We start from the raw sequence: 143,756 nt of genomic DNA on the forward strand, positions 1-143,756 counted from the left end.
AGGAGTGACAATCTTTTACTTCCTTTTGAGGAGATGGACGATTTGGGGATGGACGTGAATGTTAAGGAGAGAAGAGGCCAAGGCTGCACCACGTGCTTGTGACCAGCAGTTCTTCACCAGGTAACTGGGTAATAAAACACGGTGGACAGCAGCAGACAAGCTCACTGCTATCATCCTATGAGAAGATGCCCCTCACTGTATAAGATGGTCATCAGCCACCACCATTAAGGATTGAGGAGGCCTGTCTTTTCTTACCAAGATCCTCAACTGCGGTTAAATACTCTCCACCCAGCCAGCACAATCCGTAGGGAATTATAGCCAGCTATGGAGCATGGCAACCAATATCAGGCCCCGATCCACAAACTTTAAGGCCAGAAGGGACCATCATGATCAGCTAATCTGATGACCTGCACACCACAGGGTACAGAACCACACCCACCCACTCCTGTAATGGGCTCAGAACCTCGGGCTGAGACACTGAAGGCCTCAGATCTAGATCTTGTGCTGACACTCATGGAACCACTCACACCAGTACAATGGCAGCACCGCGTAGGTGTGAAACACTAGTAAATCAGAGGGCACTCTGGCATGCACGTCACACTGGTGTAAATGGTGACACAACGGGCAGGGCACTGGAGAATCTGGTCCAGAGTCTTCTGAAGTTTTCGGAGAGCTTTCAAAAGGTCCCAAGCGATCTCCAAACGGTGGTGCAAGCCCTGAGACAGACCAACGGAGGCACCAGTGTGAATGTCAAAATCTTTTATTTACAACAGTCTCCAAAAGTCAAGGAACACCAAAAGTAGTGTGGGCAGGAGAGGACTTACAAAAGTAACGTGGGTACATGACATCAGGGATTGTGCTACGGCCCTCGGAGAGCCAGCGCGCTCACGTCTGCACACAAGATGAAACGCACCGTGGCCCAGCCCTCTGCCCTCGCTACCCTCCGCTCTCAGCCCACCCCCTCCCACTAGCTTGCTCCTCACTCTTCTGTTTCCCAGAGCCATCCCTTCCCTCAGTCTCTGCCCACCCACCTCCAAGGTGTCTGAACTCCCTGCCTAGCCCTCACCCTCCCACCTCCGTGCCCCCTCCCCCCTCCACCGGCCCAGCTTGCATGGCCTCCCACTCCCATCTCTTTGCCCTCCCAGCAGCCCTCCTACCAGGATGGAATTGCCACACTGCCCAGGTGCAGCAGAGGGGGAGATTGGGACCCTATGCAGGTCAGCTGCCTGCTCACAATAGAGAGAGGAGACTGGATCTTGACGGACACTTGCCCCCAGGCAGAGGCAGCTCTGAACCTAACCCAGGGCAGATGGGGAGTTAGCTGAGGTATCCTCTCCCCCTACTACTGCATTAGCAAGGGCCCTAGCTCTGTGGCGTTCAGGCTCCATGCTCCACACTGATTAAAACGTGTGAGCTGAGCTGTAAACGCTACCCACTGGGAGGAGTGATTTTGAAAGGAATAGGCTTTGAGTTTGCCCTGCTTGGCTGTAAATCAATTGGCAAGGCTAAGCTGCAGGAGAGGGCGGGACGATTTATGTCAGTTGCTGTGATAAATAACAGGCCTTTTATAGCCTTCCAGGAGAGCAGGATTCTCCAGCAAGAAAATAAAGGGCCAGAAAAGTCTCTTTGAAGACTGGGAAACCAACTATTCCAATCTGGCTCCAGTAGAGCCAAGGTCAGGGCCCCCCAAAAGTGACCGTCTCGTCCTTCCCCCTCTTGGCTGTTGGCCTGTCCCCCTCTCCCCCACCCAGCAAATGCTGCTAGTTTTTTTCCATTCCTTTTTCCCCACACTTAATTTTCAAGCTGGCTTCATGGCATCTGATGTGCCCTATGCCCCACAGGACAGGGCCAGCACTATGGGGCAGGCCTCACTGACCGGCCAGGGGACCCCTCTCGAAGAGAGAGTTCGGGCTCCATGCCCCAGGCAGCTGACAGGCTGCACCTGCCACAAAAGGAGGCCAACTTTGATATGGGTACTTCTCACCTAGATCCGGGCTGAGACTATCAGCTCATTGCATAGATCACCGTGTAACTCAAGGGAGGCAGTGTAGGCCGAGGAGTGAGCTCAGGGTCCGATTCTCAGCTTTGCCACTCACCTAGTGTAGAACCTGGAGTAAGTCACTTGCCCTCGATTTTCCCAACCCCAACCCCATTCAACATAGACTGTAAGCTCTTTGAGGTAGGGACTGCCTCCTACTGTGTGTCTGTACAGTGCCTAGCACAATGGGGTCCTGACCTGACTCGGGGCCTCTTGGTAGCACAAACAACAGTTACATTTGTACTGTACACAGGACAGTCGTGCCGCTGTAATACAAATAACAACAAATAGCAACACCCTTCGATCCCCACCTACGGCCAAGTGGTGGGAGGCTGCTGCTTACAGCTGGGGAGGAACCGGGTTTTCCTTGCTTTTGGAAGTGTTTTCTAGGCCGAAACGTAATGAAAACACCCAATTTTGAAATTTTCCCCGCAAAATAAAATTCTGAAAAAAATTTCATTTTGGGTCGATTGACACATTTCACTTTGGGAAAGTCTAAACATTTTGTTCCAATTATGACTTTTTAAGGTTCTTTTGGATTACATCATATAAAATTTTTAAAAATTGTTTTGAAACGGAAAAATCAAAACGGCCTGGGCTGCAACGGTTGAAACAGAGCATGTGCGCCGGGGCAGAACGCTCCCTTGAGATTTTTTTTAAAAAACACAAATTTGTCAAAAACAAACCCCACAACCATCTTTCTGGGAAACATTTCTCCTTGGGCAAATCAGCATTTTCCAGTGAAAATCATTCCACCAGCAAATTTCCAACCAGTTCTACCACCGATCCCCTGAACCAGCTCATCCCCAGCTCCCCAGCAACTGGACCAGAACTCACAAGTCCATGCAACGCAGGTAATGCTGCATGGCAAATCTTTCAGTCTCAGGCTTCCGAGGGTGTAGTGCAGGAATCAAGTGGTTTAAAAGCCATGACAGAATTAATGAGCCTGCAGCGTCAGCTTACCCCCCAGAAAGCCAGGCTTTGCCTGCACACTGATGTTGTGTGTGTCCTGCACTAGTTTTCATTTTTCTGTGCACTGTGGCTCTTCAGTAATGGTTTGGGTTCAAACGTTGTGTGTGGGTGTAGATGTTGTGTGTGATCCCTTGAGTCAGATTGACCTGTTGGAACCCTTCCGAGCAGGGATTTGGGTCTTCCTGTGTGTTAGTACAGTGCCTTGCACATGCAGCCCGTAGCCTGACTAGGTCGGGCAATATCAACAGGAACTACACTTGATCTTAGCCTTTCCAGTCTTTTGACACCACAGTGCTGTTAAATACAGGTCCCCTCCTTTGCCCTGCTACTCCATGGAGACTCGCAGGGTTTGTCACCACCAGCCTTGCTTGCATTGTGCAGTGACCTACGCCAAGAGCTTGCCTATCGCTTTTAGAGCCGGGCAGGAATTTTTTGGACAAAACGGCTTTGCATCAGAAAAAATGCCCATTTGGCAAAACCTAAAGTTTTTGTAGGAACAAGCCAGTTTCACCAGGAAAGATTTCCCAGGTCCAGGAGGGAATTTCTGGTGAGAGATGGAGTGAGCAAGACCCTCCCTGCACCCAGAATAGCTAATCAGCTGGTGGTCAGGACATTCTCCTGGGAGACCCTTGTTCAAGTCCCCAAGCTTTCTCAAGCGCTCATGTTGGAGCTGTTCCACTTTGTAAATAATTCAGTATCCCTGGGGCCCCTGAGAGAGACTGACCCTGTAGCCCAGTGGCTTTGGCACTCACCTGGGATGTGGGAGATCTCAAAGTTTTGCAGGATGGGAAAACCATTTCCTGCCCAGCTCTATAGATTTCAACGGGACTCCTCATTCAGGTGGCAGTCCATGACTAGTCTAGCAGTGTGCATTCTCTAGGAGAGAGAGAGATGAACCCATACTCCTTTCCCAGCCAGGAGATTGCAGGGACAGGAACCCAACAGAGCCTCTTCTCAGATGCAGGCTGCAGAGGAGCCATTAGGGGAGGGAGACAGGTGAAGGTTTGGAGGGGCTGATTTAGACACAGCATCTGCTGAAGGGCTGGCACCATGCCAGCCAGTTCTTGATTCCCAGTGCTATGAGCAGCTGTTTCAGGGCTCCAATTCCCACTATGGCAGCATCAGACCCACCTTTGTATTTGCTCAAGCAAATGGGCCATTTTCTAATCTGGAGACTGTGGGGTTGTTCCAGGAAATAAGGCCAAAGCAAACCTTGGCCCCCTGGGGCCAAGCATACACATTTGCCAGTGAGGGGCCCTCTCCTCAGACTCTTGGGGAGAGGTGGAGGGTCTGAAGCACCTTTAGGGCGGTTTGGTCCCATTCCATTATACATTTAGGGTGGTATTTGCTAAAGGAGGCATAAGCCCAGGGACCTATGCATCCTAAAGGCAGCCAGCAGGCAGGGTCATCAACAGGGGAGAGCCACCGACAGCTATTTACAGGTAGCCCTGGGAGGAGACACAGCCGGGGTGCTGCTAGGAGACAGCAAGCTTTGAAACTCAGGTCCTCTCACCGGCTGAACTGAACCTGCTGTGCTCTCCTTTCGGGTACATTGATGGTCAGCGGGGTTGCTGGATAAAAGCGAGAGGGGGCCGGGATGTTTCAGCTGGGCCCTTAAGGCAAGAGCTGTTAAAACCAGGTTGATATGTGAAGTTAAATGTTCATATCACCAAGTTTCAGGGGGTTGGGGGCGGAATTAGAGGATACGAGCTGTGTGCTCTAGTGGATAGACTGGCCTGGGAGTCAGGAGACCTGCATTCTATTCCTGGCTCTGCCGCTGGCCGGTTGGGTGATCTTGGGCAAGTCGCTTTCACCTCTTTGTGCCTCAGTTTCCCCCCGCCCCGCCCCCGCTTGGTCTTGCCCCATAGATGGATCTCTCTGTGGTAGGTTTTGCCTCTCACTGTGCATTTATACAGCACCTGGCACAATGAGGCCTCAGTCTCCCCACTTCCTAACTTAGTCTGCTATTTGCTCTCACTCCCCCTCCCTGTCTCACACCTTCCAAAGCTACAAGCTGAACATCACATCCTGCGCCTGACACTAGCCAAACCCCCTTCTCCTACTAAAGCTGGGATGGGGAGAGAGAGAAACAATGGGAACCTCTCTGCAGTCAGGCCCCAGCACTCAGGGTGAGAGCCCCAAGGGGCTGTCCATAAATTAATTACACACATTTTGTTTCAGAGTAGCAGCCGTGTTAGTCTGTATTCGCAAAAAGAAAAAGAGTACTTGTGGCACCTTAGAGACTAACCAATTTATTAGAGCATAAGCTTTCGTGAGCTACAGCTCACTTCCTCAGATGCATATCGTGGAAAATAAAGCCTGCTGCAGTTTCCACGATATGCATCTGAGGAAGTGAGCTGTAGCTCACGAAAGCTTATGCTCTAATAAATTGGTTAGTCTCTAAGGTGCCACAAGTACTCTTTTTCTTTTTACACATTTTGTTGGTGATTTTCAAGACCTGCCCACCCCTTGTGACACTGAAACAAACCCATAAGGTTAAGCGCCTTCCCACCCACCCATCCCTAATGCATTGCATAATTTATGGACAGCCCCTAATCCTGCTAGGTCCTGAGTGCCCTCCAACTCCCAAACTACAGTGGCAACCCCACCCCCAGGGAAACCCAGCACCTCACCAGATTGGACCCAAGAGATAGAAAAGGTTTCCAGCTGCTTTGTTACACCTCCCAGGAGTGGCTGAGCTGGCAATCCCAGCATGCAGTTCTCAGCCCCATCCGGAGGGGGAAAGACTTACATCAGAAGTCTTTGTATATGCGGGGAGGGGAAACAAAACAAAAAAAAAACCCACCTCCTGGGCTCGCATTTGCTCTAATGAGCAGTTTGCAGGGCTAGACACAGATCTGTGTCCTTACCCCAGACACTCCAATCCCTCCCTTCACACACAGCGAGAGTGACTTTCTCCAGGGGCTGTCTCTGTTTCTCTCTCTCTCTCTCACACACACACATAGGCCCCTTCTCCTCTTGTCTGTCTGTTGACCTGGAAACAAACAAACAGTGGCTTTAATCAGTCTCAGGAGGCTGAAGCATTTGCTCAGTTCAAGTCCTGCTGTCAGACCCGCCATTGCTTTGGTGATGCTGATCAGGTCCATCTCCTTGCACTCACCCTCTCCCTGTGTCACATGCACACACCCGGTACCCCAGCCACGCTGCCACTGATGCTCCGTGCAACCAAGTGCCACTCCGGGGCGCTAGTTAATTGATCTTGAGGTTGGAACGTCAGAGCAAGCTGGTGCCTGGAAAGCAGCGCTGGAAATCAGGGGACATAGGGCTCTGCAGGCCCATGGAGAAGCACAGGTCAGAGACACAGAAACCTGCCCCTGCTGGAGTCTGAGCTAATGGGGAATGACTAAAGGGCCCAGGATTCATTGAATGCCAAAGCAGCTGTGGCAGGAACTCAGCTGCAACACGGTAATGAAAACCCTGGGCCTGATTCTGCTCGCACACCAGCGTGACTTCTCTGCCAGCAGTAGAGTTGCTCCTAATTTCCCCCGGCCTCAGGACCACTGACAGGCTGCGTCCAGAGCTGGGCTAATTCTGAGCATGCAGGTCCCTTCTGAGCCACACAGGAGACAATCTGGTAGCTGAATTTGCAGGGGGTGAAAGGGATGAAGGGCCCAGTCCTGCAAGGAGAGGAGTGCTGAGCCCTCCCCCAGCTCCTGTTCAAGCCAACGGAAGCTGAGCACCCTCGTAAGGTCTGGTCCTAAATCCAGTTTCCCAGGGAAAATCCTGCACCTCAAAAGGCACCAATAAATGCATGAAATTAATTTATCATGGACTCTGCCAGGGACCTGAGCTGGGGACACGAACCCGAGCAGAAGGAGCTGCTGAGCTCAGCAGAGTGGTCACCGGCCCGGCAACGAATGGGGTACGGAGAGATCTAATCCCACTGGGCGCTTACATTTTTTAAAAGGGGCCATTCAATCCAGAGAGCAAATACGAATCCACCAGGGATTCAGTATCTGCAAACAAATGATAAGCCCAGCCCCACTCCTGCTGCCGCGTCTCCTGGTAAATAATGTTTAATGCAGCTCTCATTGGGCCTGACCCGCGCCCCTTCTGCCGGGGAACAGATGTGCCGCATATCAATGCGCACACTTAGTTATTTCCACTTTAAGAATATGATGGAATCAGTGATGCCTAAAAATGTACTTGTTAATGGTGCCACTTTGCAATTTCATTCTACTTTAATATAAACCATCTGTTCCAAGCAGGCAGCTGCCGGGGGCTGCATCAAAACTGCCACATAGGATGAGCCCCGCCCTTTAGCAATGGGACAGGGGCTACGTGCATCATTGCTCCCAGTGGGAGAGGCCTGTGTGGTGGGTTGAAGGCCCACGATTCTCTCCCCAGTGGCGGTGACAGGGGGAGATGTTACCCACGCCGAGCGGCACAGGTGATGAGTGGGAGGAAACGTTGGTGCTGGCTGCTGTCACTGTCTTAGCCCGACGGCTGGGCCTGGAGAGAGACAGAGTAGGGAACTGCATTCCTGCTCCCTGCATTGCTGACTGTAACTACGCCCATGAGCTAACTGCACAATGCTATGGAGGGTCCCTGCCCCGGGAGGGAGATAGGATCCCCGGCCCATCCGTTAGAGCTGGTGTTTAGAATAGCGGGGGCGAGCTCTGCAGTGCCCCCGGTGAAGAGGAGAAGATGCTACCTGCAGACAATCTAGCTGTTGACGACCCAAAGCCAGTGCCCCATGAAGCGGCTCACTTGACAAAATGAACCTGGGGCACAGAGGTGGGAATGCGTCAGAGTGGCCATCATGGGCTAAGTGGGGAGGCAAAGAGAGGGGGTGGGGGCAGGTCGACAAGCAGATGACCCTGTGGGCTTCACCTTAGCGCCAGGACAGGGGTATGTGCCCATAAAGTATCCGGCAAACTCATCCCCAGCACACAACACACGCTCAGGAAAAGGGACCCCTAAACCCCGCTGCGCTCTTGGCTCTGGGACTCCACCTGAAAAGGACACACCAGCAGCTGCGTCCAGCCAAACCAAACAGACAGATAACCCCAAAGCGACATGTGAGCTCAGCCAACAAGAACTCCCACGATAGCCAACCCGGCTGGTGCACACACTAGATCCCCGTAGGCTGGGGCACGGACCAGTGGCAGCAGGAGCTTCCTTGGGAATCACTGACCCTTGGACAACCTCAATGGACTTTCCCCAACGCCCCCAAAACCTCCTCATCTCAGAAGGCCGGACTCTCTGCAGGTGTAAATCAGCAGAAGTAGATTACCCGAGTCAAGGATCGAGCCCAGGGGATGAAACTCACAAGGCCTCTCTCTCACTTAAGTCCTATTTTGAAGGCCTAAGTGGAACATCTGTGATGGCACATACATCAGGGGGGTGTCATACAGGGGGTGGGGTGCCAGGATCTCCAAACCCTCCATTCATTAACAAACAAGAAAAAGAAGGAGGAGGAGGCGGCTGAGAGTTACTGTGGCCCTGGTGCACTGTCAGTCCGTCCATCTGCCACCACCAAAATAAATACGAGTTTAGAGCAAAACCCAGTAGAAAATAAAGTGCCTCTGGAGTTGAAAAAACATCCAGAAAAAGGGATTTTTTTTTTCATTTTTACAAAAAATATCCTTTAAAAAAAACAGGGCGAAAGAGAGACAGAGGCAGCCCGGTGTGGGGACTACAGGGACGTCCCGCTGGGGAGGGGGATCTTCACGCCACTCTGCAGCAGGGCCAGGCAAACGCAGAGCCCCAAGACGCCCGCCAGGAGAACCCCCACCAGAGCCTTGAGGAAGGAAGTCCTGCTGCGGGTGAAGGTGCTGGGCCCCAGGACGCCCAGCAGGGCCGTGCTCACAGTCAGGGTGTACAGGATGGAGACGGCCGTGTTGAGGGCCACGATCTTCCCGAATTTGGCAAAGGGGGCGATGATGCAGAAGAAGAGCGGGACGGTGGCGATCACCGTGGTGACTGCGCTGGAGACGATGGCCACGCCCACATGCCGGACGGCTTCGATCGTCCTCCACTGGCGGCAGGAAGTGGGGTCCTGGCGGGGCAGACGGCAGCATTAGAAGGCACCCAGAAGGCACAGGAGGGCCGGGGCCTCGTCTGTATGGGGTTTTTAGCCCCTGGCGCAGCTGCAAGCAGTAGAAGCCGCTCGTGCGGAGGTGCTCTCAGCCCAGGATAAGTGGCACCAGTACAGATCGCACGGGACTGGTGCGAGTCAGAGGCTGCCAGCCTGCACCCGGGGTTACAATCCCAGCAGAGGCAAGACCTGTAAAGCAGCGTCTGGTGCCCACTACCCCAGTGTCAATGTGGAGGGATTCCCCTGAAGCCAGCGGAGTTACTCCAGTTTGAGGGATGTAACTCTGACCCTTGCATTGTAGATTCCCCGAAGCCTAGCCCCAGTCATCCCCCTGGAGCGGGAAAAGTGTGCACGGGGCCAAAGATGCATTAGAGGCACCTCCTGGCCCTTCATCTGTCCTGCCCCGAAAAAGCATGGCCAAGTGCAGCGAGGCACAGCATTCAGGGTGTGTCTGCACTGCAAATACAAGACCCACAGCAGCAAGCCTCAGAGCCCTGGCCAACTGCCTTGGGCTCGCAAGGCTAAAACCAGCAGCGTAGAGCCCAGGCTGAGACCCCGCTCCTTGCAAGGCGAGCCCAAACAGCTAGGCTGCTGTTTCTAGACCCACCTGAGCCAGTCGTCTTGGCCTCTGAGCCTTGGTGCTGCAGTGTTTTGGTTGCGCTGTAGACGTACCCGTAGCAGGAGGGGAAGAGAAGGGTGCCCCTGGACGCCAGTGACTGCCCCAGCACGGGGACTGTCTTCATAAGGGCAAAGTACTAGGGAGGGGCCAATCCCGGGGTCACAGGCCCCAGCTCAGAACCACCACTCTGCCAGTCGTAGCGCAGCTGAGTCCTGTGTCAAAGCCCGGGGGCGTAGCCTGGGCACCAGGGAGCTCCTCTGGGGCTGATGGGGGGAGGAATCCCCGCAGGGAGGAGGTAGCCTCCTTGCAGCTTGCCCCCTCCGCCCCAGCTCCATGCGAGAGAGGCCCTGCCGTGGCCCAGCTCCACATGCCCTCACATCAGCATGAGGAAGAGGCTGGGGCGGAACTCACCTCTGCCTGGTGAAGGGGCAAGTTCTCTCCCGCCAGCAGGTAGCCCTCCACCAGGTGCACGCAGTAATCGACGGAGGAGCCGACGAGGATGGAGAGAGAAATCGCCTCCACAGCCCCCATTTCCCAGCCAGACCAGTACATGATGGTCACCACCAGGCAGACAACCCCTGCACAAAGAGGGGGGAACAGCAAGCCAAGTTGGGCTTCGGGCTAGATCAAGCCTGGGCTCCTTGGACAAGGGGCATCAATCCGAGCTGCTTCACTGAAGGCAATGAAGCAGCTACGGCCCTGTGCTACTGTCTAGCACAGAGCATCCCAGCCAGTCTCATTCCGACCAGCCAACCCCTTCCTCCCGGCATCAGACAGAGAGAGACCCCGACTAGAACTGGGCACGCTGCCCTCCTCCCATAGCACTGATGTTTTCCGAGCGTCTGAACATTCTTACCGTTGGGATGGAAAGTCAACAGCTCGAAAACATTCATGTCTCAAAAAGGCCCAGACCTTTCCCATTTCAGCTGATTGACAGGTTTTATTTTGATTTGGACCTTTAAACAAAAAATTTTTTTTTGTTTCAGTCTAATTAGTTTAAATTGCAAAACAAAAAATCCTTTCGAACCAGAAAACTGGAAATGTCTCCTTTTTTACGACTTTTTTCAAGTCGGGAGAGTCTCCAACACGGACCTGGTTCCACAAACAATTTCTGTTTCTAAGAATCTCTATTTGTTCGGTGAAAAACAATTTGCTGAAAAATTCCCAAGCAGCTCATCTGAGAATCCAAATTACACTCTCAGATTGTGAGGTGCTCAGATACTAGAGTGATGGGGGACCGTATGAGAGAGACAGACCGACTGACTCTGTATGGGGATATTCAGACTGACCGACCACTGATAGTGGTTCTGAACCTTCCAGGAGGCTGATTTGTCTTTCATACCCCCAAGTTTCCCCTCACTTCAAAATCACTTGCTTACAAAAATCAGACATAAAAATAGAAAAGTGTCTAAGCACACTGTTACTGAACAATTGCTCACATTCTCATTTTTACCATAGAATTATCAAATAAATCAATGGGAATATAAATATTGTACTTACATTTCAGCACATAATATAGAGAACAGTATAAACCAGTCATTGTCTGTATGGAATTTTAGTTTGTACTGACTTCACTAGCGCTGTTTATGTAGCCCGTTGTAAAACTAGGCAAATATCTAGATGAGTTGATGTACCCCCAGAAGACCTCAGAGTACCCCCAGGGGTACGTGTACCCCTAGGGGTACGTGTACCCCTGTTTGAGAACCACTGATCTACAAAAAGAAAAGGAGTACTTGTGGCACCTTAGAGACTAACAAATTTATTTGAGCATAAGCTTTCGTGAGCTACAGCTCACTACAGTAACCTTTGGCAATGAGGCACAGCCCAAACGGGAAGGGGTGGAGCACTCATGTTACAAAACCCCCTTGATTAACACGTGAGTTATGCACGTGTTTGGTTTCTAGAAGAAAGTGATGTTTATTTGTGAGTCATGAGTGGGAGACTAAGTCATTTTCAAATGATAGATTTGCTTTTTAAAAAGGGAAGTTTAGCAACATGCTCGGTCCATAATATGGTCAAATCACCAACCAGGCTATTTACAAATGTGTTTAAAACACTAACAAACCCACTAAAATATTCCGTGTTTATAATCCCATCTTTGGAAAGGAGAGTGACTGTTATTCAGAGCACATGGGCCTCAATCACATTATTATACACCAGAGGCAGGGCTGGAGTTTGGGTAGCTAAAACCCTTATTTAAATCAATAGAGGAGATTGTGTAGAGAAAACGCTCCAGAAACTAGACAGGAAAATTCTACTTTCAAGATGGGGACCCTTTGCAAACACGGATCCTGAGTCCCTTCCCACTCACTCCCAGTGCAATCAGGAGTGAGGCCGGTGCAGTTACACTGGCGAAAGCCAGATCAGAATCAGGCCCCCTGGAGTCACTCTGCTGTAAATGAGCAGTGACTCCAGTGCCGTGAATAGGAGCACAGCAGTGTAAACGAGAGGAGAATCAAGCCCGGTATAGCGATTCCTGCTGGCAAGCTGAAGTGGAAGACATCAGGGGGTGTCTTACCTAGAATGCTGAGCAGCACCGGCAGCAGGAGGAGAAGGTGCGTGGTGAACACAGCAACTGCAGCCACGCAGATAACCAGCGAGAGGATGAGACCGTACAGGGCACTCTGCACACCTGGAAGAGAGCAAGCAGCCTGGTTCCAGCCCCAGACTGCAGCCACAGCTGCGCTCCCAGCTGAGCTGAGCAGGGCCTTGCTGTGGGGCAGGTCGCCCACCTGGGAACTAACTCGAGCTGGGGCAAACGTGAAGGGGAGGATGAAGGGGATGGGGCAATGGAGTGGGAGTCAGGGGAGCCAAGTTCTACCCCTGCTCTGCCACTGACGGGCTGGGTGACCGTGGGCAAATCGCTTCTCCCTCCAGGCCTCGGTTTCCCCTCCCAGCCTGGCTCTGTCTGGTCTCTTTAGCCTGTGAGCTCCTTGGGGCAGTGAGCATCTGGACAGGTGTTCATACAGCACCCAACACGATGGCCGCCTGATCTTGGCTGGGGCCTGGGGGTGCTCCTGCACCACACGAGAATAAGAAGGAAATTGGGGTGAAGATCTGTGACCGAGCCAGGTGACGGGAGGGCAGGGTGCTGGGGAGGGAGAGGGATAGGTGCTGAAGCCCCCTGCCTATGATCTCCATGAAGATTTGCTTCCAGTGCTCGCAGGTCTGGAATCCGTGCCGGAGAGCGGAGCTGTCAGGGAAGAGCTGGAGCTGCTGCTGCAAGAAAGTCTCCCACTTCAGATAGTCGGAGTAGGTCTGGAAGGAAGACTTGCCCTGGTAGGTCGTCTGCAAGGAAGCGCATGGGACGGTCCTTAGAGTCGCCAACACAAGCCCAACATCTCCCATTCACACCTACCCACCTACCCCACTCATCCGGGGTGGAAGAGCTGGCAGCAGGTAGCTGCGCTGCTCTGGAGCCCAGCAAGAGTAGCGGGTGAATTGGTCTGCAGACCCCAACAGGAGGTGGGGGCGAGAAAAGTGACCGTGCCAAATGGCACCTTCTGACGCAGCACGCCTGCTCCATGCACACCCGACAGCCAAACCACGGGCGTGGCGCCCTGGCTGCCACAAAGCCAGTGCCAGCCAGCTCGTCTGATGGGCCAAAACCAGGGATCACAACCGCCGGGGCAGGCTCTTTAGGGCTGGAGAAGAGGCAGCTGGGTTTGCAGCTCCCAGGTGGAGTCCACAGCCCTGGCAGCTGAGAAAAACCTTGGGGACCTGCAGCCTGCTCTCAGCCTGGCCCCTTTGTCCAGGCCATTTTGTAGGCGCGAATGGAAGCAATAGGATGTCTCCGTCACTTGCAGCCCCAAGCAGGTTGACTCCCACCTGCAGCGGGAGCACAGATATTGGCAAGTGCAAAATGACTCCTGCAGATAAAGCCGGGCTGGTGCTGCAAAGCCGAGCCCTGGAGAGAGCAGGGTTAACACATGGACATCTGGGAGAATCGGTGCGGAAGCCAATGATGCCATCTGGACAGCCCCTTAAAAGCGGCTGCTTGCTTTCCTCCTGCCCCCGCCCCGCCCCACATGCCGGGGGAGCTGGTAGCAGGAGACTTGACCCGGGGAACATGGAAGTGCCCTCACCGATTCAAAAGCCATGGAGATCCACTGCACCTTGCCATCCTTCACCCCCACCGCCCCGTGGGAGAGCTGCCCGGGGAGCAGGTTCGGCTCTGGGAGGTTCTTACACTCAGGATGCAGCATCTGCAGAAAGGAGGAGATGCTGTAGCCTGGAGAGAGAGAGAGGGGAAGATGGGGGAGGGACACACAGGAGCGAAGGGACAGAGAAGACAGAGTTGCAGTTCTTGTCCATGAACAGCTGCTTCTCCTGTCACCTGCTCTGCCCTGGCTACAGATTTGGATTCTTGGCACCCCAGGGCCTGTCCCTACCAGGGGTTGAGAGCCCTCAGCTCCTGCTGGCTTCGAAGGGAGCAGAGGGCATTTGGTACCTCCCAGGACACCCTAGTCTCCCAGCAGGATGGGGTGGTAGGCCAGTGACCCCCTGTGTTCTCTGCGCCATGCCCTCAGCTGATGTGTGTTGACACAGCTCGCCGGAGTCAACGCAGTGGCATCACGTTATGCCAGCTCAGGATCTGCCTTGCTAGCTTTTCACCTCTCTTCCCCAGCTGCGAGAGGGTGGGGCTGGCCCTTGGGGATCCCTCCTCCCCCGAGAGGCAGCTCCTGAACTCTCGGTGGCATTTACATTGGGGCAGAAAAACGTGGCATCGGTTTGCAAAGCTGCAAGGTCAGGAGACAACACAGACACCCCAAATCAACAGAAGAGTTTTGCTGACAGGTGACAGGTGTTTGCCGGCAGGGGTGGCCGGCTCCAGGAACACTGCTGACCTTGCTGTCGGTGATTGCGGTGCCCTTCCCTACCCATGTCTAAAACTGGCCCCGGGCTCCTCTCGATACGGGTTAACTTGCAGCTCCCTCCAAACCCAATACAGAAGTTTGCCCTCCTTGCACAGGGGGACACCTCCTCGGGGTGTGACATGCCGGGTAAGTGACTACGAAGCAGTGCCACGTACCCAGGAGGGGTTACCGGTTCACTAGCTGAAGTCTCTGCTCTGTGGAGACTGTGGGCCAGATCCTGCTCTCCCTTGCACTGGGGAAAAGTGGAGGAACTCCACTCACATCATGGAGCCACCATGACGGGAACAGATCATCCAGTCCATTCCATCTCTAAGCTCCGTGATGGAGCTTCTAGGAGCAAGCCCACAAAGATACACAGCCCTGGGAGATGGAGGAAGCGGAAAGATACCTTGAGGCCGCAATCCCTTCTGCAGCTTGTCTGGCTAGGGCCACGTCTTGATCAAACCCAGTTCTGAGCACAGCAAAAGGTTAGCAGCACGGTTAGGGTAGCAGCTCCACTGGGCCCAGTGTCTGTTGTTTAACTACTCCCCAAAGCATGAGACAGAGCGACGGAGCCAAGGGTCAAAGCCCTTGGGACTCGGGCGCGATGATTTCAGCTAAGATTTGCAGCAAGATGGAGAGCAGGACAGGATGGTGCAATTTCTATGGCTCTTACCAACCCCACCCGCAGCGCGGGCTCAGCCTCTACATGGGGACCTGTCATTGTCAGGCACTTGTCCCCAGGATCAGGCCGGCTGGCCTTTGTCCTACATACCTGACGGCAGGCACTGGGCCCCTCCCGGCTTCACCAGTTCAGCATTGCCGGCAATGGCCTTGCAGATGAGGCACAGGTTGCCAATCTCTTTGAAGAGGTCAAAGCTGTCATCGTAGATAACGCTGCCCTTTCACAAGGAGACACAACAGCGAGAGCCGAACACGTGAGGCACACGCCCAGCACCTGGCGGGGTGGGGCAGGACCCGGGCGTATGACTGACCACACAACGCCAACTGCCCATTCTCCACCTCCCCCAGCTGGGCATGCGGTCCAGAGCCCCAGCTTTGGGCACAGAGAACAACTGGCACCAACAATCCTAGCTCCCGGAGCTGGAGTCCTGCCTTGGACCCCAGGAGCAGTGGCACAAAGAGGCAACGTGGGTTGCTCAGCAGGTTAGCCTGGGGTGCCCCTGCACCCATAACCCTGCCCAGCTCGCAACAGCACCCAGACAAGTCTGGCGAGCCAACCAGAGCTCCAGAGGTGTTACAGCTATGCCCCAAGGGCTTTTCTACATGCAAGATACAAGCCCTGTCTACACCCTTTAACGAGCCCAGTATAGTTAGAGTGGCACACCCCCTGCTGGTATAACGGCGCTTACAGCTGTATCATTTATTCCTGCAAGGAAGAGGCACCATTACACCGATATAACTGCGTCCAGACTAGGGGTTGGACTGATTTAAAACTACCCAACATCATTAGACTGGTACAAACCCAGGGCAGAGCGGGCCCTAGCCAATCAAACCCCCAGGTTAGATGAGGGGAGTGTGGGCAAGTGACAGCAAGGGCATTCACAGCATGGCTGATTGGATGCTGAATAAGCAAACGGACCCCCTGCCACTCCTGTAGGAGCAGCCCAGACAGCTCCTTATCTGACCTGCAGCTCTATCCCCTGGCTGCGTTCCCAAGTGGCAAAGGTTAATTATTCCCATGCTGCTCTGGTACTGCACTATGGGAAGTAACTGCAGTTACCTGGAAACAAAGGTAAGCGGGAGTTTGTTGGGAAAGCAGCACCCATGTGTCCGGCTAGCAGATTTGGGAACTAAGCTGCACATGGACACTCAGATTTTCCCAGAGTAACTGAATCGTCTTTATTTAATCTAATACCTCGCCACAGGCCAGACAATAATTATGCAGCAATGGCTGGTGCTCCATAATCAAGCTTTCAGCCAAGTGTTCCACTCTAAGCCTGATTTGGGGCCCCCTCTAAAATCCACAACGAGTCCCAGAGGGTCTCAAACGTAAGTGGTTAGATCCTGGGCTCAGGTGGGGTTTTCTGGAAAGTTGGAAACAATTCGAACCAGGGGATCCTGATTTACATCTGTAGTAAGCTCACAAACAACGAATGTGCTCTATTAGGTGCCTCATCGCAGCACCGCTGCCTCTGCTGTTTTAGCTGGTCAGAGGTGGGGAGGGATTGCTGGAGAGTCAGGGGTGCGCGCGAGAATTCGGGGAGGCAGGCATTAGCGCAACCTAACTCGGGAACAGTCCTCCTGCATCAGCCACCCCAGGGCTTGCCGGGCCTGCATGCAGGAAAGCACGTGTACCATGTCTCCGATGACGTGGTTATCCGGGTGTCGGGTGTGATTCACCCCGCGGATGCCAAACACCACAAACACCATGGCCCCCGTGTCCACCAGCGGCCGCACTGCTGGCTTTCCACAGCCGGTGTTCCCACACGGGTTAAAGCCTGAGGTGGCCGAGAGCTTCATCTTGGGGGACCCTGTCAAGCAAAGAGGGGAGGGTTACAAGCCGAGAAAGTGAGGAACTGAGCCAACACTCCACCTGGCGAGTCCTTCCAGTGCAGCCATGGCCACGTGCCCTCTGCCGCTCTCTCCAGCTTACCCTTCTCGCTGGGCACATAGAGGAAGCCTTTGTTGGGTCCGTCCGGGCTAGAGCTGAGAAGACAGCCAGGGGGCGCTATGCACACTCGGCCGTGGTAAGGGGGCTTGTGCGACTGGGCGAAATACAGCTTCCTGCAGGGCAAAGAGAGGGCATGATGGAGCGTCCAGCCCAGCAGCAAGGCGGGCACGAGATGTTAACACAAAGCAGCTCCATGCTGCCGGGCCCTTAGGAAGCAGGCTTAGGGGTTTGGCAACAGATAGTGCACCAGGGGGAGGAGAGGGAAAGAGAGGGCAGGTGAGGGAAGGAAGCTCTGGAGAAGCAGTGAAAAGAATTAGGGGAGAAAGCGACTCAGAGGTGTCATGAGTTTGTGCCCATGGGAGCGGTGTATCTGCGCTGCCCAAGGCCACACATTAGCCAAGAGTGGGATTTCTCTCTATCACATAAAGAATCCACTAACAACCCTCTATTCATTACACTAACAGCATCGATAATCCCACACTCCTGGACAGCACCTGCCACCCTGGGACCCCGGTGGCCTCTGCAAAGGTGGGAGAGTATCACAACAAGCTTATGACTTCACCGAGCTTCCTAGGCAGGGCGCCGCGGCCGCATGCCAAACTCAGAACCTCCTGTTCTAAGCACACAGGCCTCTGCCACTTGAGTTAGACTCTCCATTAGCCATAAGGGGCTATGGTGCATAGCTGAGTAATTCAAATTCTACCCAGAAGAGGGCAGCAGTGCACAATACGTAGCAGAATTAGACCCATTTTGCAGATGAGGAAACTGAGGTGCAGCAAAACGAAGCCTCTTGCCCAAGGTCACACAGCGAGTCTGTGGCAGAGCTGAGGAGAGACCTGGGCATCCTGACTTCCCCACTCCTTGCACTGACCACAAGGCAGCAGCACTCCCTGGCTGCTGAGCGTTTACCCGCTTGGGACGGTTACCGCGTTCGCTGCTGTTCCTTGGCCGCGACGTAGAAACTGAAGTCGAACTTCCAGCCTCTCTTGGCGTCGCAGGATAAAGTGGTCATCATCCATTTCCGGGGGCTCGTCTGCTGAAGCAGCCCTACTGTGGACACACAAGCTGTCAGCTTCTTGGTGAAGTTACCGAAAGGAACTCTATACACCTAAGCAATGGATTAACGAAAACAGACACTTAACCGCACAGTGCTGCAGAGCAGGCAAAGGTCAAAGAGACGTTAGCATCAGACACCCCTCGCCCCTGCTTTACCCTGAGCCCTCACAGGGCCAGAGAGAAAAGGTTCTGCAGGGAGGAGCTAATCCATTGCCACCCAGACCTGGCCCTCCCACGCCTTTGCCTCCTTCCCGAGTATGGGGAGCTGGATACAACTAGAGCCTGGCTGTCGCGGGAGCTGAGCCCCCCCCAGACTGCAGCTGGAGCTGTGGTTGTTCAGTCCTGCTGCAGATCGAATGCTGGGGGATCTCCGCTGGACAGCCATCAGGCGCCCTGTGCAGGCCTGGCTCAGCCCCTTAGGCTGGAATTGATCCGTTCGGCTGCCCTGCCTGTGCATGGACAGACGGACAAAGCAAGAATTCAGCCCGCGGGACCCCAGAACGGCTCAGAAACCTTCTGTGGGTCAGCTCAGCTGAGGAACCCAGGCCAGTTCTTATCCCTTGCCACCTCCCGCCTGCTCTCCAGCCGTGGCTCTGGGATGAACAGTGACACAACAGCAGCCCAGTATCAACACCTGGCATCCTAGCAGCACCGGGTAGGACACAAGCAGTGTTCCTGCCCATGCCAGCTGGGAAGCCAGCAGTGCGAGCTTCCTCACAGCAGTGCCCTGTTGATCCCATCTCTGAGCTCCTGCTGTCTGCCTGCGGAGCAGGAGGCTTTGCAGTGCAAGCATGCCATAGAAGAGTCTAATGCACACACTTAACTTACCTGGAATGAGGGCACTTCCCCATCTCCCGGGGACACCATCTGCCACGAGGCAGGAACACTGGCATTGAGGGAGAACCTGTAGATGGGTGGCCTGCCCTGGCCTTTGGACTTGGAGACATACACAGTCCCCTGGGGATCTAGAAAACACACCACAGTCAGCCGGGCGGTGGTGAAAGACATTGATCGGTCAGCTAACGCTACAAACCAGGGGAGCGAACACAGAGGGCGTCTGGTCTATCCTCTCCCCAGCACTAGCCGAACACAACCCTCTGCCTCTCCACAGGATGGTGCCATTTCCAACGTGCTCTATGAACACAGGGCGAGATCCTGAGCTGGTGCAAGCCCTACTGACCCCCTTGGGGCTATGAAGCTTGGGATCTGACCCATCCTCCAATCCCTTGGGGTGCAGGTTGAGGAAACTAGCAGGTTTAATGACTTCCCAAAGCCCGGGAGCAAGTCAGTGGCAGAGGGGGGGAACTAGGAGGCAGCTGTTCCTGGCTCCCAGTCCCATGCTCAGACCACTAGACCACACCGCCACTCTGTTAAGCTGCTCTTCCCAAGTGCCTGTCTGCTGTGCAGCTCTGATGAGTTGAAGTGCCGGGAGCAATGAGCAATGATAATTTGGGGGCAGAGGGAAGGAAAATGTTCTCAGCAGCTCGTCACTCCCTGAACCATACGATGCCCAGCATCAAATCAGGGCTTGGTAGGGAGGTGTCTGCAGCCATGTCCCTTTTCTCTGTCTGTTCAGAGCCCACCTTTGCTATCTTCCTTCCCAGACAGGATCTCGGGCCCAGCCGGAAATCAGCGACAGGTTAGAATGACCGACGGCCAGTCCCCTTGTGCACTCACCCTGCTGCACAGCATCAGCCACGCCCCCTCTGCTCCCCCAAGGGGGCCCCGAGCCCCGTTTCCTCTTCTCCAAGGAGGTTCGGATGTTGCTCTGCAGATTGTGGGGCTTTTCCTGAAACAAACCTGTCCCACAAGGTTAGTCAGGGAGGAAAAGGAGAATGGCATTGTCAGAGCTCGGTGTGCCAGGAACACACTGGGACCTCCATCAGCTCGGCCCCACACCCAGAGTTCCTGCTCCTGGCTGGTCACACCAGGATTTCCATCAGCTCGGCCCCACACCCAGAGTTCCTGCTCCTGGCTGGTCACACCAGGATTTCCATCAGCTCGGCCCCACACCCAGAGTTCCTGCTCCTGGCTGGTCACACCAGGATTTCCATCAGCTCGGCCCCACACCCAGAGTTCCTGCTCCTGGCTGGTCACACCAGGATTTCCATCAGCTCGGCCCTACACCTAGCGCTCTTGGGCCAGTAACACACCAGACCCTGTCAGCTCAGCCCCAGCCCAGCACAGGTAGAACGGGGCACTGCCCTCAGCCGGCCGGACAATGTTCCCTTAGAGGGGCGCACGGGAGGGGGAGGAGGCGGCCAGCTTTCACAGCAACGTAGGTGGACACGAGAGGGTTGAGCTCAACCTCCATATCAACCCCCGCGGGGCTCTGCACAGGGCTAACGTCTCCGTCAGCTCCAGCTGCAGTGCGGCTGCCCTGGCATCAGTGGAAGGGAGTTCCCATGGAGTTGCCCCTGTCCTGAGCACTTGCATTTGTGCTTTCCCTCCCCAAGCCCCCGGGGCTGGCAGGCTGCCACCCCTGCCCTACACGGCTGGCTTAGAGACAGAAGTTCAGAGCACCGGCCTTTGCCCACTGCCAGCCAGTATACATGGATTTCACAGTGACAAAACCCACCTTCCTGGGCAACAGGCAATTCCCTGGGCAACCCCAGCTGTCCAGAAAGGGGCAGGTCTTGCTCACAAGCACGGGGCTAACACTGATCACCATGGCGGGAAGGGAACATTTGCTCCCTAATCCCTGGGTTTTTCCTTCCAATGCCTCTGAGCTGAGAACACCAGAGAGCGTGGGGAAAAGGGGTCCAACGCAGCAGGAATCACTCTCCCGCCTGAATTGTCTTGGGCATGTCTAGTGGGCCAGGGAGGCCAGCAGTACAGAGGGGGAAGGGAGGGCAGCCAAGGAGGGCTCAGAAGAAGGCTAGAGACATTAGCATTGATGGGAGGCAGGGTTTGCAAGGGGAGCGCTGATGCCCTGGGGGTATTCACCCCATCCGTGCCGCGCAGGAGCTGCCCTCAGGCTGCCCCCATCCGACCCTTAGGAACTCTCACCTGAACAGGTGACGCAGGAGATGCCCTCGGCGCTCAGGTTGTACTTGAGGTCCAGGAGCACCTGGATGTTGGTGTCGGGCCGGAACAGGAGAGGAGCGCGGCTAGCTGGGCGGAGGCGGCTAGCGAAGAATATGGACAGGATCAGGACCATGACAAAGAGCCCTGCAATGAGAGGTGCGACCAGCATATGGGACTCTGCACACACAGAGCTCTCATCTGCACGGTGCCCCTGGGGCTGGCCATCCAGCAGCACCCAGGGGAGCAGGGTGCTGGGGGATTCCCCAGGCGAGCAGGGAAGCGACAGGTGCTGGATGCCCAGGCGCAGAGAGAGAGAGCCTAATGCCATTCCGAACACTGCAGCAGCATGTCTTCCCTAAATGTAAAGTGGCCGGCAAAGCCCAGAGGGGAGCACTGTGCCAGCGGGGAAAGGGCAGAGTTATCTGCCATATACAGAGCTATGCAAGTAGCAGAGACAGAGCAGGGTCTCAGGACACTGTCATTCCCCTGGGAGAGCAGGAGGAGGGAAGATCTATGTCCCATGTGCCTGTCGGAGGGGCAGGGCAGCGACGCTGTGTCCAACCTCGGCCTCCCCTCACCGTTAAGGCTGAGGAATTCTGGGAGCGCTGCCCAATTAGAGTCTGTGAGACGCACCATAGGGGAGGGCATCCCTCTGGCCATCCTTACCCACAATCACCCATCTGCTCTTCCCCGCAGACCACAGCGCCCAGTGCTGGAGGAGCTCCTGCAGATGGGCGATCAAGTGACCTTTCCTGATCTTCTCGGCCGGGAGCTGCAAGTTCTCCGGCAGCGCAGACACCAAGGGCACATCCCCCATTTCCAGAGCCACTAGGGGAGAAAGAGACCAAAGGCAGGCTCAGAGCTTGGCTCGGCTCCCAAGCCCCTCGCAGGGGCACAGAGCAAGGAGCCAAAGAGAATGAGAAAGGCAAGTTCTCCTGCAGCCCAGAGTAGCCAGGCAGATGGACAGACTAGAGGACACTCTTAGAACTTCCTCAGCCCTGTGCCCTTCAGTGCATCAAACCCACTGGCCAGGCTGGAGCAGGAGCCAGAGCTGAGCAAGGCAGCGACTTAAAGCTCCTCTTACGACTAGACGTATGTGCCCAGCAAGGCTCTCAACCTGCTGCTCCCATCTATACTGTGGTAACCCCTATAGGCGCCGGCGTGCTACGTGCTCCACAAACTCTTACAAGCCAAGCTGACGGAGCGTGGGAGGGGCACAGAGGCGCAGGGAGATGGAGGGGCTGCCTAAAGGCATGGGGCAGGTCAAGGACAGGAAACGAAGCCCTTTTCCAAGTCCTAGTCTAGTGCCCTCTTCACTCGGGCACATACCACACTGCTAGGAAGAGCAGCCAGCAGCCCTCCAAGAGGCTTGGTTTGGAGAAAAACCCAACAACAGCTGGGCTGCTGATCTGAACTATCCAAACCTCTGGAGACTTCAGAGCAGCGCTGAAGGATTTCTGTTCCGGCTTGGGATGCCCTGATAACACCCTGTCTCTCTTGGGGTTTAGCATTTCCACAGTTACTACCAGTCGGAACCAAGAAATGGGGGGAAAATGTTACATTTTTTTTCAAACCTCCTAATATATTTGGCATCAGTGTAGGCCCTGGGTGAAGGTTTGGGGGCATTCTTAAATGCCAATAAATAACTCAGCAGGTCTCTAGGATCTCCAAGCCCTTTAACAGCATTGCAATTGAGTCTCGCAGCACCCTCGCGAGATAGGGAAGCACCATTATCCTCTTTTTTCAGATGGGGAAACTGAGGCACAAAGAGGGGCTGGAACTTACCCAAGATCACACATTTAAACCAGAGGCAAACTGGGAACAGACCCCAGCTGCCCTGAGTCCCCATACTATGCTTTAGGCACAAGTTCATTCTTTCCCCCACTTTGCTCTGAACTCTGCCATCAATACAGCACACATGTGGATCCAGGCAGAATCTGACCCTTTGCCTGACCTGGTGTGTCCATGCGTAGCAGGGAACTTACCAACCTATGTGTCTGCCTGTTATGGGAATCACCCCCACGGAAACCCATGGCCGCAAACGACCAAGTCAGAAATGAGTCCCCATCCTGCAAACGTCCTGACACCCTCTGTTCCCATTGCCTGTGCGGGGGTGTGGGTTCGCTCAGCGTGTGGCAGCATACAGCCCTCTAGAAAGCAAAGCAATCTGCGATGCAGGATGTTGGGGATCAGTAGGAACCCCATCACAATCCCTAGCACCTTTACAAGGAAACAGTGATCCCTCCACCCCTCTTCCCCCAATACAACCGGGTCCCCCCTGTACCCTCACCCCCCAGGCTGCAACCCCCAGGGCTTTGCTGGGGCAGCAGGCACTCCAGTCTCTTTAACGTGGCAGGAGAATGGCTGCATCCAATTTCCATCCGATGGCCACGTGCCACCTCTGTCTCACCAAGAATCAACCTCTCATTTGCAATTGGCAAGATGGCGCTTTCTCCGGTGGGGTTGGCGAGGGCACCAGGTGCCTTCCGGCAGCCCCAGCACGCCACACGGGGCCTCCACACAGAGCCACATCCTTGCCTCATTCACAAGTTGCCCAGGGGCTCTACCGGAAACTGTCCTTCTGTTTAGTACGGTCCAGGGATGTGGAGGACGAGCTATTTCCATAAATTACCATCCTGTGCGGCTCTGGCATATTGAGGAGGCTCAGCACTTGCAGCAGGAGCCCGGCAGCATGTTAAGAGCAGCCTGACCTCTGCTTGTTCTGGGACTGGTGAATTCACTAGCACAGGGCTGGGGGGAGGTATTCCCAGGTGGAGGAGGGTTAAACCTGCCCTAAGGAGACAGCTGCATCTTAGCTCCCATCTCCCCGGTCACCAGGCCGAGCCTGCTGCTATCCCCGAGGGTTTGTGTCTAACAAGGACTCTCCAGAGCTCGGGGCTGCAGTTTCAACCAGGCAGCACTAACAGCCAGCTTTAAAATCCAAGGATGAGAGGCCCTTCCCAGCGAAATACCCTTCACTCCAGCCAGGGCTAATTGGACGGTCTGGTGATTAAGGCATAGCAATGCCACCAGGACTCGTAAGTTCTCTTCCCAGTTCTGAGCTCACGCAAGTCACTGCCCCGCACTGTGCCTCAGTTTCCCCACCTAGAAAGTAGGGATAATTGAAATGACCTGCCTCATGGGAAGCTGTGAGGCCCAGCTCCCTATGCGTGTGAAGTGCTCCGAGGCCTCAGGCACTGGGCACTGTAGAAGGACGAAGTACCTTTGCTCACATGTGCTCACCCAATGTTACACTAAAGACTACAGAGGGGACTGGGATTTTAATTGAGTATTGCCTTCCATCTCGGGAGGATTGTAGTGCCCAGGTGCTCTAGACCAGATGTTTCCTGGGTCCCTTCATAGGGTAGCTAGGTATTCTGGCCAAACCTGGATCCTAATTGGACTCCTGAGGAATAATAATGTCATGCCTCAAGTAACATCCAGCCAAGGGATGCACACACAGCAAATGCAGATCCACGGCATCCCAGGAGGTAGCTAAGGATCATTAGCTCCAGTTCACACATGGGGAAACCGAGGCACAGAGCAGCCCAGTGGTCACCTGGCAGGCCAGTGGCAGAGCCAGGAGGAGAACCCAGGACTGCCACTCCCTCAGGGGAGGCTCCTTGTCCCCAGAATGGGCTGACAGGATTCTGAACACCTACCCGGCTCCTCCTCCACGCTGAGCAGTGGGATGTCATCATCAAGGTACGGGAGTGACCCCTGGCCTGGACCGGCTGCATCCTCCGAGGCGAGTAACAGGTCATCGGCAATGGGCAAAGTGCTCGTCTTCCCGCACTTCTGACTGCAGCTGGATGGGGAGGGGGGAGCCAAAGTCAGCAGCTCTGGGCTACGTACTGTGTGAACAGCTGCTGCCTCGTCTCCGTCTGAGAGGAGAGCGACTGTTCCAGTGACCTGCTACGCACTCAACTGCCAAAACCAAACCAGCCACTTCCACTGCTAATGCGCCGGGGCATATCAGGAGCTCGGCTGCTGCTAGCAAATCATCAGAGACTGGGCTAGATGTGTGTGGGGGTGGGAGGGGAGGCGGGGTATTCCCAGGTGCTTCTGCTCTTCATCACCCAGCTAAGGAATTAAACCCAGCCGGCTGCTGTGCCACACCTGAGAGGGAGGAAGGGGAAGGCGCACTGATTTACCCAGATACAAATCTGCATCCCCGTGCCCCCAGGGGCTGGGCTGTCCGTCTGTCTGCAGGGCTTGCATGCCTCCAGTTCCCAGATTAGATCCTGGGACAAGTTCTCTGCAGGTGTAAGTGGGGGAAGCTCCCTGGAAGTCAATGGGGCTGCACCCACTGATGCCAGCAGGGAACCTGGCTCCTCTGGTTATACGTCTGGAGTCACTCTGCGGCAGCCACCCTGGGTCTACACCAGCAGAAACGAGATCCAAATCCGGCCTTGACTCCCGGCCTGATCCCGAAGGTGGAGAATAAACCTCCCCTCCCGTAAGGGCGGAATCCTGCCGGCAGCAGAGTTCTGAGGCCAGAGCGTGCCCCTCCACTGCCCGGGGGGCTGGAGGCGTGGGGGGCGAAGGGCGTTGCTAGGGGGGAGGGGTGTGTTTACACTAGGCACACGACCGGCTGGGATGCATGGTGCTTGCAGTGCTGGACAGGGCCTGCTGCCCACACGCAACGGTACTTCTGATGCATTGGTTGCAACACCTGCAGCTCAGGTCTGGAAAGGACACCTGACGAGGTTGCAGCTGCTTTGAGGCAGCCGGTTGTGAACTCGATCCCGCAGTGCACTGTGGGCAGTTCCGAATTCCCAGGATACAGTGGCATGACCACAGCCGCAAGGCGCACCGTGTCTGGATGCACCACGACAGCTCTGCCATGTGGACGCACTAACCCATGGCTAGGACAACCCAAGCGACCAGCTGCTCCCTGGAGTCAATGCCCAGGCTGTGGTTTCCTTGCCTGGCATGGGCAGGCTCCTGTGGGGGAGACTGATCAGCGGCAGGATGTGGACTCTTCCTAACAGCCCCGCGAGGACTCTCACCTGGCCTGACAGGAGCTCTCCAGGGGGGACATGTAGAGGGTCCATATTCCAAGAGCAGCCGGCATGGTGAACAGCACGGCCACCCAGCAGCAGGACACAATGAGCGACATGAAGAGACCAAAGTCATGCACGGCAGGGATCTGCAGAGAGAACGCTCAGCTAGGACAGAGGAGGTGGATCCCAGAGACCTTCCAGCAAGAGACCCCGCTAAGGCAACACAGGGAAGCGAACTCAAGAGGAGCCCGGGGGTAGGAACACTGGCCAGTCCATGCTGCCCAAAAGCCATGGAGCCAGCTGCCCCTGGTGAAAGCTGGTAGTCTAGGGCTCAGCTGATGAGTGGCACTTGATCATTTGGCATGGCAGACACTGCCCAGCGGTTGAGGTGCTCGCAGGGTGGGTGCCTACTGCATTGCTACCAGGCTAGGGGAGCTCTCTCGTGTATCTGGCCCTGGGCACATGCAGGGGAGAGGGGCAGAGCTCTCGCCAGTGGCTCAGGGGAAGGCCTAATCAGATTCCCTCCTTGTGTTTGATGAGCACAGTGCTCCCAGGGACAGCAGCACCAGCGTGCCCAAAGCGGAGGGAAAACCTGGGGTGGAATATGCTGGGATTCCTCCCTCTGCAGTTCAGGCCCCAGAGCTCCCCTGTTTGGCTGATGGGACTGGAGTCTGGAAGGGACTCCAAAAAGTTCCCGATCTGTTTGTGGAGGGACGCTGTGATCCTTAGACATGCCAGCTCTGCTTCCCATTGAGCCTCTCTTCCCAGCTTGGGCTGGGGGAGCCAGACCAGGAGAGCCAGGCATAGATGACAACGTTAGCAACGTGCCCCATTTGCCTGCCAGGTCCAGCACATTGCACCTGCCACAGGCCTTGGGAACAGGAGTCCCAAGGACATCACTTGAGCTCCAGCTTCCTGCAAAGCTGTATGGCTCAAAGCCCCAGGAGAGCTGGCTTTGCCACAGGCCCAGGGCAACAGAGCTGGCCTGGAGGGAGTCAGTCTCAAGCGGGAAGAGCACACAAGGAGTATCTACATGATGCATCCGATGAAGTGAGCTGCAGCTCACGAAAGCTTATGCTCAAATAAATTGGTTAGTCTCTAAGGTGCCACAAGTCCTCCTGTTCTTTTTGCGGATACAGACTAACACAGCTGCTACTCTGAAACCTACATGAGCCTGAGAGCTCAGGGAAAGTCCCCCTCCAGAGCAGGCCCATGGTTGTCCTCTTGTGGGCCAGGGAACTGCTGAAAGGCCGGGGGTGATGTTTTCTAGCAGGCAGCCGTGACCTCAGGGGGGCCACTGCGAAGCCCTGGCGCACCTGTGAGAAGATGTTGGCAGCGTACGCCGCAGCTGTGGTCAAGGAGGTGAAGAAGGTGGCCTTCCCTGCCGTCTGGATGGTGTGGATCATGCGCAGCTGCAGGTCCTTCAGGTGGGTGGCTTGGCGGTACGTGTTTATGAAGACAAAGACGTCATCGACACCTGGGGAGGAGGAAAGGTGGGGCAGAAATGCCGCTCGCACTGGGGAGAGATGCATGGGGCCAGATCCTCAGTGGGCGCAAGGCGTCACAGCTCTGTTGAAGTCAGTGAGGCTAGACAAACTCACACCGGCTGTGGACCTGGCCCACCAAAGCTAAGCTCACTGTCAAGCCTGCGCCTCCTGCCACGCAGCGAGGCAAGGGCAGACCATTCTGCAGGCTGGCGCGGGTATGGCAGGGCCTTTGGGTGGGGAGCAGCTGGGGCAGAGCAAAGGAAGGAGGCTAGGAAAGACTTACCGATCCCCACAATGACAAAGGCGGCCACGCCATTGAGGATGCCCAGGTACTGGACCCCGAACACCACGTGGTACAGGAACAGCGCCACCAGGCAGCTCAGCCCGATGCTGGCCAGGCCAAAGAAAGACAGGAACACTGCGGGAGGAGAGCGATGCTAGGAATCTCGGTACTGGAACTGCATGGGCTGCAATCCCTGTACTGCCCATGGGGTGTGGGCACCTGGCCTGCTCCTGCCCCGGGAAGAGCTTTGACCTGACAGGGGGTATGTTGGTCAGGAGGGAGGGATTCCAGCTGGGGCAAGGCATGGTGATGTTTCCAAAGGCGAGTGGTGGTTTTGAGGCATCATGGGCCTGATATCCAGAGGAGCTGAGCACTCAACTCTCCTGCGGGCATCAATGGGTGCTGCGGGCATTCAGCACCTCTGGAAATTAAATGCATGGAGTCTCAATTTGGGCACCCAAAGTCAGAGGCTGTTCTTGACCGGGTTGGCCTAAGTGGCCCCTAAGCAGTGGGGACGGTCTAGGACCCCACAATGGGACATGGAGCCTTCCACTTCCCACCAGTTCAACTCTCGTCCAGGTCAATAGGGAAACAGGCCCCGAGCTGGATCTCCGTTACATTGGGGTAAATATATACGGGCTCAGTTGAAGTGAGTGGAGTTATTCCAGATTTACACCAGAGTTAGCGAGAGGAGAAGTTGCTTCTCAGTTGGCCAAATCCCCTCAAGGGAGCCCTTCGACTGCCCCCACCCCCCAATCTCTGCCTTGGACAATTCGGGTTGTGTCTCTGTGGCCATGGGAGGCCCTGCTACTCTGCCTAACATCAAAGCTCCAGGCAGTGCATTCCTGAGCAGGCTGGAGAATGACCTGCCCAGGGACTCTCCTGGGGCCTGAGGCAGGGACTCCCATCAGGCTGCTCACTGCAGCCCTTGCTCTGCTTTAGAGCAGGGACGGAGAGTTTGAATGCAACCTACCCGAGCAAGAGGTGAGGATATAGACCAAGACTGCGATGCAGCTACTGCTGATGAAGGCCAGCAGCATGTCGTTACTGAAGGTCCTCCTCACTTCATAGTCAAACAAATCTGTCCCACCATACAGCACCTGCACTTTGCTGGGGTGGAGAGAGAGGCGGGAGAGAAGGCACAGAGGAGAATATACAGTGAGTGGGGCTGGAGGATCGAACCACATGCATCTCCTCCAAAACCAGAGGGAGGTCATGTGCGCAGATCAGGTCAGATTGCAAGGAGTGGTGGCCGAGGTTTGCATCAGGAGAGCAGGCAATAACAAAGAGCGGGTCTCAGATTTTTAAAATTCCTCCAGTGCATTGCAGTCAAAGGTGTTAATAGAGTTCTCGCTGTCAACAAACAGCTCTGGAAGCTTCCAAAGCCAATCCCATCTGGCATCTTAAATCATTGCTTATTATATTAAGCGCAGATGTAATAACTAGCTGGGTGCAGGCAGAGCCCGGGCCTGTGAACCACTGCATGATTTACCAGCCTCTGCTGCTGGAAGCTGGTTCTGAGCAGAGGTAATCCGAGATAATTAAAACCAGGAATACAATAGCCCTGCATCACAGGAGCGTGCCTGTAATCCAGTCTTTTTGGGGGCTTATACACCCCCCCCTTCCCTATTCCCCTCCCTGCTCCCCATAATTGCAATCCTTCCCCAGGCCCGTACTGAGAGGACTTTCCCACGGCTGTAATTTCAGAGTTGACCCACACTGGCTGTATTTCACTTGGCTGATGAAGATCAGAGTCCCTGCAGGTCAGGGGTACTGAGATCCAGAGCAGCAGATGGCCAGAGATGGCTGAAAGCACTCTTCCAAGCTGCTGCCTGACCATCTGGGTCCCCGCGACCACGCCCCTGTACTGACCAGATGCATCCCCTCCTCAAGCTGTAGTGAGGTTCCCCCTGCAAATGCTGGAGCAGGTACAGAACAAAGCCCAGATCTGACCAGCTGGTTCCCAGCAGCACAGAACCCCAGGGAGACAAGCTCATGTTTACCGGGGCAAATCCTGCTCCAGGTAACACTCACTGGCTCTGTTAGGCTTAGTGGTGTTCCTCCAGCCTGACACGAGGAGCAAGAGGAGAGTCAGGCCCTTTAATTAGACTCATCCGCCCCTTTTACAGGCCAGTACATCATCAAGGGCCAAATTCAGACCCGGTGTGAACAGAAGCAACTCTGCTGAAGCCAGTGGAATTAGACTGGTGCAGAATGGATGCAAGTGACACCAAGATTAGCCCGATGTATCTGTATACACCTCCACCGAACTGAACTGCGCCCTGCAAGGACAGCCTCACCTAGCACCAGGTTCTGCCGACAGCCGCATCTGTGCATACCCCCAGGAACCCCCCAGACTCAGGTCTTGCCCCCCCACCCCCACAAGTTGTCCCATGGTAACCGTACCGGTATAGTTAAAACCGTACAAGCGCCCTAGTGTGGATGCAGTTATAGCCGTATAAAGATGCTTATCCTGTTCGAGCAACTCCAATATGGGACGGGGACTAAGGTGTACTGATGTGAGGCACCTTTATACTGGTATACCACACCATCCATTGCAGCTACTCCTGATTGAGCCCCTGGCAGATGAGAGCAGAATCTGGCCCTCTGGACTGGGGCACCCTTTGTGTGGGGGAGTAATTCTGCATGGCTCTTTGCAGGAACGGCTGCCCTGGGCTCACAAGCCAAACCCCATGCCAACTAGCACTGGCCTGAGGCATTAGGTCCTTGCACTGTCTCATGCACGTTGCTGGGGCCATGCAGTATTAAAGCAAACAGGAACTGTGTGAACCATTCATTGCCACATGCTCCAGCACCCGTGGCAAGGGTGTTCTGGAGGCCTGCTTTCTTTCCTTCCTTGTGCTGGCCACTGCCCAAGGGAGGAGACTACCCAGGCTGGCCAGTGGTCCGATCCTCTCTGCCAAATCCTGCACTCCTCATTCCAACGCTGAGAAGAGCCTCCTAATCGGACTTACCCTGGCAGGGTTCGTGGGAGCGTGGCTGCCTGGCACCTCCTGCATTAACCTCAGAGCCTCGCCCCCCAGCATCAGCGCAAAGAGTAACAGCTGAAGGTAGCTGGATTAACCCCTCGTGCACCTGACACGCCAGCGGCTCCTCTAATGTAAGTGACAGACAATCTCCCACCTCCTCTCCAGTCCCCTCCCTTCCCTGCCAACTGGATACTAAGTCACCCAGTCCGTACATGGTCCTCCCGCCTCACCTGGTGGACTGCTTGGCCAGCATGGCCACGTAGGTGACCACGAAGCTCTGGAACTTGCTGCGCTGCTCGTCCCACCTATCCTCCACCGAGTAATAATTGGGCAGGGGGGCCCCGAAAAGGATCTCGCTGCGGAGGAGGGAGCTCTTCATGTTCTCTGCCGAAAGCCCCTCATCCACATACCAGTAGAACTCCGGGTGGGTCATGGCCAACTCCAGGGACCCTGCAGGAGAGACCAGCACAGAACCCTTTAGGTCAAGCTCTGCCAGCTGGGCGTGGCACATGGGGCCAGCCTGACGCTGCGGAGCCCCGCATGCTCTCGTCCTCTCTCTCATGAGACAGCAGCCGGCTCAGGGGGATCTCTCCCATCCCATCCATCTCCAGCCTCTGCTCACCCGGCCTGAGAAGGGGATAGGCTGACAAGAAGGCTCACGGCTGTGACAGCCAGCTTTGCTCCCCATGTCACCTGTGCTCGGTGCTACAGGGCAGCCACACCGCTATCAATCACAGCTGCTCTGAACAGGCGGCCTGGAGCTCAGAAACCCCCGGCCCTGTTACCCAGAAAGATGATCATAGGAGAGGCTCCTGAGGGCAGCGACCCCCATCTGAGAAGCCCACAAGGAGAAGATGGAGCCAAACATTCCCAATGGGAGATGGGGGGGCATTATGGAATCCTGCTTCTGCTGCTGTCCCACGGCAATACTCTGCAGCCCCACGGGATCAGGATAGGGAAGCCGGGAGTGGCATCCTATAGGGTGGGCTGCACTAGCAAGAGTGGGACCCTACGCAGCATCATATATCACGCAGGCCAAAGGCCAGCGCTGATCGTAGGGTTGCCGTGGCCAATACTGTAAAGCATGAGGCTCCTGCTCCACCCAACTCAGGTGAGGAGCTGGGATTCCCGTGCATGCTGAAAACACGGTCCTACAGAATGGAGCGTCAGTGCACATTTCTTCTAGGGCACTGCAACGAACTAAGCCGGGTGGCTCTGAGTCACAAATCTGTGAATTCCAGGCTGCAAGGAGTCCACAAGGCGGGCTCCGGCAGCAAGGCCCCAGGGCCTATTTTGGAGCAGGTACCAGGTAGCAGAGCTGCTGCTTGCAATGGAGCAGATGGAGTAAATCACTTGCCTGCTGCCCATACGCCGCTCTGGCTGGCTTTCAATCGGCAGCATATGCCTGGGAGACAGATGGAAGCTGCTTCCCACAACCACATCCCTCCCACAGACTATCCATGATTCACCTCCAGCTCCCCTGAAACCCGCCCCTGCAGGAGGGGTGGCATTAGCCCTGCAGAGCTGCTGAGCGGAGTCAGTACTAGTCTCCCTCGCCCCCAGCACCCGCCTCCTGGTGGCGACTCACCGGGAGCATTTCACCCCACAGCAGCAGCAGATCTGTATCGGCCCAGATAGGCGAGATCTACACTCGGAGCTAGGGGGGGCGATCCCAGCTGGTGTAGGCAGTGGGGCTGCGGTCACACAGGTAGCAGGCATGGGCTAGCTGGCCCAAGTACATACCTAGGGGGTCCAGGCGGGTTGGTACTCGGGGTAGATAGCCCTTGCTCCCCAGGCTCTTGCAGCTACACTAGTATTTGTAACAGGCTAGCTTGATGAGAGCCAGTACGAGCACATCTACATGAGCTGGGAATCACCCCCGCCCCCAGCTCCAAGTGTAGACGTAGTCATAGACAGGAGGCTCTCCAAGGCAAAAAGATTGTACAGGGCCTAGCACTGAGGGACCTGACCACTGACTGGGATTCCTAGGTGCTACAATAATCACCAGCAGCAGGTCCAGGGCTCACTATCTGACTTGGGGATCGGGCAGATGATGGAGGGGAGAAAGGGCCTGATTCCCCATCGCTCTGCACCTCGCACTGTCATTGCAGAAGGGCACCCACTTTGCACTGGCGTTCGTGACAATACGAGGGGCAGGGCGGCAGAGGGGCAAGCTGAAAGGACTCAGACCCAGGGTCCTTGCCCAGCAGTGCAGGGCTTCTGCCAGGTCCCCATCTCAGTGGCATGACGACTGGTACTAAGTCTTGAAACAGTGACGAGAGGCCAAATTCAGAGTCGGATTCACTGATGCACTGACAAACCCACAAGGCCAGGGTGGGAAAACTCCAGGGGCATAACCACAGAGACTGGCTGGAAAAGCAAAAGGTGAGCCCCTTGTCCTAAAATCCTGAGCTCCCCATTCCACAGTCAGGCCAAGCCTCCCCCAGGGCAGATGGAGATCAGCACTACTCTATCTAATCTAACCGGGCCCACAACATAGGTGCTGACCAACCATACAAGGAGACCCAGACCCGGGACACGCCTCAGTTCAAGTCCACCCAACTCCCTGGGCTCACCTTGGATGTCGGCCAGGTCTTGCCCCATGCCGTCGTAGTAGATCTTGCCTCCCCGTTCGGTGGGGAAGAAGTAGGTCATGAGGGAGCTGGGAGGGGAGCAGTATGAATAGGAGCCCAGAGGAAGATCCTTCAGGACCTCGTGGGGCTTCCAGCAGAACTCCCGGAAGTGGGGGTGGTCCATGATCTTCCGCTCTATCTCGTGGATGGTGAGCAGGCGCTCGGAGGTGAAGATGTTGTTCTCGGCGTCCCCTCGGGCCAGGAAAATGAGTTCGATGCGCCAGTGGGCATGCGTCTGGGTGTTGGCACTGACGTAGGTGCTGGAGTAGTCCCAGTGCGGAGCACCCCGGGCGAGGCGGGAGGTTTGGTTCACCAGACTCCGCCGGGCCTCGGGCCCAGCAGGGCTGGTCCTCCCTCCGCCCACGGGAAGCGCCGCGCTGCGCCTTGGCCTGGCCCCACCGCCCAGCCGAGAGGCGTTGGGGTGGAGCTGCTGCAGCTGCTCGAAGATCAGCCTCTGCAGGGTCTCCGAGGTGAAATCAGCCAGGTCCCGGCGGTTCCGGCCCCACGAGCCGAACTGGGACTTGAGGGCCAGGGTGAGCGCATCGAAGCGCTGCGAGGACTCGTGGTTCCTGATCTCGAAGGCGTTGTAGGAGATGTCGATATCCAGGGTTGGGTAGTGGAGGAACATGACGACAGCCAGCGCAGCGGGGATGGCACAGCCCAGGAAGAGGATAATGCTGGCGCAGCATGGGTTGGTGAAGACCCAGCCAAGCACGCTCCAAAAGCCGGACGCCGGCAGCATGGTCGGCAGTGGCCTGGGATTCCACTGGCATTTGCCACACAGCTGGGGACCCTTGCTCCTCTTCCGGGGGCCAAAGGCAACCTCCTCCTCCTCCTCCTCGAGCCAAGCATCTTGCAACAAGGGGTCATCCTCAGTGTCCATGTCCAGCACCTGCAGCGAAGGGGGAGAGAAATAGGAGTGAGCGGGGCACCCGCAGGGTGGAGAGAGAGCGGCAGGGAGCTGTGGGTGGGCCCACAGCACCGCAGAGGGGCTGGGGGTGGCAGAGGAATTGTCCCAGACAGCACAGAGTTAGCATCACAGCAATGACCTAGGCATGCCTCGGTGGGGGAGGGATGGAGTCCCATGCTCCCAGCTCAGTCAGGCAGCAGAGAGCCTCTCTATTTTGATGCCCCGGCCTAGACCTTGCTGCTCTGTGGCTACCGCCGTGCCAACCCTGCCTCCTTGCTAAGCTCCCATAACAACCAAACGCTGGGACCCTGCCCAGCTCCATCCACACCAGGCACTTCAGACACAGATTGAAAGCGGCCGGCATCGCTGTCCCAACTTCCGGGGCTTTGTCAGAGGGGCTCTGCCTAACTCCAACGGCCTCGGACACAGACCAGGGGGAATCCTCTGGGCATGCAGCCCTCACCTGCATTGCAGCAGCTGGGCCATTTCAGTTAGCCAGCTCCACTTCGTGCCCGGGAATAGTTTATGCCGTCAGATGAACATTCCCAAGGCCTCCTCGCACTAAGGCTGAGAACCCAGATATTTATAGCCGGGTTATGTATCTTTCCTGACAGCGCACACATGCACAAATTCATCCTGGTCCTTGGTATCAGTCTCCAGACCTTGCCGGCGTGGGGAACAGGCAGCCAGGCAGGAATCTCCTGGGCAACACACAAGAAATGCTTCTAATTTCCAGGAGATAATTGCAACACCGTGGTCTCGGAGGGCAAAAGCATTGGGTTTGTTTACCAGCAGTTACATCAACACTTCAGCCTAGAACTGCCCAGCTTCAGGGCCCCCCAACTCCTAGCCGTGGGAGTCCGTCACCAGGGTTTACTGCATGAATTTGCATCCCTTGCTATGGAACAACTGGAAGCTACAAGCAATCCCCACGGCTAGGGCTCTCTGGGGAGGGTGGGGCCTGCTCATGGTGGGGGCGGCGGGGAAGACAAGGAGAACACACCCTGGAGATGGACGGACACCTCAGGGCAAAGCTCGAGCAGGGGGACTTCTTTCCATAAGGAAACTATTAGCATGGTGGTCCTTGGCCTCGCCCATCCTGGATCCCGGGTTAAAGAGAAGTGTGTTGGGACCCCCCTCTCCAGCCAGCCAGGGAACCCTGGACACCTGGTAGAGAAGCCCAACTTGAGACCCTGCAGTCTAGCTATTTCCTTGCCCTTCCTTTCGGCAGCAAAGTGGACTCCTCCCCCTCCCTGCAAAGTCCCGGTCCAGAGCCACAAGCAATCTACCCCCAGGGGAGAAACAGCATCAGGCTTCTGCTTTAATGGGGCTCCAAACACCCGGGGGACTAACGGAAGCCCCCCCAGCTCCCCCCCCCCCCAGTGCCCTCGTACTGCTGGAGCCATGCCCAGAAATATACAAGTGTAGCAGCTGGGAGGCCAGAGGAGAGCTAGCTGTGGTCAGAGCAGATAGGAGCGCTGGGAGCGCAGCGGGGCTCGCAGGCTGTGGGAGTGCAGCAGGGATCCGGGCTGCAGGTGGCGGGGGCGTAGTGGGGCTCCTGGGTTGGCCTCGCCAGCTCCTACAGGATTTAAGCTCCCATTTTTAAAGTACAAATTAAGGCCCCAAACTCACAAACCTACTCAGCACCTGCATCTCCAGCCGAAGCTTATGGCAGCGGCGGGTGCTTGGCCCCTCTGGAGCACCCACCAAACACGGCACTCAGTCAGCAGCCACTTTCGAGAACGGTCAGTCCCCGGGTCTGTGAAGATCTCACTGTGCGGGACTGAGCCTGCATTCAGGCCATACATGACAGCAGCTCTCCACTGGGCAATGCCAAGGGTTTCCCTAGTTCTGCTCACCGGGGCAGTCTGTGCAAAGGGATTCCAGCCAGAGCAGCTGTGTGGCATGGCAGGGGAGGGCTCAGTGCACGCCCCATGGTTTGGATTACAGGGCTAAGAGGGCCCCCAGCTGCTGCTACTGCCCAGTGCAAGGGGAGGAGAGGCACAAAGTCAAGAGGAGGAGAAAGGAGGAAAGGAGAGGATGGCGCGGAGCATCACTCTGAGTCCCGCAGCTCCCGCCCAGCAGCGGCTGCAAAGGGGGCTCTGCACATCCGTTCAGCTGGGGCAGCAGGTACCGACAAGGCCCCGGGCATACAGAACAGGCCCCTCATCCCCTGTGCAGCCTGCATCCCGTTCCCTGCTGCTGTGTCCGCAAGCTGTGGGGCATGTCCTGGGGAAGGAGCTGGAGAGCTGCAGGGCACAGGGATCAGCAGGGGCGGGGGTCTTTGCTTCCAGGAGGAGAAAGCTCTAGAGCTGAGGCCATGCATCCCCTCCCCCATCCCACCCGGGAGATACAGAGGGACACGTGCTGCTTTCAGCCACACAAGCGTCCAGCCAAAGAAGCCTTCTCAGAGGAGTTGCCCCAGATTTACGGCAGTGTAACCTACAGGAGAATTTGGCCCACAGTCCAGTTTTACAGGGACCTTCCCATAATGCTCAGCACCTCCCCGGACACACAGGTCGCGACTGCCTGGCCATTCCCCTGTAGCACACGATCCTACCCAGTTGGCCAGTAGCCCTGTACACTAGCCCACGCTCACATCACTGTGGGAGAAGCTACCCTGAGTCACTGTCCCAACTCCACTCCGGGCTCGCTCGAATCCTCCGTGAGGAGCTCCTGTCTCCCCCAACCTCTCCCCCCCACCACTCCAGCCCAGCCAAAGAAGCCACCAGCGACACTGGGAATTGTCACAACACATTAAATCCCATCTCGTCAGCCCCAGACGCCGGGATTGTTCCGCCCACCTGCCGCGTCTGCAGAGGGAAGAGTCTGCTCAGCAGCAACTCCCACGAGTACGCTCCCGGCCTGCCTGCCTCCACCAGCCTGCAGGGCCCAGCTCCCACCCTTGCCCCTCACTCTGCTCCGCTCTCCAAGGGTGCGGGAGCAGGGGACATGGCTGATGTCCGGACAGCCACAGAGTGTCCCTTTCCCCAGACTCTTAGTGCATATCTGAGGGTGCAGGGGGACTCGGGCCAAAAAGGGGGTCTGGAGTCTGCCTGTCCACACTCTGCTCCATTTCCTCACCCTAAAAATCAGAATGCTAGTACTATCCCCAGGGGAAGGCAGCAAAGGGGTGTCTCGTTAGAGCATTCAGGAAGATCCTGGACGGGACCGAGGGAGTGGGTCTGGGTTCAGGATCAGCTAAGGGGTTATTCAATTTCCAGTGTGCACATTCCAAAAACAGGCACCCTTTGGGTTTCACTGCACATCCGTGCGGGGCTGCACGGGATTGAGGCCCTGGGGCAAAGCCAAAAGCAGATTAACAACGCTGAGCAGAGAGGCTAGCGTTGCTCAACATGATCAATTTCAAGCCAGGCCCCACCCAGCCAGTATTTGCGTACGGGTCCTGGAGATCTTGGGTCCAAATCCTGCTGATGACCCATGTGGAGACGATGCTGCTGATGACCCATGTGGAGACGATGCTAAAGACATGCAATTACCTACCACCCCATTCCTTTGACCTCCCTTCCCACTGCCCAGACACCCACCAGGGCCCCCATTTCCCTCCCAAGGGATGGAAGTTCCGCAGGACCCAGCCAAGGGCAGGTACATAATTTTTTCAAAATAATCTTCATGAGAAAGGGAGGTAAAGAGCTATAATCATTCCGCATTTATTTGAGCTTCTGAGGAGAGGCGGGGAAAGCCAGTAATCCTAAACAAGAGTGCCTGTGCGTGACAAGAAAGGAAGAGGGAACACAGAGAGAACCTGAGATGGTAACAGTGCAGGAGGAAAAATAATCACACCTTCTTCTTTTCTGACCAGAGCCCAGTAAGCTGCAATTGGAGGCCACGTCTACACTACAATATTCGGTCAACTCACGTTGCATCAGTGTGCAGCCACTGACTGTCTATTTCTCGGGTGCATGAACGCTTGGCTGCTTACATCAGTGCCGTGGGTACTCACAAGCGGTTGTGTCCATGTAAAAAGCTGTGTACCATGGGTAGGTTTTCCAGCGTGCCCCATGCCGCTGGCTGGCACAAGCCTAGTGGGACACTTCCACAGGGCTTTGTGAGATGCCAGCAATTCGCCCAGAGATTTGCTAGGAACTGGGGGTCAAGTATGCACAATGCCACCTCTTCCATCCCATGATGCAGGGCATTGTGAGACAGCTGCTGGAAGACTGTTAGGGCGGACACTGGTACTGCAGCATCTACTCTTGCACCGTGTTGACGGAAGGAGGCTGACCATGCCCCAGTGTCATTCAGACAGGTGGTGTTATTTCCTCACTGTAATAGGGGCTTATGTCAGCAGGAAACCAGTTTAGGCGGAAACACATGCACCACGAGCTAAGACAAGTCAATTTAGGTCGACCTACCTTCGTAGTGCAGATCGGGCCTGAGGCAGGATATCAGAAGTCAAGATCCCCACCCTACCTGTTGCTTCTAGCCCAAGTGGGGCTGGGAAGCTGCTTATAACTGGGGAGCTATGTTGTATCCCTGTCTCGGGACACCTCCTCTTTCCAGAGGTTTGGGGCCTTTATTAATGTAAATCCAGAGTCACTCCACTAAAGCCAATGGAGTTTCGGCTCCAGGATGGCACACCCCAGTGTAAATGACATCGGAGTCTGGCCCCTGGGTGGGATCTGAAGGGAGTTGCCTCCGGGAGGTGGAGTGGAGGGGAGGGGAAAGGGCAGGAGGAAATAGGCGGGGCAGGGGCAGGATCTTTGGGGCCTAGCCTCTGCTCTCAGGGAAAAGGAAGGACCTGGAGGAGGGCCTGGTTGACAACAGAACAGGGTTGTTCAGTCTGACAATTCCTGCTCCTCTCTGCAGGTGGAGGGGCCAGCCATCGGGAGCGTTTCCCCCTCACTCAGCTCTGCACCTCCTCCCTGCTCTGAACTCCCTTCAAAGGAGACTTCACCACAGGAGCAGCTGCAGAGCCAGACGCAGCCCAGCCTCACCCCTGGGACTCGGCTCTCACACAGCCCCTCATTGGGTCACGCCTGGGTCGAAAGCTGCTCTAACCCCCGGCACTGCTCCAAAGAAGACGGGGAGCGTGGCTCCAAGAGCGGACAAACCCTGGGACAAGCCACGAGCAGAGAGTTCTGAGAGAACAGCATTTCCTCTGCTCATTACCATGCAGGGGCAAGCTCGCCTTCCCTCTGCTGGCTGCTGTGTTGTCTAGGGACTCCCAGTGCTCACATACGGCCGTGTTACCTTTCCTTTAGCATCAGCGTCAAGCCAGCAGGCCCTAATCTCGCAGCCCTAGTCAAAGCTGCCTCCTCCGGGGACTTTGCCTGCATCACGATTCCAGGATCAGAGAACAAGGCCAGCTCTGACTGCCGACGCTGTGCAGAGAAAGGGCTGGCTTTCTCCCCCAGCCTTGCCCGGCACTCCCTGGCCAGCCATAGATCACGCGTCATGCAAGTCGTCACTCGCCATCCAAAGAGCCACTTGCTGGCTGCAGTTACGCAGCTGCTGAGACGCACATGCGTCTCCTAAAGAGCGGGCAGCACCCCGAGGCGGCACAAGTGGGACGGCAGCTCTGGGACCTAGGCAGCACTGGGAACAGCCAAGTGAGGCTGGCCGGCAGCTTTCCACGTGTTAGAAGGAAGGATGAAGAGGCACCAGCCAAACACGCCCAGACTAGGTCCATGTCTCTGGAGGAGATGAGGCACGGACACTGCCCACCCCTCGCGGAATGAAAAGGGGAATCTCAGGGGGACTCTCTCTGCCACGGCTGGCACCAGCAGGGATCTTCTTGGGAGGGCTGCACTAGAGACGGAACAAATGGGTGCCGTTGGGACCTTGATCATATTTGGGCTTGGATTAGAGGCCAAACCAGGGCTAGGGTTAGGTTAGGCTTCAATGGCAGGGGGCTCTCCTGGGCTGTCACTCCCCCTTCCAGCTTTGGAACAATCCTGGATCCCAAAGGGTGGCTGAACCCCCTGAAACGAGGAGAGGCAGCCAAGATTTGAGGACCCCCCTGCAGGCTCAGCTCCAGCTTGTCCTGTAGGATGGGGGGGGGGGGAACGAGGAGACACGTGGAAAAATAAGTCGAATCCAAAAGCATGAAAGAAATGCCCAGACGCCAAACATCTGCCCAAGTTGCATGCTCCACTCTTGACCACGTAGCCAGGGCTTCTCTGCGCAGCTTGCGCGGCCTCAATAGACTGCAAGCTTTTCCAGACAGGGACCAGTCCCCTCTGCAATGGCACAGCCCAGACCCTTGTTTCCAGGCTGCATGTGGGAGTGGAGAGCTCTGGTGCCCTTCCCCAGGTTACACCATCCTGATTCTCCAGTGGGTTTTACACCAGGAATGTCCGAGTGCAGAGAGAAGCTCAGGAGGAATCGGAGTTGGGGGCCTTGTAGCCACGCACCCATCCCCTTTTCTACAGGGGGCAGGGGAATCCCTGAAAACTAAACGGTCCTACCATTGCTACTTGGCACCAAGACACGAGGGATCACAGCTGCTGCCTGTAAAAACAGACACAAGCCGTCGCAAAGCAAATGCTAGTTCAATCTGCGGAGGAGGAAAATGCTTTTGTTCCCCTGGCACAGCGACCTCATTTGCAGGCCCGGATCTGCCTGTGAGCACGCCCTGCCCCACACCAGATGACCCCTGGGTGAAAAAAATCTGGTTTTCAAGCAGCTGCTAATCTGCTGAGCTGTTCTGCCACAACTCGCTCTTCCATCCCTCCCTCCCACAGCCCGCCCGGCACAGTCCTCCTCTGCGGCTGCCACTCACTGCACTCCCACGCAAAGGCACACTGCACAGGCCATGCCCTGGCTTTCAGATCGCCACTCCCACCGCTGATGCCCATTCTGGGCAGTAATTGGGAACCGGAAAAGGCAGCATGGAAAGGGACATGTCCAGCAAGGGGACACAGGCAGAGGGGCCGACACAGAGCGTAGCGTTATTTGCTGTTGCTGAGTGGGGTCTCTTTGTACTTGTGATCTGAGCAACGTGATGGCCATTCTAGTCAGCCCCTGCCACTTGCACTGACTTTATCCAGACCCCCAGCTGGAGAGCATGCAGAGTGTCAATTTCTGCTAACCCTCCGCTCCCAGATCCACCCTGCGGGACTGCACCATGGCAGAACCCCCTCACAAGTGCCAAGGCGGTGCAAGTCACTAGTAGAGGGGTCTAGCGCCCACTTGGACCCAGCAAAGCAGCCCGGGCAGAGCGCCACACAGTGGAGAGTTGAGCCGTGTGCCTAACACACTGGTCTGAACAGTGGCTGCTTCCCCGCGCATTGCACCAGCTCCCCGGGAAATCACTGGGTGGAGATCTCGCTTTGCTTCTGCTGAGCGGGGACTATGCGTCTAACGTGCAGCCAACCTCACCCACCCCAGTCTCACCCAGACATGTGCTCATCTGCCGTGCCTTCCTCCTTCTGCCAGCTAAGGGCCATTTGAGGATGGCGAGAGAGGGAGAAAGACGCAGGTTCAGCAGCACAGCTGAGCTCGGAGCGACGACGGTGCAGAAAACGATCTGCCCCAGGGAGCGGGTGGGGCGGGGACGAGTCCCTAATCAAGCAAATAAAAAGCCTTTGTGGTTCCTCAGCATCCAGTCCTATGGACCAGAGCCAGCCACGATTCAGTTCCATTCATCCTCCTGGGATGCCTGCCAAGGCTGCCAACATCAGGGAGCTCAGCCTGCCCCCTAGGAGGGGCTGGGACAGGCACATGATCCTGAAAGGATCAAGAGCCTGAGCTGGTGTAAAAGGGCCCAGCGCTCCTGAAGATGGTGGAGTCAATCATGCAAACGGGCATCGGCTGAGGATCTGGGCCTGCACCTCACACGAGAGCACAATAAGCTCAGGGGACGTGTGTGGCCTGGGTTTGTGCTAGGCGCTGCACAGGAGGGTGCCGGTTCATGACTGGGGGTACGAGGCACTACAGTAATGCTAATGTCAATTTGAAAGGGGGCCGGGAGAGAAGTCATGGTTACTGCTTGGACTCGATCTCCAGTTTTGCAGACAAATGGGCACCACAACAGGAGAAGCCAAGCCCGCACCATTGCGCTGCGCCCCATTCTCCCCTGCCTCGCCCCCAGGGCTCATCACCTGCACCTGAGCAGAGTGGGCCACGTCAAATGCTACCAGGGGGGTCTCACGCCCCCGCAGCATGGGCGTATGTGATGGCACAAGGGGCAAGGCCAGGTAGAACCCCGCCCACAGGTCCCTTGGGACCCGAATCCACTCGGATTGTAAAACCCAAACCTTACCGTTCTACCTGGGAGCAAGTCAACCTGGCATCTTGTTACCATTTACCAGGCTGACTAATGGGTTAATTAGTCATTTAAAGGGCTGCGGAGCAGGGAAGCACCAAGCCCTGGGTCATTTTTCCTATAGCTCTTGAAATCATATCCAACTCCCAGCATACAAGAAGAGGTTGGGCCAAACTGGAATCAGAAGAGTTTTAACAGTCACTGGAACGGGCAGAATCTGACCCTACAGCTCATGCCCCCAAACATCTGCAAGCACTTCCATTAATTCACACCCAGGCCCAGTAAAACCTCCACGATAAAGGATGATTTCCATTTGGCAAACTCTGGGACAAAAAGCAAGCCATCACCAAGTCAGGGAGAGGCAGTGACAGACAAGGAAGCTAATTATACCTGACCTGACTAATTAATGCCAACTTTCAGATTAAAAAAATCCTTGCTAATGTTCCATTTCAATTACTCGGTTGTTCCTTTTACAGGAAAAAGGGAACCGTGTGTACCAGCGAGACAAAAAGAAACGGAGACAGAGAAAAAGAAATGGGAGGGAAAGACAATTTCTGTGAAATTCGAGCTCCTGATGGACAAAATAATTAAACTTCACATTCCCGGACCCCCTGGGCAAAGCTTCCAGAGCCCAGCTAACCATTCTGCGGCTGAATTTGTATTCCTGAAACTTCACAGAGTTGCTACAGGAGTCAGCTTTCGGCCTCTTCGTCATCTAAATAAAGTCTCTATGGGGGGGCTTTGTGCCTTCTCACACAGCTTGCAAAATCAGTTGATCAGGTTCCAGCTCAGAGGAGCAGCCTCATCGCCATGCGAAACAGCCAGCAAAACCCTGCGTTGATGAGGTCCAGGGTCATCTCTGGTCTCCACTTCCCCACGCCAACACGACCATGGCTTGGTTAATTCATTAAGCCTCACAACGCCCTGTGAAGTAGGGCGGTGTCACCCCTATTTCACCCATGGGGGAAACGCGACACACAGAGGGGAAGGCCACCTTTTGAGAGCGTCCCTAACAGGAGATACCAAGCATTGGATTTTCGGAAATGCAGAGACCCCCCTGGCATTGTGGGGCTCGGCATGGGTGCTAGCTGGGACATCCCCTGTTGTCGTTAATGGGGATACTCGCAAGCTTAAAGTCAGGCATGTGCTTAAGTAACTTGCTGAATCAGGGCCCAGGCCTCCTGTCTTGAATTCCTGTGCTGGTGCCACCCATCCATCCTTCCCCCTGGTGTTGCAAGCCAGCCAGATTCGCTCCTTGTACCATACATAGGTGCTAACTTTTGGTTTTGCTGGTGGGTGCCCCACACCAGCTCCGCCCCCTCCCCCCGAGTGCCTCCTGCCCACTGCTCACTCCTTTCTGCCCCCTCCTGCCTTCATGGCAGTGAGAGGGGGAGGAGCAGAGAGGAGCGAGTGGCAGGGCAGCCCCACTCAGCGGCTGATGGGGGCGCAGGGCCAGCCGCTGACCAGCCGATTGGCAGCCAGCCCCCAGGCCACCAGAGCAGCAGCCCCAGCCGTTTTTTTTCCCCATGGGTGCTTCACCCCCTGAGCACCCCCAGAGTCGGCGCCTTTGGTACTGAATCACGCAGATCAGTGACACGGCATTTATCAATGGTCTTTCTGGCTCTTTGCCTTTCCCTTTCCGTTCGCTCCAGATACTTTGGAAAGATGCACACAGGCCCCCTGGACACTTTACAGATCAGAATGACATCAGGACGCCCCGGCAGCACGCTGGTGTCGGAACTGCCATGCGAGGATGCGAACATGGGTTTGCAGGAAGAGAAGTCAGAGGAAATTAATTCCCCTGGATTTTTCTTCTTCTTTTTCTTTTAAAGGGGCCATCCTCTGCCATCTGAAGACCCCGGGAGGGGAGGGGGGCAAGACTTCACAATGGGCCATATGCAAGAGGGAAAGCTGACTAAACTCCCAGCCCTTCTTCAAAGAATGAAGCATACTCACACTCCTAATTAAGGCCTTCTCTTTCACACCAATGACCATCTCTGTCTCACCTTTGCCCTCACTTTCATTTCCAGCATGCCTGGCACGCTGCATGGAAAGTTTTCATCCTGGTTAAAATCAGCACAGTTAGAGACAGACGAGGCCAGTTAGATCTAAGGTCTTGTCTCCACCAGGTAGAAAGGCCGGCTAGAGCATTTGTAGTTTGCAACACCTGTGATACACATGCAACTGCCATCCCAGTTGTCTTACAAGTGGTGATTGGACCTATTTGAAATTACACACAAAAATCCTACACTGAAAGAACAATAGGGTTGCCAAGTCAAAGCCTCAGAAGTTAGGAAATGCCAGAATTAAGGTTGCTTGTGTAACCTTAATTCATCCCCCTTGTGTGTACGCTTTGATAAAGTCTTTAATGCCATGATCACGTACTATTTTTTCTACGGGTTCTCTCCCTCAGTCAGGGTATTGGACGGATGGTGCTCACGGAATGAGCAGCAATTCAATATTTTGTTTTTCCACTGTGTGGTCCCAGGCCTTATTTCCTGCACGCTATTCAAACGCTGCTCTGGAGACAGAATTGTTAGTGTCTTCCCAGACTTTCCTTGGAGCTCATCACTGTAACATCTGAGTGCTTTGCAAACATGAATGGATTCATTTTCACAGTGCCCCTCTGAGGTGAGGGGTGGTATTATCCTCGTTTTACTGCTGGGGAACCGAGACCCACACCAATTAAGGTCAAAAGTATCCACTAATTTTGGGGTGACTAAATTGGGACACTTTGGACCTGATTTTTTCAGAGTACTTAGCGTGACATTTTAGAGGTATATCTGTGCCAATGAACCTCAGCCAAGCATGGCCTATGGCATCCCAGAGCTGCGATTGCAGGGAAAGTCCTGTCGCCCCGGGCTGGAACATGCCCAGTGCAGATGGAATCTTCAGGGCAAATCTAAGGAATCTGTACTGAGCATGTGAGAACTGGGATTTTTCCCCTCCCCACAGATTTTATAACAGCCAAATGTGGGTGGATTTTCACAGGGACAGCAAAAGACACATGCATGACACAAAGCACCCGCCTACCAAGTGTCGAGTCGCTGCTCCAAAGCGTGACGTTGTGAAAGCTCTCCAGAGAAACAGTCACCAGAGGGTTTTTTTTTAAAAAAGATGCATTTTTCCCCTCATTCTCAAGAACAGCTGAACCATTTGGACAGAAATTAAAAACGAAACAATAAATAATGATCCGCCTGAGGCAGACACTCGGCATGGAAAATTTCAGCCCAAATTATTAAAATCTCGCAGTTATAAAAAAATGAAAACAGGGTCTTACCATGGGAAGCATCAGACAACCTTAACAGGCAGTGCTATCAGCCCCACCTAGAATATCCTGCTCCAGCAGATCATTCACTGGACTACGAGTCAGGAGATTTGGCTTCTGTTCCCAGCTCAGGCACTGATCTGCTGTGTGACCCTTGGGCAAGTCATTTCACCTCTCCTTGCCTGTCTTGTCTATTTCTGTGTCTGTACAGCTCCTAGCACTGGGGGGCCCTGATCTCCATTGGAGCCTCTGGGCACTACCACAACACAAAGAATAAAATAAAGGGCAGACTAGAATCCCACCCCCAGAGAGCATTTTACACCTTAAATGACACTTGATCTTTGGAAATCAGAGGGAGGCTGGCAAAGAAAATTAATCATGTGTCTCTCTGGGTTATTGCACCTAATTATTGGGGGTGCTGAAACATAGCACCTTGGTTTTAATCATACAAACCCCCTTCTGCCGTGTTCGCTACGGGAGTTATTTATGTATCGTTTAATGCTAAAGCCCCAGTGTGACTCAGGCTTGTGGCACATGGCGTAAGTCTACCCTGTGAGCCTCCCAGCTTGGGGAGACAGCCGTGAGTTAGGGGGGCTTGCGCTAGTGCCAGCTGCGTGGACCCCGTGGCATTGGCGGAGGCTCTGGCTAGCCGCACAAGTTCCGAGCTGGGGGTTATGCTGGGGCAGAGCTATTTTTAGCACACTGACACAAGCCCCGCTAGCCCAAGGCTGTCTACCCCAGCTGAGAGGCTTGCTCCCAGCGATAGCGTCGACAGCCTTACAGGCTTCCACCCGGCAGCACCAAGCAAACGGAGCCGCCAAGGTGCTTCAGAAGTAACAAGCTTGGTTAAAAAGTTGCTGGGATTTGTGTCTGAGCCAGAACCCCTCACTGGGGCTGAGCAAAATGCTCAGCCATGTGTGCGGGGGGCCCGCAAGAACAAGCTTGTTAAGGGTGGGTGGATTTCAGTGCTCCGGTTTCTACCCCTCACGTTCCTGCGTTTAGAGCCACACCTTGGTACACCATTAAAGGAACATCTGCTACATGAAAGCTGTGCATGATTATAGCGAGGTGTGTCACTCCAGGAAGGAATCTCACACACCAAGACCCTCATTGGATCCCCAATTCCCCACAGCTCGCCCTCCACCCCCACCCTTGACAAGGCGGTGTGCTGTTGTCAGCCCCTCTGGTCCATTTATTATTCCAACCCATGCTCGCCGGCTCCCCAGTTTACGTCACCGTGGGCAGCAATGCCGTTCTTCGCTCAGCTGCCTCCTCGGGCATGCTTCTAAGCTCTGACCTAGCTCCCTGGCACCTGCTTCGCTCAGGGCTGGCGAGGGAGTACTGACAAGGGGGAGGGTGGCTGGGCATTGGCCTCTGTCTGCAGCTCCCCTGCAATAACATGCTCTTTAGTGCATGGTGACGCTGACAAGCATGTACTGATTAACCCCCATGTTCCCCTTTTGAGAGTCCCCCCGTAACCTGACAGTAGGGAGAGCAGCCTCCCTTCCCCCCCTCCAATATACCAACCACTTGCCTACCAACACAGAGGGTAAAGAGGAAAATCTGTGGGCCTGATCCTTGGGCATAGACCATTGCTTTCCACTGTATCACCAGAATAATCAGCCCTTACACCTAGCTCAACCCGCCAGGAAGAATCACCCCAGTGTCAGGGACTGAGATGCAAACTAGGTGCCCTTTTGCCACTCAACCACTCTACTCCAGGCAAATGGAGGCACAGCAGGAGAACATGGGTATTCCTGGAGAAGGGGGGGCCTGGCCACGATACCCCTCCACCAAACCTGTGTTTTCACCCTGTTTTCCTTTTCACGCTGTAACACAGAGCTGGAGTAACGGCCACAGTGTTGCTGACACTCCTGGTTTTATGGCGAGGTTTGCTGTAGTCGGGGCTTTTCTTAAAGCCCCAGCTCCTGGATTCATGTGTGACTCTCAGCTTTCTTTTACACTTCATGGATGCAGAGAAAAAGCTGGGAAAACGTGACTGCTAAAAAGCTCAGAAACCAAAGGGCAAGAAGAGAGTGACCCTAAAATTTGTCACCAGCTGAAAAATCACGATTTGTAAAATCATACAATTTGGGGGGCCCCACTCCTGCTATTTGAATGCAAAGGAGAGCATTGAGCCCATTTTGAGCATTGAGCCCACCTCCTGATCAGCTCTCTGTACTAGTGGGAGGAAGCCCAGGATTTAGCTCACCAAAGTCTTCAGTAATCCAGGGCCACTGGGGGCCAGCCTGCACGGGGGCTATTTGTACCGGCATAGCCACACCGCGGTGCAAATCCCTACCGTAGGCCTTGTCTACGCTATGGGCCTGACCGCAGCGGTACTGCAAAGCGGCATGGTGCAGGCCCTTCCTACCTCGATGTGAGAGGGTTTTCTGCTGCCGTAGGTAATCCACATCCCAGAGCAGCAGCAGCTAGGTCAACGGAAGACTTCTTTTGTAAGCATAGCCACATCTGCACCAAGGCTGGGGTCAGTTTAACGATGGCACACAGGGGTGTAGACTCACGGCACAGGTGTAATTCAAGGCTTGCAATGGAACCGCTTAGCCTGGCATGACACATTTACACATCTGTGTAGCTACACTGGTACAACAACCCCCAGAACAGGCCTGCCCTTCGACTTCAGCCATTGCCTCAGTGGAGCAGCAACCCAGCCTCACACACATCAAGGGTTTCTTCTTTCCATTTGAGACAGCTAGCCTCTACCAGTTCCACGTGCCCCCTTTGCTTCCCAGGCCTGGAAGGCATGAGAAAACAGTAACCTGTGGAGGGAGGTGCATACGAGCCACACACATCAGCCATCCCTCATTCCAGACACAATTTAACCTCCATTCCACATGGACTAGAAGGTCTCACTTTTATTGCTATAATTTACTGACACCAGAAATGCCAGACTCAGACATCGAGGTTAGAGGGAACGTTATCTGTGCTAGAAAATTGATCCCAATGGCACTTGAACAGCACTCAGCTCTTCCATGGTATTTTCCACCCCTAGATCCCAAAGTGCTTTGCAAAATGGTGTAAGTGTTGTCATAGCCATTTTACAGATGACAAAATGGAGGCACAAAGAGGGAGCAGTGAGTTTTTTGAGTCTCATAAGGCGAATCTGTCTGTGGTAGTTATCTGCTCCCCCAACTGTAGCATCTGAGCACCCCACAGTCTTCAATGTAGTTATCCTCACTGTACTCCTGAGAAGTATAGAAATGCTACTACCCTCTTTTTACAGAGGGGAAACTGAGGCACCAAGTGGCTGAGCTGCTTGCCCAAGGTCACACAGGAAGTCTGTGGCAGAACAGGAACTGAATGCAGTTCTCCGAAGTCCAGGACTAGAGCCCTAAACCCTGGCCCATCCTTCCTCTCAACTGCCCCAATAATTCTCGTGTCCCTGTGTAACCCACTATTCAGTGCATGTCTGTGGTACCACCTTCTACTGGCTGGTCCACAGAGGATAAGAGTTTCCTACATCTACCAGGTGGTGGAGTTATCCCTTGAAGTCAAGTGAAGAAGACTCATGCTTTTAGTGCTGAATGCATTCCTGGATTCATTCCCCAGTGACCCCTTATCATAACAAATCACTACAGCTGGTTTGGGGATCACTGGGACAAAGCCTGCTCTCACTGAAATCAATGGGAATGCTCCCTTTGGACCCAGGAGGGTTCACAGAAGCCCTTTGGGCCCAGGAGGCTTCACATCATTTAGGTCCTCGCAGCCTGAAGGGCAGGATCTAAGTAGGCACACGTATCCCCTGCCGGGTTGTCCTCCCCCTTAGAAATGTATTCAGCCAGCTGCTACTCTCGCATGGAAACCTGACACTTCCAGAATTAGATTAATTAGCACTAATTTCTCATTTTCCCAGGATCAGTGAGAAATCTGGAAGCAGAGGCATAAAGCCCAGAGACTGGAATGTCTCCGCCACCACAACTCTGGCCAAGCGCGGGAGGGAAGCAGCATCATGACTCACCGAAAACTTCCCCAGGGATGGGCGGGGTGCAGGGGGAAGAGGGTGCTTCGGTGCTTAAACAGCACAGCTGCAGCTGCCCTGCCAAGACAAGGGCTTAGAGTTCCAGCCCACTGTGCCAGCCATGCAGAAACTCACATCAAGAGCTCCCACAGCTCAACGGCCACATCCCTTCAGACCGTTCGCACGGGGCCGACGGAGGGGATAGACTGGTAGAATGAGCAAACACGCGTTAGTGGGGCCTTAATCTCATTTAGAGCCCAGGATCCTTCCAATGCAAACAGGGGCCACTGCAAAGAGGTATTCCCCAGCCTTGGCCTGGCTGGCAGCCGAGAGAGGGTGACCTGCGGCCGGGTGGGGTGGGTCCTGGGCTGCAGCACTGTGGAGGGTGCTCCATAGGGTGCGGGAGCTGCCGGCAAGGAGGGCTGGGCTGGGCAGGCAGATGGAGAAACAGGATTATGCTCCCCCTCCTATGCCTCCCACCCCCGATTTACACCCAGTATCTGTTGCTGATAAGTTTGTATCGATTCCCATTAGCATTGTGTCACATGCTTTCCCCCTCCATCCTGTTGGGGTGCTGTGTGGAAGGGGAAATCATCCCGCAGGGAGCACAGATTCTACAAGAACTGTGCTGACCACAGGCCAGACTGTGGTAGAAAAACGCCCCTACCTGGATGGGATGGGACTCCGCTGATCTGAGATCAGCCCGGATCTCCCTGTCAGGGCAGTTCTGCAGGGGACAGATAACCTCCCAGCCTCCCTTTCTCCCCTACCACACACACACACACAGGATTCAAGGGAAGTCTCCTAAGTCCAGCCTCATGGAGTTTTCCCCTAGCCCCTATGAAGTGCAATGACCCAGCCCAAGGGAAATAAACAGAATATACCACATGGTCCCCGAGGGGCTCTGCCCATAGGATGCATCCCACACACACCCTCACAGAGCCCTTCATAGGCTGAGATGCTGCTTCCCCTTCTTATTTAAGGCCAGAGGCAAATACTGCAGTTCTCCAGGGGATGGCCTTGTGGCTAAGGCAGAGGAGTGAGAGTCCAGGCAGATCTGTGTTCTCTTCCTGACTCTGCCACAGGTTCTCTCACAAGGCCTTGGACAAGTCATTTAAGTGAATGTGCTGCAATTTCCACCATCTGTCAAGCCTGACATACTTGTGGCTCTTTAAATTCTATCTGTTCAGGGCCGGCTCCCAGCTGGTGTTGGCCCAAGGCAGCAAGGAAACCAGCTGGCTGTGCAAGGTTCAGACATGGACAACCTGAGCTCCTCCAATTCCTACTGGAGCCAATGTGAGCTGTGGATGTCAGGTCCCTCGGGAAGTCAGGCAGATGTCAGGTCCCCCGGTTTGTCTCAGCAGACTCACTGGAGCCAGCCCGCAGCTGGGACAGAGGAGTGGAATGGACAGAGGCAGCACTGGTGGGCATGGGCCTGACCCAGAGCACACTGAAGTTGATGGGATATATGGGGCCAAACTCATCCTGCTGGAACTCTATTGACTTCACTGGAGTTGTCAGGGGTGAATTTGTGCCAAAGATTTTAGGTCAGTAGGGATGTCTTAACCCAGCAAGTTATGAACCACAGGAGACAAAACAAAGAGAGGCTTTTCCAATGGAAAGGTCATCCCGGGTTTACTATCAGTGCTATTCCAAGCCTAGTTCTCAGGTACCAGGATCTAAACAAGGTCCAACTCTTCGCTGCGCCAGGTACATGGCGAACTGCTCTGTGAACTCCAGAGTAACTACACAGTGACTTTCACAGAGGAATTCACTCTGTGTAGTAGCATCAGATTTACAAGACGGTAGCTTCTTATCTACAGATTAAGCAGTTCCATCGGGAATAAAACGTTTACCTGCTGATGTATCGTGCTCCTGAACAGTGTTTTATTGCTGTGTATGATGCTGCAGAATTTTTATCTCACTCTGTGCCTGGGTGTATAGACACTAGTGACCAAAAAGAAAGAGCAACACCAAAGACCACAGCCTCTCTCCAAGAAACACGCATGACCCACTAGAGCTGAGATGCGGACTGGTAATTAGGGGTCGGGGGTGGCTGATCTCAGAACTTTGAATTCGACTGTGTAAAAATGATGGATGTCAACCCACATTGCTGACGCCAAAGACACTTCAGTGGAGGGAGTAGAACTCCCAGAAATCTCTATTTAAACGCATGCATGGATCCCCATACAAGTCTGAAACTAGCTAGAGTACAAGCCACTGCAAAAAAGCCCAGTGGGTCTGGAGACCCAAGCGTCTCTCTCTTCCACAGGCCCAGTACCAGGGCGTTCTGAGCCTGCAGCAGTTGGCAGCAAGCACCAGAAAGAGCAGCGTTCTGCCTGCTTTAAGCAATTGCACAAGCTCTACAGAAAAATGGATTTGGCTTTCGAAACAAGCTTCGGCCTGGGTTGTCCAGATTCTCAGACCCCAGTTGAAATGGAGTCCACTGAGTCCCTTTCATGCTCTTGTGGGCCTGTCTCCGCCTTTCCATTTCAACTCACCCAGAAAAATCGGCTTGGAGATTAAACTCTGGCATGAGTTGTAGGTGGGAGAAAGACTGGGGGAGTGGGAGGGAGAGGGAGGAGAAGAAAGTTTCAAGAAAAGTTGTTTGGGTTGGTTTTGATTTATGAGCAGGAGGGAGGCTTGCGCTTCACTTCAAGCCTTTTAACCCTTCCCACAGGGTAGGGTTCAATGGCAAGTCTGCAGCTCCCTCTTCCCAGGGAGGTTGTTTGACTTGTTTAAATAAAGAGAACAAAAAGCCCTTCCTTTGACTCAGGGAGGTGGGGGCTGCACATGTGGCTGTCCCCTGAGTAAGGGGGAGAATCAGGATTTGTCCAACTCTCTCCATAGATTCTAACCCAGCACTCCAAAGCAGGTCACTCAACGCCAGGTTACGACAGACGAGGACCAGCCAGCACATCGCAGCTCTCTCTCAGAGCAGCCAACACTTCACATTTCGAGATCACATCCTCTTTTACCAGAGGCTGTGCAAACCTTTCACTAACACCTATTACATTTCGCAGCTCCCTGGGGAGGTTGTGAAGATTACACCCGACTTTACACATTAATAAATGAACGCACGAGGGACTTGCTCCTGCTCTCCCTGAATTCAGCCAAAGCTTCCATCGACTTTAGTGAGAGCAAGATGAGGCCCAGCAGCCTATGGCTCAAATTATCAAGTAGCCCCAGATCCCACCTGCCTCAGTTTTAGGGTACCCAATTCAGGACCTCGGGCCTGATTTTCAAAAGCAATGGCATCCATCGCTCCAGTGAAGGGAGGCCCAAATTGGGTACTCCACCAAAAATCGGAAGCCATTTTTGATATATTGACCTACGTGATCGGCTTGAGGTCACACAAGTTGGTGGCAGACCCTAAACAGCAGCCAGGGATCCTGACTCCCCTCCAAAGCCCAAGCACAACAGAGAGTAAAGCAGTAATTAAGCAAAACCTTGTGATGCCTAGACCCAGATTTCCTTCTTTGTCGTCATTCTGCAAACCTAAGGGTCTTTTCGGTACAGTTTGAGGGGAGCTGGCACAACTCCAGCTATGTATTTCTGTAGCTAGACTGTGAAAGAAAAATGATCCTCAGATTGAAAGTGCCATGAAAATGCAACGTGTTATTATTTATTAAAGTCGCAGCTGGCATAAGCAGGTGAAACTCCATTGAAGTCGATGGAACTGTGCCCACTTGTGCCTATATCCAAGCTGGGCCGTAGCATCGATGGAGACTTCCATTCAGAGGGAGGGAGAAAACAGAACGGGAAGAGAAGAGCCCATGCAAAGGACACGACGCAGTCACATGACAGTCAGCAGCTGATCAGATCATTCTACAGGTATCGTTAGGGCCGGTAATCCTGATGAGCATCCTGGCTGGGAGAGACAGTCGCTCAAAAGGAACACCCAGCATCCCACCTCTCAGCAGCTGCACAGAGCCTCCATGGGCAGCCTGGGATAAGTCCAACCAGAATTCCTTCGCCCACAGGTGGCAGGCTGTGAGAGACACAAGGCCTGGTCCCTCATGTTAATCCTTCAACACAGCAGCAGTATGGCCAGTCAGTACTCTCCTGATATGTCTCCTCTTCCTCCACTACAAACACCCTGCTGACGCAGCAAGGAGGAAGCAAAGGCAGAGGATGGTCCTGATTCTGATAGGACAGACAGCCCATGTGCTGTCCCCTCACTCCCATGTATGAACGGTGGTGTGATGTGGATCATGACCACCCTCTTCCTTTAACAGCACTGAGCACTGTACAAACCATTTCTCTGATTAATTCCCGTCAGCAAAAAGTATCATTACCCACCTTTGCAGGCAGGGCAGGAGTCTCAGGCAGGGTTGGTAGGTGGCTTGCCCAAGGTCAGTCAGGAGAGCTGGGATTTGAACTCTAGACCCGTGAACTTAATTAACAGTACAGAGGGCTCTTCTACTAACTACACAAGTGCCAGGCAAAGCCATGCTGGGAAGGAAGAGAGTGGGCAACCGCAAGCAGACGTCACTGACACCCACAACTCAGGACTCTGCTACACAGTGATCCACCAGCTGGATCCTGAGCTCACATATCCCACGTAAATCCAGAGTGACTCCACTGACGTCACCAGATCTACACTGGAGCGAGTGAGATCAGCATCTGGCCCCAGGTGCAGTAACGTCCAAGCCCTCGAGGCCAGAGTGTGCAAATAAACGATTCTCACCTCTGACTCCCCTGCATGAGGAAGCGGCTATTCGGAGTGACCAGCAACTTAAAAAAAACCAGACAACTGTCGGAGCCTCTCTTTTCGTTCCCTGCACGAACAGCTGCCTCCCCAGCGTCTATGGAACGTGAACTGCCTTCAGTTCAGCAGGAATGTTCTCTATTAACAAGGTTTGGCAGAGATCAGAAATGAACAGTGCCAACTCACAAGTCTGATGCCTTAAGGCAGATGGTGGGGAAAGTATTCCAGCCCCGCTTCCCCCACCTCCTCTCCCAGCAAACAGAGAACTCTAGGCAAGAATAAAGGGGGCAGGTGTCCAAGGTTACAGCCCTCTGTGGAATCCTAATGTCCGTACCCAACATCGAACATACGCGGGGCCCCCGGTCTGCGCCATGCACCCTCTGCTCTGCGCCTCGGGGCCCATAAAACCTGGCCTCTCTCGACTCCTGCCAGGCCTTTGGGCTGACTGCAAGGGCACGGGACCGCTTAGAGGCCTTTGCTGGGTGCCTTATTCACCCTCAGCTCAGGAGGGCAAGGCCCTACTCCTCTCAGAACAGACGGCAAGGATGCAAGTCTGCTCCCACCGAAGGCAGTGGGGTGATGCCAGTGACCAGGGGGACCGAGTCCTGCATTTGGGGAAGGAAGACAAATCAGGCAGCACCCAAGCTCCTGCTTTCTTCTTTGTCCAGCTCCTGATAATCCCAGCAGGACGAGGACACACGCTGACCCCTCACGGGGGGGACGGTGGAGGGGGCAGGATGCGCAGCACCTTCAGCTTCCGCCAACTAAAAACGCTGCTAGCCAACAGCCAGGAACTGCGGGATCCAGCGGGAGCAGAGCACGCTGCGCTCCCAGCACAAAGTGGGTCTGATCCTGCTCCCGTCCAGTCAGCTGGATCTTGGCTACTGACATCAGGAAAGGCAGGTGGGGGTCCCTCAACTACATCCTGCTCTGTCTAGGAGGTGCTGAGCACCCGGTGACATACAGAGGAGTTGGGAGTGCTCAGCACCTCAGGGATCGAGTCTGTCATTCTACATTAATCTGGTCGCAGAATGTCTGGCTCTCTTGGGGGGTTGACTAAGGTATTTCAAAGGCACTGTGGGATCCAAGCTCAGACCCCCTTCCTGACTGTACAGCGCTGTCAAGGGGAGGTATTCTCTGCTGACAGCCGAAGGTGGCTAGGGAGGAGTGGGTGAAGCTGCCTCCGAGATTAGAGATGCACAGAGCAGTGCCGCCTACCGTTACAGCTTAAGGACGCAGAGCTCCAAGGTCAGGAAGGTATAAACTCCAATCAACGGCTCTTAAATCCTAACTCTGCTGCTTGTCCCAGCTGCTGTCTGGGTAGGACCATTTACTCCAGAGACCTACGGAAAATAAAGCTAATCCACACGCCTTAATAGACAGAAGCACAGGCTGGCGAATGCAATATAAATAGCTCATACTCAGTAATAACCGTAGCCTGCGGATTGTCATCTTCCCATCCCATGTAATTCTACTCAGCTGGCCACTCTCTCACTCACCCAAGGACCAAATTAATATCACAATGGAAAAGCTGGATGTTTCTACATAACCAGGCCAGAAATGAAGCAAGGTTCAACTCTTTCATCTTTGATGAACAGTAAATCACAAAGCTACAGCTGTCTGTGGTGCACGGAAGCCAGAGTTTCTTCCCAAATAGGGACGGGCAGGAGGAGATGTGGTACCTGTTTGCTCTGCCAGTTCCCAGAACAGCACCATCACACGCCAGCTGCAAAGCCATAAAGCCAGAATCACACCTACACACCATGTTCCTTTCCCCAAAACCACTGACAGCCCCATCAAGTGATGAGCCTCTGTCATACATATAAAGGGAAGGGTAACTACCTTTCTGTATACAGTGCCAGAAAATCCCTCCTGGCCAGAGGCAAAACCCTTTCACCTGTAAAGGGTTAAGAAGCTAAGGTAACCTCACTGGCACCTGACCCAAAATGACCAATGAGGGGACAAGATACTTTCAAAGCTGGAGGGCGGGGGAAACAAAGGGTTGTCTGTCTGTCTGTGTGATGCTTTTGCCAGGAACAGATCAGAAATGCAAGCCTCCCAACTCCTGTTAAGTTAGTAAGTAATCTAGCTAGAAAATGCGTTAGATTTTCTTTTGTTGAATGGCTGGTAAAATAAGCTGTGCTGGAGGGAATGTATATTCCTGTTTTTGTGTCTTTTCATAATTTAAGGTTTTGCCTAGAGGGATTCTCTATGTTTTGAATCTGATTACCCTGTAGGGTATTGACCATCCTGATTTTACAGAGGTGATTCTTTTACCTTTTCTTTCATTAAAATTCTTCTTTTAAGACCTGATTGATTTTTCATTGTTCTTAAGATCCAAAGGTTTGGGTCTCTATTCACCTGAACCAATTGGTGAGGATTATTATCAAGCCTTCCTCAGGAAAGGGGGTGTAGGGCTTGGGGGGATATTTTGGGGGAAGATGTCTCCAAGTGGGCTCTTTCCCTGTTCTTTGGTTAAAAACACTTGGTGGTGGCAGCATACTGTTCAAGGACAAGGCAAAGTTTGTACCTTGGGGAAGTTTTTAACCTAAGCTGGTAAGAATAAGCTTAGGGGGTCTTTCATGCAGGTCCCCACATTTGTACCCTAGAGTTCAGAGTGGGGAAGGAACCTTGACAGCCTCTTGCATCTGATCTATGGGGCCATCATGAACCCCCGAAAGGGACGGCACCAGTGTTATCCAGAGCCACCTCTATACCCTACCATCCCTCCCAAAAAAATAAACCTGTGTGCTACCACCAGGTGCTTTTTCTCCCCACTTCTGAGCTAAAAAGCAACTACTTCCTCATTCCTCCTCCCGCCTCCCTCCCCCCAGCTCTGGAATGCTGTTCTCACAAGTGAAATGGACATGCTGGATCTCTGTCATGAGCCTTCTAGGCAGACATCCAGGCAGTTTTGCTGCCCATTAGGGTTTCAGTCTCCAGCCCTTTCCATTCCACCCTCATCACCTTGAAACAGTGGGACAAACCCTGACCCCTCAAAGTCTGCAGGGGGAAAAAAATCCCACAGTTCAGCCTGATAGTGAATCAAAATCATCATAGCTCTCCTATGGGGCCTGAAATGTGTGTGTCAACGTTGCTCACCACGGAGACAATGAGCCATAGGGCAAAACGGGCCATTACTCACAGGAGAAGCAAGACCCTGGATGTACTCAGACAAGCAGGTATCTAGCTGCCTTCATTAGCAGATCCCACTCCGGTCACAACAGGTTTCCAATTAATGAAACTGTTGCATTGCTTTTGAACAAAGCCACCCCCTGCCATCACCAACTCAATTAGCTATCTGCAGAGAGCTGGCACCTGGCCAGAAATGGGGCCCAGGAAGGGACTGGACTATGGACTCCAAGCCTGCTGGACAAGCCACAGAGTTCAAGGCCTGTGTCTTGTGGACCTCCAGGACGGAAGCCTGAATGGGTCAGACCATAGCGTTCAGAGATAGTGTCCGATGGGCTCTTCTATCCCCAGACCACCCAATCCCACTGAAATCAATGGCCAAACCAGCTTCAATGAGAGCAGGAAGAGGCTCACAGACAGGCGTCTTAGCAAAAAGGCCAAGAGAAGCCAGCCTTGCATTGTGAATGGACTTCCTCCACAGACAACCCCACCGCCTTCCAGCTGGATGGAACATCTGTTCAAGGCAGTGCGACTAAACTGTCAAACCACCTGAGAGTCACCGTTCTCAATAGCTAACGCTCCCACTCAGGGACCAGATCCTGCTGTCTTCACTCAGGCCTAACTATTGGAATCACTGGAAGTTTTGCCTGAGCAAGGGATGGCAGACTCAGGCCCCAAATTGTTCGTTTTGATCCATGCACAGATGAATGGCTTCATTGTTACTCTATTTTCTCTCTTTCTGAAGCAATTCCAAATGCAGGGGGATTAAGGACCCTGGAAGTCTCTATACTGCTCATCTGAGAGCACATTTCCTCCAACAACCCCACAGGAGCTCCGGGAGCCTGCCAGCACAAAACAAGCTAAGAGGCTGGACAGCTTGGATTATACAATATACTGAGCGACAATCCAGTAGAGATTTGTTAAACAAGTAAAGGAATATTGGGAAGCAAACCAGGTCCACAGGTGAGCCCCTTTCGAAAGGGTTGGCTCTTCTATTCAAGAGGAGACACAGAAAACGTATCCAGCCCAAACCAGGTCTATGTCTTCTCCCAGATCAAATAAGATGGTCAGGTAGGAACTAAGAATTCTAGGTTTCTACATCCGGGGGGCTCTGGTTTAAAGAATGGAAAACAGTCGGTTAAAAACAGTCTATTCTTTTGGATCCTTTTCCAAACCCCGTTGGGCTCCCTAAGAGTCATTCCACGGCCTTGGATTCTGATTGCTATTATTGCAGCACTGACACACCCCAACCAAAGTTAGGATCCCAGTGGGCCAGGCCCTGGGCTCACAAACACTCACACGCAGTAAGAGACAGTCCCTGGACCAACAAGTTCACAATCCAATTGCCTTCAGAAGGGTCCCTTACTTGGCACTACTTTAAAGGGGCAGAATGTACATATTTTACGCCCCAGTGCAACAAAGCCTCTAAGCACATGCTTGAATCCATTCTTATTCATTAATGCACATGCTTAACTTCAAGCCCCAAGCATGTGCCTAAAGTTAAGCATGCACTTACGTGCTCTGCTGAACTGGAATGGAGTGCAGAGGACCAGGGGCTTCACTTCCAGCGACAAAAACAGGCATAATCCAGCACTGAAAAAGTATGCAGCTACAAAGAAGCAATCATGTTTTCTTGCGACAACCTAATATTTCACCCACTCAGATGCATTCTTTTTTCAGCCTTTATCCAGTGGCTGGAGCAAGAATCTGATCTGCTTTTCCCCCCTCAATGCGAGTTTTTAACTCCTCTGAAGGGATGCTCCAAAGGACTAGACTGCTTCTATTTTTGTCGCTGGTTTAGCATTTTTATTTATTTCCCCCCCCCATAGAAAAGGCCCCGCAGATCTTAAGCAGCCAAAATTATATATTTGTGGCTTGTTTTGACAGATTTTTTTTTAAAAGATCTGTATCCCCCCCCTCCCCCCGTTTCTGGTATAGCACTCTGGTTACTCATCGGTCTTTATATCTTATTCTGCATGACTCAGTGTGAAGCAGAGAGCTCAAAAAAAAAAAAAACACACACCTTACCTCACAGTGCTGCAGAGGTGTATTCATGACCGCCCCATGTACCGTATCATCACCAATGATCTTACAGTAACCACCAGCTCCCAGGTCAGAAAGGTATCTAGCCACATCTAGATCTTTAACACATTGCCTTCAATACGATGACTCCATGCTCATAGTTAAGCACATGCTTATGTATATTCAGAATCAGTACTGTAGACCCCAGCCCAGCTCCCCCGGAAGTCACTGGGAGCCGGATTGGGCTTTTAGTGCCTACAGTCATCTTCATGTTCTCCAGTCATTAATTTAGGGCCAGATTCCGCCACCCTGACTTGCACTGGGATTGATTCACAGTCCTTTGAAAGCAATGGCACTTCAATGAATGCGGAGTCACATCCACAGTGTAGTTCCTTACTCCTGGAGTAACCCCTGCCCTGAAGTCAGGAGTACGGTGCTGCCCAACGTGAGTAAGGTAGGCCGAATTCAGCCCTCGGAAAAGATGGTCATGAGAACTGTGACCAGAATTCACCCTGGTGTGCAACTCCACAGAGATGAATGAACTTTTGCATCTATGCACAAAATCAAACCTTTAAAGAGAGAGTATTAGGGTACCGTGTCAGGGATGGAAGGAAACCACAGCATCTAAAGTTTCATTGCTCAGCCTCATTACAGGGTCTGGACACACAATTTCCTTGCCTCTGCCCACACATATAGACAGGCATACTCCTGGTGATGACTACGTTCTCTCTCAGCACTGGGGAAAAATGAGGGCACTGCCTGCTCCTCTTGATAGAAATAAAGGAGACAAGAAGTAAATGGAAAAGGAGTACTTGTGGCACCTTAGAGACTAACCAATTTATTTGAGCATGAGCTTTCGTGAGCTACAGCTCACTTCATCGGATGCAAGTACTCCTTTTCTTTTTGCGAATACAGACTAACTCGGCTGTTACTCTGAAAGAAGTAAATGGGAATTCTCCTCACTGAGGGGCCTGATCCCAAGACCCTCAACTCCCACTGTCTCCTTCATCTGCCAAACCAGCAACAGTGCCAGATTCTCGACAGATGGGGGGATGCCAGGCGGATCTCTCTCATTCGAACTTTGCTGGCCTTAGCTCTGAAAACAACTTCCATGAATACTAGATGAGCCTATAGAAGAGGAGAGTTAATTACTGGGTACCTTTCACCACCAATCCTGTATCTATAGTTAGAGGCTTTTAAACAAACAATGGATAATAAAATAAGCCTATAAAGCAAATGAAAGGAGAAATCATATGCTCTACAGACAAACATAACAGGGTTTGATTTTTTTTAAATGAATTAAACTGTTGAGTTCTAATTTATGTCCTCGCTTGATAAGATTAGAGGATTAAACCAACTTTATGCTAAATGCTCCCTGTTAAGAGAGCCATGCCAGGGCTTATTGTGCATTGGCATGCACAGAGATCACAGCAATATCACCCCGAGATGTGGGGACTCATGGTATGACCAGCTGTAACTTCAGAAATAAAAATCACGGCTTATCCAGATATTCCATATGCAGCCAGGGCAAGAACTCCAATCCCACTTCGCTTTCAGGGAAGGTTATTCGCTGAGCACTTGTACACAACAGGCAAGTTTTTGTATAAGCAGTGGGCTTTTTATCTTGGATCATTGGCATCATAAGATGATTTTGGAGTAGGGGGTGGGAGAAGGAGGTGAACTGACTGACACACACCCACAGTCTCCGCCCCAATCCACACCAACAAATTAACAGCCCAACATAATCTCTCACAATACCACACACACGCAGCCTACCCCTACATACTCATACCATACAAAGTATGAAACGAAATGCTCACCCTCCTGATCTGCAGTCGATGAATGAGAAACACCCAACTGTTCAAAGTTCTCCCCTAACCGCTCATCTCTTCTCACCTGCCTCACAGGGGTGTTTGTGGGGCTTAACGTTCATAAAGCATGAAAGCTTTGAATGGAATCAACCATGGATGCTAAAGGGCGAAGTATTATTTTTAAAAACAGGTACCAAAACCTGTGACCAGCTCTAGACAAACCAAGTTGAGGCTTTGTCCACATTAAATCAGTCATTTAATTCTGCAATACTCCTAAAAACTAAATATACATGCCCCGGTTCCCCTGCCCTTACATACTGTGAGTAGTACCTTCGGGCACTCAGATCAAAGGGACTATTCGCAGGGTAAGGTATCTCTCACTGTAGGTAAGAATGGCAGAATCCAGCCCAGAGAGCTAAATCTAGCCATCGTGTAATGAGTGACTTTAGGTTTGTTACACCTGGGATGAATTTGGCCCAATATACTGCAGAAACAGAACACTTTTTTTTAATCGCAGTGGATGACTGGAACAATACGGATACTATTTTCCAGGCCCCAGTCAGGATCGCGCATATTGCGCCCTTATACATTGCTTTGGGCCATTGGACCCTTAGCTTTTCCCAGTGTGTATCTAGGGGAAACAGTCAAAAATACTGATGACTAGTTTCCCCTTGAACGATTTTTCTATCAGATATGAATTGCCCCTCCCCAGTGAAGTGTTCCCCTCATAGGAACAGCAGTCTTTGCAGGGAGAGTGATGGGGAGCAGATCTTTTACCATATTGAAGAGACTTGTTCCATCTGTTGTCTCTCTCACCAGCCCACGTCTCTATTATTCCAGGCTCTGAGCCTATCAACTTACAAGCCTCTGCAAGGTGCTAGAGAAGCTGGCTTGATGATTCTAACCTCTGAAGATGTTCTGAGTATGATAAAAGAAATCCAGCTATTGAAACGTTTCCCCACAATACAGCTACTGTGTTGCTCGATTTCCATCCAGACACAGCCTAAAAGAGCAATCAGAGAGAGAGAGGCGCTGTTGCTGTGGATATCTTTATCAGTACTTGACGGGGTGGGTGGGATGGAGTGGCCCTGAATAAAGTTTGGTTTCATAAGAAAGAACAGAATCCAGGTCCAAGATCTATTCCCAATTTTGGCTAGACTTTTTTTTTTCTTTTTCTTTAATTGAGTTTGGTAGGGTGGTGAATTACATGTGTGTGTGTTTATTCCGTCATCTGCAGCACATTCAGATTCAAGCACAACAGCAGCAAATTGACAGACTCATCCCCCTAACACACACCTACTCACCCTATTGCATTGATCCTGCATCCTCCAGAGGCAAAACCGGGCATGCACCAGCCTGGTTTTAAAAGGCTCTGATTTGCTGATATATTACATTAAACCTTAACGGACTTCGTTCAGCTGTCAAAATGCTACCCCAGTAATTGCAGACGTAGAAGCAACATAATTGGCATGCTACTGCCCGGAGAGTACAAGGGTCGCTTTGCGTGGGAAACAAATGGAACAGGACCGAGCCTGGGCTCCGTGCAGGACATGTGTAGCATCCTGCACCTGTCCCAATGGAGGGCTGATTTTCTCTTATTCCCATCTGCCCCACTTCACCAAAAGCCTCTTTCCTAGCCACCCTAGAGGCAGATTTTCAAAAGAGCCCAGCTCAGAGTAGCTCCCTTTGTTTTGGTGGATGCTCAGCACTTTGGAAAGTCTGATCCCTACAGCCCAGCCCCTTGCACTTTAATAATAAACCAGAACAAGCAGTAAAACCCTTGGGGGCAGGAGCTCTCTCTGCTGAATGCATCCAACGAAGTGAGCTGTAGCTCACGAAAGCTCACGCTCAGATACATTTGTTCATCTCTAAGGTGCCACAAGTCCTCCTGTTCTTTTTCCTCTGTTCTGTGTTTCTGCAGCAACTAGCATGTGGGGTTCTGGTCCCTACCCAGGCTCCCCGGAGCTGCAGCAATACAAACAAACAATACACAATGATCCTCAGAAACTGGTCTAGTTTGGTGCGCACATTACTATCCTGATGAAGTCACTGCAATGTAAGCCCAGGGTTAGTAGAACTCATGGTAACAGCCCCTGGGTTTGTTAACCTAGGGTTTGGGGGTCTACCCTCATTTGTAACTCTGCTTGGAGCTGTCGAACCCTGGGCCCCAGCCTGGGGCTCCGGCATCTGCACTGCATTATGCAGGCCGGGGTCCAACCACCCACATCCCAGACTTCCCACAATGTGGCCACTCTAGCCCTTTGTTCACGGTGCCCTGTGGGAAAACTTCACTGTCCACCAAACCGGACTGTCCAGAGGACAAAGGAAGTCAGTCCCTGGCCACTCTGGGAGCCTGCCCAAAGTATGAGTCCACGGAGGTTGCCTCTTCATTGCAAAGCAATAGGGCTTGAACCCTGGGTCCCAGCTTGCCTCAGGCTCAGACCCTCCACTTTCATGGGGTCTTGGGTTCAAGCCTAGGTTAGCAGGATGTGTGTGTTGAGGGAAGGTGGTGGGGGGAGGATTTAGCCGGAGTTCAAACCCTGGACTTACATTGCAGCGTACCCATGTCCAGATCTCTGTTAGGGTAAGACCTAATGAGGGAAGCAGATTGACCCACAACTGCTGCTGTGTGGTTCTTACGCCATCCTCGGACACATTGCTGAGGGCCACTGTCCAAGACAGGACCCTGTCCTAGCTGCACCTCAGGAATTGCCAATCTGGATCAGACCTCCGTCTTCACACACACACACACCGCACGCACTCTGTGCGCTCCCCGGACCCTCTCCACCCCGCTGGGACTCAGGACCGGCGCCAAGCCTCCCGCACAGCCTGGGACACAGCGCGGCTCCCTCCTGACGCTCCGCCTGGGGCGAACAGAAGGATCTCGCCGCAGCCGCTAGCGCAATCGGTGCATGACAGAGAGTCAGCGCCCGGGGGAACTCTCCTTGGTGCCCGTTCGGGACCTCTCCAAAGCCCGCCTGGAGAGCGCGCCGCACGCACCCCCCAGGGACTGATCCGCTGTAGCCATCGCAAGCCCCTGCCTGCCCTCTGCCCTGCCCCACGGGGCACAGGCAGAACCAGCTGGGAGGAGGTGAAGGGCTGGAGGAAAGTGACCTGTCCCAGAGGGGCCTAAAGGGCCGGCTGCGGCTTGGAGCTGGGACAGGAGGGATCCTGTCCCCGATCGTAAGCAGCTGGGTGCCGAGCTCCTGGGTTCGCCCCGTCAGCCGGGACACCCCCTGCTGCTACCGCAGCCTCTGCCGCCTCCCTCTTCTCCCTCCCCGCAGCCGCAGCCTTCTCCCCGGCACCCCCGGACTGGCATCCCCCCCTGCGCGGCGTGGGGGCAGCGCTTACCTCAGCCCAGCCGGTGGGAGCAGCCGTGCGGGGGGCCGATGGCAGGAACACAGCGGTGGGCAGGGGGCGAGGCGCTCTTCCCAGCGAGCGCCCGGCCAGCGGGCTGCTGGATCCCCCCGGGGAGCGCTGCGGTGCCCAAGGACCGGGGCGCCCCTTCCTGCCGCAGGACCGGAGCGCGCTTGCTCCCCACCGCCTCGCAGGGCACCGCTCCCGCCTGGCACAGCCCGGCCCCCTTCGCTCCCAGGACGGACTGGGGCCACCCGGAGCGCACCGGCTCCTCCGGCCCTGACCCAAGGCACCGGGAGCGCACCGGCTCCCCGGCCGCCGCACGGACCCCGCAGCCCCCGGAGCGCACCGGCTCCCCGGCCGCCGCACGGACCCCGCAGCCCCACCAGCGAGGAGCGTCTCCCCCGCACCCAGCCCAGCGAGCAGCCGCCGCCGCCTTTTATTGCCGCCCCGCTTTGTTTTGGTCTCGGCTCCTACCATCGCTCGCCGCGCCGTCGGGGGGGAGGCTGCAGTCAGGCCCCCGCGCGCCCCATCCGCTGGCAGCCCCGCTCTGCCCGCGGGGTGACAGCCGTGCCGGGGCTCAGCCAGCGCTGCGCCGCGCCCGCGGCTTCCTGTGCTCCGGCTTGGCTTTCCTCTCCCCCTGCACGGACGGCAGCGTTGGTTCGGCCGAGCTATATATTCCGCCGGCAGAGGCTGGCGCTGGGCAGTCGCGAGTTGAGGCTTCGAGGGGAGGGTGCTTTGCCTGGTGCGTTCCCGAACCTAGCCTGCGCTTCCTGGTCTGCTCCTTACCCGGCCTGCCTGGCCCACCCTCCTGTGCAGGGCAGCTGGGCTACACTGCTCGTGTTGTGTGCCTGCATGCATCAGGATGAGATGGGGGAAGCCTTCCTCTGCTCCAGCACTGGCAGTCACAGCATCGCACCAGTAACTGCCCTGCAGAGTGTTTCAGGCCTTCCTCACGAAGCAGCTGGCTATGGCCACCTGAAGGGGTGCTGTACATTACCAGACCCTCAGTTCTGCTCCTGGCTCCCCCACTTGCACTTTGCACCAGTCACTTAGTGCTTAATTTGTGCCAGGACTGAGCCCTGGTACCTCTACGCTTGCTCCATGGCTGTTCATAGCCCTGGCCCCTCTGGGCTTGCTCCACCAGTTATGAATGCAAAAAAAAAAAAAAATTTTGCTTGAGCCCTGGCACCTCTTTCATTACAAACGAAGCACTGCTTAGCCTCTGGCTCGGCTACCTCCCCTGTAAGTGAGGGGGAGCTTTCTACTTCTGCCTTTCCTTTGAGACTCACCATTTCCACACTGATGAAGGAAGCTTCACAAACACCACATAAAAACAGGGCCATACTGGGTCAGACCAAAGGTCCATCTAGCCCAGTGTCCTGTCTTCCAACAGTGGCCAATGCCAGGTGCCCCACAGGGAATGAACAGAACAGGTCCTCATCAAGTGATCCAGCCCCTGTCACCCATTCCCAGCCTCTGGCAATCAGAGGCTAGGGACACCATCCCTGCCCACAAGGCAGCTCAATAATATTGTGAATCTTTCCTGACCCATCAAACGTGGCTTTGAGGCACAAAGAAGGGCCAGCATGGTTTCCAGAACTTCATTTTTTCCCTCTCTCTTTTTTTTAAAAGGAGGAGAAGTTATTGGCTTATTGCTCAACCCCAACCTGGAGGGCCAAAAGACTGCTTTTCATCTGGTCCCCACCCTTTGCCCTGTTCAGCCTGAGAGGACCTATGATAAGCTGTCAGGAGTTTTAACTATCATTGGAACACAAGAGCCTCCATACCACATCCCCAGGGAAGGCAATAATATTACCCCCATTTTATAGATGTGGAGACGGAGGCACAGAGAGGCTATGTGACTGGCCCAAGCTCACACCAAAATTCCTAGCTCTGACACAGGCTGGAACCCAGATCTGCTGGGCTTTAGCCACAAGACTCTTCTGCTGAATATTGTGAGGATTTGCTTGTTAATGTTGCGTAGAAAGGGTTAAGTGTTTCTATTATTGGCCTCTGGTGGCAGGCAAGCCACTGGCAGAGTGGAGGGACCACCCACCTGTCCTATAGGGCAGCTCTTATTTACACAGCCTCTAATTCTGTTGCAACCTCTTCTCTCCCAAAGGGTGTGGATGGCAGGAGAAGCAATTGGGAGCACCCGCTGCTGGATTAGGAGCCCCAGTTGCACTCTGCAGCTCTGGTATGATGAGTGCCCTTTCCCTGTACCTCACTGCTGCCAGTCAGATTCCCTCTATCTCAGAGGATGGCAGAGAGAACAGAACTTTAAGGACAGAGATTTCTAGAGCAGTGAACAGTTAGTGGGCATGGAAGTCTAGTTATTGTTGGTGCAAGTGAATCTCTCCAGCATCATGCTGACCTATCCTTATCCAATTTGGGATTTAATAAAACAACCTTAGAACAAACCTATGACAGAATTCTGCAGTCATGCCTTAGCACTGCGGTAGAGTAGCATTGGGATCCATCACTCTAGAGTTATTAGAATTGTTTTTTTAAGCCACAAGCCAAGTACCCCTGCCTCTGAAAATGCTCCATATATAGGAGTTATCTAGAACACTTTTTTCTATAAGACTGTCATGTGAGGATTACCCATTGACAAAGGCCAAACAAAACATTTAGCAGAGAGGTGGGAGACTGTGGTTATTAGCTCAAGTGATGGAGAGTCCTCCTTATGCTCTTGTCCCTCACTAGCACAGCTAACCAGCCTGCAGAGCTTCTCCTATAACTGGAGCAACAGTCACTCACCTTGGGTTTCTGGAATCTAATGAGTCATGTTTATAACACAGACATTTTTCAGTGTTGGAGGGGATGTAGTTGACAGGTGGTGCTGTAGGGAGAGCACCAGAAACTGGAGTCATGCATTTATCTACAGCACAACCAGGAGCAATGGCATGTGCCAGTATCACTTAGACCTGGTCTACACTACGAAATTAGGTTCATATAACTATGTAGCTCAGGCATGTGAAAAATCCACTCCCCAGAGCAGTGCAGTTAAACTGACCTAAGCCCCAGTGTAGACAGTGCTGGGGCAACTGGGGCTTTCTCCCATCAACCTAGCTATCGCTTGTTCGGGAGGTGGATTACCTACACCAATGGGAGATGGCCATTCAACCTTCTCTCCCCATTCAGTTCCTGGCCTGTCTGCTGGGACTGCCAATAATGCTCCCAGTTATAGTGGTGTGGACACCTGCAGAGCGGAGATTGCTTCACACAGGCTACCACACGGCCACTGGATGGTGATAACGTTTAAGCAGTTCCAGCCTACGCCAGACTGAAGTGTAAAGCTCCATCTTATGTCCAGTCAGAGACTCCCTGAGCCTACCAGGGGCTCTGACGCTTTCCACACAAAGACACCCCACCCTTAACCGATCACACAGAGGTGTCAATCAGCAAAATCCAGAGAGCAGCAGAGAAAACAGGGAACAGACCTGAGTCACCATCTCCAAGCAGGTGGTCCATACGGGAGGTATTGATCTTTTTCCAGTGTGTTACCCACAGGGATTAAGAAGTTGTGCAGGCAAAACCAGACCAACCCTTGGCTTGCGGAGGCTCCAGTGAATGGGGATTTAATGAGGCTCCTGAATAAAGAAAAAAAAATTACACCCCACCAGCTTTGAGCCTGTCTGCCAGTGATGGAAGTTTCTGCAAAGAGGGCGGCAGTCGGGGGTAGGGCTTCTGTTGAAAGTGAAGAGTGTGCTGTAAATGAGAAGAAAAGTCATTTTTTCTAACTTTCAGTAATGCGAGCTGAGCCCACGCTGATGCGAGGGACAGTATTCAGTCACACAGCAGAGCCCAAGAAACAGCCGTGAGCTATCATTCAGTGCTGCACACAGGCGTTCAGCCAAGCACAATCTTCCTCAGCACAATCTCTGCCAGCACAAGTAGGCACATACCTGCAAACCCATCCTCACACAGACATTCCTTTAGCCACCTGGCTGAGCACACACACACCAGCCAACAGATGTAAACCCATCCTCATAGGGCAGCTCACACTCACATGCACAAGTTGTATCACCATCCTCCACATCACAACACACAAACTTTGTACACTCAGACATTAGATTTGTGTTCTAGTTTCCACAAGACAAACATGTACAATATATGCAAACGCCTCCCTCCCAGCACACTGGTATTAGAATTGATCACACCCACGAGATGTACACACAGGTGAAACACCTTACCCTACCATACACCCAGACATGGGTACTGTACCACAGTTCCCAGTGACCTCAGCTACTCCTTAGTGCACATGTTAACACATACATCTTCAGACATTCAAACTCGAGCCATAAACTGCACGACAGATACACAAATGGTATCACATGTAATCTGCTCCATATTTAGCTACCCACTGGTATTAGAAATGCATTGTAAACCTAGTAATATTAGAACTGCACACCCACACACCTAGGTAATAGAACTGTATTTTAAACATAGTGCCATTAGACATACTGTACCCACACATTAGAACTGTATCCCAACCAGCATTCGCACACACTATCCTACAGACATTCACAACACATATACACTGGAAGAGCTATTAGCACTGTATTGAAATCTTTATTGAGAACACACACAACACACACAGAGAAACAAGAAAAGAGAATTGTCAATGGATTAAAAACCCACTGAAACTTTGCTAAAGAATGTCTTTAGGGTTAGGGAGGAGGGAGCTTAAGGCTTCTAACTGGAAGCATTTCTCAGCTGGAAACCTTTCCTTCCTCCAGGTTTTCTGACCCTCCCCATCCAGGCCAGCATCCATGCTGAAATGAAACACTGCTGGGTATTGGGCACGCTTATATTTATGACTTCTTTTTGAAATTCTGTCTGCTCATCTATGCAGAATGAAACTACCCAAGCAATCTCGTCTGCTCAGGTGCTCATTACCAAAGCACTTGACACCGCCAGGCAGGCTCACTCAGGCCTTGTAAATTTTATCTTGGGGACATTCTGCTTCCCCTAGCTCTATTACTGCCCGATTGCCTGAAAGGCTTGTACCCAGCCAGCCAGCCATACAGAAAGCTGGGTAACATCCAAGAACCGAACATTATTCAACAGCCTCGGTGGCGTGGGAGCCAGACATTGATGGGTGCGTGTGCACATGGAGCCCGCCTGCGTGCTCCTGAAGTGTACATGGGCCTACAAGGGTTTGCATGGTGATGTGTGCAGTGCCTGCTGATTGCAAGGAGACATCCAGAGAGGAAGGTGATGGTCCGCATGACCGAATGTGAGATTGCATGCGTGGGAGCGTGAAAAGGGGCAGGCCGTGTTTGCGGACCAGATTCTGGGCTCAGCTAGGCTAGCACCAATCCGGAGTCGCTCCAGTGAAGTCAGGAGAGTCACTCTGGGTTTACGCCACAGGAACTGAGGGCAGAGTCAGACCCTGGGAGTCTACAGTGCTGCTATTTGAATAGCTTTAGCCATCTGCCAATCAAATAGGTAATGCTTGAAGTTCCTTATAACTGCAGCTAGGGCTGAAAGCAAGGGGAAGTGAGGGGGAATGAGGCTGTTTGTTTGAGTAAAACGGTGAGCTTAAGCCAAGGATGAGGTCCTGGAGAAAAACAAAGACATCCAGTCCACCACTCACAGGACAAGGAGAAAGGGCCCTGTCCACAAACAAAGGGAGGTTCTGCTTCACAAGCAGCTGGCAAAGGGTCCATGGATCCTATGCAGGTGTCTCTAGCAGAGGTTGGGGGCTGCTGCAAAAAGGCACATGCAAAACAATCCCAAACCAAGCACATGTTTAGCAGACAACAAAGTCTGTTGAAACTGGGACACTTTGAGAAGGGGCAGAATCTCTGGTCAGAAACCTGCTTCTGGTGCACATTTCAGTCCCCAGTGCAAACTCAGGCATGATATGATGGGGGTTTTCTTTGCCTCCTAGCATCTCCCCTGCCAGAGCATTCCTCCCCTGGCCACTCGTCTTTCTAAGAGTGAATTTCCTTTTAGGTGGACCAATATGGAGGGTTTCAGAGTAGCAGCCGTGTTAGTCTGTATTCACAAAAAGAGTACTTATGGCACCTTAGAGACTAACCAATTTATTTGAGCATAAGCTTTCGTGATGCATCCGATGAAGTGAGCTGTAGCTCTCGAAAGCTTATGCTCAAATAAATTGGTTAGTCTCTAAGGTGCCACAAGTCCTCCTTTTCTTAATATGGAGGGTGACATTCTCTCTATGCACAGAACAGAGCTGCAGTGCAGGCTTCCCTGCATGCTGTCTGTGAGCCTCCGCCCTGACTGCCGGGACCCACATCCAGCAGGACCGGGGCGCTCAGTCTCCATGGCTTGCTCAATCTCTGGACCCTGCTGAGTGTCTCAACATGGCCACTGGTGATGGTTGTACTGTGGACATCCATGCCCTGGGAACTGCACTCAGTCCAGGAACCGATTTCTCACCCAACAACCATCAAGTGGGAACCACTCCTACTACAGACTCAGATAGGGATTCAAACTGCCAGCCTATTATTTAGAAACCAGGAGCACCCAGTGTGTGCTGGGGGCTCCCAAAACACAGACACAGCCCCTTTCCCAGAGGGCACAAAGGTGAAAGCCTTGAGCTGGCAAGTTCCCATCCTTAATAGATTAATATGCTTCCTCTATTTCATAAGAGCCAGATGGCACCACCTGAAAGGCAGCAAGCCTGCATCCTCTCCACAACACATGATCCAGACCTGCATGTGCACACAGCACCAGTTTCAGCTCACAGGTGGAATATAGACCTTAGCTTGCCCTCTAAGGTGGGACAGTGACCATTGAGCAGGTCTGAAAAAAGCCCCAGGCAGCAGAGAGGGTTGCCCTTATTTGAGTAACATCTGCAGCTAGGGAGTGGGGTTTACTACTCACCACTCCTTGGGGCCACATCTACGGATTAGCTCTCAACCAGTCTGACAATCCCACCTTCGGCTGCTCCCTCTGAACTCTACTGCTGCCTCTTCAGGGCTCAGGGGGCTCCTTCTTTGGGGCTCCAGCCAGAACACTGTCGTTCTCTCCCTCTGGGGTATCAAAGTCCCACTGGATGATCCACCTCAGGCAGTCTTCCCTTCCACGGTCCAGACTGTCCCACTACCCCACTGGCTGGGGAGGGAACCTGGGTCCATCCACTGCTCAGGGTTCTAGGGACCCTGTGCCCAGCAATTACAGTCTACCCAGCCTCAGACCCTGTTGTCGTTTCCTCTGACTCTCTCCTACCTTCCTTTCTCTGTCTTCTGGCCCACCCCTGGAGGCGCCTCTGCTGCCTGTGGATACTCCACCCTCTCTCAGGTTCTTGCCAGAGTCTATATTCGCAGGCAGGATCCCAGGGCTTATGCCCCTTAGACTAGACTAGACCCAGCTTTCTCTGGGAAGTGACTAGAGAGCTCCTTCCTGCAGTCCTCTCTCTTACTGGCAACATCCTCTTTTTATGCCTGTCCCAGGTCCGCCACCAGCTGGGCTTCATCAGCCCTTTGGCCTAGGGTGACCAGATGTCCTGATTTTATAGGGACAGTCTTACTATTTGGGGCTTTTGCTTATATAGGCACCTCTTATGCCCCACTCCCATCCTGATTTTTCACACTTACGAGCTGGTCACCCTAATTAGGCCCAATCAGCCCTGACACTCCTCCAGGTGCAGCCTGTCACAGGGTTAACTGTGCAGGACTTGTGTGGGGTAGATGCCCCAGCACAGGGTTGTCTGACAATCCAGTAAAGCCTTCCCAGTGGGGACTAGTCTGACCCTATAAGTTTGGTCAATGGGAGAATCTCCTGTGGCCTGGGGAGCCTGGGACAGGGATACCCCCCAAAGAGAGCATCAGAGAAAGAAAGAAAACAAGACAGAGAGCGAGACAAAGTATGTTCAGAACCCCAGCTGAGTGCAGGGCTTTTTCCTTGCAATTAAGTCAGTTTAATGGTTTTCTTTGAGTTGTTTGTTTAAAAGGCCTTCACTGCGCTGCTTAATGGAGTTTCACCAGCGCTCCCCGAAGACTCCAAGATGCCATTAGTATCCCACAGCTCCCATCCTATCCAAACAAGTTCCCCCTCCCCGATGTGTTTACCCTCCCCGAAGAGCAGAGCACAGCGGCGTGCAGAGTCGCCACACCGCCTGCACTTGCTTTTCCGCTGGAGTCTCGAGGCCCCAGGCCGCAATGAATATTCATGGCCCAGATATTAGCAATAACTATTGTGCAATTTGGCCCCAAATATATTTGAGACAGAAGAACCGAGAGCAAGAGAGGTAATTTTTATTCCTGAGCTCTGGGAACAGCTGAATAGCATTTTCCTGCGAGGGACCTGGTGTTTTTTTAAATGCAAATCAGACTCTGGGTTTTGAAAGATGCTGTAAAAAAAAAGGCAGATACAGCAAAGCTTTATCGCCTCGTAACAAACACTGAGCCCAGCGCGTTCCAGTCCATAGAACGCACGCTGGGGAGTCAGGAGATCCCACTTCCACCGGCTCCTTGGCAACCGGGGGCGAGCCCCTGCCCCACTCTGTGCCTCAGTTTCCCCAGCGGTACAAAAAGGGTGTGTGTGTGCGTGGGGGGGGGTAATGCTGCATGTTATTGAGGTTACCTGTTACAGGTTATGATGACATTGGAGCCAGTGGAAGAGCTTAACTAGGACTGACCGACAACGATAATACTTTCTACAGGTTTGACTAGCCTTTCTCTGCCCACCCCTGGGGTGATGGGCTGTTGGCTCCAACCCCCATCTTGTCCACCCTCAAGTCTTTTCACCTCAGCCCCAACATGCTCCTCCCCTTTATAGCCTCCTGCCCTCCTTCTTCTCCTCACCTGTTCTGTCCCCATTGCCCTTTTCCCTCCCCTTGTGTTTCCGTTTAGCTGATCCCCTTCCCAAACCCCACTCCGCAAACCAAATCTTGATATTAAGTCACCATCACCATCTGCTTGTGAGTTAGACCCTTCCCCTCCCCTGGGCTGTCTTGTCTGTTTAGATGGTAAGCCCTTTGAGGCGGGGCCTGTCTGCTGTTCTGCGTCTGTAAAGCACCTCTCACAATGGGGCTCTGATCTTGGTTGCTTCCAAGTCACGACTGTAATTAACATGACTGCTAATAATATACACTCACCCACCAGGGAAAATTTTCACCAAGCAGTGAAACCTACACTAAGGACCATCTCCTACAGGCATACCCTTCTCCTATGCCCCCACTTGGAAGTACCAACCACTTTATTTGCCCTTTAGTTAAAAACCTGCCTCTAACTATTGAGAGGCACTGGGGTCTGCTGGAAGGAGCACGGGAGTGTGGGCCTCCTCTACCACTGACTCGCTTATCCTCTTGGGCAAGTCACAGCCCCTCTCCGGGACTCAGTTTCCCCATCTGTCGGATGAGGATAATAATCAGAGCTTAGCACATAATTCATAACAAATAATCTCTTTGATGCAGCTGCTGGGCTGGGCATGAGAAGCTCCATCATACTAATGGCAAAGGGAATTGATCCCAGAAGGGGCACGAAGTTGGATGTCCCAAATACAGCTTTCAATTCAAATATTTTCTTAATTATTCCTCTGCTTATAAAATAAAATCAATAATAATCAGAGATTTTAGCCAGGCAGCACAGTCCAGTGGGCAGGGCATTGAACTGGAAGCCAGGAGACCTAGGATCTCCTCCCAGATCATCCCTCCAGCTGCTGTGAGACTTTGGGCTACTTCCCCACGCGGTGCCTCTGCTCTCCCTCCCATCCTTTGCCTGTCTTGTCTATTTAGATAGTGAGCTCTTTGGGGCAGGTCTGTCTCGTACTATGTGTCTGTATAGCGCCCAGCACAACAATGCAGCACGCTGCCCAAGTGTGGGGCAGATCCCGAGCTGGCGAGAGAGGCCTGGGTGCTTTTTATTGTGGCACAGTTGTCTTCCGTTCCTTCATCTGAGGCTTTCTCTGTACCCCACCCCTGTAGCTGCTTGGAGAGGAGCACAGACTCAGCGGCCTCTCTGCCCACAAGAGCTCACTTGTGACCCCCACACCTGCGTGCCATACCCAGGATCCAATCAAGACTAGTGAGTAGCTATGTCATCCCGCCCTCTCACCTGGGGTGTCCTTTACACTGCTTTGCTGTTGTAGCCTCCACTCCTGGACTGCTCACAAACAGTAAATCATTCCCAGCTATGTCTTTGGGCACTTGCAACCTGCCAGTCACCCGCAGGCTTTTACCAGCCTGAATGATATCAGCACACTCCCGCTCCCAGACTCTTCCCCAGAAACGTGCTGTCCAGGCCCCTCCTGGACAATACAAGCTCATCTAAAGTCCATCATTTTATTAATAGAAATGATATGCACAAATCCTGTTAACCCAAATGGAGTTTGAATGAAGTGTTTGGGAAACACGCTGGTGTGGATAAAACAATACAACAAATTTATCAGCTACAAAGAGATAGATTGTAAGTGGATACAAGTAGCGAGACATAAAAGTCGGAAATGATTACATGAGAAATGAAGATAAAACCGCAACTAACGCCTATGTTAAATTCAAATCAAGTTTCTCTCACCAAGTGCTCTCAATAGTCTTACTGGCAAAACTTCTGGGTCAGGATCCCTACTTCCGTGTAACGACTGCTTCCTTCATTCTTTCCGGAGCAGTCCATCAATGGACAGAGCGTGAGAGAGGAGAAGAGAAGGTGCCGTGGGGTGTTTGTCCCTCACTTTTATAGTGTCAGTCCCCCTCTTAGAAAACATTTCCAGCTGAGCCTTGGTCTACATTACAAAATTACTTTGGTATAACTACATCACCCAGGCGTGTGAATAATCCACACCCCTGAGCAACACATTTATACCAATCTAAGTGACAGTGTAGTCATAGGCACCGACTCCATGGCTGAGCACCCACCAGCAGCCCCTCTATCAGAGATTCCCCCTCTCCCAGCGCCTCCCGCCCACCGCGAACAGCTGTTTCGCGGCACGCAGGAGGCTCGAGGGCTGGGGAAGGAGCAAGGAAGCAGCGTGCTTGAGGGAAGGGTGGAAGGGAGTGGGAAGAGGCGGGGCGGGAAGAGGCAGGTGGGGGTGGCGCCTTGGGGGAAGGAGTGGAGTGGGGGTGGGACCTGGGGCAGAGCCAGGGGTCGTGTAAAGTTGGCGCCTCTGAATGTAGGTGACAGCGCTATGTCAGTGGGAGAGCTTCTCCTGCTGCCACAGCTACCACCTCTCCTGGAGGTGGATTAACTCAGCCGACAGGAGACTCTCTCTCCCAGCTGTGTAGAGCATCTTCATTAAAGCATTACAGTGGCGCAGCTGCATTGATGCAGCTGTGCCAATGCAGAGTTTTAAATGTAGACCTGCCCTCGGGTTGAGGAGACAAAAAGTCTCCAGGGGAGGAGATCTCCTGCTGGAACTTCCTTTGTCCTTGAGACTCTGCTTACTGCTTAAAATGCAAAGTAAGCAGAGCACACTTTTGTTTGAGACAGACCTGTCTGCCAACTCCTGATTGGGGAGGGCTGTGGCTTGGAACAGGTGTTATTAATACCATAGAGTGGAATCTTATAACTTTCCATACAATGTTGCCATATGTATTTTATCAGGACAATACTGATCAGCAAATTATGAGTTTTCAAATGATACCTCACGAGGCAGACTTTGCAGAAAGGTTACCACAGTCGTGTGCAAGGGGTGAATACAAGGGTTCAGACCTTCACAGCTGTCACTTCAGGGCTGTATTCTTCCACCCTTCCTGGGCATGGTATTTCAATCCCACTGATCTCTGGCCTTTAAGAACTAGGCTGAGAGTCAGGAGCAGCGGAAGTTCCCTAAAAGTGGCGGGAGGAGCCATCGGCATCTGAACCGTGGCCCTACCCCTGTGCTTGCTCCTCTCTGTCCCCTCCCCCCATTACTTGCCCATCACCCTCCTACTCTTAAAGGTGATAGAGCCAGGGCCCCCCCTGTTCTGGCACCCCTGCTGAGAGTTCAGCACCAAGTTCATTCCACAGAGGCTGCTGAACAAGCTCTCAGCTGATAATAGCTTTCAGTCATTACCCACCAGAGATGGATGTGAACTTGAGACCCAGAGCTCTTTATTCCATGACCAATCCCTCAAGCCACCCAGTCACGCCAGAGGGTGAGCTGTTAACTGAGCTCCTCAACTGCATTTTCGCTGACAGTAACGTCCGAGCAGCTGCCTGACCTAGATACATATATTAAAGGCAAAAATCCCATAAGAGTAATCCAGCGTTAGAGAAAGAAATCAAACCCTCAGAAGTCAGGACAGTCCAGAATTTAAGGGACATTTTCAGACCAAGATATTTAAAGTTAGGTTCCCAAATCCAGATTTAAACACCAAAATATAAGCAGCCTGCAGCTCCCATTGATTTCAACATTATTTGTGGGGGTTCAGCCCCCATCTGAAAATCAGGCCACTTATATGTAGGTACCTAAATTCGAAAGTGGGAGCTTGAACTGGCTGGAAAGTGTTTTATTTCCATTTGACTCCTCAAAAATTGTGGTTGAAAATCTAAATATGTCAGTTCTGGGCTGAAATATTTTGAGTGTTCACATTTTTTGGGGACAAAAACTAATCAAAATTTTCCGCAAAAAGAAGACACTTTTTTTTTGGCGGGGGAGGGGGGGGTCAGCAGATAGGGCTAAAAACCTAACTTTTTGGAATGTTCTGACTGCTGTGTTTCTCAACCTTAATGCTCCTGTAACAATAGGTTTTGTATTTCCTTAGGGGTTTTGTGAAAGAAAAGAAAAGAAAACTTTAATACAATCACACCTGATTTAGGCATCTTTAAAGGAAACATCCTTAAATGAGATTCCCTTAATCCAACCATCCTTAACTTGGATCTCCTTAACTGAAGCATCTTTAACTCCTCCTGAGAGGGTGTTGCTGGAGGGGGTGCCTTGGAGGAGGAAGGGAGCACTGGGTGCAGGAGGCTCAAATGGCAGACTCAGAAAACAGAGGGAGTAGTGGGCAGAGGAAGTACTGGGGGAGAAGGTGCAGCAAGACAGAAGTGGGTGGGTAGAGGGAAGCAGGAGCAGGTGGGGGAGAGACAGGCAGGCAGTGGAGAACAGGAGGTGACGCTGTGAAATGGAAGAGGAAGCAGGAGGCAGGATAAGGAGAAGTGGGTGCAGATTGAGCAGATGAATCAAGTAGAAGCCAGCCAGATTCAAGGGACTAAGAGGTGCTTGGGGCGGGGGCAGGGTGCAGAACCCCCTGGCTGCCCCTACATGTAGGAGCTGGAGAGGGGACATGCCGCTGTTTCCGGGAGCTGTGTGGAGCCATGGCACGCATGGAGCGGGGCAAGCCCCGGACCCCGCTCCCTAGCTGGAGCTTGAGGGCCAGATTAAAACATCTGAAGGGCTGGATGTGGCTCCCGGACCATAGTTTGCCCACCCCTGTGTTAGTTACACCTGTGCAACTCTGTTGCCTTTAATGTAACAGGGTAGGAGTTAGCTCATTAGGTGATGATACACCTACGCCCTTCAGAGTAGGGACTCTATGCCCAGGTCTCCATTGCTCTCCGCCTTGCTGTCGTGTAGTCATTTATACCAGTGCAAAGTGAGTGAGCGGGTGCAGAAAGCTACCAAATCACAATGGCTGCATTTCACATACACTTTGCACTGGTATAAACTACTACACACAATGCAGGGCAATGAAATATCAAGAGATCAGTGCTCACAGTCTGGGCCAGGTTTGCAAACCAGCTTGGCATGCTGGGTGCACACTGGGGGCTAAGCGCTCGAAAACCTGGCCCTGAGCTCTTTGGAAAATCAGACCCCACGTCTTCCTATCTGTCTTTACAGCACCTATCCCATTCTGCGTGCTACTGCTCTATAACTTCTACAGCATAACAACAATGATCCTGATTTTCAGCGCTGCTGAGTGCCACATCCCCCGTGGAAGTCAGTGGGACCTGCGGGTGTGCAGAACATATGCAAACCAGGCTCACTAACCCAGCCATAAGTTAGTAGTGCCCTCGGTATTCCTGAATGGCGCTGTCCCCCCAGCGAGGCTGTGCAAGCTCCACCTTAGTGCCCCAGGAGAAGAGGGTTTTGCATTGCTCATCATCCCTCTTCAAACGCCACTCGTTTGTGTTGTGCGTCTATTTCATTCTCGTGGGAGAATTTCAAATGAAAAAGACCATGGGCCAAGTTCACATCTGGTGTAAAGCAACCTGGCTCCATTGACTTCAGCAAAGTTAGGCCAATTTACATCCGCTGAAGCTGAAGCTGTGGCCCGCCTACAGAAATATGGGGCGGGAAGCATTTTGCATGGTAACTGTGTGGCTAATAAACCTTTTGTCCCCAGTCTGCAATAGCTGAGACAGAGTTATCTCAGCCACAGCTATTTATACATTGGGACGCTAAGCAGCTAAGTGCTCCTTTCATCTCCAGGTCCTTCAACCGAACCAAGAAAAACAGCCTGCCTTAGAAGGTGAAATGGAATAAAAACCCATACTGTTTTCTTACCCAGCGCAAGCAGGAAATACTTCTGCTTATGCACAGCCAAAGCCTTGTTTCATTTAATGCAAACATTGCAGCTCACAGGGAGGCTTCAGCCCTTGCTCGAAGCACAGTGCTGGGGAAGGGACCTCTCTGTGCTACAGGGGAGGAAACCAAGGAGCGCTCACTGGTTCCCTAGACACTATGGCGATTGGTAGTATATAAATACCATGGATGAGAGATGAACTAGACTGATAGATAAGAGACAGATAAACAAGTTAGATATAGGAAAGAGATGGATTAGACAAGAGATCAATTCAATGTAGCTAGCTAACTAGATAAAGAGACAAGATATAAATAGAAATCATGTGTAGATACATAGATAAGACAAGTCATCAAGTTAGATAGAGATGAGAGAGAGAATCTATAGATAGGAAACAGATTAGATACACTGATCGATGAAACATGGCCACATAGAGTTAGAACTAGATTAGACACTTGTGAGGTTCAAACGTGTGTTAGTTTCTCACAGGGATAGCTCAGTGGTTTGAGCATTGGCCTGCTAAACTAAACCCAGGGTTGTAAATTCAATCCTTGAGGGGGGCCATTTAGGGATCTGGGGCAAAAATTGGAGATTGGTTCTGATTTGAGCAGGGGGTTGGACTAGATGATCTCCTGAGGTCCCTTCCAACCCTGATATTCTATGAGTACAGGAGCTCTGGGCTGCTGCCTGGCTTTGGATTTGTTGGTTAATTTTATTCCCCTGGCCAGCCTGGAAGCAGGCACTAGAATGACTTGTTTCAGAGACAATTCAGGGGGGCAATTTCCTACATTCAGTGCCCCCTTTGGAAGAGCAATGGTTTAAAGGGGAAACTGCTTCAGAAAACTCCAGAAAAATTTGGCAAACCCCCCAAAAAAGTTACAGAACGCCAGCAGAGCCCCACCGCAGAGGTTCTGCCATCCCCGGTGAAAGGTCAGCTTTATAGCCAGAAGATCATACAGAAGAAATGCAGCCCCATGACTGCCTCTTGCTGCAAGAAAGGGGAAAGGGACCTTTCCATTCAGTCATGTTTCCTATAGTGGAGCTTTGGGAGGCTGACAGGCAGGTTAGGAGCAAGACGTCATCTCCTGATTGAACATCTGGGATCTAGATGCCAGCAGCTGGCTGACAGATCACCCACCAGCTTTTCAAACAGAGACGGGGTGGGGTGGGGGTGTGTGGAAAGGAGAGGAGTGAAGAGGAGAGACTAGGGGAAACAGAGGGAAAGAAACAGTGTGGGAGAGAAAGAGGAGGGTCAGAGAAAGACAATAAAGGAAAGCCCAGTACGAATCCGGTACCTAGATACTATGCTGAAGGGTATACAAAAGACACACGGGAAGACATATAGACAGGGGTGCTTGGCTCATGTTCAGAATGAATACCTAGGGAAACTTTCCTGTGTGGGAAAAAGGAAAAGCAAATAAAGGGAATGAGAAGGTACAAAGACTAGCTGGGGCCATGCTGTTAAAAGCCCAGCAAGCTCAGGCTGCTGGATGCTCAGGCTGCCATGAGAATCCAGGGCTGATGCTGCTGATGGGCTGAAAGAGGGGGGGAACCGATGGCTGCTTGTTCAAATGCCATGAAAAATCAGTAGCTGCCAGGCCTCGTGCTTCAGCCTCCAAGCGCCATCCATGTCCCAGGCTCTCCAGGCTGACTGAGCCATGCTCTCCCCAGTGCTGTTTACATTTGAGGAACGCTGCAGTGACACAGAATTAAGCCTGGGGAAAGGGGACTTTATTAGAGTCTGCAAAGCAGGGCCTGTCGCTGTTCAAACCACTTCACAGATAAAACCGTCAGGCTCGTGCTTCTACAGAAGCACCGCCAGCACCGGCAGGAGTCCCCACCACCAGCACAAGTGAGCCTGCCAGGAGATTGGGAGCTTCAGCTGGTTGTAGAGGGAGAGTTTGGAATATGCCTCACCCTTCTTCCTTCTGTCTGGTCTCTTAGCTCTGGGCCTACGATGGGGAGTGGAGGGCAGGGTGTGGACACGGGAGAACAAAGGGTGCGGAGCATGAAGGGCTGAAGTGTGGAGTCACAAAACATCCAGATATACTGTCTGGTTGCAGCCCGGCTGTTTTCCACACCAGCCTCTTTGGAGGGAGGGTCCCAGCCATTGGGAAGTAAAGAATAGCACCAGGAAACAGCCAGAGCCCATCTGACCACAGAGGGCCCAGCCCAGCCTGGATGGAGCATGACAGAATTGTAGCCTTTCTAGCACGAGGGACTCAAAGCATCACAAGATGGAGCCACCCTGACAGCTTTGTGGTGGTTGGTCAGTCCCAAATGGACTTGGAACGTGCGGGTTAGCCTGAGTGCGGGTATAATTAGATCCCTCTCACTTCTTTGTGATTTTGGCACATTCTACCGGCCTGCAAAGAGGATCAGAGCCTTGCTGCTACTGAGAGGTGATGGACTGTCTCCATACAGCCTCGCAATCTCCTGTCAGGTAGGGAAATCACATTATCCCCATTTTGCTGGCAGGGAAACTGAGGCACACAGACATTCTGGGATAGTGAGCCAGTGGCAGAGCCAGGACTAAAACCCAAGTCCTCTCCCTTAATCACTGGGCCCTGCTTCCTTCCTCTGCAGCTGGAGTGGGAGAGGAGTCGGCAGCCTGACCCCATACAGACACCCTGTGCACATGCTCAGTTTGGCTGGGGGCGGGCGGTCGAGCTGGGTGAAATTCCAGAACTCTTTTTTTCCACTGAAAAAACCCCACAGATTCAGCAGCAATGAAACGTTCTGTGAATCTGCGTCAGCGCGAATTGCACCAAGAGCCCCCAGCCCCTAGAAAACATTCAGGGGAAAATCAAAACGTTTCATCTGGACATTTCTCAAAACAAAATGCTTGGTCCAACACTTCCTGTCATTTCATTTACAAATTCAAAAAAAGCTGAGAAAGGATCAGCGTCGAAACAACGTTGCAGTTGCTGCTTCAGCTCCCCGAAAAGTTCAACATTTGTTGATTTCAGTCCGACCTGAAGTGCTTTTTCGGTTTGCTTTTCAAAATTGCCACCGCACCACAGAATCTGTTCCTTGCCCAGCTTTGACGGTAGCCCCGCTCTGAGCCCATGGACCCATTCCCAGGCTCCTGCCTGCAGGGGCCCGTGCGCCAGGGCGAGGTGCAGCCGCACAGCCCAGACAGCGAATAAGAGACAGGTGCAGGGACGGCGAGAGGGCAGGGGAGTCTGGGCTGCCTTAGCAATGACTTGCAGGCTGGGAACAGGGCCTGCCTCGCTATGACCTGCCATTCCACCGAGCCTGGAAACAAAACCTCCTTGACTCCAGGCAGCTCACAGAGGTTCCCGCCGCCTGCTCCTCGAATGAATTGCACAGCACGATATGGAATTAACAAAATCCAAGTTATTAATTGTCTACAACAATTAGCCAGGATGCCTGGGCCTTCAGGCACCTTGGTTACGTGTGGGAGCCAATTAGAGCCTCATACATATTCATGTTGTTTAATCCAAGAGCACTGCTCCCCCATCCCTCCCCCCGTCCCGGGAAGGATGGGAAGTTTCCTTTCCTTTCACATTAGACTGAAATCAAATATTTGATGTGGCCATAATTAAAGGGCTGCGCACATCTGAGAGAGCAGGATTGGAATGCTCTGCGGATCCCCGAAACTGGGTGCCTGAATGAGTTTTGCAAGGCCTTTTGCTGGACTCCTCTCTGCAGTCCCCAGGCTCAGCTGCCCAGCTCAGAGAAGCAGCAGGCAACCAAGTGGTGGATTCTCAGGCAGCCTTGCCTCTCTCTACAGATCTCAAGGAGCAGGAGACCCTGTTGCGGCTTGCAGCATGCCATGGATTCAACTGCAAGGGGATCAGGCCTTCCAGTCACCTAACTAGCAACACCAGGGTTTGATCCTCCCATGGGTGTAAGTCACCGCAGCTCCGATGAATCACATGGAGTGACGCCAGTTTCCACCAGCAGAGCCCTGGCCCGTAATTACTGTAGTGTTAGCACCTTCCCACGAGGGAGGCATTAAGGATTGATCGGGCCCAACCAGCCAACTCCAAATGGCCTTTAAATATGCGATGGAGTGTGCAGAAGAGCAGCCTGCAGGGGATGAGGCTCGGGTGCTGGCGGGTATGTGATGACAGTGCTGTATCACAAGGGCAGGTGGTTACAACCCTCAATGGGGAAGAGCATAGCTGCGGGCAATCCCCAGGCTGCGTGTGGAACGCTGCTCCAGAGGCCGTGGGCATGCTGCTCAGGCCAAGGCTCACACTCAGAGCTGCCTAGCACAGAGGGCCCTCTAGGGAAGGGGGTTACGGTGCCACTTCTGAGCCCTACACCCTAGCCAGTAATTAACCATCTCTGTTCTAGAGATGGATGGGAAGCTCCCCGAGCACAGGCCCACAGGGCTTGCTGCTATTAGTCAATGCTGATGCTAGCTTTATTAGTCCTTCACTTTAATGAGCCCTAAAGACACTGATAAATTATTGAGGAAATCAAACGCGAGGCACTCCCGGGAGCCATGTGGCAGGAGGCCAGCAGCAGGCCAGAGCACCCAACTCCAGGAGAATCTTCTCAGCCCCATGGCATTCCCAGAGTCCTCAGAGCCCTCTCTGGGACAATGCTCTGTATGAAACGCGGCTGCCAGGCACGGTTTGTTTGGGCTGTCTTGCTGATGCGCCCATGGACGCATCTGGCAGATGTGCAAGGTGGAGGCAGTAGGCATGCAGAGCTAGTTTTAGTGAGAACAATGGGAGAAATCGGACCCCGGAGCCAGCTAATCCCAGAGCTGGAGAATACTCTGTGCTTTGACCTCTGCCTCTGCAACACAAGCCTCCCGTTGATCTCTGTCTCATCCTCCCCCTTGCTCTCTCCCTGTAATGATCCTCACTTGGGGCTTGGTTGGGAGGCATAGCCTAGTGGTCAGAGCTACGACCTGTGACCGGCACAGGGGTTGTTGGTGGGGGAACCCGAGCCCTCCCAGCCCAGGGCCCTTTGCGGCTATCAGCAACTGATGCTGCTCATTCTGCTCTCCCTGGGGTGCTCACTCTGCCCTTTCCCGCTCAGTCCAAGGCTTTGCTCTGCTGGGGTAGTCCAAACCAAGAGAATTAAAAGGGAATCCCAATGTCCAGGGTCCATACATGGGGGAGAGGGGAACGCTTCCCTCTCTGACAGTTTCTGGGGTGGGTCCTCCCTTCCCTCAGGGAGGGGCCTTTGGGGAAGCGATCTTAGCAATTTCAGCCTTCCCTCTGCTCTGCTGAGGTGGCAGGTCTGCTCTCTTCCAAGTCTGCCCCCAAAGGAGCTGTTTCCCTGTCTTTTAATTCCTCCTCCAGATGGAGCTTTTGCTGCAGGTGTAGCAGGGTGAGGCTGTCTGGGCCCAAAGTAATTTGTTAACCCCTTGCTGCCCCGTGTGGGGTTTGTATACCCCATCACACCCCCGCATGGGGTTCAGCTTCCTGGCTGAGACATGTCTGATTCTACCCTAAAGGCTGTACACACAGTTGTATGGGCATACGCTTGCCTTCCTCTTTCATTGGGGGGGGTCTCTTTGCATGTCTCCCTTTGCCACAATGACCCCCCCCCCCGCCAGCCTGCTCCCTAATATTGTCCTTTGCAGAGGCCCCATCCAGCCCTCCTCTCCCAAACGAGCTCCTATCACAGCTCAGCTGGGCTGCTCCTAGTTCCAGAGGGTTAGGAAATACAATTCTTTGTGGCCCTTGTCAGAGAACAGGCTGCTAGACCCTGAGGGCTATCTGACCTCTGCTTTGGTTAGCTGGGACACACAGCTGCTGTTTCGTGTTTACACAGGTGAATTGAGGAGGTAGAAATCAAAACATTCTGAACAGGCTGCCCACCTAGTACAGGCTCGGCCAGGGTCCATTTGATTTGGTGTGGTTTACTGTTGATTTAGTTGTAAGAGTTTCCCATTTAGAGCCCTGATTCCAAAGCATGTTACCCTTCAGGAATATTAAGCCCCGCCCGAAGCCTGCCAAGTGGCTACTTTGGGGCAACCTAGCTAGCAGTAAGCAGACAGAAGGTATCTATGAATTGGGCCTGTGGCATCATTAACACCCATGCACAGCGGCCATCAAATGCTCCCAGAGCAAAATGGTAGAGTTTCCCTCTCCCTTTGCACAGCTGTAAATGACATGAGGTGCAAGGCGACGGAGTCTATCAGGCCTGACAGCTTTACGTCTTGCTCTGAATCCTTATGGAGCATTGCTGTATGCAGTTTCAAAGGTGCTACGTCCTACCCAGTAAGCAGCTGCATTCTAGTGTGGGTGAAGCGTTTCCTGAACACGTCTGGAGTCTGTGAAGCATTTTAGAATGAAAGGAACTATAAAAAAAGCAAGATATTGTTATGGGATTCTACTCCTAGTCAAGCTAAATAACAGAGGCATCTCGTTCTAAATCTGCTGCATAATGAGAAGAAAATGGAAAAGTTCCCTGTCGCACTTAATTGTTTATATACACACTTCTGAAAGGTCTGAGAAGCCTGGTTTTCTTCATATTCCACGCCAAGATCTTGCAGTCCAAATTATTTTAAAAAAAAAAATCTTAATTTGAGCTAAGTGGAGAGACAGTTCCAAAATATAGTGCATGAATCATGTTTCATGATGAACACAATATGTCTATCAGGATATTTTGATCCTTTTCAATGTAGGATTGGGTCATTTTTACCATTAGGATCATTATTAATGTTTTCTGACATTTGCAAGAATGTGTGGTTTTCCATTTCATTCTTAACTAGGAGGTGAGCTGCTGTCTTTTGTTTCCCTCCTGAAAGGAAACTGAACCAATGAAGTATCCCAAGATGAGGTGAGACTGGCAGTTTGTTTCAATATGACAAGAATAAGGAAAGGCGTTTCCTCATTGTATACGTATGTTAAAAATTGGAACAAAGATACACTTAGGAGATCACAGATCTATGCAATGATCACATCCTGTAGGTTCCCTGCTTAGAACTCCTCTTGTTCCTTCCCTGCTTCTTTCCCTTTCTTGGGTCCAATGTTAAATCCATAATCTGCTCCAGAGATGTATTCTCCCGTTGACCATTAGGATTTCTCTGGGCTGTGGTGTGCACAATGATGTTACAAACACGTTATTTATCGAGCACACCAGAGTGACTCCTGCTCAGTCAGCGCTGGCTGCTGGGTAAATAAATCCCTGGCTTGTGTTTAGGAAACAAAGCTCTTTTTGTCATACAAGGGCCCAGCTGAAGCTTTTGAAACCATCAATTTTTCACGTCACTAATGTCTGCCTTTGTCTTCTGCACCCAACAGCTTCCAGAACGGGCCTGATTGATTTTGTCTTTCAAATTGTTTGAACTATTCCATCAGTTGGGTCAGGAACATACTGGCCCAGTGGTTCAAGAGCAGCTAGTGATTGGGTAGGTGACTCAGGTTTGGCAGGGGATGCCAGAAAGGTGGGTTCTCAGGAAGGGCTGAGTACTTCCCTCTGGAAACCAGGCTCCGCTAAGGCATCTCAAACCGGGTGCCCAAAATCACTTTTGGGAATCATGGCCAAAGTATTTGTCCTTCCAAATTTGTCCACACTTGGCATGTTTCCCACTGTCCTTTTGCTCTGTGTTTGTACTGACGTAGCCCCTATCGGCATGAGTTAAGGATCAGGGCCCCATTGTGCCAGGCGCTGTACAAATAAATAATCCAGTAATAATAAAATGCTATTATAGCAACTCTTGGCTGGGAAAGGGAAAGTATTTAATGTTTTAAAAAAATAAAACACCAATTAAAAGAAGATAATTGAGCTGTAAAGCTTTGGCTAGGAGTGACCACCCCAATGCACTAACATACGGGTAGTTCTCCAGGCCCCAGCACCATAGGTAGTCTCTGCCCTGAGCTTTTCCTTAATATTTGCCATGAGTGCAGCTCCACTGATGATGGTAGAAGTCTAGCATCAACAGGGCACAGGTGTTTTACCGTCTTCAGTGTGCTGAGGCTTAGCCAGTAAGGTGGCCAAAATGCTAGCAACCTGGGCTACTCTGTTGTTGGAGCAAGGAACAAAAAGGCACACAACCGGGGCCGGATTATTCACTGTTAATCCTGATTTATGCCATGTGACTCCATGAACCTCAATGGAGTCAGTCCTGATTTACACCAGTAAAAGTGAGATCAGAATCAGGCTTCACATTTCAAGAGTGAGAATAACTTTCCACCCAGAAGGTCCTGCCCTTTATCCAGAATCCTATACAAACACCTCCCGGCTTTCTCTAGGTCCTGGGGGAGCAGAAGCTTGATTATTCCACTGCTGCTACCGTGGAGGAGCGGTGCTGGTGGCAGGGCAAAGTTCAGAAACTTTAAGGGAAAAGGTCAGTGCAGACAACCCCAGACAGTCTCCTGGCCAGTGCCTGGGCAGCAAGGTAACAGGAGTGCATACCAGGATGGGGATGCCTGCACTGAAAGCTAGCTCCACACAGTCCTACGTGGTTACACAGTCATTTGCTATATTTGTTCCAGTGCAGATAGGCTCTGCAAAGGAGGTAAGGCCATGGCCTGGCCTTGCCCTGCTCCCCTAGCTGGTGTATAAGGCCTTTGGTGCATGCTGTATCCTGTCAGAGAGTGAAACAGGGGCTGCTCTGGGCTTCACTCCCACAGTGATTTGATCCAAAGCCAGTGGAAAGGGGGCTACCTGAAAGGGGGTTCCGAAGAGGATGGCTCTAGACTGTTCTCAATGGTAGCAGATGACAGAACGAGGAGTAATGGTCTCAAGTTGCAGTGGGGGAGGTTTAGATTGGATATTAGGAAAAACTTTTTCACTAAGAGGGTGGTGAAACACTGGAATGCGTTACCTAGGGAGGTGGTAGAATCTCCTTCCTTAGAGGTTTTTAAGGTCAGGCTTGACAAAGCCCTGGCTGGGATGATTTAACTGGGAATTGGCCCTGCTTCGAGCAGGGGGTTGGACTAGATGACCTTCTGGGGTCCCTTCCAACCCTGATATTCTATGATTCTATGAAAGATTCCCATTCACTCCAATGGACCAGGCTCCTAGTGCTCCTCAGTGCCTGCCCTGGGTACCAGTGCCCTGACCCACAGCACACTCCTGCCCAACACAAGCAGAGTGGTCAACGGCCTCGTCTTGCCCATACAGGCTCAGAGGCTGCTTAGCTCAGTGATTAGCTCATAGGTTGGGGTTTTCCAGCAGTTCCAATTATGTTGTAATCCCCAGCCAGTAAACAGCTTCATTTGATCTCTCATCAATTTCATTTCACTTCCCCAACTGTCTTCTCCTCTCCCTCCGCTTCCTGGTTTATATATAAATATATTTCCTTTTATCACTGGGTTTCTGCCTATTAGGGGGACTGTACAGAAGGGAAAATAAACAGACCATTATTTGATGTTGCATTTTCTGTTTAGAAGTTTGTTTCCCTTTCTTCTTCCCTTGCATCAATATTAACATGTTGATTCATAAGCAAAAAAAACCCCACTACAAATACGTTTTTTTTATTTAAATCAGGAAATTCAAAGTTTTGGTTCCCACAGCAACTGAAACTTGGCCACATTTATTACAGCCTGGGAATTTATTGCCAAAGGCAGCAATCAACTGTGCATGAGGGGGCAGAGTTACCCAGCCGTGGGAGGGCAACATAACTTTGAAATCGTTGCAGGGCATGGAAACTCTCACGCAGAACTCTGTGTTAGCATTTAATCCCCAGAGATCATGGGCTGTCGGGACACAAATGGGTCCAGCACAGACACACACAGAACCACTTGGTTGGGACCAGAGAGAGGTCACCCACAGCGCAGAACCACTGGAGAAGTGGAGTCACAGCACATTGTACTCGCAGACCCTAAGCCATTCTACAACCGGAAGAGCCGTCACAGAACCTGGAAGCGTGAGCCCTACACCTATACACACAGCCAGCGAGAGAGTCCCAGGCCTGATAGATTCAAGCGTCATACTTTCAGCTGTACACAGGTACAGTGAGCGGTCACAAGACTCCATTAATCCTGCAGATCCCCAGTGTGAGCCCTTCGCCTGAGCCAGCCAGGTGGGATCACAGACCCCACCATAGCACTGAAGCGTGGCTGTGCACCAGTCACCTGTCTGCAACACCAGGGGAAGCATCACAGACTCTGTGATGCTCACAAACCCTGGCCGCACTCCATCCCCCCATTCCCAAGCTGGCGTGTCATGTTAACTTTCAGGCCTGACTCAGCCCGACTCCTTGGAAAGGACTGGAGCCCTCTGGGGCACAGAGACAATGCAAGAAGCCTCTGAAAGCAGAAGCCCTCAAACACTCTCCGCAATCAGCTTTTCTACGGTGGGGAGGCCAGTGTCGCCAGCCAGTGAAGAGAACTGCTTTAAGCCAGCTCTGCATCCCAAAGGGCCTGGGTTGAATTATTCTAATTTATACCATGAGATGAAAGACCAACAGGCTCATTTCTAATGTCAGTTTCCTCAGACAGAGTGGGTCAGGTGCTCAGGCTCTTTCCAAGAGCTGGGAACTAATTAGTCCTAAATTCTACCCCTGACAAACCCACACCCAGTAAACATGAAAGGCGAACACACTGCAAATGGCTCCGTACTGGGGCCCTTTCCAAGGGCAGATCTGCCGGGTGCCACCACTTCAGAGGGCTGGAGCACCCTGGTCACATTTACACGGGACAGCGAGGCGGAGGAGGAGGAAGAGGAAGAGGGAACCTTGCTCTACAGGTCCAGAGGAGGAAGGGAAGACAAATGCAATAGTGCTACTCTGCCTGGGAAGATGGCTCCCCTGCATGGGGGCCTTGGCAAGGCCAGGAGTAACGAGGAACACCCAACAGAATGGGGGTCTGCACAATGGGCTTTGGGGACCTTTGCTGGCATTTACCAATGGGTAGGCTGACCAGGCGTCAGGGCCAGCTCTCTTCACTAAAACGCTGCAGTCCTAGCCCGCAACTGAACAGTTAGAACTGACAGTGCACAGTTCCCGATCTATTGCATTATGTAGGAGACCGTGTGCGCTCATGGCCGAGTGACAGCGTGCGCACAGAGCGGGGAAGAGTTAAAGCTCTTCATATAACTTTCCCTTTCATGGTTCCTGACTGTACAGTGCTGCAGCAGCAGCTGTCCTCTTTGCTCCACTGTCCCAAATTCTCACACACTGGTTGCGGGAGTGGAGAACCCTCCTATAACCCTTGGGGAGGCAGGAATTCACCCAGGAATCATTATAACACAAGGCTGTATTCCAACACTTTATCAGCCACCCTCACGTGTCTCAGAACCAGTGCCAATGAAAGGAGCAAGGTACAGCAGTTACACACATGGTTAACTAACCAGAGCAATTATACACTGACAGCCCAGTGCAAACGACCTCAGGCGGTTCATGTAGGAACTGACTGGACCTGTTGGCAGTGCTTGAAGAACCTTCCCTGCTGGATGTTAGCCTCATGCAAGCCAGTGTCCCACAGGGCAGCTATTCCCATGCTGTTGCAGAGGACAGAGATGCTTGGGGACTTCCCCATGAATGCAGACCATTCCCAGCCAGGTGCTAGGCCGCCTTGTTTTCTGTTCAGAGCTCTGCCCTATGCCCTGAGAACTCCACTCAGCATAGCTGGCTTCCCCACACCACTTGCAAATGGGTCCACCTGTCTGGTCGAATTGGTCGCTGGCCTCCTCCCAGACCTTCTCTTGGCTACTTGTCTTCCCCCTCACCACCACGCTTGGCCCCAAGTGAGCATCTCCATTCTGCTACACCCCTCATCAACAAGGCAGTTGGACCATTCAGCCACCAACTCCGGGGCTGCAGAGACCTTGGGCAGAAGGCAGAATTTGGCCTTGGGACCCAAGGCAGAATTTGGCCTTGGGACCTGGACCACTTGTTTCCAAGCTGACTCTGTATCAGCAAGGGTGATGTTGTGTGTTCTTCCACTGACTGGAAAGCTCCAGTCCACCCCCAGCCAAGCCCCAAATACTGAGTGGAAGCAGTCTGCCTCCAAGGCTTTTGGGAACAGGATGTGGGAGGTGGACCAGTTCTGATTTTCCTGTGCTCCACCAGGCACCTGTTGCCCAATCAGCCTGAAGTCCAAGTCCAGGTACTGGGTCTTCTTGTTTCACAACTGCTAAGTAACAAGGACATAGGCCCTTTCTGTCAGTCACCCTGCCAACTGTCTGTTCAGAACAGGTGCCAGTGTAGGATCCATGCACTCAGCACACTGCAGGGCCAGCTGGAGACCGATAGCAAACTCCTAGTATCTCAGTGGGTTTTTGACTCTTTTCACCTGTGTCCTTTTGCCTCATTATATCCCAGACAGCTCCTCCCCGGCGGCCATGCAGAACCCCAGCTCTGATGCTCAGGTAGGTGATACATTTGGAATGCAACCTCCAGGATCTCTCAGGAAACCACCAAGCTTGTCTGGTCATTTTCCCATAAACCAGTCACCAGTGGGCCCGGGCCCCTTTGTGGTATGTCATCATCTCTGGCGTGATGTCTGCTGCCAGTGGAGGATTAGCCAATCCCGTTCTACCTCAGGTGATGGTTGGGATTCAACTGGAGCTAGCGAGGGTGGTGATGCCACCTGGATCCCTCTCTCTGGTCAGAGCATCAGACTGACAAAGGCCCCGGGTTCCAGGAAACAGTGGGGGTGGCGGCCATGACAGAGCAGCTCTCCCCAGTAGCCTCCATCTCTTTTTGCCCTCACAAAAAGAAAAGGAGGACTTGTGGCACCTTAGAGACAAACCAATTTATTTGAGCATAAGCTTTCGTGAGCTACAGCTCACTTCATCGGATGCATACTGCAGAATGTCTTCTGCAGTTTCCACAGTATGCATCCGATGAAGTGAGCTGTAGCTCACGAAAGCTTATGCTCAAATAAATTGGTTAGTCTCTAAGGTGCCACAAGTCCTCCTTGCCCTCACAAAGTCTTTCTTTAAGGATCCACAAAGGGGTGGATGGGTGGAGTAGCCCATCCCCTTATTATTTCATCCACCAAATAGGCCTAACATCTGACACTCCAGTTTTGGTTCATTAACCTCTGGTTCCATGTCTTCTGTTTACCCTAGGCATGATTTTGGCTAGTCCTTGAACCATACCAATAGGCCATTTTGTTTAGACTAATTCAATCGGCCTGTCTCCCTTTTGTACCTTTTCCTATCACTGTTTGTTATTACAGGTTATTGTGACATCAGAACTGTCACATACTTTTACAGTTCAGCTCACAATTAGAGCAACTTTGTCGGCCCCATTATCCAAACAGGTGTCCTCGACAGAGAGGGGGTGGGAATGAGCAGCTGTAGGACAAGGTGCCACCCCACTCCCCACAGAGGACAAGGGCCTGGCTTAACAACCCTCAGTCTCCACCATCCTGTCTAGTGACAGCCCAGCTCTTCCCCCATGTCTGCAAAACACCCCAGTTCCCAGCCCCCTTTCTGACTCTGATCCTACCCCACTGCCTCACCCCGTGTCCTTCCACACCGCTCAGCTCCCTCCACCATCTCCTGGCCTTCCTGCTACTCCCTGCCTGCCTTTGCCCCACTACCTGACTAGAATCATTATTGAAGTGGGCGTTTAGATCATTACTGTAGCAATTCTTACTGGAGAATGCATTTGTCTGATGAAGACCGTGCAGCATGTTTTATGCTGCCCTCTGAAGCACTGAGAATTGGCGACTGCCAGAGCTAGAATACTGAACTAGACAGACAGTTGGGAATTCCTTGGGGCCCAAGCCTGATCTCAGTTACGCTTGTGTAAATTCAGAGCGACTCCACTGACGTCAATTGAGTTACTCCCAATTTACAGTGGTGTAAATGAGAACTGGACATCGCCGTCCGCTCCTAAGATTCCCACATGGAGAACTCCCCCTCCCCCCAGAAATGATCAAAACAGGTCCCCCTTCAGGGTCAGCCTGCAACATGGCGGAGTTCTGACCCTGGGTCAATCAACTCCAACAAGACGTTTCTTCAGCAATTGCTGAGGCTGAGTCACACTTGGGTCTAATTCTGCCCCGAGATCATTGCTGTCACTGGGAGCTGCCCTCAGGGGCCATGAGGGCAGCGCTGGGTCCAGGGCTGTGCTGGCAGGTCTTTACTGCCCCACTCAGTAGGTGGGGGTCATTCTCCTTCTTCCTCCCCACACCTGGGCTTCATTCATCACTGTCATCTGCTTCTCCCAGCTGGACAATTCTCCACTAAAAGGCAAGTGTCAGGCACACTGGACTAGCATGTTAATAGCCTGTAAGTCTTTCTACTGCCCTTTCAGAGCTGCCTGAGGCACTGTGGTTTAGGGGATGGCACTATATTGAGTAGATTCCAGCTCAGGGTCTGAGACTCAGCTGCGGGAGCGCAAGGCGCTTAGCGAAGGTCCCACCAGCCTCATGTATTATTTATTCATTGTATTATCGTAGCACCTAGGAGTCCTACTCATGGACCAGAGCCCAGAACAAAAGGCCGAATTGTCAGAGGTATGTAAGCACCAAGAGATGCAGATAGGCACCCAGGGGAGTTAGGCACTTCGCCTGGTGTACACTTAAAATTTAAATCAACCTTTGTCATTCAAGGGCTGTGAACAATTTCGCACCCTGAGTGCCTTATTTAAGACAGGCCAACCTCCAGTGTAGACACTGCTAGGTCAACAGAAGCATTCTTCCGTTAACCTAGCTCCCGTCTCTCGAAGCGGATTAACTACACCGACAGAAGCGCCTCTTCCATCGATGTAGGACGCACCCACACTATGGTGCTACAGGAGCACAGCTGCGCCGCCGGAGGTGTGCTGCTGTAGCGAATGCAGTGTAGACACAGCCTTTGTAGCTCCCACTAGTCACCTAGCTGCACCTGTAGGCACCTACACACACCTTTGAAAAGCTGGCCCAAACTATCCATGCAGGAAGACTGTAGATTCCCTGTTTGCTATTGCTCAGTCTGTTATTTCACAGCATTTTCAAAATAGACAGGACAATACATGTTAGAAAGCACCCAGCTCCCCTCCTGCCAGCCACTCCAGCCAGTAGTGGGGTGGCTCTCTGTAGTGGGGTGGCTGCCCCACTCCCTTACTAGAGGGGGCTTCAGCAGGCCAGGGAAGTGGTGCATGTGGGCGGCCAATCAGAGAAGGCCTGCTAGGGAGCCAATCAGAGGCTGAGTTAGAGACAGCCAGACTCAGCCATATATAAAGGCTGCCCAGGAAGGGAGCAGGGAATCTCTCCTTGGGGGTCAAGGGAGGAGGACTGACTCCTGAGCTGGAAGGTAGCACCTTGGACAGAGCAGTGCTGTGGAAGGGCAGAAGGAGCTGGGGAGCCCGGGCCAAGGAAAACCCAGGCTGCTGGCCTAGGCCAGGCAGGTGCATAGGGTCGAAGGGGAAGTGGCCCAGGGACAATAGCAGGGCAAGAGGAGAGAAGGAGGACAGAGAGGCTGCTGCTAGAGGGTCCCTGGGTCGGGACCCAGAGTTGCGGGTGGGCCTGGGTCCCCCCCTTCCCCTTGTGCTACACCTGGCTGAAGAGGAGTGTGGCCTGATCCAGGCTGTGGCTGGTCCCTGCCATAAGGGGCTAGACTTAGAGGCTGCAGCCAGCCACTACAACAGGTGCAGATCGTGGACTGCTGATAACACTAAACCCCCAGAAGGGGGTGAGAGCGGAGCAGTGGGCACTGCCAGAGGGCAGTGTCCTGAAGAGGATGCTGCCGAGCGGGGAGCAACGAGGGTCCCCAAAGCAGTAGAGCAGATGAAGGGCAGGGCACCACACGCTAAAGGTGCTCCATGACTGGACAGAGCTAATTCCCAGAGCAACCAGCGGGAGGTGCCAGCAGTGGTGAGTCCTAACCCCGTCACACTCTCCCTACAGCTCAGCTCCTCCAGTCTCCTCTTCCCTTGGAAAAGCCTTAGTTACATTCTCTTCGCTAATATCCCCTGACTGTCCTGTCTTGTCCAAGCCCTTTCCCTGATGTAAAGCAAAGCTCCCAGGGCTAAATGCCACTGAGGCATGAATCATGTTTATGATAAACAAGAAACAAAGGAAGGAAGAGAACAAAGGAAGGAGGAAAGAGGGGAGGAAACAAGAAAGGGAAAGAAACACAATAGCGAAAAGGAGGGGTATAGCTAGACCCATTAATTTCCCTCTGTTTGCTCTGGGATTTTAACAACAAGCTGCTATGTCGAGGGTTTATCTTGGTTCCTCAGCTGTGAAACATGGTGTGCGCCAGCATCTTCTGAGCTTTAGAGATTTGCCAAGGAGCCGAGAATGAAGCAGGAGGCTCGGCAAACAGAGATAGCAGGAGCAGCTTCATACATCACACGCAGAGGAAATTCATTCCTTTCAGCGCTGCCCATGGGTGAAATTACATTATATCCTCTTCGGATAATTGGATGTCATATACCACCCGACTTGTGATAGGATGGCATTGCCTTCCCTATCCAGGCTGTTCGCAATGTCCCAGGGTGCAAGGCAGAGGTTTCATACAGTATGGGGGAAAGGAGGAAGGGGAAAAGGAGGTGTGGATAGACAGGCCCTGACCACTCACAACGCCCACTGACTTTCAAAGGAGGTGGGAATGCAAAGGATCAGGCAAACATGGGGAGAGAAGGAAATATCAGACAGAGGCAAAGCAGGCAAAGAGAGAATGAAAAGGGAAGAGAGACAAACATAAGAGATCAGAGAAGAGGGCGAGAGAAAGAGGGAGCTGGAGAAAGTGGGTAAAGAGACTGCGAGGGTCTCATTTTCAAAGCACAGCTTCTGTTTTGTGCACATACCGTTTTGTGCATGTCATCACATGCAATTTTTGCACATTTATCATTTGCGAGCCACAAAATGGACCCGCCAGTCTTCTGTGTGCGTGCAACCCGCCGGCTAACGCAGTCGGCGCATGTACAGTCTGACAGGTGGGTGTGCACACAGGCAGCAGCCTGAGGACTTTTGGAAAATGTGGCCAATGGTGAGCAATGGAATGAAAAGCAAGAGGAAGTAAATGAAAAGACAGACGCGGCTAGAAGGGAGCCGTTCACACATCTCCCTCCTAAGAGATGGCATCGAAGCAGGGCCATGGAGTCCTAACGTAAGCGAGGCCAATAGAATCCGGTGGTTTGGTTGGCTCAACGTTTAGGTGCCCAAATTCAGACACCTCAGAGCAGGCTGATTTTGTGCAGCCTTTCTGAGGATCAGACCCTTTCAAGGTGTCTCAGGTTGGCCACTGAAATCACCAGCCATTTTTTAAAAGCTTGACCCCCAGAGTCTAAGCTGTCTAATAGTGACCCCTGCCTGGGGATGGATGAAGAGTCAGTGCTAAAAATATCAGCACATGTGATGTTGAGCAGGAGGCATTGCTGACTCACCTGTGAGCCACGCCAGGGTGGATGGGGTAGCTGCGGTCTTTTCTTGCTGAGCAGCCTTCCGGGGGGAGGTCTGAGAACTGCTTTTCAGCACTGGGGCAGGGATTAGAGCAAGCCGGCTGAGATTTGCTCCATAGGAGGTGGAAATAATGTTCGCTGGCTGGCTGACGAAACCAGAAGATACAGAGAGATTTGCATCTGCCCCTTGGAGTCAGGGGGTTTCTCTGCCATTTGTTACTCTAGTTCTCAATCTAGGAATTGAATCTTAAATTGTCTCAAATCTGGCACTGGAAAAATATGGTACCTCAGACCAGGCCCCTTTTGGAAATGTTGGCCAAGGTGACTTGCCCAAGGTCACGCACTGAGTCCGTGGCAGAGCTGGGAACTGACCCTAACTGTCCTAAGTCGCAGACCAGTGCCTTCACCACAAGGCCATCCTTCTTCCCCAGCACGCCTGCAGAAGTAGCAGCTGAGACAAAACAGGGAAACTGGAAGCTGGTGACAGCTGAAAGGTGGCAGTTGCCCTAGCACAATGGGGTTCTGGCCTAGGTCTCTAGGCACTACACTAATACAGGTAATAATGAGAGGTAAAAAAGTGCCATGGATGTGCGCCCTATTTTTTGTCTGAAATCCCCTGAATTTCCCCCTCATTCTCATGGTCTCCCTTCTTACAAGCCCTAACACTGGTTTCTTGGATGGCTTTTTAATAGCGCGGTTAGAGTCGCCAACGCAAGCCAGAGGACAATCTCATGTATCATTCTCCCAGCGCACCCCGGGAATGCCATTTGGCTCGGGAGGACTTATTTTATTAAAATGATCTCTGCTCAGTTCCACTAGTTATTGAATCGTCTTGGCTCAATGGCCTCGCTCAATATCAGCTTTTCATGTGTAATAATTAGCTCTGGGGAAGAGAGTTTCATTGAATAAGCGTTTGATGTCACACATTAGGAGACCCAGAGATGACCTAACTCGGCAATTCAATCTGGGGATGGAACTGCTCTGATGAGGGACAATTAGGGACATAGTCTGCCCTCTGGATATAAACCAGTCATTAACCGTGAAATAACTTCTCGCCCCCATTCCTGCCCCCCCATCCCAGACTGGTTTAAAGCACTCTGACCAGCTGCACATACTGCTCTCCCCGTGAAGTGCCCCTTCACCCCCATCCAGTCAGGCTGCTTAGAAATTGAGTGGTAGAGGCACGTCCTGCTGGTCTTTATACCACTTAAGGTATTAACCGATGGCTATAGTGATTTCCAATGTACTCCCTATGCGTTAAATCCTGGGTCTCATTGAATCCCGCAGGAATTCGGGCCCGATGAAACCTGTAAGGCACAAGGAGAGGCAGAACCATCACATATGTCTGTCTCTGGCCCCCATCACCAGGGCATCATAACGGTGGCTGTACTGATCATCACAATGCCCTTGTGAGGTTGGGCCGGGCTATTATCCTCATCATACAGATGGGAAACTGAGGCAGAGAGCGGCTAAGGGCTCGTTTCACAAAGGCACCTAGGCGCCCAGCAAATCACAGAAACACATGGTGATTCACAAAGCCTGAGCTTGGCGTCTAGGCTCCCTCTACACTGAATGAGGGGGCTGAGACGGCGACTCATGAAAGCCAGCACACTAGGCGGGGCACCACCTAAGCCAGCCAATAGGGGATGCCGACGTCAGAGACGTGTGCTAAGCCCAGTCCATCTCTGACATAGGTGCTTAAATCCAGGCTGCAGGGAGGGGCCTAGCTTTGCTGGCGATCCATGAACAGGAGCCATCTGTTAGGCATGTAAGATGTGTTGTTTTTTGTGGTTTTTTTTTTTTGGCAACAAGCTGCGGGGAGATAGAGGTGGAGCCCCCCCATGACTTTTAGCCCTCCGGTTAGGGTACTCACCTAGCATGCAGGAGACCCCAAGTACAATGGTCCACTGGGAGCAGCTGCGACCTCTCCAGTGAGTCCCCTAGCCTAGGGCTACGGAATATTCTGTTGGGGGCGTGTGACAGTGTGGCCTCACCACTGTGGCGCCTCCTGCTGGCTGTCCGGGGAATTAGCTTAGTTCACCAGTGCGCCTTCATCTGGGGATGTCTTGCTACCGTCACTTCTGTCCCAGGACCCATGTCGCTCCCAGGACCGCAGTGTCCTCTTCCAGACATAGCCCTCCGGCTGTGCCCCACTTGGTTCTCCCCGCTTCCAGGGGACCGGCAATCCACTATCCAGCCACTTCCTTCTCAGTGGTGAGTGGCGGCAAAAGGTGAAGGGGACTCAATAGCTGGCAGTCACGTGCTGCGTCCCCTCCAACCCCGCAGTCTACCTCCCTGGGTCACTTCCCCGCAGCCCTAGCATCTTCTCCGCCCTTGTCTCAGGGCCTCAGTCTGTCAGCAGGTAGCCGGGAGCGAGCGCCCACGCCCCGATCCTGCCCAGCACTGCTCTGTCCCAGGTCCTTTCTCTCTTTCTTTCTTTCTCTCTTTCTTTCTTTCTCTCTTTCTTTCTTTCTTTCTCTCTTTCTTCTGCAAGGCCGCCAGTCCTCCCTCCGTGAGCTCCCGGGAGCGACTCCAGCTGCTCTACCCAGCAGCCCTTCTTATATGGCACAGCCTGGTCCTGATTGGCTGCCTCCTGCACTCCTATAAGCTCTCTCCTGATTGGCTGCCTCCTGTGCAGCCTCCCAAGGGTTGCACTAATCCCTTATGGGCCAGTGTAGGGCAGACATCCCCTCACAGTGCTCCTCCAGCCTCGTCTGTCGATGCTGTTCCACTATAATCAATGTCACTGGAGTAGTGGGACTGGATCGTGGGTCTTCTGCAGCCTAGGGGAGTGCTCTAACCACCAGGCCACAGAGTCATTCCCTTCTGATGCTCTGCTTCTCTCTGGCCCAGATGACTCAGTATTTAACCAGAGTGAAACAGCTTCAACTGGAGAGATTGAGGGAGCCCCACATTAGCATCCCCAATGGCTAGAGCACTCCCCTGAGAGGTGGTAGATCCCAGTTTAATCCCTTCTCCTCATCAGGTGGAGGGGGGACTTGAACTGGGGATCTCCTGCATGCCGGGTGAGTACCCTAACACACTGGGCTAAAAGTCACAAGGGAGGTCCAGCCCAACAGTCTTGCATGAAATCGCCTGAGGGGCCCAATCCAATGGGTTGTCTCTGAGCTCGCCTACCAGATTGGGCCCGACCCGCTATTTAGGTTTTCCCCTGGTTTGCGAATCACTTGGGGCTCAGGCAGGAGCCAGGCATCCAGGCATGAGAGGGAGGCAGCCGTGCACTTGCTCCGAGAGAGACATTGATGCTTAGGAAAACCTTAGGCAACGAGTGAATTTAGGTCCCTACAGGGTTCAGTGGTGAATTGCAATGAAGCCTAAAACTAGGACTTAGGTGCCTAAGTGACTTGGCTGAGGTCACACACAGAGCAGGGACTTGAAGTCAGGTCTCCTAGCTGCTAGCCCATCCTTCCTCTCTGTAAGTAAACGATCATGTAATTAACCAGTGATGATAACATTACAAAATAAATGTTACTACCCATACTTATTGCTCTTGTACAAGGCTGCCATATATGAACTGCAAGTCACACATCATTTATCACTAGTGACAGGAAAACAACCTCCTAGGTGAAACCTAAATGCATTCCTTTCTCAAACTCCCTGATCTCTCATCACACAAACTCCCACCCCTGTGCCCCTACCTCTTGGTGCACCATTTTTTAACACAATTTGGAAAGCATTTGGTCGCAGCTGTCTCCCCCTTTAATCTTTAATACAGCTCTCCCCTATCCTTCCCCCCATCAGCGAGAACATTGAGCTGCCCTGCACGTGGTGTATTTCATTTGTCTGAGACATCAGGGCCACCTCTTGGTTGCAGAAGTAAAAAAGTGGCTAGATGAGAAACCTGCTCCTTGTTTATGGCAATGTTTTACATGTGAGAAATTGATTTGCTGGGAGAGCCACCAACTAACTTCCTGCCCTGCTAACCCTGTAGTGCCACTCTCCTGCCCCCAACGCTGTGGGGCCGGGAGAGCACTCTGCACAAAGGACAGCTGCAAATACAGAGCACCATTCCACCCCACGGGACAGACAGACTACAGGCAACTCTCTGCCTACTTGTCGGCTGCGCAAGAGAACGGTTTCCATCCCCTGGGCAGAGGAGGGGGAGCCTGAGAGCAGCCTTTGACTGTATGGAGGAGAGCACTGCATGGAGGCGAGTGCTGCAAGCCTCTCCCAGGAGGCAGAGTGGAGCCAAGGGAATTGTAGCCTCCCTGTCCTACTGCCGCTGACAGTGCTGCCCTTTCAAGGCAGTGCAGCAGGCGAGGTCCCTCGAGCTCCAGGAACTGCTGACGCAATCCCTCCCACGGGGGCAATGCACCCTACACCAGGCTGTGTGCTAGGGGCCGAGACAAAGCTCACTGCAGTGAGTGGAAGCGTCCATTGGCTTTGGCTCAGGCCCTACAGGCACAAGATTGCCCTATATGCTGTACACAGGGTGACCAGACAGCAAATGTGAAAAATCGAGACACGGGGTGAGGGAGTAACAGGAGCCTACATAAGAAAAAGACCCAAAAATGGGGACTCTCCCTATAAAATGGGGACATCTGGTCACCCTAGCTGTACATAGGAATCATTACACTCACTCCTGAAAGGCAGCCACATCTGGGATGGACACAACAGCTGTTTAAGCCGCGCACGGCAATGCTACACACAATGGGGTAGGGGAGTGAGGGTCTGATCCTGTTCCACTGACTTTAGGGGATGGGAGTCAAGCCATAGCCTGTTGAAAGTGCAGGGGGGAGGGGGGCAGGCAGGAGGCACTGACTCCCAGCAGGATCAGGCCAGTACACTATTTAATAACCGACTCCTGCAAAAGCAATGCCAAGAGCTCTTCAAGGTGTGCCTGCTAGCAGGCAGGACGCTTGGTGTTCTGTGTAGAATTGCTCAGCAGAGCCCCATGTTCGCTTTGGGGGGAAAGCCCGTCCTGTTGAACCACCAGTACCTTTTCCTAGCAGGCCTGGAGCTGCAGATCAGTGTGTGATCTATTGAAATACATCAATGGATTTCCCTACAGCACCCTGGAGGGCTCCCTTCCAAGGCCTGGCCCTGCTTAGCTTATAGGAGCCAACCCGATCACAGCCCAAGGTGGCATGTCTGCAAATAAGAGTGCTCACATTTAACCCCAGGAACCTCGTCTAAAAGCAGCTGTGACCAGCCTTCCCAGAGAGCAGTCTCCACGCTAACAGAGCCTGATCCAAAGCTTGTTCAAGTCAATGGTAAAACTGCCATTGATTGCAGTGGGCTTTGGATCAGGCCCCGAGCAGCAATAGGGCTCACCACCAATGAGAAGCCCATTTACACCCATGGAGCCACTCACAAAAAACCTAGTAACTGGGAGCAAGTGTTTGCAGGCTCCAGCCCAACCAAGGCAGCCACCTTGTCTTCTGGGATCCATGTCTTGTCAGTCTCACAGAGCACCGAGCTCGCACCCAGAGCAGGGAAGGGGAAACGTGCCCCTCACCGAGCCAGAGTTCTCAATTGCCAATTACAGAATAAGGAGTCTCAAATGAGTGGAAGTTTTCCACCGGAAAGCTGGAATCGGAGATTGTTTCCCTCAGGGCAATGTCAGCCAATTTAGCCTGCACCAGCTGGCCCTCAGCCTAATAGGCTACTCCGGTATTGTTCAGGCAGCCCATTCTCATGCTGCACGAGGACTGCGAAGGGTGCCCCCCTTCAATAAGATAGGGGGGATTTGGGCAGCCAGCACCATCCTCCATTACCATTAATATTTAATTTTTAATTAAACAAAGGAGGAAGTCTTCTATTTTGTTAATTTCCTCCTAGTCCCAAAGCTGCAGCAGAGGAAGGGGCCAGCGGGAAGCACATCAGGGCTGTCGATCAAATGCCACCGGAGGGCGATCCGCCTTCCTGAGAAGCGGCACTCATGAGTTTTCCTAGAAACAAATCTTTCCTCTGTCCCACCTGCTAAAGGCCCATGGCCAGAACCTCAGCTGGGGAGAATCATTGGCTCCAATGGGATTAGGCCAAATTTACACCAGTGAAGAATCCAGCCCCATGCAGAAAACACATTCTTCCAGGATTTGCATGATAATGCATCTTGGCTTTTCATACCTCCCCTGTCATCCTGTGATCTTTGGAGACGAGCAGTCAATAATTATGCGCGCACGCACGCACGCACACAAAGAAGAAAAAGAAACCCGCTTTCAGCTCAATCGAGGCATTTATTTCATTATTTATTCGCACGGCTGGGAACCTGTCACCAGATCAGGCTGCATCGTGCATGGAGATGAAACACAATTACCTATAGCTCTCAACCTTAAACAGGGGGAAATCTTGAAAGACCTTGGGTGGGGGAGAAGAAAAAGAAAAACGGTGGTTCAGGACCAAGACAGGAAATGTCCTTTGAAAGCAACATGAGAACTTCATTTTTTAAAAAAAAATCTGAGATTTTTATAGACATAAATTGGGCATTAGCTCAGAGGTTTTCAGTTTAAACAGATATTTTAATGAAATTAAGGTCAGGACTTGCTGATAAATATTCGCTTATGCTACGGGGTGGGGGATGGATGATGGAGCCAAACATACCTTGAATTTTATGGGCAAATAAATCATGAAAGCAAGACGCCACAATTATTTAGATCCAGGGAAAATCACCTTGCAACACTGTGACATATTGTCCCCCAAAGTAGCACCCTGTAACCCCCACATTCACCACTTGTATGTGGCTATGATATTTTGTACCAAGAATGCCTTGTAAAATGTCCTATGAAGTCATAATTTGCTGAAACTCATTGTTCTGTCAAAATATGCCATCATTGTATATGGAGTTATGAGATACTGTTATATGGTTATTGAAATAGGGTGAGACTGGGAGATGCCAACAGCTAACTCCCCTCTGGCAACAAAGGGGGTGACCCACACTCAGCTGGGTGGTAAGTGACCATCACCAGCCATTGACCAGCAAGGGAGCTGTAAACAAGAGATTTACAATTCACTAGCTCTACACAGTGAGGGCTGCCTAACTCCATGACTCAGCAAGGTATCAGGACATGTGATGCTTGATTCCATGTTTGAGCCAGTATTTTTCTAGGCATGTGAACTGAGAGAATAAAATAAGGGACAGGGGCATCATGAGTCTCCCATTCTCCTCCCCCACCTACTTTGAAGGCATTTAGAAGAAAAGACTTTGAATTGGGGATATTGGTCCTAGGCTGAGTTGGGAATTCAGCCTCTGTATTAAAAATTGAACTGCTTACAACACCTAGTGGGGTGAGAAAAACTGCTTAATTCAAATCTTGCTTAGTCTGATAAAGTTTAGGATTTAGACCGCTATTTTACCTTTTATTTCTTATGCAACCAACTCTGACCTCTTTGCATAACACTTATAATCATTTAAAATCTCTTTCTGTAGTAGTTAAACTTATTTTAATGTTTTATCTTTACCAGTGAGTTTGTCTAAAGTGTTTGGGGAATCTGCTCATATCACAAAGGCTGGTGAACATCCACTCTCCTTTGATGAAATGGCAAACTAATTAATGAGTTTGCCTTGTTCGTGAGAAGGTCTGGAGCAGTGTCAGATGGTACATTTCTGGGGTGCTAGGCTGTCGGGGGGATTTGCTGGTGTGTCCCTGTGTATAGTTCATGAGAGGCTGAGGAAGCCTGCATTTAACTTTGGGTGGGCCTCACGTGCTAATGGCTGAGTGAGAACAAACCCTGAAGGGGCTGCTTGTCACTAGCAGAGCGGTGCACAGGATACCCGGATCCAGAGAGTGAAAGGGGATGCAGCGGTCCCACAGTCCAGGTTGTACCCTGGGGGGTGTCCCAAACAGAGAGTTTCCAAAGTATAGGACTCAAAGGATTCCTCTGCTAGTCCCCAAGTCCTTAAGTATTAAGCCCCAGGGTCGTCGATGTAGCATTAGCAGGTTCTACCTGCAATCTTCACAACACTGGAGTCAGAGGCCTCGTGTTTTGGCCATTTCCTGATTCCACAACCTGCAGCACAAAGGCTGAGGGTTTCAAAAGTCAGGAGTGTGTCTGGATGCTTTTGGTTTTGGGGTGCCCTACTTGAGAAACCTTAAAGGGGCCTTTCTCAGCAAATGCTGGGGATAAAGATTGTCACCCTCTGAAAAAACAAACACACTTTTTCAAAGTGTCTTCAACCCTGATCCTGCAAACAGTGATGCACCTACCTAGGGGCATGGTGGGTTCTCCATCCCCTGCAGTCTTTAAGTCTAGACTGGATGTCTTCCTAAAAGACATGTCCTAGCCCACATTGGAGTCATGGGCTGGATTCAGGGTTTACAGGGTGAGGTTATCTGGCCTATGTTATGCAGGAGGTAAGATTAGATGATCACAGTGGTCTCTTCTGGCTTTAAAAGGGTGTGACTTTAGGGCTCTGCGCTGAGCTAGGCCCTCGTGAGTAGCACTCATGGTAGTAAAGTTAAGGTGACCAGATGAAATGGAGAAAATATCGGGACACATGGGAGAAGTTGCCAAAGCAAAAAAACAAAAAAAAAAACCACCAGAGCGGCCAAAGCCGCAATATCGGGACAAAATGGCGTCCCAACCGTGCATCAGTCGGGACATGGGACAAAGACCTAAAAATCGGGACGTCTGGTCACCCTAAGTAAAGTTGAGCTTGTGCATAAGTGTTTGCAGGACTGGGGCTTTAACTGTCATCCATAAACATCACTAGTCTATTCCAAATCTTTTAGCCAACCGGTGTGTTTCCAAACAATCTGCCCCGGGTCGACTTAATTAGCCAAATAAGCCATTTAAGAACCACAAGAACCTCCATGCTGGGTTAGACCAATGGTCCATCTCGCCCAGTATCCTGTCTTCCAACAATGGCCAAACTGACCTGAATTTAAGCCAATCAGGTTACACCAGGGATTAGTTTGGCCCATTAACTCTTCTTACCGATCTCTGATTTCTCTAATACTGTCAGTGAAGGGACCTTGTAGGAGTTGGTCAGGCCAGCTATAGGGGCTCTGGTGGTTTAATCCAACTGGAAAATGTCTGCCTTTCAGCTCCAAGTCATTTGCGTAGCAAGCAACTATTAAACCCTTTGCTGCCCTAGGCGACCCCTTGCATGGCAGAGCCAGGCCCAGGGCCCAACCCTTTCATAGGCTGCAAGTACCAGCCTTAGTATGGGAATAAGAATAGCATGTGCAATTAAACTGGAGAAGCTGCAAGCAGATTACAAGGGCTATCAATTCCCATGCTTCAGGGCATAATCTGCTCACCAGCTGAGGTCAGGAAGAAATGTCTCCCCTTGGGCTAGAACTGCACAATGGGGTGCATTACACCTTCTTCTGCTGTGCCAATCAGTGGTCACTGTTCACAAACAGAGGACAAGATGGACCACAGGCTTGTTCTTTTGTGACAATCTCTGGGGCGCTGGGGCTGTGCAGTCAACACTTCAGCAGCACGGCACTCCTCTCTGTGCCAACTGTGCAAAGGGGTGGGGTAAACAGGGAATCGAGTGGCTTTTCAAGCCACCGCAAGTGGCTGCAGGTTAGAGTCTGATAGACTGAGAGGCCACACTGAGGAGACAGTTAATAAAGGCAGGACTAGAAGAATCAATGTGTTCTGACACAGCAGTGACAGATTGGTGAGAGGGACAGATTTAATATCCCAGCATTATCCTCTCCCAGCCTAGGGGCCCTGAAATTGATTGAATAAATTAAAGCATTGCAGTGCATGATACTACAGTTAAGGTCATCTCAACACTTCCATCTTAACACCCTTTTCTCCCCCAGCTTCTCTTTCTCATGGCCTGGCACAGAAATTTTAATTCCATGCCACAACTTGGCCCAGAATCTCTCAGCTCACGTGCAATGTTACCAGTTTTCAGAAAGAAAGAAAGAAACAAACACCTTGGTGAACAAGATAAGTGGCTCTCCGCTGTATTCCACTGAGTGATGCAGCGTGGCCTGTATATCCAGTGATTTCAATCTGCCGAGAGATTGCACCACAGCATGGAATAATCTCCATTTGGAAATACTGAACCAAAAAAATAAATGTAAAGAGATCAATATATTTAAAATGTAAAGAGACAGTGGAAAGATTAAAACCACAGGCCAAATTCATCTATGTAACTTTACTCACACATAAAATTATTCTTTCCTATGTTACTAAACAAAGCTCAGATTGTTGGAAATGAAGAAATTTTTTTAATCCAAATTTATTTTTCACCATTTTTACTTTAATTCTTTTCAGTTTGCTTAAGGCCAGATTTAATCCCCTTTACTCATAGCGAGCAGTGTTTTACTCCACAAGACATCCAGTTCATTTCAGCGGGATTTCTCTGTGAGTGAGCAAGTGCCTCAGAATCTGGCCCTCAATTGAGATAATCTAATCTGCTGTAGGTATTTGTAAGACACCCATCACCTTGCCATCGAAGGGATGAATCCTGCAAAATGCCCAACACTTCCTTTGAATCGCCAAGCCCCCTCAGCTGAGCGGTAAAGCCACCCCAGCATCTCAGGGTAGGTGGGGCACCCCCCTCAGGAACGGGCCCTAACCTGTTCAGCAATGCTTTCCATTTTATAGCCCATGTCTCTCCCCAGTTCTCCTGCACTAGCCTAATGCCCTGGGGTTGGAGTCCCGGGTGTTACAAGAGTGCTCTATGAGAGAGATGCCGATGTATGTGCAGAGAGTCCATTGATAGATTAGGTGCCCGTAGAAGGCGCTCCAGAAGAGACAATATCGTTCACAATAGAACTTGCAGTGCACTGCAAACGGCTTCCTTTGCACAGCAAGACAGGGGAGAGTTTACATCTAAACCCCACCACCGGTTCCTCGGATTTTTTAAAATTTCATGGAACTGCCTGCGCAGAACCCCAGTCCTGAGAGACCAAGCACCTCTCTGGATTTGCCTCTACTTTACAGGCAACCCACTTAAGCTGCACCTCCCCTCATCCGCTCAACCAAGTTGACAGCAGCAGCAGCTTTCCTTTCTCCCCTTGCAAAGAAGCTGGTCCCCAGCAGCTTTCTGCCGCACCGTGTTTCGTCAGGAAACACAGCATGGACAGTGACCGCCCACACAAGCTTGGCGAATGCAGAATGGCTCCCACTAGTCACATCCCATGACGCTCTGACAGACAGTTACAAGCGAGGTTAGCCATGTGGCTGCCATTGTTTGAATGGGAGTCACGTGACTAAGCCCCATATGAGCTACTTGGCCAATGGAGAGGGTTGCTGTTCAAATTCCAGAGAAACACACATCCACCGCCTCTGCTCAGCTCAGCACAGACCCAATGCAACGAAGCTAGGGCATTTGCATGTAACATACTACCATGCCCCCCACCTCTTCCCCAGCAAACCAGCATGGGTTAAAGTCAGAGTCCGATTCACTTCTGTGTCGCTCCAGTTTTATGCTCGTGTAATTCCACTGATTTACTGGAGTAAACATGTTGGTGAATCAAGCCCATGGCATCAACCTCACTGGGAACCTCACCAATTTTGTCATTTTGTGTCTCTCCCCACATGCTATTTGCCCATAAATTTAAATACAGATCAAGCTTCAATCCACAAATCAAGCTCTCTCGTTGAAAACAGAACACAAGTGCACGTTAAATAGGAACTAATTAGACACTCAAAGGGAGGACAAATCTATTTTGAATAGTGGGATATGGAGAAAATTCATGCAGTGCTAGGGCATGATAGAAGGGAGCATTGTACAGGGATTGAAGTGGTGGGGGCGCGGGGAAAGGACTGGACTCCTGGGTTCTATTGCTGGTTCTGTCACTGATTCCCTTGGGTGAGTAACTTAAACTCTTGGTGCAAGGCAATGAAGAATGAGGCCCAAGCATTTACACCAGCGCACAGGGATGTCAGCCACTAACCATTCTGAGGTGGTCATGTTTTACACCCATTTGTCACTGGTATAAGTGGCCACACAACGTGAAGGATAACAGAACCAAGCCCCTTAGTGCTATTTTTAAAAAAAAGCCCTCTGCCAGGTGGGTGAGCGTGCTTCTACCACACTCACACAAGGCTTCAGAAATGCCAGCTAATCACTTTGAGCTCCTCACCTGGAGGTGCTCTCCATGGAAACGATTTGCTTAATCTGCCCTCACACAGCTCTCACCCCAAGGAAAACCGTGAGCTCTTCTGTGAGTCATGGAGCCTTCTGATGGGTGTCTCCAAACATAATAGAGTGCAGCTGGCCAAAGTCATCTTTGCAGGCTACTCTTTGAACATCCCCAGGTCAGAATCCTCAGGTCACAGAAGCTAATGAATCTCTCTTTGGACGTTAATGCGCTCATTAGTTCTAGGCTGATGGAGCAGATGGGATCAGTCTTGCCTTCCCTTGGATGTAGGTGGTAAAGTTGGTGCTGCCCTCCATTAAGAGCTTTGTAACTATTCAAGAAGCCTGTAGTTGATCTGAAGAGTCGTGTCTGAGGATTTCTCACCTACAATGGGGCTTAGATTTCACACCACACACGACACCATTTCGGCTCCAAAGGGCGGGGGAGGGGCGGGGGGGAGAAGAGAGAACTCAGCTTCCCGCATTCATTTTAATTAGACCCATGCAAAGCAGAGATGATGAAATCTCAGACCAGGCAAAGCTCACTTGCTAATCTGGCCACAAGACTGAAGCTCTGCCCAGGCTCAGACAGAGGTTTACTAAAGCCTGTGAACCTTTCAAGCAAGCCTGAGCCCAACATCAAGATCATCTGAGACCCATTTCTATGCAAACCTCAGTCCAGCTTCACGCTGAGTCCAATTTTAATCAAACTTCATAGAATTCATGAGTTCCCCTCCAAACTACAGGAAACAGGCAGTTTCTCTATACAAAACACGGTGGAATTTCCCTTTTCAGGTGGGTTTCACTGGGAATATTTCCACTCAGAACACAAAGCAAAACTTAGGAGGCACTAACCTAAATGCACCCGAACCAGAACCACAGAAGAGGTCCCTGAATAGAAACTAACAAGCTCTGCAGAGCTCTTCTTTTAACCCATCCATATTCACTTGGACAATATACAATTTAACCAGACTCTCCTCTCATTCCAGTCTTACACTGGTGTAATTTCATTGAATCCCGATTTATACCAGCAAAATTGAGAACAGAATCTGACCCCAATATACCAGTGTAAAATCATAAAGTGGACCCAATTCTGCTCTGATTTGATGTCTGAACCAAAGCTCATTGAAGACCAGAAGAATTAACCCCAGTGGGCATTGGATCAGGCATTTCCATCCCATGAAACTTTTTTACACCAGTAGGGCTGTCAACACAGATTTTGATGCTGTAGGGCTGGAGCCCAAGTCATCTTATGCCCAAAACAGTGCGCAATTCCAATCCAGCCAGCAGTGCCCTGTGTAATTACGTTAGGCCCTTCTACCCTCCCGTCACCGTATTATCTGGGAGCTGGTGCCTGCACAGGAAGGAGCACGCTAGGAAGTCTTCCTCCCTGCTCCGGAAAGAATGCGATGCTGCCACCCAGGGTGCAGCCACGAGCTCATGGGCATGAAACGTTCAGAAAAGTAACCGAGCACTGAAGGATCAACACAAAGATACTGGGACAAATTCTCTACCCACATAAATCCATTGGTGCCAGCAGAGAATCTGGCTTTATTTATTTCAGGTGTTTCTATAACAGATCAGCTGGGAAAATTCACTTGCCTATATTTCCCTTAAGCAGAGTGGCCACAATGGATGCTGGCTTTTTCAGCAATTTTTGCATTGCAGGCTATTGATGACTAAATGTATCTTCACTTCAAACTTAAAAGGGACTCCCCCCCCCCGACTCCCCAGCACCACCTGGCTTCCTTCACCTCAGACATGCTCATGGGGGGCCCAGATCTGCATTCAGGAATCATCTTCAGGTCAATGGGAAATTTTCCACATGGAACTGGAAGCTAGGACCAGGTAAATGCCTTGGGAAAATAGGCATTGGGGCAGATTCTACACTGCCAGGGCCCCCATCGATTGGATCAAGTTAATCTGTGATGTGAACTTCACTGAAGACAATGGAGTGACACCTGGACTGAAACTGGCTCATATTCTTTACCTGGTGAAGTTGGAGATGACTCACTCTGGGAGAAATCCACTTCTGAGAGGCCAAAGCAAGATATAGGCACCGCTTCAGTCCCACTTAAGACTTATCATTAGGGCTGCCAATTTTGGTTGGACGTATTCATGGAGGTTTCATCACATGACAATTTTTAATTTCTAGAGATTCCAGGACAATCCTGGAGGGTTGGCAAAGCTACTTATCCTTAGGACTTAGGTGGTGTAAACTCCTTATATTGGTTCCTCTGCACAGAGGAGCTATCCTCTAAACTGGACCCTCTATAGGAAGCTGTCCATTCAGATTCAAAAGGATTGAAGTTCCACCCACAAAAGACTATCCATAAAACTCTTCCAGTCAAAGGGCAGTTTAAATTCACATTGACTTTTGCAGTGGATGTGGCAAGTTCAGCGGGATTTTGGCCAGGAGGTTATTAATGAAATTTCAGCAGTTTAAATGGGGCAGGATAGAATTTTTGGCATTAATTCTCAGTACAATTGATGGTGTTTGCAGATTTGGTCAAACTGCAGAGTAACACAAGTTTTGCAGGATTCCCAGGGTTTTCTGCTGAGGCTCTGGGTTCTGGTTTGGCTATTGAAGGGAAGAGAGGCTGCATGGGAAGAAGGAGACAGAGATCTGTCTTAACAGTAGTTGGATTTCTCAGTAAGATACATTTCACTTTTGCAGTCCAGGTACTGACGTTAAGAGTCACCAATCCAGAACCCACCCAACAAGTGAGAGTAAGGAGGGTTGGGCTCTCAATTCCTTTGGCCCTGCATGAATGCCCTCAGCATGTCTATCTGGAGAAGGACAAGGAGTCAATACAATCCCCATCAGCAAGCATTAGGGCCCAGAGCCTTAGTCCTGATCTGTGCAAAGCAGTCCTAAAGCCAACTTAACCAGCCCTTTGAGGATTCCCCCCATGTGCCAGTCTCAGGGGTCTACCCCACCCCATCGCAACTACAAAGCAATCTTGCCCCACACTTCCTCCCATCTTGTGCTGATCAAACCTTCACTAGGCCAAAGAATCTGATCCTGGGATTTTCACCTGATGGTGAAGTGAAACCCCAGTGGGCATGGACTGGTGACTCTAAACACCAGAAAATGATCAGAAGATTGGGTCCTCTGTTAATTACTGCAGCATCCCACAGTAGCAGCACCAGAGGCTACGGTGTCGCCGGGGTAAGTTGCCATGTTTGGCACTATTGGGATGCAGTGTGGTCTAGTAGATCCAGCGCTAGACTGGAACTCTGGAGACCTGAGTTTTGCTCCTGTCTCTGCCGCTGGTCTGCTAAGTGACCTTGGGCAAGACACTTCACCACCACCCCCAAACTGTGTCTCACTTTCCCTATCTGTAGAGTGACCTTCTTTGTAGACGGCCTGGAGATCTAAGGATGAAGCGTGCTACATAAGAACCAGGTATTATTGTAGAACACAGTGGTACTTTAAAAAAAAAAAAAAGAGGTAAATCATCCAGAATGGCTGAGATGCACCACTTCATATTTTTTCTATTGATCAGTCATTGGGACTATGATATCGTTAATAGAGATGTGTGGAGCAAAAATAGATCAGAAGTAAATTTATATGGCATTTGCAGAAGCCAATTTGTAAACAATAAAGCAATAATTCAGACAGTTTATTATACACACACACATACACGTGCACACACCATTGAATTGCAAATAAAACACTGTTGTTCAGAATGCCAAAGAGCATGTAAAATGATATGCTGGTTCTGTGATGTCCCTGTAATTTAACTGTGGTTGTACAGATTGATAAAATGTATGATCTTGGGCTGAATTCTTATATACAGCCTGCCAGGAGGCTGTACCGCAGGGATGGGTTAAAGGATAGTTAGGAGGGAGGTCCAGGAGACCTGGAGTCTATTCCCAGCTCTCCTACTGATTTACTGGGTAAGCTTGGGTAAGACACTTAAATTCCTTCTGCCTCTGTTTCCCCATCTGTAAAATAGGAGCAATGCCATTTTAGTTTTTCCCAGGGCTCTTGTGAGGCTGTATTAATTGAGGACTGTAAAGAACATTGAGACCCTTGTATGGAGAGTGCTAAGCAAAGTATTCTAAATATGCCCTAAAAATGGGGCTTCATATACGCGTCAGTGATAACATGAATGGTAACCACCCACCCAGGAGCTCCTCATATGTTCTGCCCTTACCCCACAGCTCCAATGATCAAGGGAAAGTTCCATCTTCATTCTTGATCTTTCTTGCCTTTTAGGAGTCATCGCTGACAATAATTAAGTCTCATAAGGATCAAACTTAAATGAGCGATAGCCTTCAGGGATGATATTAGAGTGTTAACTCTGTTTGTGGTTTAAATATTAATGACAAAGCATAATTACCATCCACTAAGTTTCAGGCTGGTGTTTGAAAACTCATTTAGCAGGAGGAACAAACCCACACTCTTGGAGACATATGTATAGAACAGGGGACTGGAGGAACATCTCAACCAGAATAGAGCTCAGGGGGAAATAGGGTGGGTGTTCCTGGTGCGAACTTGTGTGTTGCTCAGAAAACCCAGGGGCCCTCCAGCTGCAGTTTGACTCAAGGCGGAACGCTCAACCCCTAGGGTAGGGTCATATCGATCAATGTCCCTTTGAGCGTGCATTGTCATATTAGGTGTGGTTTATCTACCTTGCCCTCATAACATTATTTGTGCCTAATTCCCAAAGAAAACGCTTAAGAATGAGTCTAGTCTAATTCCTATACTCACAGCCTGTTGGCTCTTCTGTAGGAATTGGCAGCGGGGTGAGGGGGCAGATTCTGTTGTGCCCTGGGTCACTCCTGTTTGCTCCTTGGATTCAATGGAGGGACATAACTACCCGCTCTACTGATCATGTCTGTACTGCCTGGGTGTCTACACAGCAGGCACAGCCTAACTGCCCCCCCATACACACACATCTCCTCTCCCAGCCCCCACTGGGCTCACTGTAAAACCTGGGCAGGATTCTTGGGCGTTACCTTTCCTTTGGTTGTTCCAAAGTTGTGATGAGAGATAGGGAGGGGACCTCGCTAGAAGCCAGGGCTCAGGATAGATTAGCCCGTCTATTGAATTGGGCTTAAAATGGAGGCATCGCTCCACAGCCCACTCCACCAAAGGGCAGAAAGTAAGAGCCTGCTGTGACAGCTCAGGGGACTAGTGCCACATCCCGCAAGCCAAACACTAAGGGTGGATGAGCATGCGCCAGGGGACTAAGAGCAAATACTCGCATCCAGCAGAGGTCTGATGACTCTGAATCACACAGTCCTAGGGCTCACCCATGCCAGGTGCTGAGCACCCTCAGGGCCTGCTCCAAAGTCCAGCGATGTCAATGGGCCTCTTTTCCTGGACTTCAACAAGCTCTGGATCAGGCCCTCAACGGGAACTCCTAGAACCTGCTCAGCACCTGGCAGGATCAAGTCCTGTGTGACTTAAAACACCATCCTTAGGAGGGGAGAAGGGACTAGGGGGGAGAGGAGAGAGGGGAAGCAGGGAGAAGGAGGGGAGTGGGTGCAGATCAGAGGATTAAAATGGGAGAGGAGGAGACACTTCTTAGGAAGCAGCTACCTGGCAGTGAAGGAGTCACAGGCTGTGAGTCAGCTGCGGCTGGCACTTAGCTCTCCCTCCCCACTGCTCTAGGTCCTGAGAGAGAGAATAATTCATTTCACTTCATCTCTGTTCATTTCAGACAAATAGAGCAGAAAAGTCAAGCCAGGGGAAATGGAAACAGGACATGAAATGGAGCTTTGGCTTTGCTCTGGCTTGGTTAGCCTGGGAACTAGTTACTGTTATGAATAACATAAGCTCTTCCTAGTGTCCTAGACACATAGGGGTGATTGAAAATTGGGGGGAGAAGGGGGTGACTAGTTAAAGTGACAGATCTGCAATGCTGGGACTAATAAATATCACACAATGCTGCCTTAGCGTCATCTGCCCTCCCTTCCCTGCATTCCACCACCCTTTGTGACTGCTGCACCCAACGGCTCCTGGGGTTCATTTGACACACACAGAGAGCCCCCCTCTGAGAGAGCCTGGGGCATCCCTGGCTTGTCATCCTTCTATTCCATGTCTCTGGGGTGGGATCAGACAGCCCCTAGCCCTTTGAACAATAGCCAAGTGATTAAGGAGGATTCCTCCAACGTTGTCTCACAGCCTTGGGGACAGGGGGCTCTGGGGAAAGGTCTGGCTGGCCTTTTTATTTTATATCCCAGGGTGTTTAAAGAGATTTGGTGAATTAATCCAGCCAGGATTTAGATGATCAAAAGAATTTATTCAAGTCAGCAGCATTTACAATGAAATCTAGCCAAACCCCTAAAATACAGACCCTCAGCAGGGCAAAGCCTTTCTTCTTTCTTTTTGGGTTTATGTATCTTTATTTTATCCTCTCTTTAGGAAAGGGGGTGCGGGGGAAGAGAGAGAAGTGTAAACGTGCAGATAAATTCTGCCTTGCTCAGGATCTGCCCTTAGACATTGCTGGCTCCGGTGACACATTAACCTTCACAAGACTTGATCAATAGCTGGAGAGCTGGAAATGAGTCAAAGCCAGTTCTCTAACTACAAAAACAAAGAGAAAATCTGCCAGCAGAACTGTAAAATTAACTCTGGTTCTAAATAATTAAGGGTAGATGAATATTCTTCCCTGTTACTATCCACTGGCTGCACAATCACCGAGTCCTCCCTCACGTAGCTGTAGGGCTCTTCCTTTTGACTGTTTCTTGGATCTTTGTGTCATGCTCCTGGAGGAAATGATCCAAGCAAGGGACTAGCAGCCTAGACTCCTGGGTTCCATCCCTGACTCTGCTGCTAACAAAATCTGCAACCTTGGTCAAACCAGCTAGGTGGCTAAGGTTGAAATGAAGACTCCCAAAATCAGGGCTCATTTCTGGAAATCGGAGCCTTCCTCTCTTGACCCTCAGTTTCCTCTGCTGTAAAATGGGGTTAATACTACTTGCCTGCCCAAGAAGGGTGCTGTAGGACTTCAGTTGTGTTTGGAATGAGCTCAGAGACCTTGGGAGGACAGGAGCTGTCACATTCGCAGCACACAGAAGTTGGATGAAAACCGTAAAATACTCTTGCTGGAAGGTTGCAACATAACACACACACTTATATCTCTCTATGTACATAGTTTTTAGATGCCAAAATTCTCATATACAAGGACCCAAAAACAGAGGGACACAAAGCAGGCTGCTTGCTGAAGCTGAGCGGCATAATTCACCCCACCGTGCACTAGGCTGGCTCTCTGGACAGACTGCTGTGAGGCCCAGATCACAGGCTTCCCTACAGAGCCTCGTAGCCTGGGAGCAGGCCCAGGAAATCCCTTACCAACTTAAAAGGGATAGTTTTCTCTACTCCACATGCTAGAATAACTCCCTTTCCTGTTCCCTGAGCCGACTTTTGCTTTTCTCTGTCATTTTGGGTTTGATCCTGCCAGGCACTGACATGCTCAGCTCCCATCCCATTTGTAACTATGGCAAAGGGCTAAGAGAGAGATTGATACATACATACAAGACACCTTCCACAGAGATCACCTAGCCCCTCCCAGGAGGGGCCCAGCACCAGGCAGGATCAGGCCTTCATTTGCCTTTCGGTCTCTCACTCTCATGCTAGTTCTTTCTTGCTTTCTTCCCTGCCAGTCCCTCTCTGCCTTTGCATGGCTCCTCCGACAGTTCCCTTTCCCCTCACTCCGCACTTCCCTGTCTCTGAAGTTTCCAACTCTCCCAGCTGACATGAAAACTCTCCCGATTGACGGGTCTTGTTGCCAGACAGCTTCTCCTCACCGTGCTCCTGAATCTCTCCCCCAGTCTGGCTGCACAACGGTACACGCTGTCCAGGCGCAATACATGGCCTCTTTCCCCACAGACTAAAACACCACAACATCCTTCCTCAACGTCACTGCTCCAAGAGGGGGCAATGGGGACAGGGACAAATGAAGCAGCAGCAAAAGGCTGGTGCCCCGGTGACCTGCTCCAGACGCAGCAGGATATGTCTGCACTGCAGTAAAACACTGGTCCTCGCAGGGCTCAGGCTGAAAGGCTATACAACAGCAGGGCAGATGTTTGGAGTGGCACTGGTGCCCAGGTTCTGCGTCCCTGTGAGGTGGGAGGATCCCAGAGCCCAGGCTCCAGCCCAAGCCCAAATAGCGACACCGCAATTAAACAGCCCCACAGCCCGAGCCCCAGCCAGCTGACACAGCCCAGCCATGTGTGCTTTATTGCAGTGTAAACATGCCCTCACTCCCCAAGCTGGCTGCTATCCGTTGGCAAAGCCACCCACTCCCAAAGACTCCCTGATGGCCGAACACCACATGGAACCCACATGTGCAGGGAAGGAAGTGGCTAGGCAGCTGAACACATGGAATGAAGACTCTGCAGTTGGCATAGGGGGAGAAGGGACTCTCTCATGCCAGAGGGTTGCAGGGATATTTTTTAATAGTGGCACAGAATAGGAGTGGTTTGATGCAGCAGTGACATATGCATGCTTTATGAATCTGATTATAATTGGAAATCAACCCTTGATCAGGCTCAAGGCAGGAGAAGGAGGAGAGATACACAGACTCCGAAAAATCCCCGGGCAATTCTGACACTGAGTAATTCTGCCCTCAGTTATACTATCAAGCTAAGCTATTCGCCCACTCACCCCCATAACCACAGCATCTGAGAGCCTCACAGTCTTTAGTGTATTTATCCTCACAACACTGCGGTGAGGCAGGGCCGTGCTGTTATCTCTGTTTCACAGATGGGGAATGGAGGCACAGAGAAGCTAAGTGAGGTGCCCACGGTCACCTAGGGAGTTTCTAACAAAGCAAGGACTCCAACCCAGCTCTGACAAGTTCCCTAAGCACACAAGCCCACTGATGTCAGAGGTTACACCGATATCATCAAGGGGACAGTTTGCCATTGTTTCTCTTTCACTGTCGCAAACCCACAGCAACTTCACTGACATCACTGGAATTAGGGCCAAATCAGGGTCCCACTGATGTGAACAGCAAAACTTCCATGACACCATGACTTGGCCTTATCCTAGATTTTGATCTCCAACTGAGATCAGAATCTGGACCAACATCTGGCTGACTCAGGAGAGCAGAAAAAAGTAATGCGTCATTACCAAAAAAAAAAATAAATTCCCCACTCCATAGTAAGAGCAATTCATCTCTGTCAACGCAGTGATAATCCATCATACAATCATCCGCATTGACAGCTGCTGCCTCTCCAGCAAACAGTATTTCCTGGGATGTTCTCTCCATGTCCCTTCTTGTGCTCATGTCCCAGCCACCACTTCTAAAGTCTCTCACCAGCTGTGATCTGCATTTGATATTCAAGTCACTTCCTCATCTAGGCCTTTCCACGTCACCTCTGACAATGCCTGGTGCTGCCAGTATTCACCTGTGTGATGGCTGGGCTCGGCTGACAAATTTTTAATGTAAGAGTAAAGTGGGGAGGGGGAGGTAACAATAAGCCACATCCTCATTGGACAATAAATTGGCCTAGCGCCGTTGAAATCAATGCCGATTTACATCAGCTGATGACCTGGTCCTGTCTCTTCAATTCCCTCCTCCCCTTCTGCTCACCACCCGCCTTGCCGCCCCCTCACCATCCCAGCGTGGCTCTACCATTCTCTGCCCCTTCCAAGTTCTCCTTACGAAAAGCAATTGCTTCACTCCCAGCAGTAGCTGAGGATTCCGGGCAAGAGACAAAAGCCTTTAGGTTAGAAACAGTTGTGGACGAACAGAGCCAGTGGAGTTGCACCCCACAAACCAGGCCTGAACATAACCCCAAGAAGGAAGGCAGCTTTCTTCTCTGGGGAAGAGGAGAGCATTCGCCGTTGGGTCGTAATGCAGCGTTATTTTAGGCATTTGTCACAGAGAACATATTAGACAAAACGGGCCAGGTTGTGCTCTGTGACACCAGTGTAAATCTGGAATCATTCAATTGACTCCATGCCAGAGTGATGTCAGAATCTGGCCCCAACCACTCCACCACGAGACGCATCCTGTCTCCTTAGCTCCTAATGGGAAAAGATGTATTGATCAGAGCACTGACAGGCTGTGGGCTGTTCTTTTACCTTGCTGTCTGTCTCCCTCCCAGGCCTCATTTGCCGCCAACGGAAGAAGAAAACCAGCATCAGCAATTTCTGCCCACAATGAAATACAAACTCACTCTCCAGATCCCATTTGTGAAACAAGCCTTGGTCAACTCGGAGCTCACTCCCTTTTCCTGTGTGACACAGGAGAGGAACGACTCCCTGGCCAGTGCATTAGAAAGAGATATAAACCCTTCAGAGACTAGCAGTGCGGTACATTATCTCAGGCGCACTCAAAACACTGCAGCTCATGACAGAAATTCAGTCCCTTCAGTGAGGCCTGAACTCTCTTTGCATAGAAGCTCTTTCCAGTGTCCTCTTGAAACAGACACAATTACTATAGAATTGTGGGAGTAGGGCCTGGAACACTGGTCTTGTAGCTCCAACAACACAGTCCTCTGACACTTAAGCTAAAGCGAGACTTCCCTAAGTAGTACTGGTCCAAGGTCCTTCAGCCTGCCTGTAAGCTAGACACTGGAGAGTCTCACACACATCTTGCTGAAAGATAAATCTTTTGGACTTGGGCTCTCCTGAATAGGAGGCTTGCGTCGTCCTATTGCCTGGTGTACCAGATGAAAAAACAGTGCCCTCCTTGGCTGTTCATCTCATATTATTGCACTTTCCATTTGTGGGCCTGATCCCCAGCTGCAGCGTCAATGGACCGAGCCCGCTTTACACCAGCCTAGGATCTGTCCTGGGAACCCAAAGCACTTTGCAAACATTAAATCATTCTCTCAGCATTAGGTAAGAAACGTTTCATATGCATTGCCTTTGTTGAATCTTTGGAATCTCCTGGAGGGACAGAGTCACCAACACTGAGGTGCTCAAACGGGCCAGCATACCCAGCATGCAAACACTCCTCAAACAGAGATGCCTCCACTGGCCTGGGCCTGTGTGCCGAATGAATGACGGGTGCATCCAAAAGGACATTCTCTACAGCAAATTGGCATCTGGAAAAAGACCCAGAGGACACTCAAAATTGCGTTTCAGGGATATGTGCAAGTGAGACCTCAAAGAAATGGACGTGGATGTGAACAAATGGGAGAATCACACTCAAGACGCAGCCTTTGGAAACAAGAGTTTAACAAAGGTCTCCAGAGTTCCAAGAGGAAGCTGTCCAGCTTAGTAGAAGAGAAAAGAGCTCGCAGAAGGCAGAGCCCAAAAGGGCCGAAACATCCTCTTTAAATGTGACAGATGCAGCAGAGATTGTCTCTCTTGAGTGGGTCTCTTCAGCCATGTTCGTGGCTGCCATAAAACCGAAGGAGTCAATTCGCTCTTAAGGGGTGCATACCCATGGTCTCGAGAGACTGAAGGATGCCTACATTCAGGTAAGAAACACATCACACTGGGCAGCTGAGGCTAAACATGCCCGAGGTCATAGGGCAAGTTAGTGGCAAATCTGGGAAGAGTGCCCAGAAGTGCCGATTCTCGGTTGCACTTTATTCGGACTACTTTTTCCTTCACATAGTGTGGGGCTCAGAGATACCCAATATAATCTACTGAGCACAGATAGGTACAACATTAATTGGTATTTATTCTACAAACACCTTGTAACTACATGGTCATTCACAAGTTCCCTTAGATCACTCTAATAAGGATATTTGATGTTGTCAAGATATTACAACCATAACTGCTACACAGTTCACAGTGTACAGATCTCATGATGAGCAAGCAACCCAGAAGACATGAACAGCCCTGCATTCCCCTTGTCACTAATCAGCTGTTCCAATGCACTTCCCCAGTTGGTTGTGCTTCCTATGGAATTCTGCGGTCACTCGTGTTACAAAAATGGCAACTAATTTTACCTTATTATCTTTGTCTTGCATAGGGCCATCAGTTTAACAGCTCCTCAGTGCAAGCATCCCCCTCTAGGTTTAGCTCTAGCTAAGCATTTGTGGGGCAGGAGACTGGATTCAACAGACAGTTACAATGGTGCAAATGGGCTGATGAGAAGAGGCAATTAATTCCCTCACACCCACCCACCCCTTGATGCAGGTATGCTACTCCTTCAGCTCTGTGCTTACAATAAATTGGCCACCATGTTGTTTCTTTCATTACCACCCTCTCTCTGCCTTGGTGACATCTAAGGATATGCCTTAAACCCTCAGCACTCAAGTACAGCGATATTGCATCCTCTCTGCTAACTGCCCCTGCCAGCTCTTCCCATATTTGTCTCATCTGTAAAATGAGATGAGTGGCTGCCTATGCATTAAATCGCTTCATGTCTGTGACTGCTGCCATCACTTTAGGGATAATGAGAATACCGGGTCCCTGGGGAAACGGGGAAGGGAAACTTTGTTAGAACAAGGTAGCATCTGTTTTGTTTTGTTGCTCCTTACTCTCCTTCATTCCAGGATTGAGAAGATGTCTTTGGGGAGTTGTTTCACCATTTTTCAGGCCTGCAGTACATTTGCACAGTCACACTGGGGACTTGAATGCAATTATCAGCATCCAATGGACATGACTTAATGCCTTAGAGAGAGCTCAGTGCAACGCTTAGAACCAGTCTGGCTGCTGGCCATGGTGCTGAAAGGATTAAAAAAATAGGCAATGTGCTAACTACAGGACTGCAGATCTAGGAAATCAAAATGCTATTGATCCTTGGCCCATCCTGGTCTTATTACAGTCTGCCCTGCTAGTAGCATCAGCAGCTTTGATGAAATCCATCATCACTAGCAGTGTAAAAATGCACCAGCTGAGCTATGCTGATCTACCCCAGTTGAGGATCTGGCCCACTTAGTCGTTAATCATGTGCAGGAAAATCGCATGCAGGGTCAACCCAGAGAGCAACACAGCACAGTAATGCAGAGCATTTGTATACATCATCTGTTTTAGTGTGCAATCAATGTCAACTTTTCCTCCTCTAAACAGCCACAGACAAAAAAAAATTGCTAAATGCTAATGCAGCAGATTTTGGCAAATCACTGACTTTAAAAGAAAACCTGCTACAAACAAACCTCACCGGCTGGTTATGGATTATTTGGTGTGCCGTTTGAACAAATCACCTTTGGCTAATTGGGTAAATATAAAACTCTTTAGAGTCGCAACACAATAAAGCAGCCAACAAAACCCAGCACTTCCAGAAAGAGGAATTCCCCAAGAAACAGCTCAGAGACAAAAGGAGGACAGGGGTTGAGGGAAAATGATGAATTAATCATTTCTCTCAATTCCTCCGGATGTTAGAGGCAGCTACAGATTTTTTTAAATAAATCTTTAATTAATAAAACGGAAGGAAGGAGACAAGGGTATAAGGGAGGGAGTTGTTTGGAGACATTTCACCCTGGGGTCCTCAGGAAAAGGTAAACAAACTGGCAGACCATTTCCCAATCATTTCTACAGTGCACCAGTGGTTTGAGTTTAAAGACAAATCTGAGCACTGCTACATTTTAAAGCAGACTCAAAGCACTAGCAGGCTCCTGGAGAAGCTAATGCTGAAACAGGCGAGGAGGATGAACCAGATGTGACCTGACTGGTCTTTTCTGTGCTGCGCCCATTTTACAGACAGGGAAATGGACCCACACAACGGCATCACAACTCACTCTGGGTCATGCAGCGGAGTCCATGGCAGAGCTGGCCATAGAACCCAGGTCTTCTGCCTGTAAAGCTGGTGCTTAGCTACTAGGAAACACTGCCTCCTCTTTCCACCTCCAAGTCCTGTACGTCCTGTGATACTGGACTGAACAACCCTAGTCAGACTGAGTTGAGCTCGTGAAGCTGAGAAAGGGGCAAAGGTCTCTTCCTCCCCACCCAACCCCCCTCTTTGTGGAATTGTTTCTATTGGTTTAACATCCCTCCATGGTCTTTATTAGCAAGCAAAACGTGAAGCACTTCACATGCTCTGTTTGAATGCTTATGAAGGAGGAGAACAGCCGCGCAAGATGGATGTGTCAGCTGGGAGGCCGGGGAGCTCGGCTGTAAGAATTTTAAGGAGCTAATTTCAAGAAAACAGTAATCAAGGGATGCTTAAAGGTTGGGGGAGGCTCACAAAAAGCAAGCAAGCTGTCTCTCTCAGCTAGAGGCACTGGGCTGGCACAAGCCTCTGTGGGTCCTGGATCGCCCACTCCAGTCCTGTAAATGTCAGTATTCCAGCAGGCAGGCCATGGGAAGTGGTGCGTTAGAGATTATGCGTAGCTCCAGATTAAGTACCCATGTAAATCCTGTCAGCAGGAAAATGGGTTGTTTTTTAAAGCCAATGATGGAAACCACAAACATCCAATTTTTCTCCTCCCTCCACCCTTGCTTTGTACTGATGAATCGCAACCACATTTTGAGGAGAGCGAAATGGAGAGGACACAGTGCTGAAGTGCTGGTAACACTAAAAGCCACGGAGGAGGCAACTGATCCACAGATCAGCTTATCTCTGGCCAAGCCCGCGAGTACTCCCTAGCTGCTTCATTTGGGGCAGGTGGGATTATCCCTGTGCGAAGCAGCACGGTCTCCCAAAGAGCTTGTCTTCACTGCAAAGTTAACGCCTTTTTCAAAGTGAGCCAGTGTGGGGGAGGTGCCCAGAGGCGGGCAAGCATGGGAATGCTGCCACTGGGAGTGCAGGGCAGAGCTGGAGTTGGGGAGGGGGTTGTCCTCAAAAGAGCCTCCAGTGAGGAGCAGGATGGAGCAGCTGACACCCAGGGGGCCAAATGGAAGGAGCTCATGGGCCGGATCTGGCTTTCAGGGGATCCCCTGCTGCCTTGGGGGCTCCTATGGTTGCAAGGGCTGCAGTGCCTATCACGGCCACTGTTCCTGTTAACTCAACCCCATCTGCACACAAACCGCCAGTAGTCATGTTGTGCGGCATTAGTGACTCAAGCTGGCCGGCACGACTGGGACCTGGGCGAAAGCGGGAGCGAGCACAGCTTGTTTTAAGCAAGGGCGTAAGTGGGCACTGAGTGGTGCAGAAGCCTGACAGTGGCAGGAATGTCACCTTTCAGCTAGAAACAATGATCCTCTCTGGAACTTCTTGGCGTTCCGAGGGAGGGTGGGGTTGGGAATCAAAAACCCAAATTCAAACAAAGAGATAGATACAGTCAGAGAGAGATCAAGATCCATCTATTTCTTCCCCTCTGTGTAAACAGCAATAGAGTACAGGCCAGATTCTGCTTTCACTTATACTGCTGCAAACTCCATGAAACGAATGGGGCTGATCTGATGTAAATGGAGGAACTGGAGGTCTTTGGTGTTAGGGTCAGATGTCATAGGTTTTAAGGGGGAACATTGTGATCATCTAGTCTAACTTCCTGGATAGCATAAGCCACAGCATCTGGCAACAGCTGCATTCAGCCCAGCTGCTTGTGCTTGAATAGACTGTGCCTTCAAGAAAGGCATCCAGGGTGAAATCCTGGTTCCCATGAAGTCATTGGCAAAACTCCCTTTAACTTCAGTGGAACCAGGATTTCCCCTCTAGTCTTGACTTAAATGGAGTCTCTTACTTGGAGCCTTTGACTTTTTTTAAACTTAACTAAGGCTGTGACTCAGTCCTGCAGCCCTTACTCTGGCAGCAGCCAATGGATCGACTCAGGTGCCAGAGGGAGAGCCCACCTGGGTAAGGGTTTGCAAGACCCTGCTGCGTTTGGCTCCAGCATGGAAGCAGTTGCCTCTGTGAAGGAGCTCGGAGGCAGACGCAGTTCTGGGCATGGCCCATCCCATTCATTTTTCTTCCTGCCTGCAAAAAAGGGGTAACTCTCCCTTGGCAAGTGAGCCATTCCTCTGAGTACGTCGTCAAACAGGTCTCCTCTGTTCCCCTCGACTGCCAGAGAGGAGCCCAAGCACCGTACCGCTCAAATCCTCAAGGCACCTTCACAATTGCGGAGCAGCCAGAAGCAGGAACATAATGCCAGACAGTGGGGAAATGAAAGCATAGGAAATTGTTCCTTTTGCTGCTTTATTTTCTCCGCTTCCTCCCTGAATCCTCCTTGTTCATCCATCAATCTGTATCTCTTCCTGCCTTGCGAGCCCTGTCTGTGCATACAGGTTTTCGCTCAGATGACAAAAACCCATGTTCCTCCTCCAATGTCTGGAATGAAAGTCAATAAAAAACAGCTTCTTATCTCCAGCTTCACCTTTTTATACCTTCAGGGGTCTTTATTTCAATCCATTAGCAAATTTTAACTGACAATTACAGCCATTGGCTTGCATGCAAGGTCCTTAAAACCCACCCTATCTCTGCATTAATACAGGCAGAGATGTGAAGCCGCAAAGCTAGACAGAAGCTTCCAAAGGAGACTCCTGTCAATGTATTCAAAGGAGAGGAGGGGACCCAGGCACAAACATTGGCCCTTTTCTGCAAAAACCCATATCCCTTTTCACTTCCTTCATCCCTTTCCAGAGCTCCGGAATTTCTCACAGCCGTAGGATAGGAGAACCAAATACAGGATTTAGAGCAAGAAAGAGCTAGGGCAGAGGCTAAACCTATCAGGATTGTGACCTGCAACAGCGCTGGCTTTTACAAAGAGGACAGGATTAGCAGCTGAGAAGAAATATTGGGTATTAAAGTAGGAAAAAACAGCCTGGCTTCCTGATGGGCTGCGTGAAAACAAATGGAGGAGGGGGCAAGAGAGTTCCGCTAGCAGGTTTGCCAAGCTACACAGTTTGGAAACACAGATCGCAGTGGCTTTGTTGTGAGACGTGGCTGTTAACGAGGGGAAAACAGGAGGGGGCAGGAAGAATGCTCAGTGCCTCAAGGGGGAAGATTCACTGATGATCTCCAAGACTATTCTCCCCACACTCAGCATCCTCAAGCAGCGAAGATCTCTGGAGGCTCACTGGATGGAGCAGGGGAAAGCCTCTCTCTTCTAGTCAACACTTACACCAGAGTAGTAGTGACCACTGGCCAGAAGTGATTGCCAGCTGACTGATCTCAGGAGCCATGAGCTTGCAATCTCAGTCTAGTTCCTCTATTCCCAAGCTCCACTGACATGAGGTAGGCCGCCTCCCACGCCCCCTCATGGCCTCAGGACAGCCCTGCAAGAGACCCCGGCCTCAGTTTCTTCCTTCACAGGTTCTGGTTTATTAAATTAAGAAACAGTCAAAATAACATTCTCAGGTCACTCCTCAAGTCCATCCATTTAGCACCTTATCAGGTGACTCCCAGGCCTTCCCTGCCTGTAGTCTCACTCCCCACATCCCAGGTGTCTCTGCTGGAGCGTACTCGATCCTAGCAGCCTCCATGTTCTCCCCATCCCCACTTAAATCTCCCTGGGGATCCTTCCTCTGCAGCTTCCCACTACTTTTTATAATGAAGTTAGCAGACTCCTGCTCAGCTGTACCTCCTTAGCAACTCAGGTTGGCTGGCTGCAGGCCTCAAGCCCTTAAAGCCACCCTGTTACAGACCCCATCACAAAACTTGCATCCCCGCTGGCAATGTTGGCAGAGAAATCGAAGGCTCAGTGGGCTCTGGAGGCTGGCACTTGCTGCAGGCTGCGTAGGAGGCTGCGTGCGGGGGAAAAGTTGGCACTGCCCCTGCCCATGCTGAGCCTGGTCTGTGGCCACACGGGGCCAAACGGAAGAGTTGTCTGAAACGTGGCCACATGGTTGCAAACACAGAGCCTGGTTCTCCTCCCATAATGGCTTTGTACAGAATGAACTATGCTGGCTTCAGTGGAGATACACCTGGATTTACACCCCTCTGAGAGCATGAATCCAGCCCCCGGCTTGCAGAGAATGCCACCCACACTGCATATCCTTTCCCGCTGGCCCCAGGGTATTTATAGTAAACTGATTCAAATAGGAGAGTACAGGACAACGTGTCCATCTATTGTGTGTAGGTCTCTCTCTGACAGCTTTGGGGTGCAGTGACACCTGTCCTAAGTTTCTTCACACACAGAGCAATCAGACTAAGTCCCCGCCTCCTGGATTCGCTGTATCAGCACCGCCAGCCTGAATTAGCCATATGCTGGCACCATCATTCTAATTGTTTTCAAATACTCATTGTAATAAAAGTCTATTAATTAGCGCAGGACTCTAAATGGGAGCAGATAGCATGGAGGAAGGGTTTGTGTCTGTGACACAAGTAATGAAGGATTACACACGTCCTCCAGCTACCTCTGGGACCCCTTTTCTCACCAAGTGTTTTGTCTGACATTGTAGAGGTTTTAAACAAATGCACAAAAACAAGGAGTGAAAGAGCAGGCTGACAAACTGCATGCAAGATGATATGTAGATTGGACCCTCGGGAACGCAATCCAAGAGAGAACATTTAAATAAAGCACAGTGGCAAGGTAACAAAGTGAACCCGACCCCCACGCGCTAACAAACAGCATGCAGTCACTCGCACACCGACCAGCGTGGCTGCATACACACGGCTATGCACACACGCACTGGTGACACAGGCATGCATACATATGCACAAATGTCCACGTAAATATACCCGCAGTAACACAGCAATACGCAGACACACCCCATGTACACAGTCACACGCATGCTGTAACAGACATGCCCTCATCCACAAACCACAATACTCAGCCATAAATATGGACCTCTACACATAAAAATATACAGCCGCTTCCAGATGTGCGCTCACACACAAAAACAATCACACATATCCACCACAAAACCACACTCCCTAACACTTGCTGCTCATCAAGATTTGGCGAAAGTTTAGTGTTCATGCTACAGCTGCAAACACAGAGGTAGCTACAATGTCTAAGATTCCCAAACTAACAAGAACAGCTGCTGGAAAGTTTGACGCAAAGAGCCCATTCCCCAAGGCCCTCAGCTCATGTTAGTGTCTCAGTAGTCTGGAATGGCTCTGAGGTGAATACAACGAAGGCTTCCATCATCCCTCCTTTTATCTGTGCCCCTGGATCTTAGAAAAAGTTATTTTTGATCTCAGGAAAGGATTTAAAAAAAAATACTACTCAGGTTGCAAGAACTCCTTGCAGCTTCTGCCAGAGCTCAGCCTGGCTCGCTAACCCTGTTCCCAGGCTCCATGAACTCCTCTGTCCTGATGGATCAGCCAGCCTCAGTCTCCCGAGCAGGGAAAGGGTAAACGCACAGGAGGGACAGGCCAGCCTATGGCCATCCTTGCCCAGCCCTGCAGGAAGAGCAGGGATCAGCCAGGCACATGACACAGGGATGATTTGATAGATGGGATTTGATAGCTGCTTTCAACTACCTGAAAGGGGGTTCCAAAGAGGATGGATCTAGACTGTTCTCAGTGGTAGCTGATGACAGAACGAGGAGTAATGGTCAGCAGTGGGGGAGGTTTAGGTTGGATATTAGGAAAAACTTTTTCACTAGGAGGGTGGTGAAACACTGGAATGCGTTACCTAGGGAGGTGGTGGAATCTCCTTTCTTAGATATTTTTAAGGTCAGGCTTGACAAAGCCCTGGCTGGGATGATTTAGTTGGGGATTAGTCCTGCTTTGAGCAGGGGGTTGGACTAGATGACCTCCTGAGGTCCCTTCCAACCCTTATATTCTATGATTCTGTGATGGTTAGAACCATTCCAGACCTGGACAGAGGCTGGCTAGCAGATCTCCCTCACCACACAGGAGCACTCAGCAGGTGGATTGTTCTTCTCCTTGTGCCCACTATCCAGCTACTGAGAAACAGCTTGGAGAGCTGAGGACCACTGCCCACACCCACCCCACCGATCTCCTCCCAGGATGAAAAACACTGTCCACAGTGACAGAGAGAGGATCTGTCCAGAGCAGGTCTGGCTTTACTGAAGGTGGGACTCCACGTTGCCGAGGGGCAGCAAGAGGTCAGGTCCTGTGTTCCTTCTCCTTCCAGCCTTGCTAGCCCAGTTGGAGACCAAGCCAGGCAGTGAACCCCTGAACTCTCAGTGGCCATAGCACATGCTTTCTCTGCATAGGCCAAAGTCAGCATGAGAGCCCAGAGCTAAGAGAACACAGCTATGGAATAATTTGCCCTCGGGCCAGCAACCTGATGTCCCAAAGACTAAATAACTTGTGTGCATATCCACCTCAGGTGACATAAGCGGTGCAGCGCCCACCGGGGCACCTGTCTCCGCCTCGCCCGGGGATCTGATGCATTACCACACAGGCAAATACAGCAGAGGTGCTCCCCTCTCCCGTCACCATGTTTGTCTGAGCCAGTCGGATCTATGTAAACAGAAGGGAGCCAATTAGTGGCTGATGTGAATGGTTCAGCAGGAAGTTATTATTTAAAAGCTAGTTAAGATAATTGGGGGCCAGTTTAATTAAAACATCAACTTAAATACAAAATTAATGCCAGAGATTTCTAGCCCAGCGATACAGGCAGCCGGCGCCGTCCCTGGGGAGGATGCTAATTGGGCACCAGCAGTGACTGCAAAGTGCAGAGAAGGAGCCGTCAGTTTCAGGACAGCGACCTGGAGCCTGCCTCCAAGGACACGCCTCCCACCTGTGTATTCTAGCAGGGCCCACCTCAGGGTGGTGGAGAACGGCAGGAACCCAGAACAATTCAGGAAGAGATTTTCAAAAGCCATTGAAGGGATTGGAGGCCCCATTCCCCATCCACTTTAATGGGAACTGGGCGTCTAAATCCCCTGGGAGGCTTTGAACAACCTTTGCCTTGACATCAAACACCAATTCCAATAAACACCTTGGTGCATCCCAGCCCTGGGAGAGATCTGCTGGGGGCTTCTGCCAGGAACCGCCCCCCAGGAGCCACATGAAGCCTGGCAGAAGCCAGGGTGCCTCTGGGCCCTCTTCAGCGCTGCCAGCAGCCCATGGTGTATGTGGGTCTGGTCAGGGCTGAGTGGTGAAGTTGAATGGAGCCTTCAGGGGCATTCAGTGGATGGCAGGAGGGTGAGTTGCAGCAGGAAGAGCAGCTAAGAGGGCCTGAGGTACCACAAGCAGGCGGCCAGCTTGACCTTACACCTTTCAATAAGCGGTGTTGCCTGGTTTCAGAGTAGCAGCCGTGTTAGTCTGTATCCACAAAAAGAACAGGAGGACTTGTGGCACCTTAGAGACTAACCCATTTATTTGAGCGTAAGCTTTCGTGAGCTACAGCTCACTTCATCCGACTCACCCCTCCCTGCGGTTTCCTCTCAAGCACAGCAAGCTTCCCCTAGAGTTGCATGGAACTGGGGCATTCAACTAGCCCGTGCTGTGTTTCTGCTCGTTTTCCACCAGCTCACTGAGTGTCACCAAGGGACCCGCCCCTGGGAAGTGACTGTTTTTGAGGAAGAGTCCAGCAAAAGCCTCAATTCCTCTCTGCTCTCAAGTCAGCCAACTCAGGAACAGGCTGTGTCCAGGGACAGACATACAGAGCCTGGCTGGGGGCATGAGGAAGAGAGGCAGGTTTCTTGGGTCACGATGCTTTACAGAGACACAGCATCACCTCGTAGTTATAGAAGGGGACTGAGCATCTGCAGACCTGGCTCCAGCTCCTGACTCCGGGTAAATGTAGGATCAGATCAGCTATGCTGATTTACACGAACTGAGGACTTGGCCCAGCCTCTCTGCACCTCCGATTCCCCTTCTGTTAAATGGGAATGACAGAACTTGTCCCCCTTTGTCAAAGCAGGGCCCTTGGGTGAGAGGCACCATATCATTGCTAAGGGCCCAATTCAGATCTCAGTTACACTGGTGTGAATCAGGAGCAACTCTGGTCATTTCACACTGCTCAGTGGAGAGGTGTGGCCTGGCCTATGGGGCTGAACAGGACAAACACAGAATGCCTAGGGCACTGGGGGCAAGAGCCATTAAACAAAGCATCGAATAAGATAGGGGATGAGCAACCACGCTCCCTGCCAGAGACGGGGCCTAAGGCCCATGGCATGGGAGGAGAAGATCTCTCCAGCCAAAGAGGTAACAGAAGAGAGTAACCCCCAGCGATGCAGGCACCCAACCCTCCCTCAGCCCCTCGGGAAATGTGAGTGCTGAAGTCCCCCCTTGTTGTAGAGAGGAGCCGTTTTATCTCCTTCCTGAGCTATAGATCCTGAGCTGCCCTAGGGAAGGGGAATGCTTTAATTACTTATGAATCAATTGATCTGCTGCTGTTTCAGGGACATCTATCTAATGGCTCTATAACAGACGATTCCCAGCCAGTGGCTTCACTGTTTAACACATTCACCTCGCTGCAGAAGGGCGGGGGGGCAGGACCTACAAGCGCAGGTGGCTTTAAGGTCACAGGGATAAACTCTCCCCAGCAGATACTGGGGGCCTGATTCTTGGTTGCCCTGCAGCTTTTGTCACCATTTACACCGGTGCAGAGTGGAATTAAAACCAGCCTTCCTGGCCCCGGGGAGGATCATCTACTGCAAGGGCAATCCTCTGCTAGGGCAGAGCCTGTGTAGACCTCAGTGCCAACCTCATCCCTGCTGCTGGCATAGCCTGAGGAAAGGGGCATGGGCAGGGCACCTCCACACTGGTAACAGCACAAGTCAGAGAAGCCTCCAGGGTTTTTCCTCACTTACCCTAACAGCCCAGCACAGACCAGCCCCCTCAACAGGGGAGTGCAGAGGGCATCCACAATGCCCACCCTTGTGTTCTGAACCACAGCCCTGCTCACAAGCTTAGCCACACCCCAGGATCCGGCCCTTTAATTTTAAAATTGGCATGTTTGTGTTTCAAAATGAATGAACCAGCTGTTTTCCCACTGACTTACCCTGCAGCTTTCCCCCCAGTCTCATCTGCCACGTCAGCCTTACATGTATTAAGGTGTCGGGATTAAAAAGTATACAAGATACTTTGTATACATGAAATGCTTAGTGAACATGACCTTTGATTTTGCTCAGTAACGTGGCCAGATCACAGCCACGGGGGGCCGAGTACAGAATCGCTCCCTCATTTTTTCCATACTTATTCTCAGCTGTAGGTGATGCCACAGCTGAGATTTGGCTGTCGCCGGCCTTTCCACACTGACAGAGTGCCTTATAAAAATAAAAGCCCAGTATCTATCTGCCCTACATTTTTTATAGTGCTTGTCAGCACAGGGCCAGTTCTTTGCTGTTACACACAGCACAGCTCCATCAAGAGCAATGGTGTGATGCCAGCTTACAGCAGGTGAGGAGGATGTAGCCCATAGTAGAGAAGCGCTGAGAGCAGTAATAGCCCTCTGTGTGACGTGCAGTGTGAGGTGCAGTGGTTGGGTCTATGACTGTAGAAATTGTTTGTTTCAGAGTATTCACTGCCTGCCAGCAGGGTGTAGTGTAGATTGCACAAGTTAGACTGTAAACTCCTTGGAGAAGGGGCTGTCTTTTCACTATGCAGCACCTAGCACAATGGAGCACAATCCCTGACTGGGGGCTCAAGGCACGACCACAATGCCAATATTAGATAATAAGCCTTAGCACCATCCCCTCTAATAGCGTTGTTATTCCAAACAGATAGAATCATAGAATATCAGGGTTGGAAGGGACCTCAGGAGGTCATCTAGTCCAACCCCCTGCTCAAAGCAGGACCAATCCCCAATTTTTCCCCCAGATCCCCAAATGGCCCCCTCAAGGATTGAACTCACAACCCTGGGTTTAGCAGGCCAATGCTCAAACCACTGAGCTATCCCTCCCCCTGCTCTTTGACTGAATCTTACCCCAGTCTCTGCTACTCTGTGCAGTTCTATCCCTCCTCCTCCTCCTCCTCCCCCAAGTCTGCTCAGTAACTAGATTCTTGCTCTTCAAAGAGTTTGATCCTGCTCCCATTGAAGTAATTGGCAACGCCCCCATTAAATGCCTCTAGGGGGAGGATCAGTGTAAACTTCTAACGTGTGCTGCTGGACTGGAGCTTTGGCCCAGATCTGCAAAAGGAGATAGGTGCCTAAATACCTGTGACAATCTGGGCCCTTCTGCCTGTAACCCCACTGCATTCAGTTTGCACCTGGGACCCATCAGGAATTTAATCAGCAATGAATTCAAAGCTATTTGAATGTTCCTCGAGAGCCAAAAGTTGTACAACCCATCCCCCATTCCTGACACTAATTTTGTGGTAAAGGCTTTGAGCGTTCCCTTGGGTCCCTCCCAAAGGGAAACATTGCTCTTTCCCTCATATCACTAGTCTATTTCCAAGGGAACACAGAGAGTCAAACTCCCTAGACAAGATACAGGGAATTACACTTGTCAAAGTCTTCTTGCTTATTCTATAGAATTGGAGCTCAGTTATCAACCCAGTCTCACAGCCCCGTCTTCAGCTACATTCCTAAATAAATTAAAGTTCTTCATTAGCCCTCTGAACGCCCACAACATAAATGTGGGTGAAATACAAAGGCTTGCTAAGGAGAAGATTTAAGGCTTAACTTGCAGACAGAAATTTGTCCATGATGTTTAAAGTCTTCAGGGACTGTTTTCCTGGGTCACTTGTAACAGGCTGTGTCCTTTGCTCCTATCTAACTTGCATCTAATCATCATCTTTTTAGATAACACCTTTTATCTTGAAGGACTCCTAAAGTGCAATACAAGCTAGAGACTGCGTTATACAGAAGGATTGGCTCACTTGTCAATGAAACGCAGCCCCTCTGGGGTGGAACAGAATAAGTAGCTAACAGCACATAGCAACACTAAGTCACAATTTAGGACAGGAAGTAAATTCCCTGTCCAAGATGCTTTCTCCAGTTCACACTACATGGGAATTTAAGTCAGCAGAACGTCTGCTAAGCACTTGAATTTGTGTTTGGCCAGGACAATTGGATTAACACCTCTGCAATTCAGCAGCCCCAGCCAGGGCTGTATGAACCAAGCCCTACACTTGGGGGAAAGTCCAGCTTGAAGAGGCTGGCAGGACAGCACCAGCCAGCTAGCACACATTTAAGAGCTGTGGCTTCCAGCCTAGGGGAGGAACTGCAGCTGCATGCTGGCTGTGCACAGAGACAACCAAGTGCTGGTTAGCAAGACATAGGGGAGCAAAGGAGGCAGGTGTTGGGAGGAGCAGCAGAACGAGCTACAAGGGGCCAGCGGAGAAAAGAAAAGGCTGCAAGCCACTGCTCTCTGGGCTGTGTGAAGCGCCCCAAAGGGACGCATCAGGACCATCAGGACTTATGTTCACACAAAGCTGCATGGCCAATGGATGCTCACTGGCTTGACCCAGCTCTCTCCGTAGCCCCTTGCTGGGAGCCAATCTGCCTCAGCCCATCGCATAGCTGGGACACTAGTGCAACAGCGACCCGGAGGGCAGGGTGCCAGCTACTGCTTAGCAACAGCCATAGCCCTGCTTGGAGGGGAGGGGAAGGAGCTCCTGACACGGGAACTAAATGAATACAGATTGTATTTGCATTTCATTTAGATTTAATAAGATAGTTATTATGTGCTAATTACATGGCAATTGATTACTGCAGCAACATATTTACTGAAGAGGAATAATTGAATAGGAGCCAGGGCAGGGCTGACGTTCAGGATGCTGGAAGCCCATGCATGGGTCTGCAGCTCCAGAAAGCCATGGAGCTGTGCACTTCAAAAGGCTCCCTGCCGACGCTTTACTTCAGCTTCTCGTCTCCCTGACTGGTGGCACGAGACCGAAGGGACATTCAATGAAGTTAAAAGGGGCAGATTCAAACTGGCTTGAAGGAAATTTCTTTTAACACCCAATAGAATAAGACTGGGAACTTTTTGCCACAGGATGTTATTAGGGCCAGAAATTCATGAGATTCAAAACTGGATTCAAAATCTATCAACTGCATGAAAAAACTTGTACAGACACAGACAGACATCATCTTCCTTTCCAAATGCAAACAGATGGACATCGTACCAAAAGGACTGAAGGTAAAAAATCCATTACAATCTACATACCACACAGACTATGCTGACAGCTTGTGCCACACGCTCTCAAAGAAACTGCGGAATCACCTGATCAACATCCTCTACAGCAAACAGGGAAAGATTAAGAATGAGCTCTCAAAAATGGATACTCTCATAAAAAACCAACCTTCCACACAAACTTCCTCGTGGCTGGATTTTACTAAAACTAGACAAGCCATTTACAACGCACACTTTGCTTCTCTACAAAAGAAAAAGGACACTAAATTTTCTAAACTACTACATGCTACAAGGGGCCACAGCAATGGTTCCCTCAACCCACCTAGCAATATTGTTAACCTATCCAACTATACTCTCAGCCCAGCAGAAGCAGCTGTTCTATCTCGGGGCCTCTCCTTCTGCCCCTCCACCCCCACGAACATGATACAGTTCTGTGGTGACCTAGAATCCTATTTTCGACGTCTCCGACTCAAGGAATATTTCCAAAATACCTCTGAACAGCATACTAATCCACAGAGGTCTCCCTACCAACACTACAGAAAGAGGGATTCTAGGTGGACTCCTCCTGAAGGTCGAAACAGCAGACTGGACTTCTACATAGAGTGCTTCCGCCGACGTGCACGGGCTGAAATTGTGGAAAAGCAGCATCACTTGCCCCATAACCTCAGCCATGCGGAACGCAATGCCATCCACAGCCTCAGAAACAACTCTGACATCATAATCAAAAAGGCTGACAAAGGAGGTGCTGTTGTCGTCATGAATAGGTCGGAATATGAACAAGAGGCTGCTCGGCAGCTCTCCAACACGAGTTTCTACAAGCCATTACCCTCTGATCCCACTGAGAGTTACCAAAAGCAATTACAGCATTTGCTCAAGAAACTTCCTGAAAAAGCACAAGATCAAATCCGCACAGACACACCCCTGGAACCCCGACCTGGGATATTCTATCTACTACCCAAGATCCATAAACCTGGAAATCCTGGGCGCCCCATCATCTCAGGCATTGGCACCCTGACAGCAGGATTGTCTGGCTATGTAGACTCCCTCCTCAGGCCCTACGCTACCAGCACTCCCAGCTACCTTCGAGACACCACTGACTTCCTGAGGAAACTACAATCCATCGGTGATCTTCCTGATAACACCATCCTGGCCACTATGGATGTAGAAGCCCTCTACACCAACATTCCACACAAAGATGGACTACAAGCCGTCAAGAACACTATCCCCGATAATGTCACGGCTAACCTGGTGGCTGAACTTTGTGACTTTGTCCTTACCCATAACTACTTCACATTTGGGGACAATGTATACCTTCAGATCAGCGGCACTGCTATGGGTACCCGCATGGCCCCACAGTATGCCAACATTTTTATGGCTGATTTAGAACAACGCTTCCTCAGCTCTCGTCCCCTAAAGCCCCTACTCTACTTGCGCTATATTGATGACATCTTCATCATCTGGACCCATGGAAAAGAAGCCCTTGAGGAATTCCACCATGATTTCAACAATTTCCATCCCACCACCAACCTCAGCCTGGTCCAGTCCACACAAGAGATCCACTTCCTGGACACTACAGTGCTAATAAACAATGGTCACATAAACACCAGCCTATACCGGAAACCTACTGACCGCTATTCCTACCTGCATGCCTCCAGCTTTCACCCTGACCACACCACACGATCCATCATCTACAGCCAAGCTCTGCGATACAACCGCATTTGCTCCAACCCCTCAGACAGAGACAAACACCTACAAGATCTCTGTCAAGCTTTCTTACAACTACAATACCCACCTGCAGAAGTAAAGAAACAGATTGATAGAGCCAGAAGAGTTCCCAGAAGTTACCTACTACAGGACAGGCCTAACAAAGAAAATAACAGAACGCCACTAGCCGTCACCTTCAGCCCCCAACTGAAACCCCTCCAACGCATTATTAAGGATCTACAACCTATCCTAAAGGATGACCCAACACTCTCACAAATCTTGGGAGACAGGCCAGTCCTTGCCTACAGACAGCCCCGCAACCTGAAGCAAATACTCACCAACAACCACATACCACACAACAGAACCACTAACCCAGGAACTTATCCTTGCAACAAAGCCCGTTGCCAACTGTGCCCACATATCTATTCAGGGGACACCATCACAGGGCCTAATAACATCAGCCACACTATCAGAGGCTCGTTCACCTGCACATCCACCAATGTGATATATGCCATCATGTGCCAGCAATGCCCCTCTGCCATGTACATTGGTCAAACTGGACAGTCTCTACGTAAAAGAATAAATGGACACAAATCAGATGTCAAGAATTATAACATTCATAAACCAGTCGGAGAACACTTCAATCTCTCTGGTCACGCGATCACAGACATGAAGGTCGCTATCTTAAAACAAAAAAACTTCAAATCCAGACTCCAGCGAGAAACTGCTGAATTGGAATTCATTTGCAAATTGGATACTATTAATTTAGGCTTAAATAGAGACTTGGAGTGGCTAAGTCATTATGCAAGGTAGCCTGTTTCCTCTTGTTTTTTCCTACCCCCCCCCCCCCCGATGTTCTGGTTTAACTTGGATTTTAACTTGAAGAGTGGTCAGTTTGGATGAGCTATTACCAGCAGGAGAGTGAGTTTGTGTGTGTATGGGGGTGGGGGGGATGTGAGAACCTGGATTTATGCAGGAAATAGCCCAGCTTGATTGTCATGCACATTGTGTAAAGAGTTGTCACTTTGGATGGGCTATCACCAGCAGGAGAGTGAATTTGTGTGGGGGGGTGGAGGGTGAGAAAACCTTGATTTGTGCTGGAAATCACTTTAGATAAGCTATTACCAGCAGGACAGTGGGGTGGGAATAGGTATTGTTTCATATTCTCTGTGTATATATAAAGCCTGCTGCAGTTTCCACGATATGCATCTGAGGAAGTGAGCTGTAGCTCACGAAAGCTCATGCTCTAATAAATTGGTTAGTCTCTAAGGTGCCACAAGTCCTCCTTTTCTTTTTGCGAATACAGACTAACACGGCTGTTACTCTGAAAACTGGATTGGACACTTATCAGGCCAACAAGAACAGCCAGCATTATCCTACTCATTAACATCAATTCCAGAAGGGATATTAAACATCCTGCCACCACAATCTCTATTCAAGATCAGGATCAGACCTATGTGGAAGGCAGACTATTCCACATTTGATCACAGTGGGGCTCCTACACCTTCTTCTGAAGCATCTGGTGCAGGCTGCTGTTTGGGACAAAGTCCTGTGCTAGGTGGACCTAGGGATCTGATCCAGTCAGGGCCAGTTCTGAGTGCGGGCAAGCAGGGCAGTCATCATCTTCCCAGGGGCACCAGACTGCTCAGCTCCCCTCCCTTTTGCTTGCTGATTGGCTGGCCAGTTTTGCTCTGCTGATTCCCCTCCTCCCCATCCAGCCTCCCAGACCCCATTCTGGTAGAGGGGCACCAAAAACATTTTCTGCTCTCATGAGCAAGAAAGCCTAGGGCCACGTCTGGATCTCCAGTGTGGAGTTCCTATGCAAGATTAACTCAAACCAGAATTTGGCCCCTGCTGAGATATTTTCCAGTTTCTATTTTTATTTTTTTTAATTCCATCCTTTCTAAGGAATAAATAGAGGCCACCATTTTCATTGACCCACAGAAACCAATGTTGGAGCTCCCTCTGCTCGCTGCTCGGTAGCACCGAGCTCACCACAAATCTGTGCATTCATTTCTGACAGCAGCAGCGATGCTGGAACCCGCACAAGTGAAGAAGAGGAGCCGTTTATTTCCTCTTCATAGGAAATATGGGATGGGGGGGATAATATGGGGCAAAAAGACAGCAGGACACCATTGGAGAAGAGTTGTTTTTCAGCTTCAAATAAAAGGAGAAATAATGGGAATTAAGAATAAAAATGTTAAAGCTATACAAAATAGCTGTCAGTGAGCATTTAACAAGCAAGTTAGTGTCTGGAATTGATAACACTAACACGTATATGTGGGAGCAGCCTTGTATTCATTTAAACCACTATGCACACATACCCATGCCTTCACACACACACACAAACACACGTTCAGTCACACAATTTCACAGAACTCTGTGAACACACGGATTCACAAGGCACATATATGTTTCCACACACCAGGCACGCACACATTAGGGCGCATGAGAGAAGAGTCTGAAGGTTCTCTCAGGAGCACTAGACATGTAATTCTCCAAAACCTGACTCAGGCAAGTAGTCTTCACTCACAGACAGTCCAATTGCAGTCAATGGAGCAACTCACTGGGATACGGGTTCCAAGATAGAGCCCTACCTCATGCCCTGGGCGGCAGATAGGCTTGGTAACCTGAAAAGGCCTTTACCATCTACATTTATGATGATCCTCAGTGCCCTTTTCTGTTTGAACTGAATTCCCAGGGGATGCAGTGCAACTGACAGGCCTCTTTTGTAGTAACTCCTACTCTATTTGCAAAGATTGCCTGACTGGTCCCTACAATACAATATAGGCACGCAGTCAGCCTTAACCCAAGCCAGCCATGAGACTATTGGGTCTCTGTGTCATAAGGAACTCTGCAAGGGCTCAGAAATGCACAATCCAGCTTTCTCCAGCTCTATCCCAACCACTTTGTACTGGGACAGAAACAGAAAGCAAACAGGGCCCAGTTTCTCCCTCAGGAGCAGCAGGACCGAAGGGAAAGCCAACTCATCTCCACCCCTGATAGTGGGACCAAAGGATCAAGCCAGTCAGAACCTCACAGAAAAAAAACCTAAGAATTTCATAGAATATGATTATCTGGATGCTTCTGGACCACCTGTAGAGCACACCTGACAATTCTCTCTCTGCTAAAGGATTCTATAAGGTGGTTCCAAACTTGAAAGCAGGTCGTTCTCCGATCCGTGCTGTGGGATTTCATAGTTATTGCTCTCAAACACTGTTACCTTGCCTCAAGAACTCCTTCGGTTTCACCCCTACTGAATCCTGCAGGACTTTTCTCTAAACCCCACCCCGGGCCCTTAGGTAGTTTGGGGGCTGTAGGCCAGTTTCTCCAAGCCCAGGATGGACTAACACACCACACCCAAGTCCGTGTCAGGCCCTTCCCTTGAGGTACTATTTGTTAATTCTCACATACAAAGAGTCTCACAGAGTAACACAAAACAAATCTATTCCCCTACCCAACACCAGCTGCAGGTACCTATCAGCCTTGTACTCAGCTCCAGGGTCAGTCACAGGAACCAACCTCCTTCCAGCTAAGTGCTCGCAACCCATTATGGCATAGCCCCTTCCTAGCTGGATCTAATAAGCCTTTATGGTGCAGACTACCCTGCACCTCTTGCTTGGAGTTTTTCAGACAGGTCCTCAGTTAGTATCAGGTGACATAGCTTCACTGATCTCAATGATGCTATGGTGATTTGCACCAGTTGAGGATCTGGGCCTTTATGACCAGGCCGAGCTATTCAAGCTCAGGGGAGCCTTGTGGTAAGAAGAGCCAAGGGAATCCTAAAAAAGCACCAGTGTGGGGCCTGGCTCTGTGTATGATTCCTGGCTTGACAGCCTTGACTAAGGGGGATATAGTTCTAATATGCTGCGGGGGACAGTTGTATATGCAGCAGGTACCATCAAAGCAAGATGAAAGTGTCTGTCCAGGATACAGCAAGGCATTGGAGAGAAGAGGGTGGGGATTTCAGAACAGCAACAGTCCAATACACACACACACACTCTCTCAGCTGTTTTTTATTATTCCCCTCCTAAAACTGAACTTCAAAACCTTCCAGTCCTGGGGCAATTTGATTTTATTAAGCACTGGAGATGTCAGCAGGAAACAGAGAGAGACCCAAAGACGATGCTTTTCCCATGTCCTTGCGGAGAGCACATGGCCTACAGAACACAGCAGATGAGAAGGCGCAGCTCACGCTGCACCCAGAGTGCACAGCTCACCCCATATGTGCAAGGGGATGACAGAGCCCTACAGCTACATCTCTCATCTCACTTTAGTTTTCTATTTGTACCTGTCATTTTCCCTCTTTCTTCTTCCTCCTCCCTTCCAGAGGCTGCAGCAGTAGCGTTCTTCCCGTCCCCGCCAATCTACCTGAAATCAGAGCACTGTAGCCTAGGTTTCACTAACAAAGCACAGGGGGAGATGCTCTGCAAAAAGTTTACACATCCTGGTGCACAGATGAAATTAACAATAGACAGAACTGGATCAGCAGAGACTGGACACTCCTTTTCTCATGTAGATGAAGTCTCCATCTGGGACCTGCCTGGTCTTGGTACAGACCAACTGAAATTCAGGCCTTGTCCACCTGGTTTGATTTAAAATATATCCTCTAGTTTAACCAGGGTAAGCCCACTACTAGAGACACACTTAACCCAGTTTAACCCTGCCTTGAATCAGCTGTGTTGGTAAATCACCAAAATAAGCTTCACTGATTTAAGCAAGGGTTAAACCAGTTTTAGTATGTCTACATTAGAGGTTTGCACCAATTTAACTAGATTGATTTAAGGTGGGTTTAGTTAAACCAGTCTCATAGAGGGTATGTCTACAGTGCAAGTGAAGGTGTGAGTGTAGCATGTAGGCATACCCAGGCTAGTTTTATGGAGCTAGCACAGATAACACTACTATAAAAAAGAAAAGGAGGACCTGTGGCACCTTAGAGACTAACCAATTTATTTGAGCTACAGCTCACGAAAGCTCATGCTCAGATAAATTGGTTAGTCTCTAAGGTGCCACAAGTCCTCCTTTTCTTTTTGTGGATTCAGACTGACAGGGCTGCTACTCTGAAACACTGCTATAGATGTTGTGGCACAGACTAGCAACCAGAGCACACACCCAGGCTTCCTGTCAGGTTTGTAGATTGCTAGATTGTGTTGAAGCCTGTGCCACTGTGTCTCTGGTACTATATTTACCTGTGCTGCTAGCTAAATTGAAGCTACGTAGCATTGTGGTTATGCCAACCCATGCTACAACCACACCTTCATTGGCAGTGTAGACGTTCCCATAGAGAAAGCCTTTGACTTGGGCCTTGTGGAGGGCAGGAAGGAAGGGGGCTGCCCAGGCCTTGCTGAGAGCAGGAGGAGGTGCCGATTAGACACTACCTCCTCCCAAGACCCTCGGGCCCTGCTTTGTAAGGGAACCATATCCCAGCCTTGCAATGAAGGAGTTTTCCGAAGGCAGCATTTACTCTGGCTCTCACCCCCGCGCTGTGTGTTTTACAGCCTTGTCAAACATAATGATTCTTACCCTGGCGAGAAATTGGGTCCCGTTTTATATTTTATTGCTTCGAAAAGGATATTTTTTACCTTCCATGGTCCAGGAAGAGCCCTGTAAATCTTGGCAAATGCTTTGTGTTGATATAGTGTCCAGCAAGAAGTCTATGGTGCTCACAGCAGCACGGAGTGAACAAGTTAATGGCCCCGATCCATGTCCAAAGAGGGGAAGTAGCTCGGGGGGGGGCGAGACAGAGAAGCATCCGCAGCCAAAGACCAGCAGCTGGGGAGTGAGTGATGCAGCCAGGGCTGTTTGATCCCAGCACTTCACTTAACCCAACGTGCAAGTGCCAAAGCTGCTTCTTGGCATCCAGGCTATGCATCAAAGGTGGGCTTTGTGCCATTGTGGACAGCTGACTCATCTATGGACGGCATTTGCCTCAGGAGTCACAGCTGGTGCTGACGTGGCACTGCTAAGCGGAAGATCACAGCACTGGAGTCATGGCTGGGCAATGACAGGGCACTGCCAAGAGGAAGCTCACAGCACTAGAGTCCCAGCTGACACCAAGAGGACATTGCTGTGAGGAAGCCCTGCCAGACACATTAAGAGAGGATTAGTGGAATGTGCTGTCTAGGACACACACACACACACCCCCACCCACCAGCAGTGGCAACACATTCCCACCCCCACCCCAACATGACACTGATGCTTCAGGGGGTTGCATCTGCCTCAGATGCTGGGGTAGGAGGAGGCCCTTTGAGTTACATGTGTTTTATTCCAATTGCCAGAGGGAGAAATGACAAAGTGGGAGGCTGGCCAGGGAAATGGACTCAGAGCCCTCGAATTTCCTTCCCGTTGGGCCGTCTCTCAGGGGGTTGCGGTGGGTGTGCAGAGACCCTCTAACGCCATGCCCAGAATTTCAGCCCTCCTGCCACGCTCCCCTCACTTCTGAGCCCTTCGGTGGCCCAGGGAAGGTACTGAGAGGCGAGTGCTCACTGCTGTGCAGACCCAGAGGACAGCCTGATCCCCGGGCTCTTGATTTGTCCTGGCTGATGTTGGAGGCCATTTTATGGCCGTGACTGGAGAAAGCACAGGGGGGGGGGTGTACACACATGTGGGGAGGTTGTGATGTGGTCACCTGCCCATGAGGAGCTAGACTGAGATCTACAGGCCACCGAACAGCCGCAACCTGTAAGTATGCTCAGCCACCACCAACCTTGGCCGGACTCAGACCTACATGCTAGAAAGGAAGTGTTCCTATCCCTTTATCAATCCCCTCAGATACCGAGCTCCCACCAAGGGCCAATCTCACATGACAGAGTGTGGACAGGGGGCTCCACACCTACCTGCCCCCTTGCTCCAGATGTATGGGCCAGCTGGGGGCGCCATCTCTCACAGAGCACGCGGCATATCCTGAGACCTGGCGCAGCCCAGCCAGTCTCAACTGGGGAACCCTGGCAGTCTGTTCTCAACACCAAGGGGGGACTGGTCAGGGTGGGGTGTGCAAGAAGGTGTGAGCCGTGTGTGCAGGTTAAAGGGATACACTTGAGGCACTGTAGGTGCAAGGGTTGGAGCTTGTTGATGCTGGGAGTGTATGGATACGTGCAGGTGTGTGCGTACAGGGGTAGGTTCATGAGTGGAGGGAGGGGCGTATGTCGGAGTGGGGTAGAGTGCGCACAGGGTGTGTGTACAGCTGGGGTGTATCGTCAGACTAATTGCACGCAGATGTACTCGTGTGTGTGTGGTTGGGAGTATGCGCAGAGGTGTGGTGAACTTGTGTAGAGGTAACTGTGTGCTGTACATTGTTGTCAGCAGATCGGATGGCAGAGCTGGAGGTGTCTCTTGGGATGAGAGTAGGTTGGGAGGAGCTTGTAGGGTTAGGGTAGGCGTGCGTGAAGGGGAGGCTTGGGGATGCGTGTTTGTTCTTGCAGGGCATGAGGGAGTAGGGGGTCGGTGTGTGTGCAGCTGAGGTCCTGTGCTTGTGCTCTCAGACACATCCCTGACACACACGTGTGCACTTCCGAACCCACCTCTACTTTCTAACAAACACTGCCCTTTGCAGCAGCACCTGACCCGACCCCCCGCCCATGCAGCGACAGCAGCGTTCCCTGATAGCCGGGATGCAAGCAGCTAATG

General features: G+C 51.6%; 1 protein-coding gene across 1 annotated transcript; it reads right to left on the bottom strand.

The window, feature by feature from the left end:
* Nucleotides 1-8,628: 8,628 nt before the first annotated feature.
* Nucleotides 8,629-65,200, bottom strand: DISP3 (dispatched RND transporter family member 3). The gene is made up of 21 exons (XM_084651769.1): nucleotides 65,078-65,200; nucleotides 33,607-34,555; nucleotides 31,261-31,480; nucleotides 29,014-29,150; nucleotides 28,041-28,175; nucleotides 27,587-27,747; nucleotides 26,277-26,416; nucleotides 24,927-25,072; nucleotides 21,931-22,092; nucleotides 21,247-21,408; nucleotides 19,915-20,037; nucleotides 19,066-19,202; nucleotides 18,108-18,289; nucleotides 17,164-17,294; nucleotides 16,866-17,041; nucleotides 15,322-15,448; nucleotides 13,776-13,921; nucleotides 12,819-12,978; nucleotides 12,209-12,322; nucleotides 10,102-10,268; nucleotides 8,629-9,032 (listed from the first exon to the last, which is right to left on the bottom strand). Exons 2-21 carry the CDS (start codon nucleotides 34,544-34,546, stop codon nucleotides 8,670-8,672), a joined length of 4,029 nt encoding a protein of 1,342 aa, XP_084507895.1. The 5' UTR covers nucleotides 34,547-34,555; nucleotides 65,078-65,200; the 3' UTR covers nucleotides 8,629-8,669.
* Nucleotides 65,201-143,756: the final 78,556 nt, after the last annotated feature.

Source organism: Lepidochelys olivacea, assembly GCF_965140295.1.
Source record: "Lepidochelys olivacea isolate rLepOli2 genome assembly, chromosome: 18".
NCBI lineage: Eukaryota > Metazoa > Chordata > Testudines > Cheloniidae > Lepidochelys > Lepidochelys olivacea.

Bases quoted from the DNA above. Each gene is read 5' to 3' on its own strand.
- DISP3 (XM_084651769.1), bottom strand. From the start codon at position 34,546: ATGGACACTGAGGATGACCCCTTGTTGCAAGATGCTTGGCTCGAGGAG. The intron at 22,093-24,926 runs GTAGGTGTTCAG...TTTCTCCCCTAG, and splicing joins CAGCGTGGAGGAGGAGCCGG to TGGCTCTGGAAATGGGGGAT. The intron at 19,203-19,914 runs GTGAGTGCACAA...TGTGTTTTCTAG, and splicing joins GGCTGATGCTGTGCAGCAGG to ATCCCCAGGGGACTGTGTAT.